Here is a 144,179-nt window from a genome sequence, read left to right as displayed (position 1 = left end):
CCTGACTAGGTCTCCACCACCCAAGAGAGAGCAACCCCCCTCTCTTCTTTTAAGCAATCACATAGGCAGACAAGAAGCCATGTCCTAAGACTTGTACCCCAAAGTTACTGGTGGAATGAATTCCCACAACACCTTCCCTTTTTGTCTAAATAAGAAGGTTCTAGGGGGCTGGAGAGATGGCTCAGAGGTTAAGAGCACTGACTGCTCTTCCAGAGGTCCTGAGTTCAATTCCCAGCAACCACATGGTGGCTCACAACCATCTGTAATGAGATCTGGTGCCCTCTTCTGTATACATAATAAATAAATCTTTAAAAAAAAAAAAGGAAGGTTCTAAACCTAATACAAAACTATATACAATAAGAACGATTATGAAGTGTTGCCCAGGAGAAAGAAAAGTGAATAATATAAACAGAAATGGAACTACAACCAACAAGAACATAAAGCAAGAAACGCATACTAAATGTCCAGACCATAAATAAATGGCAAATTACAATACTCGAATAGTTGTCCTATACTGAAGAATCTAAATCTAGTAACTAATGTGCTTTTAGCTAAGTCACAAGAGGATTGTAACTGTAACAATTTAGCCTTCAACCCCATCAAACACCTGAGAAGGAAAAGAATATTACCTGAGCGAGCAGGAAGTGCAAGCAAGCAACTTCTGAAATATGCAAGAAATGACAGAGACAGCCGGCTGCCTGGAGAGTCACCCAGGGGCATCCACTATTGGCTACAGACCTAGAATATCTGACAGACCTTTTTCAGAAGCAGGAAAATTTGAAAGACTGTCCTACCCTGTCTTGGCAAGATTCAGCAGTCACTTTCCTTGTGTCCTGCTTGTCCAGATTGGACAGTGTGATCACTGTCAGCAGTTGAGGCAAGGGCAGTTCTTTGCCCAGCAGGCCACTTTTGCCAAGAAGAAGACAAATTCCATCTGGAGTTTCTCCAAAATCCAACATCATCAGGAGTAGATTGGTGCTCCCAGGAGCAATTGTATCTCACATCAACAGTATTCTAAGTTATTAAAACATTTAAATGTCATATTCTCCAGGTCTATGAAATGTTTGAAGATTACCTATCCATCTCACATATATCTCTGTATATCTAGAAAACCTAACTAACATAACTATAAGTATGACAAGCATGGGTGATTATTAACTTGTAACTCTTAGCAACCTATATAACTTAAAGACTAAGACTTCACATTACAAAATTGAACAATCTGTAAACAGATGTACAGTATAGGGATAATGACCTCAAAGTTGTGACAATAAACAAAAGTATCTTAATCAGAGGTAGAAATGTATAGTGCAATATGACAATAATATCTTTAATTTGTATCAATATACAAAATATCCTAAACAAAAGTAGAACAAACATACAGCATGACAAATATAATTTTACATTTATATCAATATACAATTTTTTTTTCTTTTTGGTTTTTTCGAGATAGGGTTTCTCTGTGTAGTTTTGGTGCCTGTCCTGGATCTCACTCTATAGACCAGGCTGGCCTTGAACTCACAGAGATCCACCTGGTTCTGCCTCCTGAGTGCTGGGATTAAAGGTGTGCACCACAATCACCTGGCTACAAAAATATTTTAAACAGAAGTAGGAACACATGTACAATATGACAAGTATAGTTTTGAATTTGTATCAATATACAAATTATCTTAAACAGGAATAGAAAAATAATTTTACATTTGTATCAACATATGAGAATCCATACCATTGCAAATTATCTAAAGCTGATAGTTGCTAAATTAGTTTATAAGTAGAGACAATAATTTACCTAATTATCCTATCCTATATTATCTATTCCCTTTTTTCTTTTCCAAAGGAGATTTCCTGAGTCTAAACTTTATTGTTCCATTCCCAACCCTATTACAATATGTAACCAACCCCTAACAGATGACAATTGTCCATAACCCTGCAAAAACAGAAACCTGTTGAGAGAGGGAGTGTCATGTGCTTCCTGCTATCTAGGGGGTGACAGTATCTCTGTGGAATCCTGTTTTTTTTTTTTTATTAATTTATTTTGCAATACAATTCAGTTCTACATATCAGCCACAGATTCCCTTGTTCTCCCCCCTCCCGTCCCCCTCACCTTCCCCCCAACCCCCCCCCCCATTCCCATCTCCTCCAGGGCAAAGCCTTCCCCACAGACTGAGGTCAACCTGGTAGACTCAGTCCAGGTAGGTCTAGTCCCCTCCTCCCAGGCCGAGCCAAACAATCCTGCATAGGCCCCAGGTTTCAAACAGCCAACTCATGCAATGAGCACAAGATCTGGTCCCACTGCCTGGATACCTCCCAAACAGATCAAGCCAATCAACTGTCTCATCCATTCAGAGGGCCTGATCCAGTGGGGACCCCTCAGCCATTGGTTCATAGTTCATGTGTTTCCATTCATTTGGCTATTTGTCCCTGTGCTTTATCCAACCTTGGTCTCAACAATTCTCGCTCATATAAACCCTCCTCATTCTCGCTAATTGGACTCCCAGAGATCCACCCGGGGCCTAGTCATGGATCTCTGCATCCAGATCCCTCAGTAGTTGGATGAGGTTTCTAGCACAACAATTAGGGTGTTTGGCCATCCCATCACCAGAATAGGTCAGTTCGGGTTGTCTCTCGACCACTGCCAGCAGTCTGTTGTGTGGGTATCTTTGTGGATTTCTGTGGGCCTCTCTAGCACTTTGCTTCTTCCTATTCTCATGTGGTCTTTATTTACCATGGTCTCCTATTCCTTGTTCTCCCTCTCTGTTGTTGATCCAGCTGGGATCTCCTGCTCCCCCAAGCTCTCTTTCCCTCAACCCTCGCCTTTCATTACCCCCACTCATGTCCAGGCTGTTCATGTAGATCTCATTCCATTTCTCTGTCATGGGGTGATCCCTGTGTCTTTCTTGGGGTCCTGTTTTCCAGGTAGCCTCCCTGGTGATGTGAGTAGCAGACAAGTCATCCTTGTTTCATGTCTAGTATCCTGCTATGAGTGAGTACATACCATGTTTGTCTTTCTGAGTCTGGGTTACCTCACTCAGGATGATTTTTTCTAGATCCATCCATTTGTCTGCAAACCTCATGATGCCATTGTTTTTCTCTGCTGAGTAGTATTCCATTGTGTATATGTACCACATTTTGTTTATCCATTCTTCAGTTGAAGGGCATCTGGGTTGTTTCCATGTTCTGGCTATTACAAACAATGCTGATATGAACATAACTGAACAAGTGCTCTTATGGTGTGGTTGAGCATTTCTTGGGTATATGCCCAAGAGTGGTATAGCTGGATCTTGGGGGAGATTGATTCCCAATTTTCTAAGAAAGCGCCATATTGATTACCAAAGTGGTTGTACAAGCTTGCATTCCCACCAGCAGTGGAGGAGAGTTCCCCTAGCTCCACATCCTCTCCAGCATAAGGTGTCTTCAGTGTTTTTGATCTTAGCCATTCTGACAGGTGTAAGGTGGTATCTCAGAGTTGTTTTGATTTGCATTTCCCTGATGATTAGGGATGTTGAGCAGTTCCTTAAATGTCTTTCGGCCATTTGAGTTTCCTCTGTTGAGAATTCTCTGTTTAGTTCTATAGCCCATTTCTTAATTGGACTGTTGGGCATTTTGATGTCTAATTTCTTGAATTCCTTATATATTCTGGATATCAGTCCTCTGTCAGATGTGGGGTTGGTGAAGATCTTTTCCCATTCTGTAGGCTGTCGCTTTGCCTTGTTGACCGTATCCTTTGCTCTACAAAAGCTTCTCAGTTTCAAGAGGTCCCATTGATTGATTGTTTGTCTCAGAGTCTGTGCTACTGGTGTTCTATTTAGGAAGTAGTCTCCTATGCCAATGCGTTCAAGACTACTTCCTACTTTCTCTTCTAGCAGGTTCAGAGTAGCTGGATTTATGTTGAGGTCCTTGATCCACTTGGACTTAAGTTTTGTGCACGGTGATAGATATGGATCTATTTGCAGCCTTCTACATGTTGATATCCAGTTTTGCCAGCACCATTTGTTGAAGATGCTTTCTTTTTTCCATTGTACACTTTTGGCTTCTTTGTCAAAAATTATATGTTCATAGGTGTGCGGATTAATGTCAGGGTCTTCAATTCGATTCCATTGGTCCACATGTCGGTTTTTATGCCAGTACCAAGCTGTTTTTATTACTGTAGCTCTATAGTAGAGCTTGAAGTCAGGGATCGTGATGCCTCCAGAAGTTGTGTCCCTCAATATCAATGGAATCCTGTTTTTTTTTAAAAAAAAAAAAAACAATGGTTAAGTGTGGTGGTATTGTGTTCCCCCAATATATTGTGCACCCTAATAAACTTAGCTGGATTCAGAGAACAGAACAGCCATTAGATATAGAGGCCAGAAAATGGTGGCACACACACCTTTAATCCTAGCATTCAGGAGGCAGAGATCCGTCTGGATCTCTGTGAGTTCAAAGCCACACTGGAAACAGTTGGGCATGGTAACACACACCTTTAATCCCAAGAAGTGATGGCAAGAAGCAGAAAGGTATATAAGGTGTGAGGACCAGGAACTAGAGCCTGATTAAGCTTTTAGGCTTTTAGCAGCAGTTCAGCGGAGATTCATTTTTGGATGAAGACTCAGAGGCTTCCAGTTTAAGCAACAGGATCAGCTGAGAAGTTGTCGAGGTGAGGTTAGCTGTGGCCTGTTCTGTCTCTCTGATCTTTCAGTGTTCACCCCAATACCTGGCTCTGGGTTTGTTTTTATTAATAAGACCTTTTAAGATTCTTCTACAGTTAAGTTTCATTAGGACTAGCTGTAGCGTTTGTAGCCAGTCTCAGAGTAATGTGTAAAGCTTATATGAAGTTCTGGCTAGAGGTATAAAATGGTGGACCATCTTAGCTAGCCACCTTGGAACTGTCCTGAACAGTTTGTAGTCCAACACTGATCTTGGAGTGATGTTTATTAGTTCAATAGCATTACTATGAACCAGGTAGAATCGTGGTTGTGAGGCCTCATCTTCCTTCTGGAGACTTCAGAGATTGCTGTTAGGAAAATTTATTGTTCACTGCGGAAAACTTAAACATTATTAATATCAAAATGGAAAGTTTAAATTTTAGGATAACATTTTATCTAAAGAAAGATTCCAGCCGGACAGTGGTGGTGCACACCTTTAATCTCAGCACTCAGAAGGCAGAGCCAGGCAGATTTCTGTGAGTTCTAGGCCAGCCTGGTCTACAGAGCAAGTTCCAGGACAAGCACCAAAACTATACAGAGAAACTTTGTCTCGAAAAACCAAAAAAAAAAAAAAAATGTTCCAAAGAGTCAAGAATAAGTATGGGGAGAAACAGAATTCTGACAAAATAGTCCCTAGATTTTTGGTTTTCTTCTGTCCCATACCAGGTGACTTTTCTTTATGAGACAGAAACTCTTAATTTTTTCTTTTAGCAACATACTTGGATTTAGAGAAGACTCATGCTCCAACTCCAAAGCCAGCTTTAATTTATAATTCAGCTGGGACTACAACTTTGCTTAGAAGTAAAGATATATTAATGTTTAAGTAGTGGTATTTTACCCTGTAGAGAGTATAGGTACCATTAGGTCAGATTTTTCTTTGCTTGGTAATTTTTTCTGCAAGTTTTCCCTTCTTCTTCAGACATCTAGATGTCCAAGGTATTTGATTTCTTGAAGATGGGTATTTCTATTTTCCTGTAAAGACAAAAACAGAACCCTGCCCTGACCCTTATTTGGTGAGTTTTCCTTACAAATTTTAGAATTGTCACATTGGTGGATGAACTATCACTGCTCATTATTAAGAGGTTTCTCCTGTTTGAATCAAACCTTTACTAATTTTGATGTTATCCATAGCTTTTCTTCTTCTGTGGAAACAAAAGTGAAACCTCTTCCCCAATGTAACAAATATTCTGGTTTCCATTCTGAGGTCAACATGTCTTTAAAGTACATAGGCTGATTTAACTCAGTAGTTTTTTTCTACTGTCCAATGTCTCTCTACAGCTGTTGTTCCTTTATCATTAGCATTAAGAAAATTCAAGGTGGCAAGTGGATGGAACTAGAAAATATCATCCTGAGTGAGGTAACCTAGAGTCAGAAGGACAAACATGGTATGTACCCACTCTTAAGTGGATACTAGATCTAAAGCAAAGGATAACCAGACAACAACCCACAACTCCAGAGAAGCTAACTAACAAGGAAGATCCAAAGAGGGACACATGGATTGCCCTGGGAATGGGAAATAGATGAGATTCCCCATGAGTAAACTGGGCATGAGGGGTGGGCAATGGAGGGTAGGGGGACAGGGGATGAGAACACAAGGGAATGGGATGGTCAATCTATAACAGGAATGGAGTGGGAAAGTAATGAAAGAGATACCATCATAGAGGGAGATATCATGGGGATAGAGAGAAACCCAGTGCTAGGCAAGTTGCCAGGAATGACCCCAGCTTGGACTACTAGAAATAGTGGAGAGGGTACCTGAACTGAACTGGCTTACCCCAGTGATCAGATCAGTGAATAACCTAACTGTCATCACAGCTTTTCTCCAGTTACTGATGGAAGCAGATGCAGAGACTCATAGCCAAACACCTGGCAGAGCTTCAGGAGTCCAGTCAAAGAGAGAGAAAAGGGATTCTATGAGCAAGTGCATCAGGATCACGATGGGGAAACCTACAGAGACAACCAAACCAAACTAGTGGGAACTCATGAAAGCTGGATCAATGACTGTGGAGCCTGCATGAGACTGGACTAGACCCTCTGCATGGTAAGACAATTGTGTAGCTTGATCTGCTTGGGGGTCCCCCGGCGGTAGCATCAGAATCCATCCCTGGTGCATGAGTAGGCTTTTTGGAGCCCACTACCTATAATGGGACACCTCCTGCAGTCTTGAGGCAGGGGGAAGGGCTTGGAATTGCCTCTATTGGATGTGTCTCTATGGTGATATTTTATTTGTATTAAAATGTTATTTGTATATTAATAAATAAAGTTGCCCAGGGGTCAGAGCTATTAGCAAGCCATAGGAAAGCAGGGCAGTGGTGGTGTACACTTGTAATCCCAGCGCTTGGTAGGCAGAGCTAGGTAAGTCTCTGTGTGTTCAGGGATAAAGCCAGTATTGGATACACATGCCTTTAATCTCAATACCAATCATGGAAAACCTGGAGGTCTATACAGACAGGCCGTGACAAGGCAGTCATGTGGTTGGGTTTACAACCAATGAAAAGGCAGAACAGAAACTCTATATAAAGACTTTAACACAGGAAGTAGCTCTGGTTTGGAGAGGTAGGACCACCACAGGAGGAAGGGTAAGGTTTTAGCTCTTAGCTCTGACCTCTTGGCTTTATTCTTTGCATTGGTTCTGTGTTTCTTATTTAATAAGATGGTTGATTACAACTACATTTGGTGCCCAAAGTTACAAGAATCCATTAAAAACCACTTGGCTTGGCTTGGCAGCAGGTCCGGTTTCTGGCCTGGGCGGCCTGGCTCCCTAGCTCGGGCCCAGGTCTGACTGACCCGCAGCTGTTGCTACTTGCTTACAGCTGGTGCTATAAACAACTCAGACCTGCCCTGCCTAACAGGGCCCCTGCCTGTAAAGCCAAGGCTTGACTCGGCTCAAGCAGCTATACTTTCTTGCTCTCTCTCTCTCTCTCTCTCTCTCTCTCTCTCTCTCTCTCTCTCTTAATTAAGGGACTATTCTATTACTAATCTCAAATCTTTGATTCTATTCTGATTCTTTAAACTTTTCTTAAAGTATGAATTTTATATCAAAATTTACAATATTACTATATATATATATACATTTTAAAACTTTGTTAAGATATGAATGGTCATATAGAGTACTAACTAATTCTAAAAAGAAAAAAGGCTTCAATTAGCTGCATATGTATTTCTTTGTGTTCGAGTCTCTTACCAGTTTTCTGCAGGAATTCATGGCCAGGCTTAACATCAACTGAAGTCTCGAGGAAGAAGATGGGGCCCCACAACAACAACAATTCCACGTGGACAATAATAACATCACTAAGCTGACAAACATCATCTACAGATCAGCTTTGAACTACAAAGTGCTCAGAGCAATTTTGAGAGAGCTAGCTGAAATGATCCAGTCTCAAAGACTACTTGAATAAGGATTTGAGATAAACCCTGAACTTTGGCATTATACACAGACTGGATAACAAAGGATATAGTTACCTTTCCTAGAATTTGACAATTAACCTAAAATTTTTCTGTTCAGGATAAAGATACCTTCGCCCATACCCAGCAGGAAGCAATTTCAAGAATAAAACGCCCACATTCCCAAAGAGGTGGTGTGAGGCGGGTGGTTTTTTTTTTTTCTTGGTCTTTTAATGGGTTTTGGGTCTGGGATAATTTTCATTGATTAGGGGGGTTGGTTACAAGTTGTTGTCAAGGGTTAGGAAAAGGGCTAAGCAAAGGAGATTAAAGGTTCTTGTTTAAAAAAGAAAAGAAAAATGTAAATACTTGTCATTGGATTGGATTGTTGTATACAAATTATATATATTGAAATTGATATTGTTAGAAAATGCTATGTGTATATTTCTAATTGTACTTATACCATTTATTTAACAATGTAATGCAATTTTCTGATCCTTGAATGTTGTTATTACCAACTATTAGGATATAAAGAAATGAAAGTTAGTAGTTAGACATTATAATAAACTTGTAGTCATATTAGGTATGTTTTCAAGATTGAGTAGATATATTTTAGATAGACAGGTTATCTTCAAACCCTTCAGAGATATACAGAATATGGCATTTAAAATGTTTTAATAACTTAGAAAATTTTTCTTCATGAGACATGTCGGCTCCTGGCAGTACCAATCTACTTCAGAGAAAATATGGGCATTGAAAAAACTGCAATTGGAGTTAACTTTCATTGTGGCAAAAGTTAGCCACTGGACAACAAAGTATCCTCGAATCAACAGGACCAAATGGACAGACAGGACATGAAACAAAGGACTACTGATTCTTGCCAAAACAAGTGTGGTTATGGCTTTATCAAAAGGCATCTACTGAGGCCAGGACAATATGGCACCATCCCTGAAGTAACCTTCGCAATCCAGAAAAGGTACAGTGCCCTTTTCTTCTAAGGCAGCTGAACAGGCAGTGGGCCGATGGCTTCCGATGTGCAATGGAACAGCAGCTGAAACAGTTATTCTTGAAGAGTAATTAAGCTCACGCCTCTCAATAGTAGACTGGCATTTAATAGAGGGATGTGGAGAAGAACGGGATGCTGAGATGAAGCCACATACACACATAGCCTAGAAGAATGGACAGCTGAATTAAAAAACCATCAACAATTTCCAGAATTTAAAATCCTGAATCATGACATGACACTAGTGGAATTCAGGTGTTTCTGGTATATAGACTGCTCTCACCCAAGGTTGAACTGTTGACCTTGTGTACATCCTACTTCACAAATGAGTCTGTCAAATACGCTAAGCCTATAGGCTGAAGATGATGCCCCAACACTGTGGAGCAACCTCAAATGACTGTCCAAGCAGCTGGCTGTTTTTGTCAACCCACAATTTTTTGGAAGTTGCTTGCATGTACTTCCTGTTTTTATTTTTGTTAGCTAATATTATTTCCTTCTTGGGTCTCTGAGGGAGTTGAAGATTAGTTAGTTATAGTTGAAGATTAATTAGGATAGAAAGTGAATTGGATACAATAGAATAGATAATGGAATTATTTTCTCTGAATTTGTCAAATATAAATGAACCAGACATTGTTTAGGCATTTATTACTTGTATATATTTTATATAGTTATAGAACTTTTGTATATAGTTTTTCTTATGTTAGTTATAAGCTTTTTCCTTTTTTCTTTTTATTAAAATAGAAAAGGGAAAATATGGTGATATTTTATTTGTATTAAAATGTTATTTGTATGTTAATAAGTAAAGTTGCCTGGGGGTCAGAGCTATTAGCAAGCCATAGGAAAGCAGGGCAGTGGTGGTGTACACTTGTAATCCCAGCGCTTGGTAGGCAGAGCTAGGTAAGTCTCTGTGTGTTCAGGGATAAAGCCAGTATTGGATACACATGCCTTTAATCTCAATACCAATCATGGAAAACCTGGAGGTCTATACAGACAGCCCGTGACGAGGAGGTCATTGTGGTTGGGTTTACAACCAATGAAAAGGCAGAACAGAAACTCTATATAAAGACTTTAACACAGGAAGTAGCTCTGGTTTGGAGAGGTAGGACCACCACAGGAGGAAGGGTAAGGTTTTAGCTCTTAGCTCTGACCTCTTGGCTTTCTTCTTTTCATTGGTTCTGTGTTTCTTATTTAATAAGATGGTTGGTTACATCTACATGTCTCCCCATGGGAGACCTTGCCTTCTTATGGGGAGGAGTGGGAGATGGTTTGGAAGGGGGAAGCTGGTGAGACAGGAGGAGGAAAGAGGGGGATCTTTAATTGGTGTGTAAGATGAATGAGAAAATTTTCTCAATAAAAAAAAATTTAAAAATAAAAAGAAAATTCAAGGTAAATAAGGCATTTTGCAGTCTATCTCTGGGGGTTTCAGTTCCCCCTTTCTGTTTATTAAGCATTTCTTTTAAAGTGCAATTAGATCTTTCTACAACCACTTGTCCTGTAGGATTGTGTGGTAAACCTGTGTGGGGCATTTACCCACCAACCCAACAGCTCCCCAGAGTTTTCTTGAGTGTGAACAGCAGGAAATATTACATAGAAGGATTTGTTGCCGAGAATATTGTGGAGATAAACAGATAGAAAATAAAGGATAGCCTCAAGAGGGTCTGGAACCTTTTCCAAGGGGCCTCGACTGTCTCTGCCCCAGATTTATAGAGACACCAAGGGGTGGAGCAAAAGAACTCCTCTGCCAGCACAGCCAAGTGCAGATCATCTCAGACACCTGCACTCAGGCCCGTGGTCCAATCATTCTCTGTAGATGTAACCAACCATCTTATTAAATAAAAAACACAGAGCCAATACAAAGATGAAAGTCAAGAGGTCAGAGCAATAACTAAGAGCTAAAAACCTTACCCTTCACTGTCACTGTACCTCTCCGAAAAAGAGCTACTTCCTGTGTGTTTGTCTTTATAAAGACTTTCTGTTCTGCCTTCTCATTGGTTGTAAACCCAACCACATGACCACCTGTCATGTCTGTACAGACCTCCAGGTCTTCTATGGTTGGTATTGAGATTAAAGGCATGTGTCTCCATGCTGGCTGTATCCTTGAATACACAGAGATCTACTTAGCTCTGCCTACCAAGTGCTGGGATTAAAGGTGTGTGCCACCACCACTGCCCAGTTTCTGCGATGGCTTGCTATTAGCTCTGACCCCCAGGCAACTTTATTTGTTAACATACAAATAAAATCACATTTCAGTATGAAAGACCCCGCTTATAGCAGGCTTTTACTTAGCCTAAGAAACACCATTCTGCAAGGCAAGTACCAGAAAAACAGGAGTTCATAACTGTGGTCAGCCACCCGGCCTTGGGAAAGAGAACTGTGGTCGGCCACCCGGCCTTGGGAGAGAAACCGTTGAGTCAAAATAAGATATCTGTGGTTGGCCACCTGGCCTTGGGGAATAAACAGTTGGGCTGGGAAAACACCCACAAGGCCAAGTCAGCCACACACATCAAATTTCCGAGAATTAAAAATATGTCCCCAAGTTCACCCTGGCCTTATTTGAATCAACCAATGGGAACCCTGTAACTATGCTTCTCGCTTCTGTAACCACGCTTCTGCCCCTGGGATCCTATAAAAAGTCCCCCTTACCCTAGGAAGGCGCGCAAGTCCTCCGAGAGACTTTGTCGCCCCAGGTACCTGTGTATCTGAATAAACCCTCTTGCTGTTTGCTTCTGATCCGTGGTTTCGGCGTGTTCCTTGGGTTTGGGGTCTCTCCTGAGGGAAGATCTCCTCCGGGGGTCTTTCAAGTACAAACAAAATATCACCATAATCCTCTCTATGAGGACCAGCTGGGTAAAGCCACAAGGAACCTGAAAACGGGCTCCCACAAACCTGTAATGTGCTTTATATTATAATACAGAAAAAACTGTTTCATTTTACTGGAGACAGATGCTGGAGCATTGTCAGTCTTAATTTGTACAGGTATTCTGATGATGGTCATGACTTCTAATAGGTGTGTAATTACAGAATCAGTCTTTTTGGAACTCAAAGCAGTTGCCCATTGAAATCCTGAAAACATATCTATTGTATGGTGTACATAATTTAGTTTTCCAAATTATGCAAAATGAAACACATCCATTTGCCAAATTTCATTTCTTTGTATACCTTTAGGGTTACAGTGGAGTTTGGTTATAGAAGGAACAAGCAGGATTTTTTTTTGAATGATTTCCTTGGCTTGTTGCCAACTGATAGAAAAATCCTTTTTTAAGCCTTTGTTATTGACATGGTATTTTTTATGAAATTCTGAGGCCTCCAGCATATTTCCTATTAATAACCAATCAATTTCATCATTACCTTGTGCTAGAGGACCTGGCAGACCTGTATGGGATCTGATGTGTGTTATATATATGGGATGATTCCTATTTCCTGCAATTGTCTAAATAACAAAGTTAATTCTGTTTTGTCAGGAATAAATTCAGCAGTTTCAATATGTAAAACAACTCTTTCTGCATTATGAGAATCAGTAACTATATTGAGAGGTTTTCTGAAGTCCATTAGTACCATAAGAATGGCATACAATTCTGACTTTTGTACAGAATTGTAAGGGCTTTGAGCCACTTTACTTAAATTTCCTGATTTAAATCCTGCCTTTCCTGATTTATTTGCATCAGTATAGAATGTGGGGACTCCAGAGATTGGTGTTCTCTCTGTACAATGTGAGGAAAGACCCAACTAGGTCTTTTCATGAGTTTAATTCTCTCGATTTGGGGATAACTGTTGTTAATCTCTCCCCAAAAAAATTACTGCAGGCTCTTTGCCAGTATTCATTATCTTTCCATAAAGAGGAAATTTCCTCATTAGTTAAAGGTACTACAGTTTCTTTGGGGTCCATTTCTGATTATTGACACAGTCTTAATTTTCCTTTAAAGTCAAATCAGAAATCTTTTCCGCACATGTCTTGGATTTCTTACTCTGTTTATGTGGTAGAAATATCCATTCCAATATAATATCTTCCCTCTGCATCAAAATCCCTGTAGGGATTGCCTAGAGGGTAATATAACCAGAATGCAGTTAAGCTCTGAATTCATATGATCCACATGTGCATTCTGTAATTTCTTTTCTGTCAAAGCCAATTCTCTCTTAGCTTCAGCTGACAATTCTCTTGGACTATTTAAGTCCTTGTCCCCATTTAGGGTACTGAACAAATTACTCAGTTCATCAGGACTTATCCCAGTAGTGGGCCGTAAATTGGAAATGTCTCCTAGCAATCTTTGAAAGTCATTAAGAGTCTGCAATCAATCTCTCCTGATTTGAACCTTTGGGGGTATAATTTTTTGTAGGCCTATTTTATATCCTAAGTAATTAATGGAATCTCCTCTTTGTATTTTTTCAGGAGCAATTTGTAATCCCCAGCAAGGCAAAACTCTCTTTACTTCCTCAAATATTTTCTCTAAAGTATCTACCTTCAAATCAGCTAATAAGATATTGTCCATGTAATGGTAAACTGTAGATTATGGAAATGATATTAACTTGACTAACCTCATTTTGTTCACTGTAATTTGCAACTTGTTTTTGCCTCTGTAACTTTATGATTCACATGCCTTAAAAATTGTTTCCATTGTTCTGAACCATTCTCAGGAAACTGACTAACCACAACCCCACAAACCTGAACAGTTCCAAGGCTTGCTCAAAATAGCTAACTTCCATTTCTCCTTTTGTATTGTGCTTGCTTGCAAAAGGTCAAAATCTGACTATAAAAGGACTCCCTTGTTTCTGGTCCATATCTCCAGCTCCCATAAGATTGTAAGTCAGACTGGCCATAATAAACCAATTTGCATTGCAACTCCTTGGTGTGTTCTCATTTGGTTCTGACATCATAACAAAAAACTTCATTTCAAAGTGACTGAGATGAATGGACATTTGGAATACATAAGCCATGTTAACATCTATCCTTTTGAAGAGATTAGCAGTATTTTCCAGGCACAATGTGACTATTATTTTTGATTTATACTTCCTCTGGTTACTTTAGTTTTATGTTTTAGCTTGCACAAACATTAATTATTTTGGTAATACATCTGGACCATTAGTATCACAGACAGTCCTAAAAGCGTTGCCAAGGCTATTAGGAGGTGGAAGGCTGAGAAGTGTCAAGGCAGACACAAAGTTGAGTCAGGACAGGATGGCATTGCCTTAGTCGCTTCAGAGCTCTACACCCGGTCATTTGCTTCTCAGAAGACACAGACTGCTGCAGACCACACCTTGTTAGTTCCAGCTGATCTTTGAAGTCTTGTCCAGTCCACACCACCACTGCCACATTTGCACAGCCTAAACGCAACAGAACATTCTCAGGCAGAGTTTTGGGGAGAAGGTTTAGGTTGAGACCGTTTTCCATGATCTGCAGTGTTCTGAGCTCTAGGACTGTCTTTCTAGGAATGTTCACACAGGCAAGAAAACAGATAGGAACTTCCCAAGAGCAACTGCATTTGCATTTGTGGTGGTTTGAAAGAAAATGGCCCCCAAAGGGAGTAACACTATAAGGAGGTGTGACCTTGCTGGAGAAAGTGTGTCACTGTGGAAGCAGGTCTCTTGCTCAAGTTTCCCTCAGTGTGACAGTCAGTCAACTTCCCGTTGCCTGCAAGATGTAGCTTCTCAGCTCTAGCACCATGTCTGCAGACACACTGCTATGCTCCGCATTATGGTGATAAGGGACTGAACCTCTGAAAGTGTAAGTGAATCACCCCAATTAAATGTTTTATTTTTTTTTATAAGAGTTGCTGTGTTCATGGTGTCTCTTCACAGCAATAACAACCCTAACTATGACAGCATTCCTTGGTTAAAAAAAAATCAAACAACGACTTTGCTAGGAGTTGGTAGTGTAACCTTCAGAGGCTGATGCAAGAAGATTAAGCTGAAGGCCCATAGCTGGTCATGGTGACATACATTTGGAATCCCAACTCTTGTATAAATTTAGAGGGACCACCCTTAATATTATACATCCCAGGGGCTCAGGAGAGAGAACTACTAATGGCGAGGACTATTTCAGGGAAACAGAATCTCAGCACACCGAGCTCCATAGTCCACTAGCTTTAATTCCTCTGGCGTAACATCCTATTTACACAGCTTCAGTTCTGTTCTCGTGCCTAGCTCCTTTCTTGCCTGATTTCTCTATATATTTATCTATTGCTCCCTCTAAGTTCTATCTACATTCTGTCTCGTCTCGGTCCTTTTCATCTTGTTCTTACCCAGCTAGTACTTCCCCATCTGACTCTTCCTCATCTTCCATCTCGTCCACACATTCTCTCTGGTCAAAATCCTCCTTATTCCTCTCCGTTCTCCATTTCTAAGTTCTCCACATCCCTCCTAAGTCTCCCAGAAATCCAGTTATAAACCCAAGCAAGGTCACCAGGCTTGAATTCTACAGGGTCATAAAGGCAAGTAAGAATTTTCCTCAGGCAGTGACCACCAGTCTTCCAGGGTCAAACGGAGGGGTGATAAGAATCACATAGAGGGGCAGTAATTGTTAATTATCATTTGCAACCCAAAAGGAAAGTGACTAATGAATTAACTAAAGGCTAAATTCAGGTAATATCTAAGAAGAGGGATCTTATGTGCTCAACTATAATCTTAAACGTGATTGGTAGAAAATGTTAAGAATCTATAAGTTGCTAGGTCAATGGGAGAAAATAAAACTGCCTTCTTTTTTCCTGTGACTCCTATCTGTCCAAGCTATCTGCCATTTTTCTACAGAGTGGGGGGAAATATGTTCAGTCCCTAGGCAAACTGTGTACAGCTAGATGCCTCTGGTGATAGTTGAAGGGAAATCTGGAACTAGAGATAGGATTTGGGAAAGGAGGAAGTTAAGCTTAATTGACTCATCCGCCAGGACTTCTCAAACGGGTAGTCTGGACACTTAAGTCTGTTCTTATAGAGTACAGAGGTATCTCTGATAAGGTACTTTCCTTCTTTTGGGGATGGGCCTGGCCGGATGCTGCCAATGACGATAATTACAGGGAGGCTTAAACTGGGGTTCTGGCTGTGCACAGCTGTCAGCGCAGAGGTTATCTAAATATTCCTTTAGTAGAGGGGAAATGGTGCCCAATAAATGGTGGAAAAGCTACAATAGCACACAAGAAACTCATAGCAGGAAATGGCTGATAATCAAAAGCCAAATATCACCAAGGCTTCTTGAGCCTCAGCTTGACCTCTGGAAGGCCCTTGGCTTTGTCATAATCAGCTGAAATCCTACTTTGTATATTTTTGCATCTTGCAGCACCCAACAGTTGGGAGGCAGAAGCAGGATGATCAGTAGTTGAAAGCCAGCCTCAGCAGCACAGCCAGTTTAAGTTTGAGAACAGCCTGGTGACATTGTTGTACCCAGAGTCCCCCCAAAGACCACCAAGAAGTCAAGTCTGATGCAAAAGCAAGGAGTCTTTTTATTGTTGAGCATTGAGCTATCTGACACAGCAGCTCAGCAGAAGACACCCTGAGCAGCAATCAAGCAGGGTTTTTATAGTGGTTAGGTGTGGTGATATATTGTGTACCCCAATAAAGCTTTCCTGGGGATCAGAGAACAAAGCCAGTCACTATATTAAACATAGAGGTCAGACAGTGGTAGCACACGCCTTTAATGCTAGCATTCGGGAGGATCTCTGTGAGTTCAAGGCCACACTGGGAACAGAGCCAGGTGTAGTGGCACATGACTTTAATCCCAGCACTAGGAAGGAAGGAAGATGGCAGGGCACAGAAAGGTATATAAGGCGTGAGTAAACAAGAAGTCTCTCTCTTGAGGCTGAGGATTTCATAGAGGTAAGAACGTGGCTACCTTGTTCTGTTTCTCTGATCTTTCAGCTTTTACCCCAATATCTGGTTCTAGGTTTTCTATTAATAAGACTGTTCAGCAATTCATGTTACAGTTAAGGTAGGGGGTCTGGGGGAATTTCAACTCTAAATAGTTACAAGCTCAGGATTGATGCTTACTTCAAGTTAGAGATGCTTGGTTTGAACTAATTGGAGAGTTGCAGCTGCAAGGAAATAGCCATATCATCTAGCAACCTATGTCATCTAATCTATATCATCAGCAGACCCATTTTCTCTGACAGTAAGACATCCCATTTCTTATCTGCAGGAAACTCATTCCCTCTGACAGCTATGGTGTATAATCTATCATATCCTTTAGGTTATGGCAGGAAGTGTCTGGAACTCATTTTTTATGTGGCTCTTAGTTGTCTGGGTCTAGGGGCAGCAAATCCTCTGATGGGTTTCCCGGAGCTTAGGGCAGAGGGGCAGCACATCTCTGGTGGGTTTCCCAGGGCCTGAAGGCAGAGGGGCAGCACATCTCTGGTGGGTTTCCCAGGGCCTGCTTCCCCCAGTCTGACCCTTCTCTTGGATGGCTGCAACCCTGTCACCCTCTCAGCCTAAGATCCTGCCTCAGAAAAGTTTCCATAATAGGATAGGTAAAGCTGCCTAGGTTTTACTTTCAAGACTACTTTAAACCTCTTCTTCCCATCTTAAAATACAGTCTCCAGGAAACAACAGACTCCATCTTTCTTGGTGCCCATAAGCTCTCTACACATGTCCATGGGTGTTTTGTGTCAGATTTCAAATCTCCAGTAAATGATTCTGGGTTGGTAAACTCTCTTCATGATACCTTTTTCACTCTAATGTTCATAAGTAATTTAAATGTTGACATTGTTGTGAAGGATTGTATCTAGGATGTGGTGAAGGGGATGTCCTACAGATGGACACAAGGCTGTTTTCAGTGAGCTTAATGCATTAATAGCCGCAAACCTCAAGGTTCTTCTAGTTGAATCTGCTAAACTAAAACAAATATATAATGTTTGGATTTTAAAGGGTTATATTTAACCAGTGATCCAGGGAACAAAAGACGAATATTGCTGAGTGTGCACACACCTTTAATCTCAGCACTTGGGAGGCAGAGGCAGACAGATGGATCTCTATGACACCAAAATCAACCAGTTCTACATAGAGAATTCCAAGCCAGCCTGAGCAAAATAGTGAGACCATGTCTCAAAACAGATAGATTAGCCAGGTGGTGGTGGTGCACTCCTTTACTCCCAGCACTCTGGAGGCAGAGACAGGTAAATCTCTGAGAGTTCAAGACCAGCCTGGTCTACAGAGCAAGTTCCAGGACAGCTGAGGATACACAGAGAAACCCTGTCTCAAAAAACAAAACAAGCCGGGCGGTGGTGGCACACGCCTTTAACCCCAGCACTTGGGAGGCAGAGCCAGGTGAATCTCTGTGAGTTTGAGGCCAGCCTGGGCTACCAAGTGAGATCCAGGAAAGGCACAAAGCTACACAGAGAAACCCTGTCTCAAAAAAAAAAAAAGATAGATGTTAAACAAGAACCCAAACTAATTTTTAATATTTTATAATAAAATTCAGTATCTTAAAACATAGTTAAACATTGACTTTATTATACAGTGTTTTGTGTACTTTAAATGTTTTCCATAAAGCACTATGAAATCTTAAAAACACAGACATTTTTACTAACCTTTAAAAAGAGATAAAGGCCAGGCGGTGGTGACACACGCCTTTAATCCCAACACTCAGGAGGCAGAGCCAGGCAGATCTCTGTGAGTTCGAGGCCAGCCTGACCTATAGAGCAAGTTCCAGGACAGGCTCCAAAGCTACAGAGAGAAACTCTGTCTCCAAAAACAAAAACAAAAACTGCTGTGGGATGTTCTGTATGTTCTGAATGTGTTGCTCTGATTGGTTAACAAATAAAGTGCTGATTGGCCAGTAGCCAGGCAGGAAGAATAGGCAGGACAAAGAGAGAGGAGAAGGCTGGGAAGTGGAAGGCTGAATGAGGAGACACTGCCAGCCGCCACCATGAAAAGCGAGATGTAAGGTACCGGTAAGCCACAAGCCACATGGCAACTTATAGACTAATAGATATGGGTTAATTTGAGCTAATAGGAACTAGATAACAAGAAGCCTGCCACAGCCATACAGTTAGTAAGCAATATAAGTCTCTGTGTGTTTACTTGGTTGGGTCTGAGCGGCTATGGGACTGGCGGGTGAGAGAGATTTGTCCTGACCATGGGCCAGGCAGGACCAGGAAAACTATAGCTACAAAAAACAAAAGAAAATTGGAGAGGAAAGAGTTTATTTAACTTATGCTTCCTCATCACAGTTCATTATTAAAGGAAGTCAGGACAGGAATTCAAGCAGGGCAGGAATCTGAAGTCAGGAGCTGATGAAAAGCCCATGAAGGGGTGCTGCTTACTGGCTTGCTCCCCATGGTTTACTCAGCCTCCTTTCTTACAGAACCCATGACCACCAGGCCAAGGATGGCACCACTCACAATGAACTGGGTCCTCCCACATAAATCCCTAATTAAGAAAATGTTCTACAGGTTTGCCTGCAGCCCAATGTTATGGAGGCATTTTCTTAATTGAGGTTCCCTCCTCTCAAATGACTTTAGCTTGTGTTAAGTTGACATAAAACTACCCATCACAATGCATGTGTGTATGTGGGTAGTGCAAGCTCACATAAGCCTTGGTGCTATGTAGAGGTCAGAGGACAGCTTTCAGGAGTCCATTCTCTTCTTCCACTATGTGGGTTCCAAGAATCAAACACAGGCCTTTGCCATCTGAGCCATCCTCCCAGCCATAATTTTTCTTCCTTTGAGGCACAGTCTCAGTTTGTAATCCAGGCTGACCTGTCAGAACACAGTCAAAAGAATGACACATGGTGAACATGCCTTGGGGAACAGTGAGAAAGGCTCCAGCAAAAAACTGAAGAGGGCCTTTTACCTCAAGTGTATTTTGTTCCCTGGATTGTTCTTGGATATGATTTTGTCCTTCTTGTATTAAACATTTACATTCAATTTTTAAAACATGTTTATATTTGTTGGATGCCAGAACATAGCTGTAGAACCCAATCTCGCCAGTGGTACAGCCATATCTGATAGGAGCAGCAAAAGTCATAAGGCCAGTACAGCTGCTTGACAAAGATCCAGCAAAGCTGAGCCACATGATGGCTGCCATGCCACCTTTGGTTTTCATCTCCACCTGCTGCACATTTGGGGGACTTTTAATGTTTGCACAATTTGGGGATATTGGATTGATGGAAAATTTCTTATGAATCATTTATGCCTTCTCCCAGGAATGCTACTTCTAAGCTTCCCCAGGAAAGTTCTGAACATACTACCCCTCCTTTTTTTTGGGAGACATCCTTATCTACTTGAAGGTCTTCCTTATATCTTGGAGGTTGCGACACATAAAGAAGCCAGAGGTCTCTTTATGAGGCTATGAGACATTTTTGAAACATCTGTCCCTATACTTACTCAGGAACAAGATAATCAAAACAAAGTAAACTTTAAAAGGTCAACCTAAAAAGGTGGGCTACAGGAGTTGGTCACAGTTGAGATTGTAAGCCTCTTCCCACTATACACTCAGGCAATTACATGACATATACAGCAACAAAGTTAGATTAGCTGAAGTTACCTCTGCCCTACACAGAGACCTATATTGATGAGCAAAGAATGGAGTGGAAAGATGATGAAAGAATGAGATGTCAGGAAGTCACTGTGATGTCTTATAACCAATGCCAGGAGTAGACATATAGACAAATTCTATAAGGATATAAAATGTAAACTTTGTATTATGTTACAATTTTAATAATAACTGCAGCAGCTTTGGCCTGAGGATTTTTCTTGGGCACTTTGACCTTTAAGAGTTAAAAATACACTGCTTGGGACATGGCAAAATGCCAGGATGGCTTGAAGATTTTGTTTTGGTCTAGTATCCTTGAAGCAACCAAAGCAACCAGCCTGAGCACAGGCTGTCATATACCTGTAGATACTTAAAAATTGAGTTATAGGGTATAGCAGAAATCTTAGATGGTCTTATTAATAAGATCAAACCAGAGGCCAGTTATTGGGGTGAATGCTGGAAGACCAGAGAAGCAGAACAAGTCACAGCTACCTTACCTTGCCGGATCCTCAGCTGATCCTGTTTCCTCAGACTGGATGCCTCTGAGTCCTCATCCAGAATGAATCTCAGCTGAACTACTGCTTGAAAGCCTGAAAGCTTAACCAGCCAAATGCTTCTAGTTTCTGGTCTTCACGCCTTATATACCTTTCTGCTTTCAGCCATCACTCCCTGGGATTAAAGGCTCGCTTTCTGGGATTAAAGGTGTGAGTCACCATGCTTGGCTGTGACTTGACCTTGAAGACACAGAGATCCAGGTAGATCTCTGCCTCTGGAATGCTAGGATTAAAGGCGTATGCTACCACTGTCTATCCTAAGTATCTAGTGGCTTTTCTGTTCTCTGACCCCAGATAAGTTTATTAGGGTACACAATATTTTTGGGAACACAATACCACCACCATAGGGTTAATGAGTAAGAATAATAAGTCTGTTTATTAATGATGTCAAAACTTGAGGGAAAATGATTAGAAATGGTAACTCTGTCCTGTCATAGTTTATTAATGATGACTAAAAGATGAGCAAGAGGAAGTGAAACACGTGTCCAAAACCAAAAATGATATGATCTGTGTTTTGAAACATGAATCTATCCTTGCTTACTAAATTTTGTATAAATAAAGAAGCACTCTGGCTGCTAGTAAGTCAGGCTGCAAGATTCTCCCGACCATCATGCCTGGCTCATTCCTCCCCCACTGACTCCTTACATCCTCTGCCAGGACCTGTCGCTGCCAGGGATGACTCCTGGCAGGTCAGTGTATCCTGAATGTGGATATAGGTTTCTGCTCTGCTTCCATGCTTTCCCAGATATAGCCTATAGTATGTGCCAGGCAACTGTGTTTAAATTGGTCTGTTCTGAGAAAGTTCTGGGAAAGGGCTACGCTGTCAATATTTAGTATGTGCTGACATTTATTGACATGTTTTTCTGAATTCAAACAACTTTCCTTGGGTTATTGCTTTCCTTATTACACTTGTATATAAAAGTACACTGAAACTGGAGTAAAGTTGTCTACAGCATGTAGTCTACTCCATTCTTTCAGGTCCTTGGATCTCAGGACTTGCAGATACAGATCTGCTAGGTCAGTGAAAGTCCACACTGACCTAGAACTCATGGTGGTACTACTACCTCAGCCCTCCCTAACACTAAGATTATAAGTGTCAGCCACCATTCCCAGGGTCATTTTACATTTTACATATTAAAAAATATGCTATTGCTCTGTGGCTCAGGTTGGCCTTGAATTCACTATCGTAGTTCAAGCTATCTTCACTCGATATGTATCAATTTTATATCACCTCAACATCAGTAATTCACAATCAAGAATAGCTATTGGAGCTGGCAAGATAGCACCACTTGTGGGTAAAGACACTTGCCAAGCAAGCCTGGTGACTTGAGTTTGATCCTTGGAATAAATGTGAAAAAGTGAAATAAAGTCACCAAGTTGTCTTCTAATCTCTACATATGCATTGTGGCGTGAACAATTTCTCTCTCTCTCTCTCTCTCTCTCTCTCTCTCTCTCTCACACACACACACACACACACACACACACACACACACACACACACATGCATGCACACACATGCACATGCCTGCACACACATGCATGCATGCACGCACACATTTACACTAAAGAGAGAGTTCTCTCAGCCAGTAGATATATTTTATAGACACACTGTAGATAGATTTGTCTCTTAGGTAGAATGCTTTCATGTAAATGCTAACTAGAAATTTCTTGCTTTGTTCATTATTCATCCCTAGAAAAGCAGCTAAAGGAAATAATTATAAGAGATGTCATATTGAAATCCAGTATTGCCATTTTTTAAAATATAAGAAGTATGTAATGCTGTGGGATGATCTGTATGTTAAATTGCTCTGATTGGTCAATAAATAAAACACTGATTGGCCAGTGGCCAGGCAGGAAGTATAGGCGGGACTTACAGAGAGGAGAAGTGAGATAACAGGAAGGCGGAGGGAGACACTGCCAGCCACCACCATGACAAGCAGCATGTGAAGATGCCGGTAAGCCATGAGCCACATGGCAAGGTATAGATTTATAGAAATGGATTAGTTTAAGATATAAGAACAGTTAGCAAAAAGCCTGGCATGGCCATACAGTTTGTAAGCAATATAAGTCTCTGTGTTTACTTGGTTGGGTCTGAGTGGCTGTGGGACCGGCGGGTGACAGAGATTTGTCCTGACTGTGGGCCAGGTAGGAAAACTCTAGCTACAATGTAATCATGGGCTGGCAAGATGGTTCATGAAGTAAAGGTACCTGCCAATAATTCTGAAAACATGAATTTAATCTTCATGATGGAAAGAACTAACTCCCATTGTCCTCTGGCCTCTATGCTTGTGTTTTGTGCACACATACACACACACACACACACACACACACACACACACACACGCACACACACACACTCACACAAATACATAAATTCAATAAATTAAAAAATAAAAACAGCCAGGTGATGGTGCCGCATGCCTTTAATCCCAGAACTCAGGAGGCAAAGGCAGGTGGATCTCTGAATTTGAGGCCAGTCTGGTCTACAGAGAGAGTTCCAGGACAGCCAGGGCTATACAGAGAAATCCTGTCTCAAGAAATAAATAAATTTAATTAAAAAATAAAAAACAAAGCCGGGCGGTGGTGGCACACACCTTTAATCCCAGCACTTGGGAGGCAGAGGCAGGCAGATCTCTGTGAGTTCGAGGCCAGCCTGGGCTACCAAGTGAGTTCCAGGAAAGGCGCAAAGCTACACAGAGAAACCCTGTCTCAAAAAACCAAAAAAAATAAAATAAAATAAAAAATAAAAAAATAAAAAACAAATTAATAAAGAACAATCTGAATCTAATGATAAGGAAATATCAGACAAATCCTGCCCTAGCCAGCGGGGTATCAACAGGGGCGACCCACCTGCGGGAGAGAATGAAAGGGATGGGGAGACACAAAAGAAGACAGCAAGACAGTGTTCTGATCAAGCTTCAAATTTTATTCTCCTCAGCAACGCTTATATAGCACAGGAGGGGGAGGGGAGGAGGGAAGGGGTGCACGACGTGCCGTACGTGCAGGTGAAGTGGGGGGGCATGCAGGTGAAGGACTACGTGCAAGATGTGAGGCTAGGTGATAAGGTCGCTGGTCAGGGCCCATTGTTCTGTTGCTATGCTACCTGACCTACCTGACCTGTTCTTTATCTTTGGGGGCATCTGGTTTAGGGCCTGTGGCTTTTTCTCTGGCCTAGCTAGTACTTTTCCACGGTTCATGTTTGGTCTCTGACAAAATCCAACTTGAAAGATATGCTGCAATATAGTAATAATAATAATAGCTATAGTAATAATAATAATAACCAGAGCTCAATGTTGTGTAATAAAAGAAAAATAAAATCTAAAAAGTTTGGATCCTAACTCAGGGCAGCCTTTTTATAAATGATATTTCTAGGACAGGCAGTATATATGTGTTAGAATTAGGGAGGATTAAATAGGACTACCAATTATTTGTATATCCTCTTGAAATAGAATCTGTCCTCTTATATTTTTCCTATTTGGGGACGTGAGGGTGTTTTGAGACAAAGACTCACTCTGTGTGTCTGGGTGACCTGGACTTTACCATGCAGCCAAACTAGACTTAACTCTTTTTACTTAGTCCCCTGAGTCTTGGGAATATAGGTGTGAGCTATCCAGCAACCCATTTCTTGATCTGGGGCCAGTCTTGTGACTTTCTTTCACCAATAAACTACAGAAGTGATGATACATGACTACCCTATCCCACTGCCATGAGGACCAACCAGCCTCCAACAACTCCAGGCTTGATGGGGATCCACAAAGTCAGTGGCATACTAAGACTTTTTTAAATCTGAGGGAGTAAGGGGAAAGACACACACACACACACACTCTCTTGATGGTTTCCTTCTTTTTCTTTATTCTTCTTTTGTATTTTGCTCTTTATTTTTCCTCTATAGCTGATAAATGCAAACAAAATCGTTCAGGCAATATAAAAATTATAGTGTGGTTACATTCTATTTTTCAAGTTAATGATTATAATGAATACAGGTAAAAACATGTTTTTCATCTCCCTTACATGATTAAAACAAAGTAATTCCAAGAACCCACATACATTTACATCTAAGTAACTTGTTATAGATTAACAGAGGGTGAGCAAGCAAAGTATTTTTATCAGCCAGATCTTTTGCTGGCAGGCTGCATATTGCAGTTACAAAAAAAAGAATCAATCACTTTATTACTTCTCTTGAAAGGTAATCTTATAAGGAATCTTAAAAGAATCATAAACCTAAACTTCTATATATGAAAAACTATCAGCTCTGCTTTAAATCTTTAGGGTATATACCCTCTCATCAACAGTTTTTTATATCAGGACGTTGAGGGTAGAAATAGGTACAAAGAATTAATCATCATCTTTGATCACCAACCAATCCTAGCAAGGAAGGTATGTTAGCGAATGATAATTGGGCTGCTTTGTTTTTTTATCCCTAACCTTAATAAATTTATCACTCAGCTATGTGTCCTTGTGAACTTTAGATTGTCTTCTTGGGTTTTTCACCTCAAAGCTACTATCAAAACATTTTAATCTAACCTGAAGTCATTTTCAAAGCTTTGTTTCAGCTATGATGCACTCCAAAATGTGTGAACACATCTCCCACCATTAAGATGAAAAGAATTTAAATTAGCTGGGCTACTGAGACTCAATTGTTTTTCTTAATCATTAACCTAAGCCACAGTCTATATGGCTCCTCAATAGAAACTCATGTGTTGTAGCTGTATGACACTTCCTTTTATTTTTATCCTCTGAAGCCTCTGCTTTATCAGAGGCAGGAGCAACATTTTTTTTTTTTGAGACAGGGTTTCTCCGTGTAGCTTTGCGCCTTTCCTGGAACTCACTTGGTAGCCCAGGCTGGCCTCGAACTCACAGAGATCCGCCTGGCTCTGCCTCCCGAGTGCTGGGATTAAAGGCGTGCACCACCAACGCCCAGCAGGAGCAACATTTTATCCTACCTATACCTATGTTAATTTTTCCATTGAACTAACCTCTGTTGTAAGCCCTTCAAAATCCCATTTAGGCTAACACTATTATTGTGTCAAATCATTGCTTCAGTTAAATAGTACAGTTTATGAGGAAATCATCTTCATAATAATCCACAGGTTAAAATGCCCAGTAGAACTGATATTTCTAAGAGATGATCATACTGCATTAAGGGCAGTGGGGATCTCCCCACACCATTCACATCATGCCATACTAGAGAGAAATAGAAACAGCAAACATGCAAAGACACAGCAGTAGCAAGAAACATTCTGGGGCTGAGGCTCTTGGGGCCTTGCCTTGAAGTCAATTGCAGTCTGCTGTTCTTCAGACACGGCCACCAGCACGTGACCTCTATACCTCATCCCCCAAAGATCTTTTTATTTCTGCCCTCCTGTCAGAATGCCAGCCTTACCACATCAGGATGCTCAGTCAGTCACAAACAGAAAGTGTGACTATTGTAGAAAGAGACCAATAAGAAACCGGGCACCATTCAGAGAGATGGAGAATTCAGCCTTACTATTCCAGCAGACTCAACTTGAGCTAATGCTGTGAGGAGATAGGCTCTGACCCATAATCTTTTACAACATTATTAAGCTATGTAATGTCATTTCTGATATTTTCTGTTATTGATAAGCTGCACGTTCACCCTACATAACTGAGGGCCATGTTCAGAAGTTTCTCTGCAATGAGCATATTTACTGATGTAGAAACAATAAGGTTAGAATGGCTATATTTGGCTGATAGATATCTGTTTCCAAAGATATGGATGGGGGGGTTAGCTGATGCAGGCTAATGTCTGTTTTCTAGAGATAAGGGAGGAGCTTTAGCTGATACAGAAAGTAAGAAAGAAGCAGAAGATATCACACATTATTCTTAGCTATAAGTTTAGTAAAAAATTTAACTCATTCTGATCCTCTTCATCATTTCCCCCATTTGATTCTCATCCTCCCTCCCTCCCTCCCTCCCTCCCTCCCTCCCTCCCTCCCTCCCTCCCTCCCTCCCTCCCTCCCTCCCTCCCTCTCTCTCTCTCTCTCTCTCTCTCTCTCTCTCTCTCTCTCTCTCTCTCTGTAATCCTAGCTGTCCAGGAGCTTACTATGTAGGCCAGGCTGGCCTTGAACTCACAGAGATCCTCCTGCCTCTGCCTCCTGAGTGCTGAGATTAAAGGCGTGCACCACATCAGACCCCTGCAGTGTCAATTCCTGTGGGTTTTGTTGTTGTTGTTATTGCTGTTGTTTGTTTTTTGGGTTTTTGTTTTGTTTTGTTTTGATAAACTAACATTTGAAGTTTGATACTTCTGTGTGGGAAGAGGGAACCAGACAAGCAAATTAAGGATTCAGGGACCAAACAGGAATGTTATAAAAAGCTTGAGGAGAGGGCCAATTAACAGAAGTAGCCATGTTGCCTAATTCAAAATATTATTCCAATAACTCCAGGAATCAAATACATAGAGGCCATCAAACTTCAATGGAAGACCCAAGTTTATTTGAGCATTAGCTTAAGTTGGGTCCTCTGCTCAGAAAGACTGAGTTCTCCATTCTCCAACTAGTGCTTGGCTTCTCCTTGTTCAACTTATGCAATAAGGTGGATGAAAAGGAAGAGTTCAAAGTCACCATCAGCTATTAACAAGTTGAAGGCCAGACTGAGAGAGGGGGCTAGAGAGCTGGCTCAAGAGTTAAGAGCACTTTTTTTCCCCAGAGGACCTGGGTTTCTTTCCCAGCACCCACATGGTGGTTCATAACCACCCATAACTCCAGTTTCAGGGAATCTAACATCCACTTCTGACTGATAAGGGTACTAGGCTTGTGCATAGTACACATGGAAACATGCAGGCAAAACACTCATACACATAAGATAAAGTAAATAAATCTTTAAAAACATTATTTTTAAAAATTAAAAGGAGAAAGAGAGAGGGGCAAATAAAGAGAATAGACAGGAGGAGGGAGGATAGACAGAAGGGGGGGATAGAGAGAGTTAGGGAGGGAGGGAAGTAGAGAGGGAGGGATGAAGGAAGGGCAGAGATGATGACATAGGCCTTTCGTTCCAACATATGGGAGCCAGAGGCAGGTGAATCCCTGTAATTTCAAGGCTAGCTGGGTCTAAATAGCAAGTTCCAGGCCATCTAGAACTACACTGTAAGACCCTGGCCTCAAAACATTATTATTAATTATTATTATTATTAATTAAAAGAAAGGAAGGAAGGAAAGAAGGAAGGAGGGAAGGAAGGAAGGAGGGAGGGAGAGAAGGAGGGAGGAAGTAAGGAAATGAGCATCTGATGGGCCAACACTTACATGTTTTGAAATGATCACATGGTAACTCACAGCCATTTGTAACTCTAGTTTCAGGAGGTTCAGTTCTTTCTTTTGGCCTTCTTGGGTACCAGAAATACAGTAGTCTAAATTAGAATGTCTTTTATTTTCTTGTGGGAAGGCTTTAATGTATTTAGGGACATGATGCTGTAACATGGCCCAGACTTTAGTAGGTCCCCAGACCTTAGCACAACTGACTCCATGATGAAAGTGACATTCAGGCTGTAAAACTCAGCACATAGACAGCACCACCTGCCAAAAATGAAAACAAAGACCTAATACATCAAAGTCCATAGTTTTGGGAAACTCTCTAAATGTACTGACCTTGCTTTTTGACTTCTGTAGTTCTGCTTCTGACTAACTGTTCTTGATAACTGAAATATGTCAACCCAGATCATGGTTTTCGTGCTTAAAAGCTCATCTTGAGAAAGACTCAGTGCTACACTGGATCCTGAATACCCAGTGTAGTTGCTGGCCAGCTAATAAAGACTTTCGATTGGCTTAAACCTATGTCGCAGTAGTCTCTGGTGAATACCCCACAACACACATAACCTAGAAGATAGAAGAAAAAACAGTGTGGTAAAAGTGTTACTGACTAGCCGGGCGGTGGTGGCGCACGCCTTTAATCCCAGCACTCGGGAGGCAGAGCCAGGCGGATCTCTGTGAGTTCGAGGCCAGCCTGGGCTACCAAGTGAGTTCCAGGAAAGGTGCAAAGCTACACAGAGAAACCCTGTCTGGAAAAACCAAAAAAAAAAAAAAAAAAAAAAAAAAGTGTTACTGACTGTTGCTCATCTGGTGACGATACCAGAGTGTGTTGTACTTTTCTTGTAACTTTTCTCTAGTTTAACATTGTTTTTTTTTTGTTTTTTGTTTTTTCACACCAGGTGTAATGCTGTAAGAAATGTTGAATGATCAGTCTATCCTGTAAAACCCTTGTAGTGATATACTGTTTATCAAATAAAGCTTGCCTGAGGATCAGAGGACAAAGCCACCAAATTAAACATAGAGGCCAGGCAGTGGTGGCACACACGTTTAATCCCAGTATTTGGGAAGTACACACACCATTAATCCCAGCACTAGGAAGGAAGTGATGGCTGGGCAGAGAAAGGTATATAAGGCCTGAGGAGACAGGAGTAGAGGCTTTTCAGGCTGAGGAGTCCTAGAGGTAAGATGTGGCAGTGGCGTGTTCCTTTGTCTCTCTGATCTTTCAGCATTTACCCCAATATCTGGTTCTGTTTGTTTGTTTGTTTGTTTGCTTGTTTATAAGACCTTTAAAAAGTCAAGCAACAAACCCTGTTTTAAAAAAAATTGTGCTTACCCCTTCTCTCTTACTTACAGGTTCCCAGACGTGTTTACTTAATTCAATGACCTCTTCTAAAGAGATTTAATCTTTCCTATAAAACAATAGTATGACTAATTCCCTTTACTAAAAGAAGGAATGCTTGTTTTTAGCCAGATGTGACCGTCCTGAAATAATTAAACTGCTCTCTCTCTCCCTCTCCCTCTCCTTCTTTCAAGCCATTTTCCAAACTAGCTGATCAGGTGTAGATGGAGAAATTAAACCTTAGACAGTGAGGAACAACCAAGTTCCTCCTGCATTAAGAATGAAAGCAATGATGCCTTGACCACATGTGCTGCTGTTTCACTTCTCTGTCTTGCGTACCTTCTCATTAGGAGTACAGTTTGCCTTGCTGAGACGCCCTAATCAGGGTGATGGTCTTTTTCTCTGCAGAACAGAATATTTCTAGCAATGTACACCTGTAATCCCAGCTATAGGGAGGTAGAGGAAGGAGTATCAGGAGCTCAAGCCATCCTTGATCACTTGGCTACTTGGAGGCTAGCCTAGAATATAGGCCACTCTGTCAAAAACAAAACTAAAAGTGTGTGTGTGTGTGTGTGTGTGTGTGTGTGTGTGTGTGTGTGTAAACATATGAAGATGTGCACAGTTTATATCAAATACCACATAATTTTATGTAAGGGACATGATATCGTTGGGGTGTCACAGCAACAGGAAATACATTGTACTATTACTGATGGTATAATCTGTGAAGACTCCTCAGAGACTCGGAGGCCTCTACTTAGCTGCCTGCAGTGGAATTCTTGACATAATTTCACAGAAAAGACTCGCAGGACAAGTCAAAGTGAAGCCAAATCAGTGAATTTATTAAGGAAAAGAATGGATAGATGCACTTGGGAGTCAGGTGTGGGCTTTGGGAAAGGAACAAACCTTAGTGACTAAGTGGTTTGGGACTTTTGTAACAATACTGTTTAAAGGTTGACGGGAGCCATAAGCCTAAGCGACCCTTGACACACATGCTGCCATATTTGGGCTTCTGTCCTCTTTTCTTAGAACTAGGCCTTGCTTAAGTCTCCACAGTACCAGAACCTCTTCTCACAAATACCAGAACCTCTTCTCAGGTATCAGGTGAATGAGCTGCAGTCAGGCAATTAGGCAGTTAGACAAGAGTAGATAGATAACCCTCAGAGCAACATTCTCTGCTGGCCCAACAGCCCATAATTAAGTCCCTTCCTGCTTGCAACCCCCATTACTAAGTCCCTTCCTGCTTGCAACTCCCTTTGCATACCTATATATGCCTTAAGAGAAAAATAAAATTTTGGAGCTTGATCAGACATCCTGTCTTGCTCTCATTCTTTGTGTCTCTTGTCCCTCTCATTCGCCGGCCCTCCCTTTAGGTCCCCATTGAGGACCCCGCTGGCCAGGACACAGGGGTTGAAATTTGACCAACTCCTACCCTGAAAATCTTCACACTGAAAAACCTCCATCCCTAAGAAACCCTATGTAAGCCCTGTACCTATTCAGTTTGAAGCTGCCTTTCCGATCCTGGCAGAGGCAGCCACTATCCTGGATTTCTCCCTACCAACAAATCTTTTGAATGGGGTTTAGATAACAACTTTCTTTCACCAGAGAGGGGTGAGGCTCTTCAGCAGACTTGATTTTTCTGCATCCTTTGACTTCTCTATCTAAAGTATCTTTGACTTTTCTCCAATGTCTCTCTGCTCCTGGCTGATCTCTGGAACTCTTCAACCCTCCCTCTAGCTCTTGCAGGGTGTGCCTGGGATTCATAACACCAGAGTAGCCTGTTCATGTTAACAGCTTAATCCACTCTGCCTGTTATTAAAACCATAAGTAGACAATAAAATACTCAGATGAGGTTTGCTGGAGCCTAGGCTGTAATATGAAGCCAGCAGTATGTATGAGGAAGGGTTCCCAGACTGCTACTTGGAGACTGAGGTAGGTACTGCTTACACAGCCAATCACACACATGCACTAGCTGTTATGGGCCAGGAGTACAACTACCATGCCTGAAAGATTGTTATAAAAGAGTTCAGAATTGTCTGTAGGCAGGGTTATATAGCAGGGACATAGATGGGTCATCTTAAGTTGTCATGGGCAAAGTGAAGCCTCCTGAAGAAAAACCATGATAGGAGCAGCAGCCATGACAGTTGAGGTTTCACAGACTGGAGCAAACTCCCTGTGGAGCACCACAGTTGAAGTTCCCTCTGGGTCACTGTGACTGGCTCAGAGTCTCCCTGAGCTGTCACAGCAGTTTGAAAACAGGGGAGATTGTGCTAATGGACCCCTCTAGGAACTGGGTCTTCAACTTAAGTGATGGTTGTTGATGATTGTTGCTGTCTCCCAGAAGCTCCTTCAGGAACAGCGGCCATATTCTTAACAATCCCAAAAGTTAGAACGCATAAGACAGTAGGAGCAGTCTGATCCAGATTCCATTCCTGGTTAGTCAGAAGCAGTTGCCACAGCAGGGCCAAGGATGGGCCTGGCAGCTGTCATCAAGTGGCCAATTTATGTGACTTAAAAGAAAAAACCAGGGCTGGGGAGATGGCTCAGCGGTTAAGAGTGCTGGCTGTTCTTCCAGAGGTCCTGAGTTCAATTCCCAGCAACCACATGGTGGCTCACAACCATCTGTAATGAGATCTGGTGCCCTCTTCTGGCCATGCAGACAAAGCACTGTACACATAATAAATAAATAAATAAATAAATAAATAAATAAATAAATAAATAAATAAATCTTTTTAAAAAAGAAAGAAAAAACCATTAAAAATAATTTACAACAAAGTCTGTCATGAAATTAACATTCTTATCTTGTTTAACTTCCAACCAAACACCCTTAACAGATGTGTGGTTTCTTCCAGACTGTCTTATAACAGCTTAAAAAACAAAGCACTTCAAGCCTAGCCTGTGCTGGTCAGATTTAGTGGTTACCACAATGTTAGTCGATTTAACAAGCAGAGCTAGTCCTTGAACTTCATGCAAATATCTCCATTGTAATTTGTTTGTTCTTCTTAGACCCAAGCCCTGCAAGCCTGTGCCTAACCACCCATGAAAATATGCTGTGTTTGTGCTTCCTGTTATTGAAATCCTTGACAAAGTGGGTCAACTTCAAAACTCCCCTTGAAAATTTTAGTAAGCCCTTTCCTCTTTCCACAGTCACCTGTTCCCCCATCCCGCTTGGTTTTCATCTTTTGTTTTTCAAGACAGGGTTTCTCTGTGTAATTCTGGCTGTCCTGAAACTTGCTCTGTAGACCAGGCTGGCCTCAACTCAGAGATCCACCCTCCTCTGCTTCCTGAATGCCAGGATCAAAGGTATGCACCACCACCCCCAGCTGCTGTGTTTCCTCTCTTGTATATAAAATTTTGTTTATTATCTCTTCTCTGAGATGTGCATAGATACATGTTTCATACATATAAATGCATGTATGAATTTGTTAAGTCAGATTTAAAATTTTAACTGTCCTAATCATTGTTCTATTGCTATGAAGAGACACCATGACCAAGGCAACTCTTTTTTCTTTTCTTTTCTTTTTTTAAAAGATTTATTTATTATGTATACAATATGCCTGTATGCCAGAAGAGGGCACCAGATCTCATTATTGATGGTTGTGAGCCACCATGTGGTTGCTGGGAATTGAACTTAGGACCTCTAGAAGAACAGCCAGTGCTCTTAACCGCTGAGCCATCTCTCCAGCCTAGCAACTCCTTTTTTCGAGACAGGGTTTCTCTGTGTAGCCTGGCTGTCCTGGAACTCACTCTGTAGACCAGTCTGACCTCTAATTCACTGAGATCCACCTGCCTCTGCCTCCCTGAGTTCCGGGATTAAAGGTGTACGCCATCACCTGGCTCAAGGCAACTCTTATAAAAAAGAAAGCATTTAACTGGGGCCTATAGTTTTAGAGATTTAGTTCATCGTGGTCATGGTGGGGAGCTTGGTGGCACACGTGTCACTGGAGCAGTAGTTGAGAGCTACATCCTGATCCACAGGCTGAGAGAGACACTGGGTTTGGCGTGGGCTTTTGAAAAAGTCCACCCCCAATGACACACCTCCTCCAACAAGGCCACATTTCCTAATCCTTCTAAGTTGTGCCACTACCTGGTGACTAAGTATTCAAATATATGAGCCTATGGGGACCATTTTTATTCAAACCACCAGAGTCCAACAGTTAAATCACATCTGAGAAGCTGAGAAACCAGTACTTACTCAGTCCTTGAGGATGAATGCCTCAACAGTCCAAGTACTTTCACAATAGCTGTCTTTCACAGTCCGTAAGGCAGGGTACCTCTGTAGTTCCAATCTGGTGCCCAAAGCCCAGAGGGTTCCTGGAAAGCCTCTGGTCTCTAGTCTAGGGTATAAACTTGGAAACGCTGGTTCTGCTGTCAGCGAAGGAATCAGTAGCAGCAGCAACACGGCAAATCAATAGGGCAGCAATAGGGAAGACCAAGAGGAAACACAAGATGCTCTTCTGACACCCCCTTTTTATCCGGGGTGCTAACAGGAGGTGCCGCCTACAATCGGGGTGGGTCTTCCTCTATCAATCAATGTAGTAAGGACAGTTATTTGTGGTGGTATTGTGTTCCCCAAAATATTGTGCACCCTAATAAACTTATCTGGGGTCAGAGAACAGAACAGCCACTAGATACAGAAGCTAGAAAATGGTGGCACTCACACCTTTAATCCTAACCTTTTGGAGGCAGAAATCCCTCTGAATCTCTGTGAGTTCAAGGCTACACTGGAAATAGCCAGGCTTGGTGACTCACGCCTTTAATCCCAAGAAGTGAGCCTTTAATCCCAGGGAGTGATGGCAGAAAGCAAAAAGATATATAAGGCTTTGAAGACCAGAAACTAGAAGCTTTTAGGCTGGTTAAGCTTTCAGGCTTTCAAGCAGCAGTTCAGCTGAGATTCATTCTGGATGAGGACTCAGAGGCTTCCATTCTGAGGAAACAGGATTAGTTGAGGATCCGGCAAGGTGAGGTAGCTGTGGCTTGTTCTGCTTCTCTGATCTTCCAGCATTCACCCCAATACCTGGCTTCAGGTTTGATTTTATTAGTAAGACCTGTTAAGATTCCTGCTACAGTTATTCAGTGAGGCTCCCTACTCAGATGACTAATTTGTTGCAAGTTGACCTTAAAACCAACTACAATACCGGCTTAAGTTATCCTAAGTGTATCTATATTACAATAGTCTCCTTTTTAAAAGTTTGGCTTTATTAAGGCCTGACGTGATATTTTTGCTACAACATCAGAAAAGGTTGAAGGACACTAATTCCTAGAATTTCATTAATTTCTAGGTTATAAATTTAAGGGTAGTGACTCTTGCTTAACAGTACTTATGTTTTACCTATACTAAACTAAGTTTTTGGAATCTGGTGGTATGATCCCTAGCTAACCTTTTAAATCTAGTTGAATACATTTGCTGTTTTATGTCACATATTATAACAGTATTTTATTTTCTCTATGTAGTTTTGATGCCTGTCCTGGATCTCGCTCTGTAGACCAGGCTGGCCTAGAACTCACAGAGATCTGCCTGGCCCCACCTCCAGAGTGCTGGGATTAAAGACGTGTGCCACCACCACCCGGCTCTATTTTAAAAATATTTTTACATTTTTATTTTTAACAGAATTTTTAAGTTGAATTTATGTGTGTGTGCCTGCATGAGTTTATGTGCATCACAGGTAACAGGTTCCCTCAGAAGCCAGATGGAGATGGATCTCCTGGAACTGGAGTTATAGGCAGTTGTGTATTACCTGGTATAGGTTAGACAGGAACTGAACCTAGGTCTTCTGCAAGAACAGTAAATGTTCTCAACCACTGAGTGATCACTCTAGCCCTATTTTTAAATTTTCTAATTATGTGTGTGCATGTGTCTGTGTAGCTAGAGTGACCCTGGCCCAGGGTCAGGACAAATCTCTCTCTCCCACCAGTCCCACAGCTGCTTAGATCCAACCAAGTAAACACACAGAGACTTATATTCCTTACAAACTGTATGGCTGCAGCAGGCTTCTTGTTATCTAGTTTTTCATACCACAAACGTTGGGCACCAGATGTAGCAGGAATCTTAAAAGTTTTTATTAATAAAATCAAACCTGAAGCCAGGTATTGGGGTGAACTGGAAGATCAGAGAAGCAGAACAAGCCACAGCTACTTCACCTTGCCAATTCCTCAGCTGATCCTATTGAAAGACCCCGCTTATAGCAGGCTAAGAAACGCCATTCAGCAAGGCAAGTACCAGAAAAACAGGAGTTCATATCTGTGGTCAGCCACCCGGCCTTGGGAAAGAGAGCTGTGGTCAGCCACCCGGCCTTGGGAGAGAAACCGTTGAGTCAAAATAAGATATCTGTGGTTGGCCACTTGGCCTTGGGGAATAAACAGTTGGGCTGGGAAAAACGCCCACAAGGCCAAGTCAGCCACACACAGCAAATTTCCGAGAATTAAAAATATGTCCCCAAGTTCACCCTGGCCTTATTTGAATCAACCAATGGGAACCCTGTAACTATGCTTCTCGCTTCTGTAACCGTGCTTCTGCCCCTGGGATCCTATAAAAAGTCCCCCTTACCCTAGGAAGGCGTGCAAGTCCTCTGAGAGACTTTGTTGCCCCAGGTACCTGTGTATCTGAATAAACCCTCTTGCTGTTTGCATCTGATCCGTGGTTTCAGCGTGTTCCTTGGGCTTGGGGTCTCTCCTGAGGGAAGATCTCCTCCGGGGGTCTTTCACTATTTCCTCAAACTGGATGCCTCTGAGTCCTCTACTGAATGAATCTCAGCTGAACTGCTGCTTGAAAGCCTGAAAGCTTAACCAGCCAAATGCTTCTAGTTTCTGGTCCTCATGCCTTATATATATCTTTCTGTTTTCTGCCATCACTCCCTGGGATTAAAGGCTCACTTTCTGGGATTAAAGGCATGAGTCACCAGGCCTGGCTATTTCCAATGTGGCCTTGAACTCACAGAGATCCAGAGGGATTTCTACCTCTGGAATGCTAGGATTAAAGGCGTGTGCTACCACTGCCTATCCTCTATTTAATATTGTGGCTGTTCTCTTCTCTGACCCCAGATAAGTTTATTAGAGTGCACAATATTTTGGGGAACACAATACTACCGTGTGTGTGTGTGTGTGTGTGTGTGTGTGTGTGTGTGTGTGTGTGTGTGTTTCTGTGTGTAAGTAGTTTCAGAAGAGGGCAGCAAATTCCCTGGAGCTGGTGTTATAGGCAGTTGGTTGTGAAACACTTGATGGGGTGCTTGAAACCAAACTGGGGTTCTGTGCAAGAATATATGCTCTGTAGGACCAAGTCATCTCTCCATCTCCTTCTTCGTATCTTGATATGACCTTTATTGTTGTATGTTTACAATACATGATTGTCTTTAAAATAAGTGTTGAAGAGAATTTTAGAAAATTTCTTTCATTGTTCAGAAGTAATAAAAGTAAATTGAGCCAGGCGGTGGTGGCACACGCCTTTAATCTCAACACTTGGGAGGCAGAGGCAGGTGGAACTCTGTGAGTTCGAGGCCAGCCTGGGCTACAGAGTGAGTACCAGGAAAGGCGCAAAGCTACACAGAGAAACCTTGTCTCAAAAAAAACAAACAAACAAACCCCCCCCAAAAAAAACAAACAAAAAAAAGTAAATTGAAGTTGATGGTTCAAAGCTTGTGATCCCAGCATGTGGGAGGCTGAGGCAGGAGAATCGCCTACCTGTCTTTAAGATCAGCCTGGGATACTGAGACTCTTGTCTCAAAACATAAACTAAAAAGCTCCAGCAAACAAAATCATGCCTGCTTCTGTAGAAAGGCATGTTGGCACTCTCTTGTAATCCTTGCACTTGGGAGGCTGAGTCAGGAGGATCTCAAGTTCAAGGCTCTCCTGAGCTACACAGTAAAAATCTATGTTAAAAAGAACGTATGTGATTATGGTACATACAGTGGTAGCACTAATTGTAGGGTGAAAAGCGTCAAGGAGAAAACTCCCTGCCCCTGGCTTGATGACTGGTCCAGGGCTTGAAATCCCACCAATCCCTGAGCTTGCCCCAGAGTTAGGCTACAAAAATCCACCAATCCCAAGCCATCCTGGAAAGCTCTACCCTCCACCCCCACAAGAAAGCCTCTATAAGCTCTGTAACCTGTACAGTTTGCTGCTGCTTCTCACTCTGGTGGCAGCCACCCTTCTGGACTCTTCCTTCCAAATAAATCTCTTGAGTGAGGTTTGTTGTGCAGTGTGACATTTTCACTGGAGTGGGGGCAGAGCGGAGTGGAGCAGGACTGTGACACTTTCACTGGAGAAACTTTTCCTTAGTTGTGGGGGACCAGCCCCCACCTTTTTCAGGGTTCCTATGAGGAGAGAAGAATAAGGAGCTTATAGATAGAATGATAGGCCTAGCCTACAAGAGAAAAGACAGAAACACAGGACAGCTTCAGGAGGACCTCGGTCAATACCCAAAGGCCCAGAACTTTATTCAAAAGGGCTTTTTATAACAATGCCAAGGGGCAAGGCAAAAGGCCTCACCGTTGCCAGATACAGCCAAGTGTAGACCCTTCCAAACACCTGGTACCCAGACCGGTGGTCCAGTCATCCTCTTATGCAGTCCTGCTGGGTAAAGCAAGCTCAGGTTTCACTAGGAAACCTCTGTGAGCTCCCACACCTCGTAGAGCAGAGTCCTTACACTCCGGGGACCTGAGCAGAGCTTTAACACTTCTGAGTGGAGCAGAGCTATAACAACTTCTCTGGGGAACCGCTCCCCTGCCAGAGCAGAGTTGTTACACTAGCACTGGGGAAACCTTTCCCTGGAGCAGGGTGTAAGCTGCTAAACTTATAATGATTTTATAATGTGGTATTCCTTGGCTCCCGACTACCAGGAAAATTTTCCTACCAAAAACAATAAAAGGTCCAGCCTTTATTTTATCCCAGGGTCGGTGGAAGAGTCTAACAACCAGCTGAGGATTCTAATCTGGGAATCTAAGCACACTGAGTTCCTTAGTCCATTCACTTTATTCTTCTCAGTCAATTCTATCTATACAGCTTCTTTTCTGTTTTCATACTTAGCTCCTCTCAGTCCCTCCTGCTCTCAGTCCCTTCTGCTGTTCTCTCATCTCTATCTAGTTCTTTCTATCTTCCTCTCTTCTTGTTCCCCCAAGTATATATATATATATATTCATTAGCAACTTGTTAGTAAAACTACAAGGTAAACTCTCTCAGGGACAAGTAGTCTGATAAGAGTCACACTTGGCAAAGACTTGGTCAGCTTAATTGGTGATTGACAACAGCTGTAGGTTATAAAAAGTTCTAGCTATCTCTTAAAGGGTTAGCTGCAAGGGTTACAAGGAAAGAAATTAAACCAACTAGCAATTTAAGGAAAAGGCAAAGAATATGTGTTTTATTTTATGTGATTAATAATATCCAAATATGGTTAGTCAGTTAACAGCCTTTTTCTGTTAGTCACCTGAATCTCAGGACCTATACATAATTAGTCTACTGAGCCTAAAATCATTAAAAACTGGTGTAGAAATAAATATGTGGTGATATTTTATTTGTTCTTTAATAAATAAAGCTTGCCTGGAGATCAGAGGAAATAGCAAGCCATTTTAAGTAAACAAAGAAGTCGGGCAACAGTAGTACATGCCTTTAATCCTATCACTTGGCAGGCAGGATCTCTGTGTGTTCAAGGCCACACTGGAAACAGAGCCAGGTGTGGTGGTGCACACCTTAAATTCCAAAACTAGTTAACCATGGAGGTCTGGAGGTCTGTACAGACAGACAGGAAGTGACAGAGCTTGTGTAGGAAGAAGAAGTGATGTAGCTGAATAGAGAGAGCAAATCAGATGGCAGAACAGCAAGGCAATAAAGGAATTGGTAGACAGGAAATAACTCACATTTGGAAGCTGCTGAATTGGTGAGATAAGGTTAGCTATGGCTTTCCCTATTTCCCTGATCTCTCCCAGGCTTTCACCCCTATATCTGGCTCCGTGTTTTTTATTTAATAAGATCATTTAGAAATTCATCTACATAAATACAAAGTATTAATTGTTACTTGAATCAGAGTGAGGAAGTGCTGGTGGAGGAAGCTTAGAGCAACATAGGTACTATTGATCTCTAGATGGACTAAGACATACCAAGGCCAGACACCTGCACTATCACTTCTGGTTCACTATAATTCTTCTGAAGGGTTTTGATCTAACAAAGCCAGGCACCTGCAATTCTGCTCTGTGAAAGTTCTATGAGGACACTTTGGCCAGTATTTACCTTGTCAGTGGCTAAGGATGGAGAACAAGACCTCTAAGTGTCTACAGTCCACATGGAACAATAGATCTAGCATGAAGCATATTTTAGTATGTTTCTATTCATAAAAATTGTACAGTTAAATAAGAAACCATCTTCTAGACTATCCACAATTATGAGTGATCATAAGATTGAGATGCAGTCATGAGATTACATGTACACATAACATGAGAATGCATGGTAAATGGGGAGAATCATGGCTGTTATTGCACAAGAAGTTTACAACAAGAGATAGCCAGTTCATTCAAAAGGCAGTAATTCCATAATGCCTTGCATGATGGTTTCCTCTAACAGAACCCTTAGTTTGATAGGTTGACCTTCTGAACTCTAATTGTCACTGCTGTATACTCCCATGGACTTTTGCTACTAGCGGCTCTCAATACTTTCCATCCAAGCCTCAAGGCTTACACTAATAGTAACTGAAAACAACGTCAATTCCATAAATGATATAATAAATCATGAAAAATTCTGTACAGATATGTCGTATAACAAGACTTTTCTTGAATAAACTAAATACACACATCTACTAACCCCAATAGACCACAAAGTACATGGATACCAAAGTCCAACTTATTGAACCAATGAGTTTTATTGGGATTACTTGTAGGAATATGGGTGAGCATGCAGGAGCAGAAATGACTCACTGCTGCATCACAAAAGCCCACTCCAGCATGGGTGATAGCTCATGACAGCTGGGAACTCGGAGCATACCGCACAACCTGCAGGTAGCTCAACAGGTTGGAGAGTGACCTTTCTCTGTGGCCCAGATGGTCCTCTTGCTGGCAGCCGGTCTGGTCTGAGAGCTGGCTTTGCAGATTGGCTTGTCTGAATGAGACTCTCAGCAGTCTTTGTTGTTTACTCTTAGGAGGAAGGGACCTTGTGAATCTGGTCAGTTCAGGACTTCCTGAAGCTATTTTGAGTTTGCTTTCTGTCTTAAGAAAACTTCCCTGCAGAATGGAATATTCCAATCACCGAGGAAACAGCTACACAAAAAGATACAACTATCTGCATTAGTATAAATAAAACTGACAAAAAGAAACAAGTCACAAAATACACATGCTATGGGATTTTGTTTACTAACTAGGGGTTGGAGGGATGGCTCATCATTAGGAATACTGGTTGCTCTCCCATTTAAATAACTATAATTACATATACAAAGCAATTTTTCAAGTATATGTGTTATACTCAAAAAATGAGATTATTATAAGGAACGGACTAGGACTTAAAATTTGAATATGTTAGTGTGATGCCAGGAACAGTGATGGCCGACCTAAGGTAAAAGTGCTTACTAGACAGAATAGGTATAATAAGACTGAAAGAAAATATGCTGCAAAGAGGGATAGGGAGTCATCAGGCAAATTCTCAAAGATTCGTGCCTGAGAGGGAATAGTTTGTTTTTGTTTTTAAACAACAGTGGAAAGTTGCTTGTCCCTATTTCCTGTGACATTTGTGTGGGATCCTTATCTACATAGATTAGGGAGCATCGAAGTCTCTTGATGAGCAGTAAAACTGTATAGCACCACTTGTCTTTTTTTTTAATTGTTATGTTTTAATTTATTTTATGTGCATTGGTATTTTGCTATGGATATTCAGTCTCTAGGAACTAGAGTTAGAGTTGTGAGCTGCCTTGTGGGTGCTGAGAATTGAACCTGGATCCTCTGGAAGAACAGTCAGTGTTCTTAACCACTGAGCCATTTCTCCAGCTCCTAGTAGCAGTTGCCTTTAATACTGATCATTTGTGGCAGATCTCTGTGAGTTCAAGGCCAACCTGGTCCTCAGAACGAATTCCAGGACAGCCAGGGCTACACAGAAAAATTCTCAGGACAGCCAATGTAAGGCCCTCAAGGCACACAAGTGGCCAGGCCCCTCCCCTGCGGACCTCCAACTGCCAGGTTTTCACAACACAACACTCTAACTGCCCTAACCACTGGACCCAGCCCCCAACCCTACAGAGTAAAAAACCCAAGTTCTATGCTTGAAATCCCACCAGTCCCCACCCTAGAAAGCTCTGCCCCACCCCACCCCCCAAGAAAAGGTAGATAAACCCTGTCTTCTGCTCGGTTTTCTGCTGTTTCTCACCCAAGCAAAAGTAGTCACCCTCCTGGGTTTTTCCTTTCCAATAACTCTCTTGTGCGAGGTTTGTTGTGTGGTGTGACTTTGTCCCAACTGCCAGGATACCTTTCCATCTGATCTGTAACACAGCCAAGGCTACACAGAAAAACTCGAAAACCCCAAACCAAACCAAACAAACCAAAACAGAATTGGCCATTTGTAGGTTTAAGTAGGAGCAGCAAGAAACCACAGAACACAGCCAAACTCCATGGAGAAGAAATAGCAGCTTTAATTTAAAAAACAAAACAAAACAACAAAAAACCTGCCAAGCCTCCTCAGACAGTAAAGAACAACAGCCCCCCTGGGAAAGTATGTTGGGTTATATAGGGGGAAATAGAAGAGGGGCACACAGCTCAGATGCTGGAATAGCCAGGTGGTTACCTTGGTGACCTGAGATGCACCTGTTGTGGGTAGAGTGTTCCAGTGCCAACTGTTGGGGTCGGGAGCCATTACCATAAAATACTGCCATCAGCACCACTCTGTCATTTGGGGAACCCTGTCCTGGAGTCCTAACAACGGGAGGTTCCATGGGTCATTAGGAGTTAGCCTTTAGGAATGTCCAGTCTGTGGCATGCATCGCAGGGTAACTATTGAGGCTGATAATTATATTTGCAGTCATGTTGCAATCTCAAAAGGTCAGACACCAGCTGGTGGGATGGTTCAGTGGGCAAAGTGGTTTCCACCAAGTCTAACAGTATGAGTTTGATCCCCGAAACACATGGCAGAAGGAGAGACCTGAGTCTCACAAGTTGTCCTTTGACCTCCACAACACATGGTGTTACAAGAGTACACACACACACACACACACACACACACCGTAAATGTAAAAAAACAATTTAACAAATAAAGTCAGACATGCCTGCTAGATGTTTATATAAGACTTGTTTATCACAAGTCATGGAGTGGGTCAGAATCCAAGTAGTCAGTTTCTGTTTCGGGGAATTTCAGTGTTTTTTCTCTACAGATAAGTTAAAGTTGGTCTTTTTGTCTCTACAGGTAGTGTAAAGTTGGTGTTTTTCATTGTGGGAGGCAGAATTATCTAAAAATAACAAGTAAAATGAGGATGATTTTTTTCCCTATTTTGGATTAAATGTTTTTTCTAATTTTTTTTTTTTTTTTTTGCATATGGTGTTCTGCCTAAATGCAGTCTGTGCCTAGTGTCCAAGAAGGTCAGACAGAAGACGGTATCAGATCCCCTGGAAGGGCAGTCAATAACCACTAAGTCATCATTCCAGCCTCTTTTTCAGATTCTTGAGACAAGGTCTCTCACTAAAGCCCAAGATGTCCCAGAACTCACTCCGTAGCCTCAACTCATGGCAAGTCTCCTGACTCAGCCTGCGCCCTAAGATTATAGGCTAAGCCATCATACCTGGGGTGTTTTCCCTCTGCTTGTGTGAGTGCATACACATAAAATGGACATGATCATTCTGTACATTTACAATTATTATATATGTTACATGTCCATATATTTCATATGCATTACACTATGGAAAAACAGCATACTTTAGGAAAAATAATTTTGCTTACCTTATATAACTTACTAGAACAATAAAGTATAATAAAGTTCTTTCTTTTTTTTAAGAGTTCAAAGTTTTGCTGGGTATAGTGGTTTACATCTTAATCCTAACATTTGGGAGGCAAAGGCAGGCAGATCTCCGTGAGTTCAAGGTCAATCTGGTCTGGTCTACAAAGTGAGTTTACAGGCTACACAGTGAGACCCTGTTTAAAACCAGTCAAACAAACAAATCAATTAAACATTTTTATCAGCATAGATTAATTATATACAATATCAGGTTTCACTGATGTTTTCATACATGTATGTAATAAATTTTGATCATTTTCACAACCCTACCCCCCATTATCCTTTCTTGTCTCCTACTCCCACTGATTCCCTTTGTTAGATCATGTGACTTTAAGATCAGATCCACCACCCTGTTGGGGCTGTCTCTTAAAACAAGTAAATTAACTAGCCCCTTAATGCTCTGGTCCTTACCTCCTAGAAAATAACAGTAACTTGCTTGTAAACAAATATGCTTCCTTATCTCTGCCAAACTGGCTTTGAGATATGGCCAGGTTCCCCACCCTTTTGTTCCCCAGAAAAACCTTTCAATAGTAAGGGATTTCACTCTCCCTTGCTCTCTATTTTTCTGGTTGGTACACTCTTGCACCTCCTCCACCTTTTGTAGATACCCCACCATGCTGTCCTGATGGATACCTCTTTTACTTACATCCTCCTCACCTTTCTTTTTGTGACCAGTGAATTTAACTAAGGTTTCTTGCCAAGAGCATCTGTGAAAGGTTATTCACAGGAGCATGGGCAATTTACCAGTGAGTACACCACAAGAGAAAATTGTCTCTTCTTCCTCTAGCAACCAGTAATGGTCTACAGTATCTCAGGGAACTTTTTCTTAAGTATGGTTATATAGTTTAGGCATGATCTACCTCCACCCCAAAAACATACCTGTCTTCACACCTCCTGAATACTAAGATTAAAGGCATGTATCCCAAACAGCAATAAAGTTTTCTTCATATTGTACCAATTGTAGGAAATAGAGAAGGTTTAAAGGTAGAAAAAAACTATAGCAATATGGGTCAAGCAGAGAGAAAAAAGGAAAACTGACATCTGTATAAGGACTCTAATCCTGACAACAAGTCACTTAATATACTCAAGATTTTTAATAATCTTACATTCCAAGATAAACCATGAATAACATGGACTTCCTAAGGGTTTCCACTAACAGGAAATAATCTAGAGACAACCCACAATAAATAGGACATCCTGTTTTCTATGCCAAAAGACAGGCACATCTTGTTCTTATCCAATCTAAATTGTTAATTATCATCTAAACTATAAACAAGTCATTCAATTCTGAGCAATTTTCTGGAAGTGCTAGTAAAAATGTTTCCTTGAAGCCACGCAGTGGTGGTGCATGCCTTTAATCACAGGACTTGGCAGGCAGAGGCAGGAGGATCTCTGTGAGTTCAAGGATAGCCTGGTCTACAGAGCAAGTTCCAGGACAGCCAAGGCTACAGAGAAACCCTGTCTTGAAAAACAAAACAAACAAACAAGTGTTTCCTTGTGTTCACATTCATCTGTGAATTATATTTAGAAAAAGCTGAATCTTGAGCAGCTGGTATGGTTTTACCCTAGAAGTACCAAGCTGGTTTCACAGATGGGTGACGTGCAGTCTTATGGCTTTATTGTCCTTTGTTTTAATGTTCTGTCACCACTATGAAATGTAATACGTGGCTTGTTTGTTTGTTTTTGGGTTTTCTATGTCATTCTAGCTGTTCCAAAGCTTGCTGTATAGATCAGGCTGGCCTCAAACTCAGATCCACCTACCCCTGCCTTTTCTGAGTGATAGGATTAAAGGCATGTACCACCATGCCAGGCCTCAATATCTTTTAGAAGAGAGCTCCCCAAATTTTATTGCTAATCTTGCATATACCTTGACCTCTCTCATGTGTACCCAACAGAGTTGAAAGAGTATGGCCTGGAGATTCTGGCAGATCTTTCAATTTGGAAAATGTTCCATTATCATCTATAAAATAGCATGATACCCTAGACTCGTTTAAGGACTCATGAGATCATGTGAAGATTTACTATGTTTAGTACTTAGATGCTTCATAAATAATAGTTCTAAATGCTTGGAAATACAGCTATGTCCTTGAGCCACTGTTCTCTTCTCAGTGTGTGTCTGAATAGAAGAAGCACTTTCTCAAATAAAAAGACCTGCCTGTTGCTGTGGGATCGTCTGTATGTCGAATGTGTTGCTGATTGGTCAATAAATAAATCACTGATTGGCCAGTGGCCAGGCAGGAAGTATAGGCCGGACTAACAGAGAGGAGAATTGAGAGAACAAGAAGCTGGGTGAGGGAGACACTGCCAGCCGCCATGATGAGAAACAGCATGTGAAGATGCCAGTAAGCCATGAGCCATGTGGCAAGGTATAGATTAATAGAAATGGATTAATTTAAGCTATAAGAACAGTTAGCAAGAAGCCTGCCATGGCCATACAGTTTGTAACCAATATAAGTCTCTGTGTTTACTTGGTTGGGTCTGAGTGACTGTGGGCCAGGCAGGAAAACTCCATCTACAAATGGCGTCCAACGTGGTGGCAAGAGTTTCCACCTAAAAACTGAGAAAAAATATTCTAAAACGGAGCTAAAAACAGTTCCTAATTGTCTCTCTCAAATGAGCGGCAGCTGCGGGTTTGAGCTACTGGCGGGTTCCATTGTGTGTGCTCGACCTGCAGTATGGCAGGAATGAGTCCTCTGCAAGTGGCACATTAAGCTGTGTGGTGGATTTAGCCTTTGCTAGTACAAAAAAAAAAAAGAGGTTTCTGGGCTACACGCTGCTTGGATAAAAGCATACACCCACGATAGCTCCCAGAGCTGGCGGTGAACCACCACCATGTTGGGAAGCTGAGGTGGGCGGAACCAGCAGCCACAGCTGCTGCAGCTTAAAGCAATAGATTCACAATAAGACAGATTCAGATGTAATAGTTTAAAATGTGTGTAAAATATACGTAGGCTTGAAAGACACAAAAAAGGTGATATATACAGTTATATAAACAAATACATAGTTTAAAAAATTAAAGTCTTTAAAGAGACAGTAAAATTAATATAGAAAATAAGCCACGTAAAGATGAATATTACACAGAGAATCTGGATTGTGTTGTCTTTGGGATTCTTAACTGCAGAGAGATATTTGATTGTAAGGGAAGCTGAGTTAAACCAATATGTATACTTTAAAGATACCCTGACTTCAAAATTTGGATATAAGGATATGTTGCCTTGGAAAAGAGTCTCTTTTGTTCCCACAGAAAGCAAGAGGCTATGGATTTGTTCCAGATTAAAATACATCAGGTTTGACCAGCCAAGACAACCTGAAAGGTCTCCGATGACACCATGGCGCAGATGATCCAACATCCAGAACCTTTTCAAGGCAACTGGCTCAGATGATAAACCCTCATGGACTACTCCATAATCCTAAAATATTCTGTGTGTCCCCATAAGATACAGCGCCCCCCTCCAGCAGGAAGTAGTAAGAGAAGCTACGCCCAAATTCCCAAATATACCAAGCTGACTTTGGAGATGTGTAAAGGTTAAAACCTTCCTTTTTAAGAAAAGAAAAGGGGAAGTGCTGTGGGATGGTCTGTATGTCAAATGTGTAGCTGATTGGTCAATAAATAAATCACTGATTGGCCAGTGGCCAGGCAGGAAGTATAAGCGGGACTAACAGAGAGGAGAATTGAGAGAACAAGAAGCTGGGTGAGGGAGACACTGCCAGCTGCCATGATGACAAACAGCATGTGAAGATGCCGGTAAGCCACGAGCCATGTGGCAAAGTATAGATTAATAGAAATGGATTAATTTAAGCTATAGGAACAGTTAGCAAGAAGCCTGCCATGGCCATACAGTTTGTAACCAATATAAGTCTCTGTGTTTACTTGGTTGGGTCTGAGTGACTGTGGGCCAGGCAGGAAAACTCCATCTACAGCCTGTAGATGTAACCAACCTTCTTATTAAATAAGAAACACAGAACCAATGCAAAGAAGAAAACCAAGAGGTCAGAGCTAAGAGCTAAAACCTTACCCTTCCTCCTGCAGTGGTCCTACCTCTCCGAACCAGAGCTACCCCTGTGTTAAAGTCTTTATATAGAGTTCCTGTTCTGCCTTCTCATTGGTTGTAAACCCAACCACATAACCGCCTCGTCACGGCCTGTCTGTGTAGGCCTCCAGGTTTTCCATGATTGGTATTGAGATTAAAGGCATGTGTATCCAATAATGGCTGTATCCCTGAACACACAGAGACTTACCCAGCTCTGCCTACCAAGTACTGGGATTACAAGCTTAAGCCACCAGTGCCCTGCTTTCCTATGGCTTGCTAATAGCTCTGACCCCTGGGCAACTTTATTTATTAACATACAAATAACATTTTAATACAAATAAAATATCACCATATTTCCCCTTTTCTATTTTAATAAAAAGGAAAAAAAAAGCTTATAACTAACATAAGAAAAACTATATACAAAAGTACAATAACTATATACAATATATACAAGTAATAAATACCTAAACAATGTCTAGTTCATTTGTATTTGACAAATTCAGAGAAAATAATTCCATTATCTATTCTATTGTATCTAATTCACTTTCTATCCTAATTAATCTTCAACTATAACTAACTAATCTTCAACTCCCTCAGAGACCCAAGAAGGAAATACTATTAGCTAACAAAAAAATAAAAACAGGAAGTATATGTAAGCAACTTCCAAAAAATTGTGAGTTGACAGAAACAGCCAGCTGCCTGGACAATCATCTGAGGTTTCTCTGCAGTGTTGGGGCATCATCTTCAGCCTATAGGCTTAGCATATCTGACAGACTCATTTGTGAAGTAGGATGTACACAACGTCAACAGTTTGACCTCACATTGGGTGAGAGCAGTCTATATACCAGAAACACCTGAATTCCACTAGTGTCATGTTGCTAGAGTTTTCCTGCCTGGCATACAGTCAGGACAAATCTCTCTCACCTGCCAGTCCCACAGCCATCAGACCCGACCAAGTAAACACAGAGACTTATATTGGTTACAAACTGTATGGCCGTGGCAGGCTTCTTGCTAACTGTTCTTACAGCTTAAATTAATCCATTTCTATAAATCTATACCTTGCCACATGGCTCATGGCTTACCGGCATCTTCACATGCTGTTTGTCATGGTGGCGGCTGGCAGTGTCTCTCTGACTCAGCCTTCCACTTCCCAGCTTTATTCTCCTCCTTGTCCTGCCTACACTTCCTCCCTAGCCAATGGCCAATCAGGGTTTTATTTATTGACTAATTAGCAACACATTTGCCATACAGAAGATCCCACAGCACTGTCATGTCATAATTCAGGATTTTAAATTCTGGAAACTGTTGATGTTTTTTGAATTCAGCTGTCCATTCTTCTTGGCTATGTGTGTATGTGGCTTCATCTCAGCATCCCGTTCTTCTCCACATCCCTCTATTAAATGCCAGTCTACTATTGAGAGGCGTGAGCTTAATTACTCTTCAAGAATAACTGTTTCAACTACCTTCCCATTGCACATCAGAAGCCATCGGCCCACTGCCTGTTCAGCTGCCTTAGAAGAAAAGGGCACTGTACCTTTCCCAGATTGCGAAGGCCACTTCAGGGATGGTGCCATATTGTCCTGGCCTCAGAAGATGCCTTTTGATAAAGCCATAACCACACTTGTTTTGACAAGAATCAGTAGTCCTTTGTTTCATGTAATGTCTGTCCTGTTTGTCAGCAGTTGATTCGAGGATATTTTGTTGTCCAGTGGCTAACTTTTGTCACAATGAAAGTTAACTCCAATTGCAGTTTTTTCAATGCCCATATTTTCTCTGAAGTAGATTGGTACTGCTAGGAGCCGACATGTCTCATAGTCATAACAAAAAAGAAAAATTTTCTAAGTTATTAAAACATTTTAAATGCCATATTCTGTAGATCTCTGAAGGGTTTGAAGATAACCTGTCTATCGAAAATATATCTACTCAATCTTGAAAAACATACCTAATATAACTACAAGTTCTATTATAATGTCTAACTTACTAATTTTCATTTCTTTATATCCTAATAGTTGGTAATACCATTCAAGGATCAGAAAATTGCATTACATTGTTAGATGAACGGTACAATTAGAAATATACATATAGCATTTTTCTAACAATATCAATTTCAATATATATAATTTGTATACAATATAAAACGATCCAATCCAATGTAAAGTATTTACATTTTTCTTTTCTTTTCTTTCTTTCTTTTTTTTTTTAATAAGAACCCTTAAATCTAATCTCCTTTGCTTAGCCTTTTCCTATCCCTTGACAACAACTTGTAACCAAACCCCCTAATCAGTGAAAATTATTCCAGACCCAAAACCCATTAAAAGACAAAAAAAAAAAAAACCACCTGCCCCACACCACCTCTTTGGGAATGTGGGTGTCGTATTCTTGAAATTGCTTCCTGCTGGGTATGGGCGAAGGTATCTTTATCCTGAAAAGAAAAATTTTAGGTTAATTGTCAAATTCTAGGAAAGGTAACTATATCCTTTGTTATCCAGTCTGTGTATAATGCCAAAGTTCAGGGTTTATCTCAAATCCTTATTCAAGTAGTCTTTGAGACTGGATCATCTCAGCTAGCTCTCTCAAAATTGCTCTGAGCACTTTGTAGTTCAAAGCTGATCTGTAGATGATGTTTGTCAGCTTAGTGATGTTATTATTGTCCACGTGGAATTGTTGTTGTTGTGGGGCCCCATCTTCTTCCTGGAGACTTCAGTTGATGTTAGGCCTGACCGTGATTTCCTGCAAAAAACTGATAAGAGACTCGAACACAAAGACTATAAATGCGGCTTTTTTAGAATTAGTTAGTACTCTATATGACCATTCATATCTTAACAAAGTTTAAAATGTATATATATCTATATATATTGATCTTGTAAATTTTGATATAAAATTCATACTTTAAGAAAAGTTTAAAGAATCAGAATAGAATCAAAGAGTTGAGATTCATAATAGAATAGTCCCTTAATTAATTGGGCTTTTCTCCTGTCCCATAGTAGAAGATGGCTCTTTTCTTCTGGCATGATACAGGGAGTTTGCATTTTCCTTTTAACAACATGCTTTGGTTTAAAGAAGGAGAGAGCCATTCTCCAACTCTAAAGTCAGCTTTAAATTTTAATTGAACTGGGACTATTAGAAGATCAATAGTGTTAAATCTTTAAAGAAAAGCAGAAACAAACATTTAGGAAGACATAAAATTTTTTAGATAACATACCCATATGCCATTTCACTCTGTTTCTTAGGATAGACGTGTGGTGGTATTTTACTTGTATTGAAATGTGATTTTAATTGTATGTTAATAAATAAAGTTGCCTGGGGGTCAGAGCTATCAGAGCCATAGCAAGTGCGTGGTGGCGGTGGCGCATGCCTTTAAGGACCTGGAGGGCGGTACATTCAGGCAGTGACGAGGCAGTCACATGTTTGGGTTTACAACCAATGAGAAGGCAGAACAGGAAGACTTTAAAAAGACATTCACACAGGAAGTAGGCCCTTTTTCGGAGAGCTCTCTTGGCTGAAGAGGATCCCTGAATCAGGAAGGGTGAGGCTCTTAGCTCTGACCTCTTGGCTTTCTTCTCTGAATCGGCTCTGTGTTTCTTATTTAATAAGACCGTTGGTTACATCAACATTTGGCGCCCAACGTGACAAGAATCCATTAAAAACCGCTTAACTTGGCTTGGCGGCAGGTCCGGTTTCCTGCCAGGGCGGCCGACAGGTCCCGTTTCCCGCCAAGGCAGCCGGCTCCCTAGCCCGGGCCCAGGTCGGCTTGGCCTCAGGCCGGACTAACTTTGAGCTACTTGCTTAAAGCCGGTGCTACATACAATTCAGGCCTGCCCTGCCGAACAGGGCCCCTGCCTGTAAAGCCAACGCACGTGGTTGGAGCTTAAGGTACCCAGAGCCAAGGCTTGACTAGGCTCAAGCAGGAACACGTGGCTGGATTCAAGCTCTTAGGCAGAACTTGTGGCTACGGTTCTTGTGTGTTCTCTCTCTCTCTCTCTCTATCTCTCTCTCTCTCTCTCTCTCTGGATTCACACCTTGGACACTAGGTGGCTGTTTTGAAATTCCCTCGGATTGGTACTGTTCTACGAGGACTTGGTAAGTCACTTAACATATCGAATATTTTAAAGGAAACTATTTAAAAGAGAAATTTTTTTCCACATTTTAAAAAAAATGGGTTTTCTGTGTTCATTGGAAGAAAATTGGGCTTTGTTTGCAATTTTAGACAGTCTGACAATGGAACAGCTATATGAGAAGATTAATGTTGACCGAATTATGCATTTTATTACTATGCTTATTCTCATTTTACTATTTAAAAAGATAGTCAATTTAAGTGCCAGGATGACAGCTTTAGAAAAACTTGATAAACCTGTAAAAACTCAGACAGAAGAAACTAACAGTGAAGTTGCTTCAAGATTGGATCATAGGGTTACAGAAAGAAAGCCTGTTTTCACACAGTCACCCTTAGTTTGTCCAGTAACCGTACAGCAGTTGCCTGATCAAATGACTACACAAAATATTTGGGCTCCAATTGAAATGTTAGATATACGAAGGTTTAAGGAGGCAATAGTATCTTATGGCATGCATTCCCCATATGTAAAGCAAATGTTAAACTCTTGATCAACATATAATAGGATTGTACCACAGGATTGGCGGGAGCTGGCACAAGCTGTTCTTGAACCCAGTCAAAGGCTTCAGTGGCTAACTTGGTTCAAGGATGAAGCTAAAAACATAGAAAAACAGTGGAGGGATAAAGGAATACAAGTCTGCCAGGATCAGCTTATTGAAGAAGGTCAATATGCTTCAGCACAAGCACAATGTTTATATGATGTCCAAACCCTAATTTTATGTCGAACAGCAGCCTTGAATGCATGGGACAGAGTTGAAGAACCAGGAAAAAAAACTGAGTCATTTACAAAGGTTGTACAAGGCCCAAAAGAATCTTTCACAGATTTTTTACAAAGACTGGCTTCAGCAGTAAAGAGAATGGTCCCGGATTCAGAAGCTAGTAAGATAATAATTGAATCTTTGGCCTTTGAGAATGTGAATGCAGCATGCAAAACAATAATCAGGCCATTAAAGGCAAGATCTGCACCTTTGGAAGATTGGATTAGAGACACGGTTAATGTTGAAGCTCATGAGCATCATGATACGTGCGTGGGTAGGAGAAGCAATTTCAAAAGGTTTGAGGAATGTTAGATGTTTTGGATGTGGAAAGCAAGGACATTTGAAAAGGGACTGTAAACAGGTCATTCCTAGAAACAATGTTTCTTCAAGGACCAATGGCAACAGAATGCCCCTTCCTTCTGGAGTATGCAGAAGGTGTGGTAAGGGAAAACACTGGACCAACGAGTGTAGATCAACAAGGGACAGACAGGGTAATCCTTTGCCTCAGTCTTTGGGAAAGTCCCAGAGGGGCCTCATGCAGGCCCCAATAGCAAATCCAGTTCAAACCTTTCCTGCAGTCGTAGAGGAAACCCCAACTCAGAGCAATTAAATAACCAAATGCCTATTGGAATAAGTCATGCTGGTCAGGATGATGAAACAGAGAGAATAGAAAATTCAGGAGAAAACATAAAGAAAATTTTTTGGCAAACTTCTATTAATGAACAAAGGCCAAAATTATCGATAAAAATAAATGGTGTTTTGTTGTCTGGTCTGGTAGACACAGGTGCGGACGTTACCATAATTGCACCAGAATTTTGGCATCCAACTTGGCCTCTTCAGGAGGTAAACATTCAACTGTTAGGAATTGGGACATTATCTCAGGTGAAACAGAGTGCAAGATGGCTCGAATGCATAGGTCCAGAAGGACAGAGAGCAAAATTAAAACCATATGTGGCTAACATAGCTATGAACCTGTGGGGTCGAGACTTGTTACAACAATGGAATACTCAGATTAACATCCCTCCAATCTCAGAAACAAATCATAAACTAGCACATGTTTCTGAGAGAAATATTAGAAGGCAATATTCTGAATGGTCACCAGGCATCCATATTATACAAGAACAGGGCACAACAACTGATGATCTTCCAAAGACATCAACAGCTCTACCTTTAAAATGGTTAACAGACAAGCCTGTATGGGTCCAGCAATGGCCTTTAACAACTGAGAAACTCCAGGCTTTAGAAGAGCTGGTAGAAGAACAGTTAAATGCTCAGCATATTGAAGAATCAACCAGCCCTTGGAATTCTCCTGTATTTGTTATTAAGAAGAAATCTGGTAAATGGAGAATGGTAACAGACCTTAGAGCAATTAACAAAGTAATTCAGCCAATGGGCTCTCTACAATCTGGAATTCCTTTGCCTACTCTGTTACCAAAAGGATGGCCTCTCATAGTTATTGATTTAAAAGACTGTTTCTTTTCAATACCCTTACAAGAAAAAGACAGAGAAAGATTTGCTTTCACAGTGCCTACTTATAATAATTCTCAACCGGTTAAAAGATTTCAATGGAGGGTCCTCCCACAGGGAATGTTGAATAGCCCAACTCTGTGCCAATATTTTGTACAACAGTCATTGGAAGTGATACGTAAAAAATTTCCTAAATCTATAATTTATCATTATATCGATAATATTTTACTAGCTGACTCAAATGCAGATACTTTAGAAAGAATGTTTGAAGAAGTAAAGAAAATTTTGCCTTGCTGGGGATTACAAATTGCTCCTGAAAAGATACAAAGAGGAGATTCTATTAATTATTTAGGATATAAAATAGAGCTACAAAAAATTAGACCCCAAAAGGTGCAAATTAGGAGAGATCGACTACAGACTCTTAATGACTTTCAAAGATTATTTGGAGATATTTCTCATTTACGAACTATTGTTGGGGTAAAAAATGATGAACTGCATAATTTGTTCAAAACCTTAGAAGGTGACAAGGACTTAAATAGTCCAAGAGAATTATCACCTGAAGCTGAGAAAGAATTGGCCTTGGTAGAAAAGAAAGTACATGAAGGGCACGTAGATCGTATTGATCCAAAGCTGGATTGCATTTTGGTTATTTTACCTTCTAGGCATTCTCCAACAGGAATATTAATGCAGAGGGAAGATATTATATTAGAATGGATATTTTTACCAAATAAACCAAATAAAAAATTAAAAACTTATGTGGAAAAAATCTCTGACTTGATTCGGAAAGGTAAATTGAGACTTCGTCAATTAGCAGGAATAGACCCAGCAGAAATTGTCGTACCTTTAACTAAGGAGGATATTGAAAAATTATGGACAGAAAGTGAACCTTGGCAAAGAGCTTGCAGTAATTTTTTGGGAGAAATTAACAGCAAATATCCCAAAAGCGATAGAATTGATCTTATAAAGAGAGCTGATTGGATCTTGCCTCAAATTGTACGGGAAAAACCCATATCTGGAGTCACCTCTCTAGCTCATCTTTTAACTATCTGACAGAGAAATGGAACCTACCTCCTGCCAGTATCAATATTACATTATAATGCCACTTTATTCACTTGACCTAATGATGTATTGTCTCACCTCATTACAGAACAGATGAGTTCAATATAATATTTGAGAGAGACATTACATAACTTTTAAATTTCTTTTTACATGTGACACATTCCTTTTGTTGTTGTTATTAAATTCTGTGGTTAGTTACGGTTTGGAATCCTGCATACTCCCTTCTCTTTCACTTCAAAGAGAACCCTTTTGTATGTAGCCACACTTTCATCGCTACTGTCCAGAGCAGGCTGGATCTGCTTCCAGATCGTCTTAAGATGCAGAAATTTGTTAAGCACTTCGGGCAAAGCATGCTGAAGGACAGGGGTGCATCTTAGTCAGTAGACTGCTTTCTTAGCAGGTATAAGGCCCTCGGTTTGATCCCCAGGACAGCATAAACTAGACATGGTGGCAAAAGACTATCATCCCAGCACTCAGTAAATGGAAGATCAGAAAGTTTAGGATTATCCCTGCATAAAATAACAAGTCTAAGGACAGCCTAGGCTACATGAGACCCTGCCTTAAAAATAATAATTCTGCTTCCAGAAATCGCCCAAATTTCCACATTCTCTGGTAAAATAGCACAACTCACCATTGCTTGAAGCAGCACTTTCTTCACATCTGCAGGTTTCTGGTTACAAAGTAAAATCATCATCTGCTTTTGTATCTGTTCAAGAGGAACATGATTCACTGGAGTGTAGGGGCGCCAGAGGGTAAGGACGGCAGTGGCAGCCAGTGGTAAGAAGGTGGTTTTAGTCTTAGCTGCTGCTCTGACCTCTTGGGCTTTTAACTCTGCATTTGGATCTGTGTTTCTTATTTAATAAGACCGTTACATCTACACTGGAGTCTACTGACAACTGTCCTTAGTGCAATTTCTCAACATCTATTTCTACATACAAAGAATCATTAAGATGGTTTTTGGCAGTTACAATGTAATCAATTCAAAGAGCAGGGCAGGATACATCAACTGGCTTAGAGTCAGCACTTCTTGCTAAATGTTTTTTTTTCTTTCCCCCTCATTTCTTTTCAATTTTCTTTCACCTTTGTTTCTTTTTCTGTCTCCTTTTTTTTATAACAGTTTTTTTAATTTAATTTTTTTTTACAATTTATTTATTTATTACATATACAGTGTTCTGTCTGCATGTATGCCAGTATGCCAGAAGAGGGCGCCAGATCTCATTATAGATGGCTGTGAACCACCATGTGGTTGCTGGGAATTGAACTCAGGACCTCTGGTAGAACAACCAGTGCTCTTAACCTCTGAGCCATCTCTCCAGCCCCCTGTCTCCTTTTATACGCTCCTTTGTATTAGAACAGGTAGCTGTTATTGGTAGATTGCGTCACATTTCAGAATCTGTAGAATTAGCTTGCAGTAGAGTACCAGATGAGAATGTATTTGCTTCATTCTAATTTGGGTGTCTGCTTAAATTAGAGGAACTGGAGGGCGTTCTTCACTTCTTTCTTCAATGCAGTATTTTCTTTCCTTCTCTCACTCTCTTTTGGTTTTTCAAGACAGGGTTTCTCTGTGTAACCCTAGCTGTCCTGGAACTCACTCTGTAGACAAGGCTAGTAGTCTCCATCCACTTGCCTCTGCCTCCCAATAGTTGGGATTGAATCATGCACCACCCTGTCCGGCTCACAGTAGTATTTTCAACCCAACATCTCTTCTGCAAAACTGTTTTCTCCTTCAGAAGAGCAACCTGTAGCTTGAGACATTCAATGATTTTGTCTGCTCTTTACTCTTCTGCTCTTGAAACAGCAGAAAATAATGAAGCAACAGCTCCAGAGCCCTTTTTGTCTCTAAACTCTCTCTATACCTGTGTACACAGGATTGGTGCTCCCATTGAATTAGTTCCTCTTGGGAACTAATTCTAATCGTCCTTCTCCTTGTCAAAGGGAAGTGTGCACCATTGAACTCTCAGCACCCAACCCAATCCTGTGCCCTCATTTAGTATTTAATAAACATGTGTTGGTTAGCTGGGGTTATGCCCTGGATTCTCACCTCAATATCATGAATATACATATGTATATATATGTGTGTGTGTGTATGTGTGTATATATATGTTATGCCCAGATCTCAGGGACCCCCAAAAGACCATTACGGAGACCGAATCCCACATGTAAAAGCAAAGAGCTTTTATTTCAAGCTCCAGAGCTTGGTCCCTCTGTCTGTCCAACTCAGCGGTGACCAGAGAGCCCCAAGCTCAGGTGGGGTGGGGTTTTTATCACAGCAGGGGTTGGGGTGAGGGGATTTCCAGGGTTCAGGACCCTGATTGGCTGACAATTGTCTAGGGGTATCTTGGTAAGAAGGGGAAATAAGTGTGCACTAGGCTCAAGGACATCTGGCCACCTTATCTAATGGTTGGGATGTTTGGGATGGTAGGTATTTCCTCATCCCTGGGTGGATCCCTGGGTGGTGTCAATTTAAGGCTTTTCCTGGATCTGGGTGTTGCCTGCCAGTAAGCCTGTCACAGAAGCTGTGTCTGGACCCCTAATCCCGTTATGGTGGCTGTGTGGTCAAGCTGTTTTGGGGCTCCTCCACAATATATAGTGGGCTGAGCAGCATTCTGAAGAGATGGATGTAACACTCTCAACGTTTCAAGGTGTGTTACAAAGGAAGCTCTAACGTAGGACCAATAAATTACTCTGTAAGAAAGAATGTAAAATAGAATTTAAAAGCCTCGGAGACGCCGGGCGGTGGTGGCGCACGCCTTTAATCCCAGCACTCGGGAGGCAGAGCCAGGCGGATCTCTGTGAGTTCGAGGCCAGCCTGGGCTACCAAGTGAGTTCCAGGAAAGGCGCAAAGCTACACAGAGAAACCCTGTCTCGAAAAACCAAAAAAAAAAAAAAAAAAAGCCTCGGAGAGATGGTTCAGAGGTTAAGAGCAGTGACTGCTCTTCCAGAGGTCCTGAGTTCAATTCCCAGCAACCACATGGTGGCTCACAACCATCTGTAATGAGATCTGGTGTCCTCTTCTGGCCTGCAGACATACAGGCAGACAGAACACTGTATACATAATAAATAAATCTTAAAAAAAAAAAAGAATTTAAAAGCCTCACTTATTCTCTACATCAGAGCCATGAAGAGTATCCTACCTGGGGTAGCCAGAGCCCTTCAGGATACTTTTTGAAGAGCTGGGTCTCCTGCTGTTGTACCCGTGTTTCGATGCAAGCACACAAGGGTCTTTTTATTGTCAGGTTCAAACCTGGGCCGATGCCTGGCAGATAGATGGAAATGTGGCAGCAGCAGCTGGCCCAGTGGTAGAGAGTTTTTAAAGGGAAAACCCACAAGCCGGGAATTACATGCCTTGGCATCTTGGGATAGGGTAGAATGGATATGGGGCAAGGTGATTTTTTTGAAACTATTGGTCCAGACTTTCGGCATGAAACCACATTTGAAACTATTGGTTTAGACTTTTGGTGTGGAACCACAACCTGCTGGCAGTATTATCTAGATATTTGCAAGGGACATAAACCTCTGACTGGATGTCTGCAGAAGCATCTGGATTTTGTTAAACTTTACTGCCCTGTATCTGTTCAAGTTGTCATGGCACATTCCTGAGGTTCTTCTTGGAACTGAGTATAGCCCCCAGTCACCAGGTGGTCTAAGATGGTAGCCCTTCCCTAAGATGGAGTCTGTAAAGTCAAGTCTAGGCCTTCATATTGCCTTCACGCTGCACAATGACATTCTGAGTTTATGTGTTGGTAATGAGTGTCCTCATCTGAAAAATAGGCTAAACAATTTCGATTTAATGAGATTATAATGAATATGGCCCATTCCTAAAATGATGGAAGAGTGCATGGCTCAGCTTTTGCTTTAGGCGCTCTCAGTGGAGATGGTCACTGCCATCCTGTAAAACGTGCGTTGTAAGTCAGTGGCGTCCATATCTGAGCCCAGCCTCAATGTGTGTCATGGAGGCCCGCACTCCACTAGCAAAAGCAGTGACCTGCCAGCAGCCTTTGCTTGGACAGCGGCTTCAGCCAGCGGCTGGCAGGAATAACTACAAGTCCCATGACACTGCGTGGATCCCGCCTGCTAGCCCCGCCCCAGAGCGCCGGGCTTTCCTCCCCTGCTCCGAACGTGGCCAACCGCCAGGCCCGACCCGTGTGATGTCATTTGGGCTTCTGCGTCCTGGCGGCCGGAAGTTGGCTCTGGAGTCCCCGTGAGGTCCAGGCTTCAAAGAGCGGCCGCGATGCCTTCGTCGCGACTGGTCAGTCAACTCCTGGAACTGTGAGTCCGCCCCAGCCCGGCCCCCTTCGCGGCTCCCCGCACGTCCGTCCGTCCGCGCCCCCGCCCGGCCCCTTCCCTCGCCCACTTCCCATCCCGCCCGTTCCTAGTCCTGGCCGGGATGGGCGCCTGGTCGCTGAGGACCGCGGCGCACCGCGGAGCGGGCGGCTCCATCGGATGCCGGGGGCTCCGAGGAGCGCTGAGAACCCAGGCAGAACAAAAGAAAGCATGAGCCAGCCTGGAAAAACCTCAGGAAATGCGGGTGCGGGCGCGGTTCGCCATCTTTGGGACCAGGGACGGTAACATAACCTCTCCCAGGACAGGAGCGCTTCCTAAAATTCGGGCAACAGTAGGGCATGGCAGCTCATGCCTGCAGTCCCAGCCCTCTAGGAACTGAAACAGGAGGATTGCCACGAATTCGAGGCTAGCGGGATTGTGTTGTGAGATACAGTTCCCCCAAAGCAAATAAACAAAAATTTAAAATTTCGTGTAATAGTACCAATTGCACGAGGCTTTGTGAGAATCACCTTAGGAAGACACTGGGCATGGTGGCAAACACCACTTGAGAGATGAAGGAAGATCAAAAGATCAAGGCCCTCCTCAGTTATCCAGTGAGTTAGAAGCTGGATTCAGTGTTAGTTATTGTTCCTATTTAAAAAAAAAGAAAGAAAAGAGAAAAACTCTAAGAAAAAAGCAGTAATGGTTCAAGACTGGAAGCTACAAAGACAGACTACTTTAGTTCCATTGATGCATCTAACATTACATGAGCAAATGGTATTTCTTGCCTAGGTTCCAGTTGTTTTCTTCTGAATTTCTTGTTATTTTATCCCCCTTGAGACAGGATCTCATGTAGCCCAGGCTGGCCTCAGACTCACATATCAGGCTGACTTGGAGCTCTGGAGCCTACTGTCCCAGCCTCGAAAGTGCTGAGATTACAGGCTCCATTTATCACCACCAGCTTGTGTTTTTTGCTTTTGGCTTTTTGAGGACAGGGTCTCACGTAGCCCAGGCTGGCCACAGACTACAATGTGGCAGAGTATGACCCTGGACTTCAGATCCTTCCTGCCTGTTCCCGAAGAGTGTTGGGATTGCAAATATGCATTGCCACACTTGACTATGTGGAACAGAACTTAAAACACTAGTGGGAAGGAAATGAAGTAACCATCGAGAAAAATTATTGGAAACTTGGAAATAAGACAAAAGGAAGAACACATGATTTACATTGTCATAACTAGATATTGTTCCTTATGTAAAGGTCCATTTTGTCATTAGGTCTAGAGTTTGTAACCTTTGGGGAAGGAACTACAGCCTGAAACTAACAGTTGGTCAAGCATGTTGTTTCTGATTTGTAACAAAGTAAGGATCTTATGTCAGAGTAGCATTCCGCTATGCCGAAAAGCACAGAAGTCCAGCAGATGAGCCTGTCTGAAAGAGACAGGGTTTGGTTTACTCCCTGATTCTCCTTACCTCCTTCCTGACCAGCACCTTTAACTAGCGCTACCTTAGAGAACCCTTTAGATCGGTATCTGATGATGGTCTTTGAATAGAGGCTCCAAGGAAAGAGAAGAATCAGAAGTCACCTTAAATTTTTGAGCTTTGATCGTCTAGAAGGGCAGAGTGCTCATGAGACTTAGGAAAGAGGAAATACCTTAGTGGAAAATACATTACAGCAGCAGGGAGAGGTGTCAAGCAGACAGATGGACTGTAAGTGTGGATCTGAGAGACGGGGTTGAGACTAAGGCTGGGGATAAACGCAGTGCAGATGATAGGTCAAGGCATGATTAAGTTTGAGAGAGTAGGTATAACGGGAAGAAAAGAAGACTCAAGGATTGCTGGGTTTTTGCTTTGTGGCACTGAAGATCAAACCTGGAGCTTTCACTTGATAATGTCCTGCTGCTGAGCCACATCCCTACCCCACAGGGTAACTTTTAAGGCACAAGGCTGGCAAGCAATGGTAGCTTCAACATAAGATACCTTCAGCTTTTTGTTTGTGCCCAGGCCATATTGGTGGATGTGTTGCCCTTTTTGATGTGAAGATGAATCCTGGAAGAAATGGCAGCTATCTGGATGGTGCATATTGATTAGTAGTGAATTTCTAGTCTTTTCCATTAAAGCATGAGTTATTTATATGTGTATCTAATTGTTAGCTCCAAGTTTCCATAGTTCAGAGACCTAAAAAGGGGTGTCTAACTATTGACTGAGCCTTTGCTCCTGTTTTGACAGGTTGCAGTCTCCTGTTGGGTTTCAAGGCCTGAAAGGTGCTTCTAACATGGCATCAGCTATGCTAAGGCCTGGGGCCTACTAAGGTCTGGGAACCTGTTACACTTCCTCTTATATGTTTCTAACCGTATCCATTTTCAAACTGTCAAATCTGGGATTTAGCTTATGTTACATATAATAGGTTAGATTTTTACTTTCTTTCATAGTGGTTTCTTTCATAGAAGATATGATTCCTAGATTAAAGAAGAAAAAGTTTGTTCTTCATAGCGCTCCAGGCAGCATAAGTGTTAACTTGTTCCTAGAACTCATAGGATGACACAGAGCCCAGGTGGATACTTGTACATAGTGGGAGTTACCCTTAGAGAAATACACTAAAATATATATGTGTATGTGTATTGTGTGTATGTATGTATGTGGTTTCACTACACTGGGCAGCAAGGAACGTACTTTTTTACCAAGCTGTAAGTAGACTGGCCCTTTCTGTTAGTAGTGTAGGCAGATTTTTTCTGTCCCTCTTGCCAGCTCCAGATCACAACGCAGAGAGTTATAATTAATTATGAAAGCTCGGCTAGTAGCTTAGGCTTGTTTCTAACTAGCTCTTCTAACTTAAATTAACCCATATTTTTATTGCTCTACGTTCTACCATGTGGCTTTTACCTGTATCCCATTTTGTGTGTCCAACTTGTTCCACATCTGTCTGGCTTCTGCATCTCCTGGCAACTCTGCCCTTCTTCATCCCAGAGTTCTCTCCCTGTCTGCCTAGCTATTGGCCATTTATCTCTTTATTAAATCAACAAGAACAACACATCTTAACAGTGTACAAAAAGATTATTCCACAATAAAGTGACATTCAGAATTGCTTGGTGCTCCAAAGGATCTATGTCCAAAGAACTGAGACCCATGAATAAGGAAATAAAGCAGGAGGATAATCATGGAAGGTCATGCCTGTAACCACAGCTCTCTGGAGGCCAATGGGAAGACACTATGAGTTAGAGGCCAGCTAGGGCTACATATCAAGACCCTGTCTCAAAGACCAAATATATTTTTTAAATTAGGAAAAAGACAAAGGTGCCTATTATTATTTAGCATCTTGCTAGACTTCTTAGCCAAAGCTATATGACAAGGGAAGAAAATAAAAGGAATACAAATAGGAAAGGAAGAAGTCATTATCCTTACTGGCTGATGGTAAAAGTCCTTTACTTAAAAGACCTGAAGGACTCCACCAGAAAACCTTCAGACTTATAAACACTTTCAACTAAGTAGCAGAATCCAAAATCAATGTATAAAAGCCAATAGCTAGTTAGGCATGATGGCACACACCTTTAACTTCAGCACTCAGGAGGCAGAGGCAGGCAGATTTGTGCAGGTTTGAGGCTGCCCTGGCCTACACAATGAGGTCCAGGCGAGGCCTGACTATATAGTGAGACACTCGCTGTCTTAAAAATGTGTCATACAAAACTAACTTCCTATGTACCAGTAGCATGTGTGGTGAAAAAGACATTGGGAAACAGTCCCATTCACAATAGCTCAAAAACTTTAAAACACTTAAAGCTTTATTTTATCCATGGATTGGCAGAATTAATGTGAAAGGGGCTGTACTATAAAAACAAAAAGCAATTTACAAATTCAATGCAGTCTTCCTAAAAATTCCAATGACATTGTGGTGGTTTGAACGAAAATGGCCCCATTGGGAGTGACACTATCAGGAGGTGTGGCCTTGTTTGAGGAAGTGTGTCAGTGGGAGTGGGCTTTGGGGTTTCAAATGTTCAAGTCAGGCCCAGTGTCACCCTCTTTCTGCTGCTTGCATGTAGCCATGCTTCTTGCTGTGATAATGGACTAAACCTCTGAACCTGTAAGGCAGCCCCAATTAAATGTTTCCCTTTATAAGAGGTGCTGTGATCATGTGTCTCTTCACAGCAATAGAACCCTAAAACAGACATTCTTCCTAGAAAAAAAATCCTAAATTTCATACAGAAGCATAAAAAATCCCAATAGCCAAAGCAGTCTTGAAGAAAAAACAATGTTGAGGCCAAAGGAGAGTGCTCAGTGTTTGCCATGCAGACATGAGGACCTGTTCAATCCCCAGAGCCCACATTAAAAAAAAAAAAAGAAAAGCCAGGTTCAGTGTTGCGGGCTTCTAATCCCAGCTCTTTTGAAGGCTAAAACAGGACCTGGGGCTTGCTGGCCAGCCAGCCTAACTGCATTGGGAGACACCAACTGGAAACCCTACCTCACAAAACAAGGTAGATGGCTCCTGAGGAGGGACATCCAAGGTTGTCATCTGGCCTCCATACACAAACCCTTCATTTTTGACAAAGGTATCTGATGGCTATTCTTGGTTGTCAACTTGACTATATACGGAGTTAACTAAAACCCAAATGGCTGGGCACACCTGTGAGGGATTTTTTTTTCTTAATTAAATCATTTGAACTGGGAAGACCCACTTCTAATCTTTGAGGTGGGAAGATACACCTTTAATCTAGATCTTCAGAGGTAAGAGGATCCACCTTTAGTCTGGGCCATGCCTTCTGCTTATAGCCTATATAAAGGGTGTGGAAAAGGAAGCTGGGTCTCTCTTTGCCAGCTGCTTGCACTAGCAAGTCTATTCCAGCCTATCCTGAAGAACAGCTGAGACATCCAGCCTCAGACTGAACAACTACTGATTCTTGGATTCTGTTGATAGACAACCATTGTTGGTCTAGCTGAACCACACCCTGTAGCCATTCTAATAAATTCCATGTATATATATTCTGTAGGTTCTGTTCCTTTATAGAACCCTTACTGTACTGGGTAGGTTTTGTTTCTCAATTTGACACAAGCTAGAGTCATTAGAGAAAGGAGCCTCAGCTGAGGAAATGTCTCCTTGAGTTCCAGCTGTAAGACATTTTCTCATTTAGTGATCAATATGGGAGGGCCCAGCCCATGGTGGGTGGTGCCATCCCTGGGCTGCTGGTTCTGGGTTCTGTAAGAGGGTGGGCTGAGCAAGCTATGGAAAGCAAGCCAGTAAGCGGCACCCTCCATGGCCTCTGCATCAGCTCCTACCTCCAGGTTCCTGCCCTGTTTTGAGTTTGTGTCCTGACTTCCTTCAGTGATGAACGACAATGCCGAAGTATAAGCCAAATAAACCCTTTCTCCCCAGCTTGGTTTTTGGTCATGATGTTTTGTCACAGTAATAGTAACCCTAACTAAGACACTGACTAATACAGGTTTTGGTGCCAGGGAGTGGCATTACTGTGACAGGCTTGGCCATGCTCTTGTTGGAGAAATATAGACAGCAGCCTTTGAGCTACAAACATAGTTGAGCATATTAAGTGGGGCTTACTGGGCTTACTCTTTGTAGGAACATTGAAGACAGTGCTGCTGAGGCCAGTTTGAACTCGGGTGCCCAGCAACAAGTTTCAGAGGGGAGGGATATTAGTAAGTGGCTTAGAGACTATTCTTAGGATATTTTGACAAAGAATGTGGCTGCTTTCTGCCATTGTCAAAAAAAAAAAAAAATCTGCTGGAGGCTAATTGAAGAGTTTTGGCAGAAGAGATTTCAAGAAAGCCTAATAGCATTGACTATGTCATGTGGTTATTAGTAATCACCCATATGCACATCAATAATGAAAAAGGCGCAAGCTGGACAGAGAGAAATACAAGTACAGTTTGAAGAGAAAAGGAGCAACTGGGAGTGTAATAGAGCTAAGTCCAGTGCTCAGCGATAAAAAGTTTAAAGAAAAGCCTGGTGCTAAACAGAATAAAGACAGTGCTGACCTCAGGGCAAGACCCCCACCCAGGTAAGCTTCCAACTTAGAAAAGGAATAAAAGCTTAAAGCAGTGACGGAAACCATCCACAACAGAAAGCTGATGCAAATGTCACTGAAGCAGCCATGTTATAACCCCAGCAAGCAGCAGAACTTGGCAGCTTCAGCCACGTGCCTCCAGCTTTAGAGTCAAGAATACAAGAGAGGGGCTATGGAATCTCCTCTGTGGCTAAGGAGAGCTGCTGAGGCCAGGGTGTCCCTGCATGGAGGCCCAAAGAGGCCACTGCAAAGCTGAAGCCTGGATTGTCTTGGAGACCCCAAGACGTTATGGGACAAATGACAGATTTGTGGGACACCTGTCAAGGAGAACTGCATACCCGAGTGTGGAACCAGCCCAAGAAACAAAAGTATGTTACAGTCAATAAAGCTGAATTTGGAGTTTGCCCTGCTGGTTTTTGGTCTTGAGTTGGTCGAGTATTTCCTCACTATGCTCTTTCCTCCATTTTGGAATGGTAATGTATGTTCTGTGCCATTGTTGGAAGTTTGTGATCTGCCTTTTGATTTTGGTTTTACAGGGGGGTTACAGTTAAGAGATTGTCATAAGTCTCGGAAGAGACTTTGGACTTAGGACTGTTAAACATTGTTGAGACTGTGATAAACTATGGGGACTTGTGAAGTTGGACTGAATGCATTTTCACATCGTATGGCTACAAGCCTATGGGGGCCAGGGAGTAGAAGTGGTGTTTTGAATAAGAATGGCCCCTATAGGCTCATAAATTTAAGTATTTGGTCACAGGAGTGGAACTCTGATAGGATTAGAAGGATTAGGAGGTGTGGCTTTGTTGGAGGAATGTGTCACTGAGGGGTGGACTTTGAGGTTTCAAAAGCCCAAGCCAGGCCCAGTGACACTCTCCTCTCTGCCTATGGATCAGGATATAGCTCTCAACTACTGCTTCAGCAACTGCCTGCATGCCACCATGATAATGAATTAAGCCTCTGAAACTATAAGTTAAGCCCCTAATTAAATGCTTTCTTTACAACAGTGACTAAGACAGTGTCAAAAACATATATTTGAAAAAAGACAATCTTTTTGCAGCTGGTTCTAGGAAAGCATATAGAAGAATAAAACTATATCCCTATCTTCCCAAATAAAAATCAACTTAGAATGGATCACAGGCCTTAATGTAAGACCCCAAACTCTGAAACTGCTAGAGGAAAGCATAGGCATATGAATGGACTGTCCAAAAAACGATAACTCAGAGAAATAAATCCAGGAATTGGCAGGTAGGATTGCATGAAATTTAAAAAAAAAACAAACTTTTCAAAGTAAAGGAAGTGGGAAGAAGTAGTTCAGAGAATGGGGAGAGGTTCTTTGCTGTCTATACATCTAACATCTAGATTAATATCTAGAACTCAAAATAAAAATGTCAAGGGCTAAAGAGATAGCTCAGTGGATAAAGATGCATGTCTCCAAGCCAATTCAATTCCTGGGAGCTACACAGTGGAACAAGAGAAGTGACTGGTGGGTTATCCTCTGATTTCCCCCAGTGTCCCTGACAGGCCTGCTCACACACACATATTCACCCTGACACATACACATAGATAAATGCATGTTAAAAATTTTAAGGATAAATATTTTATATATTAGCCAGGTTAATTAATCCCAGCACTCGGGAGGCAGTGGCAGGCAGATCTCTGTGAGTTCGAGGCCAGCCTGGTCTACAGAGCGAGTTCCAGGACAGGCACAAAGCTACACAGAGAAGCCCTGTCTCAGAATATCTATATATTTACCACCCATAAATAACCCCATGAGTAAACGGGCTCTCAGCTGGGTTAACCTGGGCATGGTGACACATATCTAGTCCTTGGGAAGCTAAGCCAGGGAATTTGCAAATATGGTGCCAGACTGGACTTTTATGAAACAACAATAAAAAAGAAGTACAACCAAGTGTGGTAGTTCTTGCCTGTAATTCCAGCACTGGAAATACTGAAATAAGAAGATTGCCATGAGTCTAAAAGCCATAGTGAGACCCTGTCTCAAAAACCAAAAAGGAAAAAAAGTGGGGGCTGAGTGAAGACAATGCAAAGTAAAGAAAAGAGTATGCATTGATCTTCCAGTAGTGTTGGGGAGTAGGTGTTTTGTAGCAGTTTCTTTGAAAATGAAACATCCCATCTTCCAGGGAAGCTTAAAACAGAAGGTAAACAGGAAGTCCCTGAAATCGACCAGATTTACCCACCTCCTTCTGAGAGTAGGCAATAAAGATAGCTGAGTCACTCTCAGTCAAGCCAACTTGCACAGAATTTGAGACCAGACCAGCTGCCTGGAAGAGGGTTAGAGCAAATGTGTCACTTGAAAAGGACTCTGCAACTGGTTGAGCTGCTTGTAGACTCCGTCGTGTGCTTCAGGTTCTCAGCTTGGGGTGGGCTTTGGTGGTGCAGCTGTCTTGGAGTCATTTCAGCTTCTATAAGTAACTCCTCACCCATATCCCTGTGAATAACCCCAATAAAACTCATGGTTCATCAAGTTGGCCTTTGGTATCAACTGCACTATGGTCTGTCATGAGCTCCCTATCTGGAGTAAGTTATGTTGCATCTTTATATAGAGTTCCTGTCTTGCCTTCTCATTGGTTGTAAACCCAACCACATGACCGCCTCCTCACAGCCTGTCTGTATAGGCCTCCAGGTTTTCCATGATTGGTATTAAGATTAAAGGCATGTGTATCCAATAATGGCTGTATCCCTGAACACACAGAGACTTACCCAGCTCTGCCTACCAAGTGCTGGAATTACAAGCATACGCTACCACTGCCTTGCTTTCCTATGGCTTGCTAATAGCTCTGACCCCTGGGCAACTTTATTTATTAACATACAAATAACATTTTAATACAAATAAAATATCACAATATTTCCCCTTTTCTATTTTAATAAAAAGGAAAAAAAATAAAAAGCTTATAACTAATATAAGAAAAACTATATACAAAAGTACAATAACTATATACAATATATACAAGTAATAAATACCTAAACAATGTCTAGTCCATTTGTATTTGACAAATTCAGAGAAAATAATTTCATTATCTATCCTATTTTGGTAAGTCCAAAATGTATCCTAATTAATCTTCAACTATAACTAACTAACCTTCAACTATAACTAACTAATCTTCAACTATAACTAACTAATCTTCAACTCCCTCAGAGACCCAAGAAGGAAATAATATTAGCTAACAAAAATAAAAACAGGAAGTGCACATACGCAACTTCCAAAAAATTTGTGAGTTGACAGAAACAGACAGCTGTCTGGACAGTCACCTGAGGTTTCTCCGCAGTGCTGGGGCATCATCTTCAGCCTATAGGCTTAGCATATCTGACAGACTCATTTGTGAAGTAGGATGTACACAAGGTCAACAGTTCAACCTCACATTGAGTGAGAGTAGTCCATGTACCAGAAACACCTGAATTCCACTAGTGTCATGTCATGATTCAGGATTTTAAATTCTGGAAATTGTTGATGGTTTTTTAATTCAGCTGTCCATTCTTCTTGGCTGTGTATATATGGCTTCATCTCAGCATCCCATTCTTCTCCATATCCCTCCATCAAATGCCAGTCTACTATTGAGAGGCGTGAGCTTAGTTACTCTTCAAGAATAACTGTTTCAGCTGCTGTTCCATTGCACATCAGAGGCCATCGGCCCACTGCCTGTTCAGCTGCCTTCGAAGAAAAGGGCACTGTACCTTTTTCGAATTGCGAAGGCCACTTCAGGGATGGTGCCATATTGTCCTGGCCTCTGAAGATGCCTTTTGATAAAGCCATAACCACACTTGTTTTGGCAAGAATCAGTAATCCTTTGTTTTATGTCCTGTCTGTCCATTTTGTCCTGTTGATTCGAGGATACTTTGTTGTCCAGTGGCTAACTTTTGCCACAATGAAAGTTAACTCCATATGCAGTTTCTTCAATGCCCATATTTTCTCTGAAGTAGATTGGTACTGCCAGGAGCCGACATGTCTCATAGTCATAACAAAAAAGAAAAATTTTCTAAGTTATTAAAACATTTTAAATGCCATATTCTGTAGATCTCTGAAGGGTTTGAAGATAACCTGTCTATCTAAAATATATCTACTCAATCTTGAAAACATACCTAATATAACTACAAGTTCTATTATAATATCTAACTACTAACTTTCATTTCTTTATATCCTAATAGTTGGTAATAACATTCAAGGATCAGAAAATTGCATTACATTGTTAGATGAACGGTACAATTAGAAAAATATATATAACATTTTCTAACAATATCAATTTCAATATATATAATTTGTATACAATATAAAACAATCCAATCCAATGTAAAGTATTTACATTTTTCTTTTCTTTCTTTCTTTTTTTTTTTTTAAATAAGAACCTTAAATCTAATCTCCTTTGCTTAGCCTTTTTCCTAACCCTTGACAACAACTTGTAACCAACCCCCCTAATCAATGAAAATTATCCCAGACCCAAAACCCATTAAAAGACCAAAAAAAAAACGAACCGCCCCACACCACCTCTTTGGGAATGTGGGCGTCGTATTCTTGAAATTGCTTCCTGCTGGGTATGGGCGAAGGTATCTTTATCCTGAAAGAAAATTTTAGGTTAATTGTCAAATTCTAGGAAAGGTAAATATATCCTTCGTTATCCAGTCTGTGTATAATGCCAAAATTCAGGGTTTATCTCAAATCCTTATTCAAGTCTTTGAGACTGGATCATCTCAGCTAGCTCTCTCAAAATTGCTCTGAGCACTTTGTAGTTCAAAGCTGATCTGTAGATGATGTTTGTCAGCTTAGTGATGTTATTATTGTCCACGTGGAATTGTTGTTGTTGTGGGGCCCCATCTTCTTCCTGGAGACTTCAGTTGATGTTAGGCCTGACCGTGATTTCCTGCAAAAAACTGATAAGAGACTCGAACACAAAGACTATATATGCGACTTTTTAGAATTAGTTAGTACTCTATATGACCATTTATATCTTAACAAAGTTTAAAATGTATATATATCTATATATATTGATCTTGTAAATTTTGATATAAAATTCATACTTTAAGAAAAGTTTAAAGAATCAGAATAGAATCAAAGAGTTGAGATTCATAATAGAATAGTCCCTTAATTAATTGGGCTTTTCTTCTGTCCCACAGCAGAAGATGGCTCTTTTCTTCTGGCATGATACAGGGAGTTTGCATTTTCCTTTTAACAACATGCTTGAGTTTAAAGAAGGAGAGAGCCATTCTCCAACTCCAAAGTCAGCTTTAAATTTTAATTGAACTGGGACTATTAGAAGTTAAATAGTGTTAAATCTTTAAAGAAAAGCAGAAACAAACATTTAGGAAGACATAAAATTTTTTTAGATAACATACCCATACGCCATTTCACTCTGTTTCTTAGGATAGATGATTTGTTCCTTTTCTTCAGTTGTCTCATTTGTTCAGTGTTCTTCAAATTCCTTAACCTTCATTCTCCTAAAAGACAAAAACAAAAACCTTTCCCCAAGGTTTTTTGGGGATGTTCCTTTTTGACAAGTTATCTGATTAAATGAAAAGGCATGTGTTACTGGTGTAAGTTAGTTTGGATGTTTACGATAGTTGATGAACTATCACCTCCTCTAATTAAGAGGTCTCTCTTGTTCAAATCGAACCTTTATCAATTTTGATGGTACCCACGGCTTATCTTCTCCTGTAGAAATAAAAGCAAAAACTCGTCCCCAACGTAACACATACCCTGGTTTCCATTCTGAGGTCAGCACATCCTTAAAGTATATAGGTTGATTTAATTCTGTAGTTTTTTCTATTATCCAATGTCTCTCTGCAGCTGTTGTTCCTTTTTCATTGGCATTGAGAAAATTCAAAGTTAATAGAGCATTATGTAGTCTATTTCTGGGGGGTTTTGTTACTCCTTTTTGTTTATTTAGCATATCCTTTAGAGTTCTGTTTGATCTTTCTGTAACTGCTTGACCTGTGGTATACCTGTAACATGGTTTATATTATAATAAGCAAAAAACTGTTTCATTTTAACAGAGACATATGATGGAGCATTATCAGTTTTGATTTGTGCAGGTATACCCATAATGGCCATAACTTCTAGCAAATGAGTGATTACAGAATCAGCTTTTTCAGAACTCAAAGCAGTTGCCCATTGAAATCCTGAATAAGTATCGATAGTGTGGTGTACATATTTCAGTTTTCCAAATTCTGCAAAGTGAAACACGTCCATCTGCCAGATTTCATTCCTCTGAGTACCCTTTGGGTTACATCCTGCTGGTAATGGTGTTTGATTGTAGAAGGAACAAGTAGGACATTTCTTTACTATTTCTTTGGCTTGTTGCCAGGTTATGGAAAAATCCTTTTTTAAACCTTTACTATTTACATGATGTTTTTTATGAAATTCTGAGGCCTCCAGCACATTTCCTATCAATAATTTATCAATCTCATCATTGCCTTGTGCTAGAGGGCCTGGCAGACCAGTATGGGATCGGATGTGAGTTATATATAAAGGATGACTCCTTTTTCTGATTGTATCTTGTAATTGAATAAATAATGAAGTTAATTCTGAAGCATCGTGGATAAATTCTGCAGTCTCAATATGTAATACTACTCTTTCAGCATACTGAGAGTCAGTTACTATATTGAGAGGTTCTGAAAAATCCATTAATACCAACAGAATAGCATACAATTCTGATTTTTGAACTGAATTATAAGGACTTTGAACCACTTTACTTAAATTTTCTGATTTGTAACCTGCCTTTCCTTGTTTGTTGGCATCTGTATAAAATGTACGAACTCCAGATATGGGTTTTTTCCTCACAATTCGAGGCAAGATCCAATCAGCTCTCTTTATAAGATCAATTCTATTGCTTTTGGGATATTTGCTGTTAATTTCTCCCAAAAAATTACTACAAGCTTTTTGCCAAGCTTCATTTTCTATCCATAATTTTTCAATGTCCTCCTTAGTTAAAGGTACGACAATTTCTGCTGGGTCTATTCCTGCTAATTGACAAAGTCTCAATTTTCCTTTCCGAATCAAGTCAGAGATTTTTTCCACATAAGTTTTTAATTTTTTATTTGGTTTATTTGGTAAAAATATCCATTCCAATATAATATCTTCCCTTTGCATTAATATTCCTGTTGGGGAATGCCTAGAAGGTAAAATAACCAAAATGCAATCCAGCTTTGGATCAATACGATCTACGTGCCCTTCATGTACTTTCTTTTCTACCAAGGCCAATTCTTTCTCAGCTTCAGGTGATAATTCTCTTGGACTATTTAAGTCCTTATCACCTTCTAAGGTTTTAAACAAATTATTCAGTTCATCATTTTTTACCCCAACAATAGTTCTTAGATGAGAAATGTCTCCAAATAATCTTTGAAAGTCATTAAGAGTCTGTAGTCGATCTCTCCTAATTTGCACTTTTTGAGGTCTAATTTTTTGAAGTTCTATTTTATATCATAAATAATTAATAGAATCTCCTCTTTGTACCTTTTCTAAAGCAATTTGTAATCCCCAGCAAGGCAAAATTTTCTTTACTTTTTCAAACATTCTTTCTAAAGTATCTGCATCTGAATCAGCTAATAAAATGTCATCCATATAATGATAAATTATGGATTTAGGAAATTTTTTACGTACCACTTCTAATGGCTGTTTTACAAAATATTGGCACAAAGTTGGGCTATTCAACATTCCCTGTGGGAGAACCCTCCATTGAAATCTTTTAACCGGTTGAGAATTATTATAAGTAGGCACTGTGAAAGCAAATCTTTCTCTGTCTTTTTCTTGTAAGGGTATTGAAAAGAAACAGTCTTTTAAATCAATAACTATGAGAGGCCAGCCTTTTGGTAACAGAGTAGGTAAAGGAATTCCAGATTGTAAAGAGCCCATTGGCTGAATTACTTTGTTAATTGCTCTAAGGTCTGTTACCATTCTCCATTTACCAGATTTTTTTTTTATAACAAATACAGGAGAATACCAAGGGCTGGTTGATTCTTCAATATGATGAGCATTTAACTGTTCTTCCACCAGCTCTTGTAAAGCCTGGAGTTTCTCTGTTGTTAAAGGCCATTGCTGAACCCATACAGGCTTGTCTGTTGACCATTTTAAAGGTAGAGCTGTTAATGTTTTTGGAAGATTATCAGTTGTTGTGCCCTGTTCTTGTATGACATGGATGGCTGGTGAGCACTCATTAGAATAATATCTTTTAATATTTCTCTCAGAAACATGTACTAATTTATGATTTGTTTCTGAGATTGGAGGGATATTAATCTGAGTATTCCATTGTTGTAACAAGTCTCGACCCCACAGGTTCATAGCTATGTTAGCCATATATGGTTTTAATTTTCCTTTCTGTCCTTCTGGACCTATACATTCAAGCCAACTTACACTTTGTTTCACTCTAGATAATGTCCCAATTCCTAAGAGTTGAATGTTTACCTCCTGAAGAGGCCAAGTTGGATGCCAAAATTCTGGTGCAATTATGGTAATGTCAGCACCTGTGTCTACCAGACCAGACAACAAAACACCATTTATTTTTATTGTTAGTTTTGGTCTTTGTTCATTAATAGAAGTTTGCCAAAAAATTTTCTTTATGTTTTTTCCTGTATTTCCTATTTTCTCTGTTTCATCATCTCGACTAACATGATTTATTCCAATAGACATTTGGTTATTTAGTTGCTTTGAGTAGGGGTTTCCTCTACAACTGCAGGAAAGGTTTGAACTGGATTTACTGTGGGGGCCTGCCTGAGGCCCCTCTGGGAGTTTCCCGAAGCTCGAGGCAGAGGGTTACCCTGTCTGTCCCTTGTTGATCTACATTCGTTGGTCCAGTGTTTTCCCTTACCACACCTTCTGCATACTCCAGAAGGAAGGGGCATTCTGTTGCCAGTGTTCCTTGAAGAAACATTATTTCTAGGAATGACCTGTTTACAATCCCTTTTCAAATGTCCTTGCTTTCCACATCCAAAACATCTAACATTGCTCAAACCTTTTGAAATTGCTTTTCCTACCCACATATCATTATGGTCATAAGCCTCTACATTAACTGTATCTCTAATCCAATCTTCCAAAGGTGCAGATCTTGCCTTTAACGGCCTGATTATTCTTTTGCACGCTGCATTTGCATTCTCAAAGGCTAAAGATTCAATTATTATCTGACTAGCCTCTGAATTCGGGACCATTTTTTGTACTGCTGAAGTCAATCTTTGTAAGAAATCTGTGAAAGATTCTTTGGGGCCCTGTATAACCTTTGTAAATGACTCAGTTTTTTTTCCTGGTTCTTCAACTCTGTCCCATGCATTCAAAGCTGCCGTTTTACATAGAAGTAGGGTTTGGACATCATAGGAACATTGTGTTTGTACTGAAGCATATTGGCCTTCGCCAATAAGCTGATCCTGGCAGACTTGTATTCCGCTATCCCTCCATTGTCTTTCTATATTTTTAGCCTCATTACTGAACCACATTTTCCACTGGAGATTTTGTCCGGGTTCAAGAACAGCCTGTGCCAATTCCCGCCAGTCCTTTGGTAGAATCCTATTACAAGTTGACCAGGTGTTTAACATTTGCTTTACATATGGGGAGTGCATGCCATAAGATGCTATTGCCTCCTTAAATCTTCGTAAGTCTAACATTTCAACTGGAACCCAAGTATTTTGTTCATTCTCTTCATCTCTGCTGTACGGCTACTGGATAAATTAAGGGTGATTGTGTGAAAACTGGCTTTCTTTCTGTAACCTTATGATCCAATTTTGAAACAACTTCACTATTTATTTCTTCTGTCTGAATTTGAATTTCTCTATAATTCATTTTTACCGGTTTAACAAGTTTTTCTAAGACTGTTATCCTGGCACTTAAGTTGACGATCTTTTTAAATAGTAAAATGAGGATAAGAAAAGTAATAAACTGAATAATTCGATCAATATCAATCTTTTCATATAGTTGTTCCATTGTCAGAGTGCCTAAAATTTCAAACAAAGCCCAATTTTCTTCCAATGTACACATAAAGCCCATTTTTTTTTAATGTAGAAATAGATATGTTAATTGACTTACCAAGTCTGGGTAGAACAGTAGAATCCCAGGGAATTTCACAGCCACCTGGTGTTCGAGGTGTGAATCCAGCGAGAGAGAGAGAGAGAGAAAGAGAGAGAGAGAGAGAGAGAGAAGCCGCTTGAGCCGAGTCAAGCCTTGGCTTTACAGGCAGGGGCCCTGTTCAGCAGGGCAGGTTTGAGTTGTTTGTAGCAGTTGCAAGTAGCTCCAGCTGCGGGTCAGTCAGGCCCGGGCCCAAGCTAGGCAGCCGGGCCGCCCAGGCTGGAAACCAGACCTGCCGCCAAACCAAGCCAAGCGGTTTTTAATGAATTCTTGTCATGTTGGGCGCCAAATGTAGATGTATCCAACCTTCTTATTAAATAAACACAGAACCAATGCAAAGAAGAAAGCCAAGAGGTCAGAGCTAAGAGCTAAAACCTTACCCTTCCTCCTGCGGTGGTCCTACCTCTCCGAACCAGAGCTACCCCTGTGTTAAAGTCTTTATATAGAGTTCCTGTCTTGCCTTCTCATTGGTTGTAAACCCAACCACATGACCGCCTCCTCACAGCCTGTCTGTATAGGCCTCCAGGTTTTCCATGATTGGTATTAAGATTAAAGGCATGTGTATCCAATAATGGCTGTATCCCTGAACACACAGAGACTTACCCAGCTCTGCCTACCAAGTGCTGGAATTACAAGCATACGCTACCACTGCCTTGCTTTCCTATGGCTTGCTAATAGCTCTGACCCCTGGGCAACTTTATTTATTAACATACAAATAACATTTTAATACAAATAAAATATCACCATACCCCAGGAAGAGTTTTGATACACAACAGTAGGGAAAATGGTAATATGTGGGAAAATATTCATTGCTGGGGGGATATGGAGGAAAAGACCCCTCCAGTACTGCCAATAACAATATAGTTATAGATTTTTAAAAAAGAAATCTGATAATATTGTTACCATACCCCAGAATGGTATGGATGCTTTTCAAAAGGCAAGTAACTAAATAAGATATCCACTGTGGGGGCTGGAGAGATGGCTCAGCAGTTAAGAGCACTGGCTGTTCTTCCAGAGGTCCTAAGTTCAATTCCCAGCAACCACATGGTGGCTCACAACCATCTGTAATGAGATCTGGTGCCCTCTTCTGGCCTGCAAGCATGCAGCATGTAGGCAGAACACTATACATAATAAATAAATAAATCTTTAAAAAAAAAAAAAAGATAATATCCACTGTGACATTTAATCCATTACACATAATGAGAACAGTACTGAAATGCTCTGAAGGGTTTTCACAAGAGATTGTTGAATGAAGAAGATATTGAGAAGTGACTATACTGGAATGCTGTTCTAGGAAACTATTATACCTCCTTTCACAACACCCCTTTTGAATGTTTGTGTGGGGTTGTGTATCACAGAGGAAGAAAGACTATCTCCTAGATAACATAAGACACTAATGTAGGCTGGATAAGTGCAGAAAGGGGAAGAAGGAAATAACCAAAAGAGTAAAGAAAAAATGAAGATGGCACTAAAAAATGATAACAAGTATATGATCATAGTCATTCATGAATTGAAATTTTTATATAGTGGTATTTGTAGACAGAATTTGTGGTTACTTTACACAGGTATGAGTTTGTCAGATAGCTAGAATTTGAGGCTATAAGACATGTTGGTCACGTTGTTTTAAAAGAAGCTAAAGAAATTCTCTACCCATTCTTTACTCTTTCGTAGAAATAGCCAAAGTGGAAGGCTTTAGCACATTTCTGACAAAGCAATCACGTGTGAAGGAATAGCAGGACAATAAACTAGATAGACAGTAAACTGTAGAGCCAACAGTGGGAGCTATAAGAAGGGGTATGAAGTTTGTATGGCCTTTGGCAATTACACTGCCAAGGCTCTATGGTTAAGGTTATTTCTGGATATGGTTCAGGGAAGGCATCCTGCTCAAGGGATTTCTTTGGCTTGCTAGTGTAGGAAAGGCTAGGTTAGAGAGCCCTTTCTGCAAGCTGTATTTATCAAGTGCATTTATCCTGAAATAATCAATGTGCCAAAATGAAATCTTGATTAAGTTGTCCTAAACTGCTTCAGGATCTTAGTGGTTACCTCTTCTTATAACTGCATATGCAGGTAACTGATTTTTACTCTCCATAGAGTCTTTGTGGTTCTGGTTTTTTCTCTAGTCATTCATTGCCTGTATAAATTTTTTGAAAATTGTTTTATGTGTATGGGTAGGGTGCTCTGTATATATGTATGTCTGTGTACCACTTGCATAGCTGGTGTCTATGGTTGCCAGAAGAGGGCATAAGATCCCCCGAAACTAGAATTACAATTGGCTATAAGAATGCATGTTGGCCATATGCATTCTAGGAATCAAACCCAGGTCCTCTGGAAAAGCAGCCAGTGCTCTTAATGAATGAACTATCTTTCTAGTCCTGGTTTTGTTTTTTGGGTTTTTTTTGTTGTTGTTGTTTTGGGTTTTTTTTTTTTTTTTTTTTTGAGACAGGATCTGATATACCTCAGGTTAGTCTCCAGCTCACTGAGGATAGCTGTGAATTCTTGATCTCCTACCACTTCCCAGGTGCTAGTATTATAGGTACACACTACCATGCCCTCCTTAAAATGTATTTTAATAAAGTCAAGGATGGTGACAACATGTGTGTTATCCTAGAATTCTAGATGTAAGGCAGGAGGACTAGGAATTCCAGGTCATCCTGTGCTATAGAATAGTGAGTTGGAGGCAAGCCTAGGCTACATGAGACTCTGTTTCAAAGCAAAATTTTAAAATGCATATTGGTAACGGGTGTACAGAGGGAAAGTGGTAAAGGAAAATGTCATATGTTACTTTACATAAGTAGTGATTATGGATCTTGTCAAGCTAAATTTGTAAATGTTAATAAAAATACTGTTTTATGAAAGGACTAACTGCTGACAAGCAGTAGTGGTAAGTGTCAGCTGCCAGTGCAGATATAATGTAATTTATTATAGTGTGTGTGTGTGTGTGTGTGTGTGTGTGTGTGTGTGTGTGTGTTTCAGTATTGATAAGTGTCAGGGGCCAGTGCAGATACAGTGTAATTTATTATATTGTGTGTGTGTTTCAGATGTCTTCGGTGCCTAATGATCAATATTTCCAGATATATCTCAGATATTAAATATTTGCCTCCCAACATCAAAGATAGACTGATTAAAATAATGAGCACGCGGGGCCGGATAACAGATTCCAATATAAATGAGGTAAGAGTATATAGCTATAAAATTATACTTCATTGTTTAGATTTGAGTTGAGATTTTTTTAACTAAAAGGGGTATTTAGTAAGACTGTTAGTCATTTTAAAATAGGACTGTGACTTGAGAAGCCCGTACCCTCCCTTGGATGTGTACTGTCTTCAACTACTACCTTCCCCTTGCTTTTCTCCCCCACCCCCATCCCTGCCACCTCCCTACACTTAAGTATATATTAAAACCTTTTTATTGTTGTTACTGCTTTTGAGACAGGGTCTCACTGCCCTGGATGGCCTTGAACTTATAGAGGCCTGCCTGCTTAGAAATTGGGCCATTATTTATTGGCCTCAAGGAAACACTGAACTGTAGCTTCCCAAAACAATGGACGTGTACTAACTACTCCAAACAATGAAGGACAGTTGGACATGGTAGATTATGTGTGTAATTACAATACTCAGGAGTCAGAAGCAGGAGATTTGCTGTAAGTTTCCAATCAGCCTGGGCTACATAGTGAGTTCTGGGCCAGCATGTCTCCAAAAAAGAAGAAGAAAAAGAAGAAGAGGAAAAAGAAGGGAATTGAGAGATGGCTCAGTAGTTGAAAGTACTTGCCACTTTTCTAGAGGTCCAGAGTTAAATGCCCAACATCTACATCAGGAGCCTTACAACTGCTTGTAACTCTAGTTCCTAGGAATCCAATGACAAGCCTCCTTAGTCACCCACACATACAGTTAAAAAAAATAATCTTAAAAAGGTATTTTGAGCATGGTGAGGCCAGGCATGGTAGCTTGCACCTTTAATCCCAGCACACAGGAGGCAGAAGCAGGTAGATCTCTGCTGTGGGATATCTTTCAGTACACTGTGAAATGTTTTATTGATTAATAAAGAAGTTGCTTTGGCCTATAGCAAGGCAGCATATAGCCAGGTGGGAAATCTAAGCAGAGATACAGGGAGAAGAAGCCAGAGTCGGGGAGACACTAGCCAGCCTCCCAAGAAGCAAGATGTGAAACTACCAGTATTACTAAGCTAAATAGTGTGTAATTAATATTAAGCCTCTGAGTGATTGTTTTATAAGCCACTGCAGGACAGAGAAAAGATTCTGGCTACAGATCTCTGAGTATGAGGCCTGCCTGGTCTAGATAATGAATTCCAGGATAGCCAGGGCTATATAGAGACCCTGTTTCAAAGCAACAATAGAAAGGCAAGGTGGTGTTTACCTGTAATCCCAGCATTTGGGAGGCTAAGGCAAGAGGATCAGGAGTTCAAGGCTGGTCTTGTCTAAATAGTGACTTTGAGGGTAGCCTGATTTACTGAGAGTGTTTCAGGGGAAAAAAAATGCTGCGGTTCAGTAGGGAAAACACTTGTCAGGGAGGCCCAATGACCTGAACTCAGTCCCCAAAACCCACAGTGAAAGGAGAGATTTGAGTCTCCAGAGTTGTCCTTTGATCTCTACACATGTACTATGATGCGCACACACACACACACACACACACACACACACACACACACACACACACAGGCGCACACTAATAATAGTAATAGTAATAAGTTATTTTTAAACAAACGACTAAAAAACATGTTAAAAGAAGTATACGAGGCCCAGGCATGGTGGTACATGCCTTTAATCCCAGCATTAAGAAGGCAGAGGCAGAAGAAGAGGAGGAGGAGGAGGGGGAGGAGGAGGAGGCAGAAGCAGGTGGATCGATATAAGCTCAAGACCAGCCTGGTCTACATAGAGAGCCAGGCCAGCCAGGGCTAGTACCCTATAACTAAATACCTTGCCTGTAATATCTAGTATCTAAGAGACAAATGTTGGGACACAAGAATTTATTCAGTGACTAAAGAATAAAGAAGTGGAAGATTTGTTCACAAATCGACTTCTCACCTGCAAGGGATAATGAGAGAGTTCTGGGAATAGGCAAAGATCTCCAAGAACTCAGGTACCACTCTTTCTATTCTTTTTACGGTCTGGGATTTCTGGTCATGGTGGCTGGTAGGCATCTTTAGCCCTAAGTGGGTCTGAGAAAAGACTAGACAACTCTAAGTCAAGTTAACCCTGCATTTCTAAGATGTTCAGCATGTCTACATATAGAACTGTATAAGATTTAACCCCAAGATGAAGGCAAAAAGGAGGCAGATAATCTGGAGACAGATGTCAAGTGTGGCTTTCTATTCCACTCACCCATCAGACATTTGTAAGCTAGCAAAACTGGTCAAGTCCCTGCACTGTAATCTTGGTGACTGTTGATACAATCCACAGGGCAGAGGTGTTGTCTTCCTTACAGCTAGTGGTGGTCTCGGCTGTGTGACCTCCAAAATGGGTGATTTTTCACTCTACTAAGAGCTGGCAGTGCTAAAGGATTTGTTTAGGTTTTTCAATAACAGTAAAGGAGAGATATGTATCCTACAGGGATTGGTTATTCCTGTACAGACTGCCTAACTTCAGATCATTTGACAGAGAATGTTTCAGAGGATCAGGTTTTTTCCCTTGGAAACCATACCTGCTGCACATAGGTCCAGTTGAGTGAGTCAGAGATGCCAGTAGACGATAACCAGCACTGTGGCTCTCCAGGGTCCTTTCTCTGCACCAGCTACTGCAGCCCGAAGACTAAGCACTAGTGTTGCAGTTCCAGCTACAAGCTAACTTGTTGTTGTTGCTGTCGTTGTTGTTGTTTGTTTACTTGTTTTTCCTGCCTTAGGTTCTCCATACAGATTAAACCCTACATTCTTGGCATATTTTACATCAACCACTTACCTGTTTGATTACCAGATCATTAACTGTGGAATACATGTTTACAGAAAATTTAACTTGGGGGCTAGAGAGAGAACTTAAGAGTTGCAAAAGTCTTTTTTTAAAAATTGATTTTTTCAGCAGGGCGGTGGTGGCAAGCACCTTTAATCCTCCTAGCACTCATCCTAATCTGATGATTGTTTCTGTTATAATACTGCATCAAAAAAGTGGTGATGCATGCCTTTCTTTATTCCCAGCACCCAGGAGGCAGAGGCAGGCAGATCTCAATGAGTTCAAGGCCAGGTTGGTCTACAGAGTGAGTTCCAGGACAGCCAGGGCTGTTACACAGAGAAACCCTGACTCAAAAAAAAAAAAAAAAAAAAAGAAAGAAAATTGATTTTTTTTTCAAAATCATGTATTTGCTACAGGTGCTACATCCTGAAGTCCAAAGACTAGATCTGAGGAGCTGTGATATCTCAGACTTGGCTCTCCAGCACCTGTGTAAATGCAGAAAACTGAAGGCACTAAATCTAAAGTCCTCCAGGGAACATAGAAATAGCATAACTTCAGAAGGTATGTATTTGGTCACTGAGTACATGGGCACCTGATATAATTTTGGAGCAAAGAAAAAAATATCTTAGAGGAGAATATAAGAACACGAGCAAGTATTTTCTATCAGAATTTAAAACCAATGTCATATCTTTATAATGTATGGTCAGAATTGCAGGCTATTTTGTACTGGTTTCTATGCTTTATTTGTATTATTAATTTGCTTGCTCAGATATAAAAATTTTAAAACTAAAAAAAAAAAAAAAAAAACACCAGTAAGGTGGGGAGAGGAGAGAGGTTAGAGGAGAATATGAGCAAGGTTCAGTGGTATATATGTATAAAAATGTTAGAATGAAACATTATTTTGTATGTTAATTAAATTTTTTAAAAAGAGAGATAGAGAATATGAGCCAGGCATGTAGCTGTAATTCCAGCACTCAGGGAGGCAGGGACAAGAAGATCATTGCAAATTTAAGGCTAGCCTGGTTTACATAGTGAGTTTCAGGATAGCCTAAGCCTACATAGCAAGAGAATATGAAGAGTTAAAAAAAATAGGAATTAAGTTATCAGTAAAACTGTCCAGACTAGGGGTTGGGGATTTAGCTCAGTGGTAGAGGCCCTGGGTTCGGGTCCTCAGCTCTGAAGAAAAAAAGAAAAAGAAAAAGAAAAAGAAAAAGAAAAAACTGTCCAGACTAAAAAAAATCAGAGTAAGAAGAACAACAATAATTCAGATTAGAATTCTTGTTGATAACCATTTTAAAAACATGCTAAGTTCCTGCCTTATATTTTAAACATATTTAAAATAATACTTCGGTATTTTAAACATTTTGCCTGTTATAGTGTAAGATATGGGCAGTTGATGATATTTGGTTAAGACTGAGGTTTTTGTTGTTAGCCTGTTGTAATAACTGTAATGCCCACGTGTGAGCCCCCCAACAAGACCACCAAGGACCCAACTTCTGATGCAAAAACAATAGGTTTTGTTTATTCTAGCCTAGGCAGGGACCTCCCCAATACCATGTTACAGCGGGTGAAAGAGGGAAGGTCCTGAGCACTCACATCAAGGGGTTTATATAGGAAAGGTTTACATGCAGAGGGTTACATATCTCGGAATTGTAACCCTCTTGGGGGCTAGGGGTGAGGTAGTTCTTTGAAGTTACTGTGAACTATAAGCATGAGGTTACTGATGGCTAACAGGATGCAGGGTATCTACAGAAACATAAGTTTTTTACTCCCTATGTCCTGTTTTTGCTGAACCCAGGATATATACATTCAGATTTATTGTTCCAGCCCTATTCTCCCATGAGTTCAACTTCTGGTCAGTTGAGTCTATTACTCCCCATATCTTGTTTTGCCAAGTTCAGGATATATAGATTTATTGTTCTAGCCTTATCTTCGCATGAGTTCAACTTCTGGTCAGTTCTAAAACTGCTGGTCAGCAAATACTTTCAGAGGGGAGGGGGGCGTCTCTCAAAATGGCTACTGATTTTTTCCATTTCAAAGCCTGTGATCTCTGTATTTAGGAGGTAGGAGCAGGAGGATTAAGAGTGTAAGACCATCTTGAGCTACATAGCCAATTTGAGGTCAGCCTGGAATACAAGGGAAACTGTCACAAAAACTGTTGTTTTGGTTTTTAGGATTGGGTCTTAGTATGTTGCTGTTGGCTGGCCTGGTATTTACTTTGTAAACCAGTTTATCCTAGAACTCCTAGTAATCCTCTTGCCTCAACCTCCAGTGTGGTTAAGGCACTTTGCTTATTATTTATTTGTTTATTGTTTGTTTGCTGAGATAGGATCTCACTAGGTAACCCTGACTAGCCTCAAACTCACAGAGATCCTTTTGCCGTCTGCCTCCTGGGTGCTGGAATAAAAGCTTTTACCACCACTTTTTTGATGCAGTATTTATTATAACAGAAACAATCATCAGATTAAGATGGGTGGGGTGGTTCATATTTGTAAACCCAAAACTTGAGAGGTGAAGGAGATAGATTAAGAGTGTAGCTAGAGTTTTCCTGCCTGGCCCACAGTCAGGACAAATCTCTCTCACCTGCCAGTCCCACAGCCATCAGACCCAACCAAGTAAACACAGAGACTTACATTGCTTACAAACTGTATGGCCGTGGCAGGCTTCTTGCTAACTGTTCTTACAGCTTAAATTAATCCATTTTTATAAATCTATACCTTGCCACATGGCTCATGGCTTACTGGCATCTTCACATGCTGTTTGTCATGGCAGCAGCTGGCAGTGTCTCTGACTCAGCCTTCCACTTCCCAGCTTTATTCTCCTCCTTGTCCCACCCACACTTCCTCCTGCCTGACTACTGGCCAATCAGTGTTTTATTTACCAACCAATCAGAGCAACACATTTGCCACACAGAACATCCCGCAGCATAAGAGGTCAAGGGCATTCTCAGCTACATAGTGAATTTTAGGCCAGGTGAACTACTTGATACTCTATTTCAAAAAACCAAGACAACTCAGATAAACTAGGCAATCTCTATAACAATGTCCAATACCAAAACCAAAAAATTTAAGGAGGGTGTGGCTAGAGAGAGGACTCAGCAGTTAAGAACACTTGTTGCTCTTGTAGAGGAACCAAGCTTAGTTTGGGTACCCACATGACTGTTTACAGTATGTAGCTCCAGTTCCATAGGATCCAATACTTCCTTCTGGCTTCTTTGGGCACCACATACACATGCTGTACAGACATACATGCAGGAAAAACATCTTTACACAAAAAAATAAAAATTAAAAAATGACTATATAGTACATGTTTTATATCCAAACTGTTTTCTCAGAGTAGTTACATGAAATAGTGGATTTTTAAGGGTTTTGGTTTTTTATTTTTATTTTTCTAATATAGATCATTTTTCAGTTTAGGATTTGAACTTTTTTCTTTTTCCGTATAATAAAGAAGGACTTAGCTGGATATGGTAGCACATACCTGTAATACCAACACTCAGAAGTCTGAGGCAGGAGGACCTGAAGTTCTAGGCTGGCTTGGGCTGTGTCATGAGACTCTCAAAGAAAAGGAAGGTAGGCAGGCAGGAAGGAAGGACTTATTTGCATAAGTTGGTTTCTGGATAATTGTTTGGCTGGTTGACTGTATTTCCCAATCATTTTAGTTATCCACTTGGTATATTCATAATACTGTAAACAAACATAAGTTTTGAAATGTTTACATGAAAAATAACTCATTAAAAAAGAGCTCTGACACAGCTTTAATCCTAGCACTTGGGAGGCAGAAGCAGGTGGATCTCTGTGAGTTCAAGGCCAGCCTGGTCTACAAAGTGAGATCCAGGATAGCCAGAGCTGTTACACAGAGAAACCCTGTCTCAAAAAATAAAAAATAAAAAAAATAAAACTGTTTGCCAGGCAGTGGTGGTGCATGCCTTTAATCCCAGCACTCAGGAGGCAGAACCAGGCAGATCTCTGTGAGTTTGAGGACAGCCTAGTGTATAAAATGAGTTCCAGGACAGGCTCCAAACCTACACAGAGAAACCCTGTCTCAAAAAACAAAACAACAACAACAAAAAAGAGCTCTGAAAAAAAGCATAGCTATTCTGATAGTAAATGATAGTAATTGCTTCTCTATAAGAAGAATTATCTTACTCTCCATATACCAGCTGGATTGTTTTTTCATTTTAATTTATTTCCTGGCTGTGTATTTCCCTGTGGAGGTCAGAGACAGCTTGGGGGAGTTGGTTCTTTGTTCCCACCATGTGGGTCCCAGGGATTTGGCAGCAAGAACTTTTGCTTACTGAGCCATCTTGCCACCCCCAGTTATATTTCTTATCATTTAATTCAGTTCTGCCATTATCTACTTGGAGTTAGTATCACATCAACAGCTAAGTCTGCCTTGCAAGACTGTCTCCAGTTCATATGCCAGTCCCAAATCCTGGCCTCCAGCAAGTACTTCTGACTAAGGAGCTATACAAAATTTCTGCAAATTATTCCTTGTGATAAGGCAAAGTTTCCTCCATGTTGTCTCTGCTAGAGCCATCTTTGATTTAACTGACCCCACCCCACTTCCCTACCCCTGCAGTGAAAAGTCCCATGGGAAAGTAACCAACCCTGTTCTAGAAACTCAGAATCAAAATGCCCCAGCTAACTGCATGTTTTTAGCTTCTGTTAAACGCTTGCTTGCTTTAATTCCCCCTGCAGCTTCCAACCAGAGTGTAGGTTTTCTGTGTTTTGGGTTGTTTTTTTGTTTTGTTTTGGTTTGGTTTTTTGCCTTTAAAAGTTCCCTGTAAAATGCATTCAGGGCTGCTCTGTGAGGACTGTTTCTCTCCAGCTAAATAAAGACTCTCAAATTCAGACTTTGGTGGTGCTGAGTGGTCTCTGGGTCTCAACCCCGCAACATTCCTCAGGATTCAATAATTTGTCACCATGGTTCACAAAACTCAGGAATGCACTTTGCTTTGTTACAATCCATGTGAGAAAGTTACAGAGCATCACTAATATAAGACCAAATAAGAGTACTTTATTTAAGCCAGAGCAGGCTCTTGTCACAAAAAATTCTCAGCCAGAAGTTCAGGGATGCAGCATTTATAAAGCTGAAAACCACAATAGCATCATTGTTCGGTGTAGGACAATGTAAGGAACCTTGTGACACTTGTTTTGATGGAACACAGTGGTTGTTTTGGTTATCATTCAGCAGTTATTTTGGTTATACGTCTGGGCTATGGTCAGGGACATGGAAATGTGCTGCCAAGATAGATATAGTTACTCAAGGAGTGGGTTTTCAGTGGAAACAATATCTCAACTGACAAAAATGGAGTCAAGGTAAGATCAGGACAAGATGGTGTCACCTCGGCCACTTGAGTGTTTGTTTACTAGTTGATTGCAATGCCATTTATAAAAGACAGAGATGATCATGAAGAGAACATAGGGGAAGGTCTAGAAGGGTCCCCAGGACAGGAGCTTTTGCCCAATAGATTTGGAGTTTTAGGTCAATAGCCCAGCTCTGGTAGCCCCAGAAATCTAGACTCTGCCACCCATACCAAATTACCAATTAAGGAAATTAATAATGATGAAAACCAGAGAAAAGATATTTAATCAGTATACATTGGAAAGAGGAGCAGATAAAGATCCCAAGTTCGCCGGGCGGTGGTGGCGCACGCCTTTAATCCCAGCACTCGGGAGGCAGAGCCAGGCGGATCTCTGTGAGTTCGAGGCCAGCCTGGGCTACCAAGTGAGTCCCAGGAAAGGCGCAAAGCTACACAGAGAAACCCTGTCTCGAAAAACCAAAAAAAAAAAAAGATCCCAAGTTCATCTCTGGGGGTACTGACACAAGCTTTAGGCTTTAGTAGAGAAAGAATTAGGGCAGGATAGCAAGACTTATGCCTAATTAAGTAGTCCTGGTCAAGATAAGGTTCCACCTGTCACTGACCAATTATGCTCTGATACCTCAAGGTAGTTGAATAGTTAACTCTGCTATAACCTAAGGGAACCAGTTTCCTACAACATGGTTACTTCCACTACAAGGTGAAACCTCACCTTCATGAGTAATTCTCCTGTTCTCAAATAGTTTGCCCTCTGAGGTTTGACTCTCCTTTAAATCAAAGATGCCTGCAGGGTTAGGACAATTACTTATCACTACTTCAGTCAGTGTTTCAGGTAGGTCAGAGCCGAGTGTTTCCAGATTCTTGGCCTCTTATTCGAAGAACTGAAAAAAATGGGGTGAGGGGGTACCCACACAGATTTGCCAAAGAAGTATGATAATTTATTCAGAATGAAGTCGAAGTGCAGATCCTAGAGGGATCTACTATCAAGATTGAGTATGGACCATTCAAGAATCTTTAAGGGACCCAAGCTACAGCCTGGGGTTTCTTTTTATAGAGTTGTGAAAGAAAGTTCCTCGAAAGAGCCACACCTTATAGTGAACCTTCTGAAACACTTATTAACTGATTAGAATTTCATTGACTGTGCAAAAGGTGGAATGTTGTATGTCCAGAGTCAAATTATAATTACTTTTAGCTCTCTTAATAGACATGTATTATCTTCCTCTGTGTGTGATCTAAAGGTAAATCCTTTGCAATGTAAAAACAAACTCCTTGTTTCCACCAATCAAAAAACTGAGAATGCCAACAGATAGCATTTGAGGCCTATAGGTATGATTTCCCTCCTTTTCCCCCCTACATAACATGTCTATCAATGTATTTGAAAAGTGTCCTAACTCTGGATTTTCTTAGTTCTAGGACTATAAAAAAATACCATGAAACTGTTAACTTGGAATGTGGAATTGGGAATAACTTGAACCTGTGTTCCAGGCCTATGGTCTAGAATCAGGCTCTAGAATAAACTATCTCTTACCCCTTTGAGGTAAGAAGAGTGTTTTTGCATCAACTGAGTCTAAAGAAGGGCTGATTACTAAAGGGCACAGTTTAGGTGGTTTTCTATTTTGATTGCTAGATTAAGTCACATATTGATTTTTCCAATTGTGCATGTCCCTTTCCACAATGTCCTTTCTGTGCCCAATAATGCATAGGCACAAAATGGTAAATAGGGGATTTTCCCTGAAAGTTTCCTAAAGGACACAATTTTGCCTTATGTTTATGTACCCCAAACGAGTTCCTCCTGAATTAATCCTTGTATTCTTTGTATCTGGATACATTGGAAATATACTTTTTACTGGGGTCTTGGAGAGGGTCTGTACTGTTTTTCAGAGGTGAGCGTACAAGTAGCCTGATGGAGGTGGGAGGCTCAAAGAGTTCTGAGGTTGCTAGATGTGTGTGTGCACAGTATGAGCAGATGAAGGTGCTAGGCAGCCAAGTGCACTATTACAAGAGGAGGATGTGTGTGTAATCAAAACCAACTAGAGTCCTGGGATAAACTGTATTCCCTGTGTTGCCTGCCTCAAAAGTAAAAGTTATAGACATAAAACAAGGGCAGAAATGTCAGGCCTACATCCTGCTTTTAACTGCCTAGTCCGACTAGACAATCCTTCTTAACAAAAGCAGTGTATCTTCATAGGTATCTATCAGGGCTGTCCCTTTGGACTTGTCCTGTTCCTTTTCCCTTTGCCTGTCCGTTCCTCATATCCTTTTGCCAAAAAGATGTTAATTGCCAAATCTTTCCTTAGCGCCATAGCACCCAGAATATCTAGCCTTTATAATGCCCTTCCTTAGTTTTCAGTTAATAGCTATGAAACTTAACATGCAGAATGTGTCTGTTTTAAGACAGGAAGCCAGTCATGGTGACTCAAATGTGTAATTCCAGCACTCTAGAAGCTGAGACAGGGTGAATGTTGTGAGTTCAAGGACAGCCTGGACTACACAGTGAGTGTCTAAAAATAAAGAGGAAGCAGGGAGGGGATGAATGAATGTATAAATAAAAGAAATAGCTACAGAAGATCTATGTCCATTGTAATGTTCTGGCCAGAGAAAAAGACAGGAAACATGGAATGATACATGATGATAAACACTCCTGTCCCTCCCCATAGCACATGGCCTACCAAGAAAAGCCTGTAAGTCATGAAGCTCTCTTGAGAATCCTACACTCCCTGTGTAGTAAAACTTCCTCCTGATTTCTTACTTGGACTTTGAATTCTTTGCCAGTGACAAGAACTTGGAAATACCTCGTAGAAGACTTCATCTGGGCTTTTTACCTTTAAGAATCCCCCCATTAGCCCTCCCCACTAACAAAACTGCTACCTCTATAAATCTATTTTCCTTGCCTCTGCATCTTGTCCTGGATATACTTGGCTTGTTGTGGGATGAACTACTTTGAAAATTACTAACATACAATTGGTGATTGTTAAAATGAAAATCTGTCTTAGTCACATTTCTTACACACACACACTACAACTCAGTGGTAGAGCATCTATCTGCCTCTTTTATATGATGCAAGATAATGACCTCACTTGAAGGAGATAATAGTTCATTCTGAACCAAATATGGCTAACCTATGATACTGATTCTAATTTCCAAGAAAAAAGGTATTCCAAAGTAAAAGGAATTGTAATGACTTTTTAAAATACAAAAGTACTGTAAAGCACTGCATCCAGTGACTACATTTGGTGGGTGTAAATCATACCGCTAGTTTAAGGTAAAGCAAGAAAAGTGACCATTGGACTTAGATAGCATCTTGCTGTATTCGTAGTGTGGTAATTAGTACAGTCAAGTCTGGAGTCTATTCTTTGTCAAGGTAGGTATGTCTAACATGCATCCACAGAGGTTACCTAACAGAATATTAGATCAAGAACAGAAGGGCTTTAGAACTGAAGCAGCCTTTATAAAGGCAACCTCTGGTGTCTATTCTTACAAGCTTCCAGGAGGCTTGTCTGTGTTTATATCTCAGAGAGGAAATCCTTGTCCATCTGATGCTTGAAGAAATTCTATTCTGATAATTTGGGGACGTTTTAAATTTTGTAATATCCATTTATAACCATATAGTTCACTGTTTTCCCCTAGGAATAAAAGCTGTAGCTTCATCCTGTTCCGACCTTCATGAAATTTCTCTGAAAGGATGTTGCAATATCACTGATGAAGGAGTCCTTGCTCTTGCACTCAATTGCCAGCTGCTAAAGATCATTGACTTGGGTGGCTGCTTAAGTATTACTGATATGTCCTTACATGCATTAGGAAAAAACTGCCAATTTTTGCAATGTGTTGACTTTTCAACTACTCAGGTAAATGAGATATAAACTTGACACAAATTGTGTGCTGTATCAATTATTATCCATGATTAATCAGAATATCATAATTAGTTCTTTTTTCTTAATTAGTTCTTTTTTTATTGTTGAAACTGTTGGCCATCTCTTGATATAGGTGGTATGAGAATGTTTTTTGGAATGCTTCTTATAGCTTGCCTTCAGAAGTAGAACATTTGTCCAACCTTGTAACCAACTTAATCATATGCTTTGAGATCATTTAAAGCTATATACTGTGTAGTTAGCTTGTTTAAATATAACTTACTTTAAGAAAAACAACATAATCTTATTGTACTTTGTACTTTCCATGTAAATCATCTTTAAAAGCTAAGATGAACACAAAACTTTGATCTCAAACTATATTCCTTATTTCTAACTCATAACCACTCCGTGCCATGACTCAGAATAATGTATGTCTCCCTTGTAATTCTTCCATGTCCCTAACTCAGAACTGTACGTGTGTGTGTGTGTGTGTGTGTGTGTGTGTGTGTGTGTGTGTGTGTGTGTGTGTGTGTGTAAAGTATGATAACATGTTTTGTGGTTTTGCTTGCTCTTCTGTGTCTATGGGGTCAGAGAAATTAGTTCTTCCCATGTAAAACTCATTCCTTTCCTATACCATGTTTAATGTGCTTTTCAATAAACAGAAAATGTGGTCCTTTGTTAGAAGGCATCAAACTCACCCTTGGTTAGACAACTCCAGGAGTCAATTTCTTTCATGTTGCACTGCCAGCGGGTGTTTAATAATTGTACTAGAATTTACATATTTCCATAAACTATTAAGTAACAGAGATGGGAAGAATATATGACTAAAATGCATGTTTGCTGAATGGGAGGCAATTATTCTTCTTGATTAATGCACTGTAGAGAATTCTCTTGACTCCATCACAGAATATATGATGAAAATTCTTTTCCCTTTTGCTCAGGTGTCTGACAGTGGTGTGGTTGCGCTTGTTAGTGGACCATGTGCCAAACAATTAGAGGTAATTTTTAAATGGCTATGAAAATACTAAACTTTATTTTATTCTCAAGAAAAAAATTATTGGCAGGCAGGCTGCCAGAGAACAACTTTGTACATTTGGTTCTCTCCTTCCACCTTTACATAGGTCCTGAAGAACTCAGGTCTTCAGGTTTACATGACAGGCCTCTATCTGCTGAGACATCTTTTCCCTCTGGCCCATTTATCTTTTGGAGCTTTTTGTTTACTTGTTTGAATTTTTGGTTTTGCTTTATATTTTGAGCCCACACTGGCCTTGAACTTGCAGCAGTCTTCATGCCTCAGTCTCCCCATAGTTAGAATTACAGTGAGTGTAATTCCATACCCAGCTTTTCGTCCTATTTTCCTTTTTTCCTTTTTAAAAAAGTATTTTGTGTTCCAGGGCTGGAGAGATGGCTCAGTGGTTAAGAGTATTGGCTGTTTTTCCAGAGGACCTGGTTCAATACCCAGTATCCACATAGCAGCTCACAATTGTCTGTAATTCAAGTTCCAGTGGATCCAATTTCACACAAATATATATGCAGGCCAAACACCAAATGTACATTTAAAAAAAAAGTGTTTATGGTGGCTCATGTGCTTTAATCCCATCACTCGGGAGGCAGAGTCAGGCAGATCTCTGTGAGTTCAGGGCCAGCCTGGTTTATACAGTAAGTCCCAGGCCAGCCAGAGTTACATGGTGAGATCTTGTCTAGAAACAAACAAACTTATTTTTATTTCATGCGAATGGGTGTTTTGCCTGTATAAATATCTGTGCACCACAGGCATGACTGATGCTTGAGGAAGTCAGAGGAGGATGCCAGATCTCCAAGAACTGGAGTTAAATTCAATTGTGAGCCACTATGTGGATGCTGTGGATCAAATCCAGGTCCCGTGGAAGAGCAGTTATTTTAGTTTATATTTAGTTTACATAAACATTAGTTATTTTGGTTAGTACATTTGGATCATGGTTAGAGTCATGGAAAATCCCAAATGTGTTGCCAAGGCGGACATGGCTGTTGGGGGGGCAGGAGACTGAGAAGTGTCTACACAGACAAAGTGGAGTCAGTACAAGATGGAGTTATCTTAGTCACTTTAGTTCTTTTTTATGTAAAATTATTTTCCAAAAGTTTTGTGCTGTTATTATACATCTAGTTTAAAATTTTTTTCTTTCATTTTGTTTTCTACATAGGAGATTAACATGGGATACTGTATAAATCTAACTGATAAAGCTGTAGAAGCTGTCCTGACTGCCTGTCCTCAGATATGTATACTTCTTTTCCACGGCTGCCCCCTAATAACAGGTCAGTCTCACAGGTTACTTGTATTCAGATCTTGACTTCGTCTTTTACCAACTGTAGAACTTTGAGAAAATTCCTTAGTCCTTTAATTCCATTACTCATTATACTTATCAGTAAAATGATGCAGTATACTCCTTCACAGGCTTATCCTGGTGATTATCTGATCTATCAGGATCTCAAAGCAGGTACTAGTCATGGTAATGTCGGTGGTGAGGCTCAGTGTTACCTACATAAGGATGATGATGCCAGCAGTGGTCATGATCATAGTGTTAAGATGATATTTATGCAGACAATAAAAAATGTCAAATTTATTACATCTATTAAATATGCTAAGTGACCAGCTGACTATTGTTTACTCAAGATGTAGAGAGTGAGATTAAGAACAGTTTAACAGTCAGGTGTTGTTTTATCATCAGCACAGCAGCCGCACTGAATCTACTGCTGTTGTAGCTACTGACTGTGACTTCACAGTCACTGACTGCCCTGCTGCACAGACAGAGGCTTGGCGGGACTTCTGTGTCCCCCAAAACTGCCTCTGCAGCCAAATGTAATTTTTAACTAAGTCTCTATCATTCTATTTTACCAGTAAAGACTTGGGAGTCAGATACTGGGGTGAAAACCTGCTAGCTCAAACCAGTTGACCTTCCTCCTTAGCCATCTACCCAGCAAGAGAGTGTCTCTTCCTCAATCCCAAACCAAAAAGGATAGCCACATTCAAAGTCCCTCCCTAATACTTCCTATGCGTTTATCTATTTTCCACACTCCCTCTAACTCTCTATGACTACTTCCTGTCAACTAGTTGCTGGCTCCACCTCTTGACCCAAGACTTTATTTAATAATTAAAGAAAACTTGAGTTTCACAGTGTGATCAAATATGGGGGTGGGGGTTGCAGAGCACGCCTTTAATCCTAGTACTTGGGAGGCAGAGGCAGCTGGATCTCTCTGAGTTCCAGGCCAGCCTGGTCTACAAGCAAGGGCTACACAGAGAAACCCTGTCTTGGGGAGTAGGGAGTAGGGGTGTAGGGTAAGAACAATTTAACCCAAGCATCATGACCAATCCCTGTATTGCCAGCACTCATAAGGCTGGGGTAGGGTGGATGGTTTGTTGTTCAAGGTTAGCCTGAGCTACATAGTAAATTCTAGGCTGGCCTAGGCTACAAAAATCCTGTCTCAAATACCACCATAACAAAAATTTTATCCATTGAAAGCTGAGGAGATGACTCAGCAGGTTAAGTGTTATACAAGAATGAGGTCCAGAGTTTGGATCCCCAGATTCCACCTATAATCCTAGCTTATGCCCACACAGGAGGTAGAGACAGGGAATCCCTGGAACAAACCGGCTAGCCAACGTAGCCAAAATGGTGAGCTCCAGTATCAGATACATAAGGTGGAGAGCAATTAGGAAGACACCCAATGTCAACCTTAGGCTTCCACACACATGTCCACTTACACACACACACACACACACACACACACACACACACACACACACACACACACACACCCCACAAATACAACAACAGCAACCAAAAAAAAATCAGTCTAGCCATTGAGTTATGTATGCACTTAACCTATATAATGAATAAGCAGAGGTACTTATAAAGTAACTCTTACTTCTCCTGTACATTATTATCATTATTATGATTATCATTGAGCCTAGGCTAGTCCAGAACTCTAGGCCTAGGGGCAAAGGAGTACAAAGCATTCTTGTAATCCTCTCAGTTTAAGGATTTGCTACCTAGGCTTTCTATGTTTTATGACAGCTCCACATTAGTTCCCTTGTATCTAAGGGAAATCTATGCTTAGATAGTAAGAATATAGGTATTTCTCAACCTTGGTCCTCACTTCAGCTTCCTGGATAGCATACTGTCAGTGCCCTCAGAACCAGGAGAGGGCACTGGATCCCCTGGAACTAGAGTTGCAGGGAGTTGTAAACTCAAGTTCTCTGAAAGAGCAGCAAGTATTCTTAACCACTGAGTTCTCTCTCTAGCTCCCTGTTTTAATACTTCCTTATTTTAAAATCAGTGAGGTCCTATGGATTCCAAAATCTGAAAGTCATGAACAAGTAGGCTGGCATCAAATTTTGAAATGAAACAGTCTGTGAACCAAAGGATTCTGGTCCTGTAACTTTAGCTGAAATAGCTCTGTCTTAATAGGCTTTTCTGTTTGTCTAGAGATAGCTTCCATATACAACATGTTATAAAATTTATCTCTGCTAATTTTACCTTAAATATTGTTCTAGTTAACATCTGGAAATAATCAAACTGGTATTTACCCTTCTATTTTTAATAGAAACCAAGTCAGGGGAAAAAAATGTATATAGTCAATGATGAAAATGATTCTTAGGCAAAAGCTTAGTATTTATTTGTGTATGTGTTCACATGCCATGGTAGACATGTAAGGTCAGAAGGTAACTTGCTGGAGTCAGTTTTCTCCTTCCACCATATGAGTTTTGGGGATTGGTAGCATGTAGATTTACTCACTGAGCTATATCATTGGCCCCAAACAGCTTAAAATAAATACCATACCAAGTAGAAAGTATCCAGTTATGTGACAGCCTTTGTATAATAAAATTTTGTTGAAAGTTTAAAAAATGAAATAAATACCATAACACTTAAGGATAATGAAGATTTTAAAAGTACTACCCAAGGGGTGTGGGGGTGGTATGCATGTGGAGGGAAAAAAAAAGTACTACACCCCATTTTGTGAAGCTGTGGAAGTGAAGTCTGGATTACATTGGAGAACCCAAGATGTTAAAGGTAGACCCAAGACATCTGCAAAGGAGAGCTGCAGAGAGGGAGTGGAACAAGCCCTAGAGACAGAAATGCTGTAGGCAGCAATGCCGGAGAGATGAGCCATCTAAGCACTGGCATCTGACATGGGCTACAGGATTTGGAGTTTGTTCCTCTTGGGTCTAGTAGTTCTCCCTTTTAGAATGGTAATTACATCCCTGCCATTGTAAGTTGTTTGTATATAATTTGCTTTTTTATTTTACAAGGTTTACAATTAAGAGAGTGCACTGGGTGCACACACCTTTAATTCTGGAACTTCGGAGGCAGAAGCAGGCAGTTTGAGTTTGAGGCCAACCATGGTCTATATAGCAAGTTCCAGGACTGCCAGGGCTATGTAGAGAGGCCCTGAAGGGGGTAGAGTTGGGGGGTTGCTTTGAATCTTAGAATTGACTCTGAACTTTGAACTTTTAAAAAGTGTTGAGACTGTGATAGACTATGGGGACTTCTGAAGTTGGAGTAAATGCATTTTGCATTATGATATGGCCACAAGCCTATGGGGCCAGGGAGTGGAGTATGGTAGTTTGAATGAGACTGACACTCATGTTCATATGTTTGAATATGCGGGCCCCAGTTGGTGGAACTATTTGGGAAGGACTAGGAGGTATTGCCTTCTTGGAGGAGGTGTGTCACTGAGGGTAGGCTTTGAGGGTTTTGTTTTTGGTTTTGGTTTTTCAAGACAGGGTTTCTTTGTGTAACAGCCCTGGCTGTCCTGGAACTCGCTTTGTAGACCAGGCTGGCCTCGAACTTGGATCCACCTACCCCTGCCTCCCAAGTGCTGAGATTAAAAGTGTGTACCACCACAGCCCGGCTAGGCTTTGAGGTTTAAAAGATACCATTCCCAGGTTTCTCTCTGTCTCCTACTTGTAGGTCAAGATGTGAGCTCTCATCTGTTCTTGTTCCCATGCTTTTGCTCTGCCATCATAGACTCTAACACTCTGAACATAAGCCCGATTAAATACTTTCTTTTTTTTTTTTTAAGATTTATTTATTATGTATACAGTGTTCTGCCTACATGCATGCTTGCAGGCCAAAAGAGGGCACCAAATCTCATTTCAGATGGTTGTGAACCACCATGTGGTTGCTGGGAATTGAACTCAGGACCTCTGGAAGAACAGCCAGTGCTCTTAATCTCTGAGCCATCTATCCAGCCCCTAAATACTTTCTAAGTTGCCTTGGTCATGGTGTTTTGTCACACCAATAGAAATGTAACTAATACACATCTTATCAATAAGGGACAAGATCATCTCAACAGAAACAGAAAAACTACCTGAGAAAAATTCAACACATACCAACACTCCATATCCTGTTAAGAGGCATCAGTTAACAGCCTGGTCTATAGAGCTAGTTCCAGGATAGCCAGGCCTCTTACACAGAGAAACCCTGTCTCAGAAGAGAGAGAGAGACAGAGACAGAGAGAGAGAGAGAACTGTTATTGCTGAAAAGTACTGACTCCTCCCGTGGACCCATATTTACCAAAAGCAGAATGAACCTTGGATCTCAGCCTTCATTTTACATTTGTACATTTTACATTCCTTTACTCTGGGTTAGTCACCTGTTTAATGCTGCAGAGTTAAGTATTTGAATGCCTATCTGAGATCTGATGACCTCTGTGGTAGTTTGAAAGAAAGTGGCACTATTAGGAGGTGTGGTCTTGTTGGATGAAGTGTATCACTGTGGAGGCGGGCTTTGAGGTCTCATATATGCTCAAGATACTGACCAGTGTCTCAGACCACTTCCTGTTGCCTGTGAGTCAAGATATAAGACCTCTCTAGCACCATGTCTGCCTGCACGCTGCCTTGCTTCCTGTCATGATGATAATGGACTAAACCTCTGAAACTGAAAGCGAGCCACCACAATTAAATGTTCTCCTTTATAAGAGTTGCGTGGTCATGCTGTTGCTTCACAGCAATAGAAACCCTAACTAAGACAACCCCTAACAGGCGAGAGTAACATCATCTGTCAACTTTTATCATGTTCTATTCTGTACTTCCAAAGGACACCTGAAAGTTGCTGGTTACTGTCCCAAACCTCCAGTCATCTTGGATTCCAGAAAAAACAGATCTCTAAAGTTGAAAATGTTATTAGTGAATTCTCCTTTGAGCCTCTAAAAGGAAGTACAGATAGGCCAAACCCTAATTTTAGTTCAGTCATATCCATTTTAGAATTCTGTCCTTTAAAACTGTACAATAATAAATTGATACTGTTTTAAACCACTGAATTAGGTGCTTGTTAGAGCAGCAATAGGAAACTAATACAAGGTAAATATATTAATTGAGTTTCAGATGTTAAAATCCAGGCAATCATGGTATATGATCTTTTTGCAGTTGCTAGATTTGGGTATTGCAGGTTTTGTTGAGGATTTTTGAGTCTACATTCATAAGAGATCTTGATTTTTCTTTCTCCTTTCTTTCTTCCTAACTTTCTTTCTTCCTTTCTTTTGTGATATCTTTGATTATATTTGCTGTCAAGACAGTAGTAGCCTTCCACAGAATGAGCTGAGAAGTGTTTCCCTTCCTTCTACAAAGTCTCTCCAGCTTTGTACAGTAGCTCTTTGCATCCTGTATCTTTGTCCAGTTCCTTACTTTTAACATGTGATTTTGTTTGTTTGTTAGGGTGCTGGAGTTATACCCAGGACCTTGCAGATGCTAAACAAGCGCTGTACCATTGACTTACACCGCTAACCTGAAATCTGTATTTTTTTTCTTTTTAATTTACGTTTTTTAAAATGTCGTATGTTCCTATGTGTGAGGTGCACATGTTGGGGGAGGGGATACATGTACCTGTTTGTGTGCCTATGAAAGCCAGAGATAACCTTAGTTGTCCTTCTTCAGGAGTCAGCCACTGAGCCCCAGGGATGTTCCTGTCTCCACCACCACTGGAATTAGAAGTGTGCGATATCTTACCTTTCTTTTTTTGGTGGTGGTGGTGGTGGGCATGTCAGGGTCTCTCACTATGTAGCTTTGGCTGGCCTGAAATTCACTTATGTAGACCAGTCTGAGCTACATAGAAAGAGCCTTTCTCAAAAGAAAAAAATAATTACATTGTTCGGAGTGCAAAATCTAATGATAATGAAGAGTACCATTAACTAATTATTAATGAGTTATTCATTTGTATACTATGCTTTGAATTTTAAAAGTACATTTATTTACCAGGGCTGGCAATCTAGCTCAGGGGTTAAGAGCACTGGCTGCTCTTCCAGAGGACCCAGGTTCAATTACCAACACCTGCCTGATGTCTGTAACTCCAGTTCAGGGAATCTGATGCTCTCTTCTGGCTTCTGTGGGCACCAGGCAGACAAGTGGTACACCAACACACATTACATACATTCAGGCTAAGCACATAAAATTTAAAGTAAACAATTTTTTGTTGTTTGTCAGGACAGTGTTTTTCTGTGTAGCCCTAGCTTTCCTGGATCTCACTTTGTAGACCAGGCTGGCCTCAAACTCACAGAGATCCGCCTGCCTCTGCCTCCCGAGTGCTGGGATTAAAGGTGCATGCCACCATGTCCAGCAAAATAAATATATTTTTTAAATATGCTTTGTAACTTACATTACTTATTTGTGTGTAGAGAGGTGCATATGTGCTATCTAGTGTGCATGTCGAGGAGGTCACACTATTCATTCCACCCTGTGGCTCCCCGTGATGGAGCTTGGGTTGTCAGGCTTGGCAAGAAGTGCACTACCTCTTGAGCCATCCCACCAGCTCCACTGTGCTTTCTATTTCATGTTGTTTTTAACCCTTCCAATAACCCTGTAATAGCTATCATCACACCTAGCTTTTGTTTGTTTTTTCTTTATGTCAAGACAGGATCTTATATAGCCCAGGCTAGCCTCCAACTTGCTATGAGCTGGGTCTGCCTTAAATTCCTGAGTCTCCTACCGAAACCTCCCAAGTACCAGTAGTAAAGGCATGCATTACCACACCCAGCTTATATCCAGTTTACATATGAAAAAACATTAAATATCTTTAATTGTTATAAATTAATATATTGTCATTGTTCTCTTTTATAGATCATTCACGAGAAGTCTTGGAGCAATTAGTAGGATCGAGAAAACTAAAGCAAGTGACTTGGTCTGTTTATTGATCTTCACAGAGGCTGATCTGAGGAACTTTTCCAGGATATGCTCTATAAATATTTGTTTTTCACTTAATTTAACACTAATTTATTATTTTATTGTCTTAGTTAAGCTGTAACTCCCAGAGAACCAATTCAATCTTAATGTAAATGTTTGTGCTTTTAAGTTAACCAGACTCAGCATTTTAACACTTCTATTATCTCATATTTGTTTGATGAGCCATCTTTTTATCACTTGATGGGAAGGAGGCTGGGTTTGTTTCTTTAATAACAAAAGTTTCAAATGATTTATTTTCCCTTTATAGTCCATTCTCTGGTGTAGGTATTTGAGCTGTTGTAAGAGACATTATGGGTAGAATTCTAAATAAAGATGCTTTAAAAAGCGTAATTACCTTCTGAGTCGATTTCTGGTTTTTACCTTCATGAAATATTCAGCCAAAAGCAAAGTAGAACATGAGGCCTGTTACCTCTTCACAGAAATGGATATACTTGTTTCACTGGAATCAATGGTAATAATTCACCAGTTATGAGACACTCAACTGGAAAAGTGGCTCAGTGGTAGAACACTTGCCTAGTTTGCATGATGCTAGGGTTGGATTCTCAGCACCAAAAAGATTAATATTCAAAGGGGGGGGCTGCCATTCAACATATTCACATTACTGAGGCTTTTGCTCAGACACTCATTTCATTGATTCTTATCCCACTCAATTCTAGGGCTTGAACTCAGGGCCTCATATACTAGGCAGACAGGCTACCACTGAGCTGTATCCCAAGGCAATTTCATTGGGTTTTATGGCTGCTCTTTCCAAGTACATTTTGTTCATCTATGAGCTTCTTCCTGTGCAAAATCAGATTCATAAACGTGTATGTGTGTGTGTGTGGTTTTACTGGGTATTGAATCTAGGGTTCCATGCATGCTTGGTAAGTGCTGTACCATTAGATTATATCTCCAGTCCCAGAAATGTGTACAAATTAAGTATGAAATGCCATTATAGGGCTGGGGTGGTACATGTAATCTCATGATTGCATCTTAATCTTAATAGGCACTCATAATTGTGGTAGTCTAAAAGATGGTTTCTTATTTAACTGTACAATTTTTATGAATAGAAACATACTAAAATATGGTTCATGCTAGATCTGTTGTTCCATGTGGACTGTAGACACTTAGAGGTCTTACTCTCCATCCTTAGCCACTGACAAGGTAAATATTGGCCAAAGTGTCCTCATAGAACTTTCACAGAGCAGAACTGCAGGTGTCTGGCCTTGGTATATCTTAGTCCTTCAAGAGAACAATAGCACCTATGTTACCCTAAGCTTCCTCCACTAGCACCTCCCCACTCTGATTTAAATAACAAAACTTTGTATTTATTTCTATACCAGTTTTTAATGCAAGATTTTAGACTCAGTAGACTAATTATATATAGGTCCTGAGATTCAGGTAACTAACAGAAAAAGGTTGTTAACTGACTAACCATGTCTGGATATTATTAATCACATAAAATAGTACACATATTCTTTGCCTTTTCCTTAAATCTCTCATTGGTTTAATTTCTTTCCTTGTAATCTTTGTAGCTATCCCTTTAAGAGATAGCCAGAACTTTTTACAACCCACAGCTGTTGTCAATCACCAATTAAGCTGACCAAGTCTTTGCCAAGTGTGACTCTTATCAGACTACTTGTCCCTGAGAGTTAACTTTGTAGTTTTTACTAACAAGTTGTTAATGAATGAATATACATACATACATATATACATACATACATACATACATACATACATACATACGTGCATACTTGGGGGAAAAAAGGAGGAAAGAAGATGGAAAAGACCTAGATAGATATCATAGAACAGCAATAGGAGAATTGATTGATAAGAACAAAGATGAGGACAAGATGGAAAGAACTAGATAAAGATGAGAGAACAGCAGAAGGGACTGAGAGCAAGAGGGACTGAGAGGAGCTAAGTATGAGAACAGAAAAGAAGCTGTGTAGATAGAATTGACTTAGAAGAATAAAGTGAATGGACTAAGGAACTCAGTGTGCTTAGATTCATTTGATATCCCTCAGAGTAGTATCCTTAGCCAATTGTAGCATCTGTTCTCAACCCTGACAGAAATCCCCTCCAGGCAGGAACTTGGGGGGAATGATAGATTATGAGGTCTCTGACCTCACCAATGGATTAGTTCATTAATGGATTCATAACTGAATGGACTATTGGGAAGACAGGGTTCAAGAGAACAGCCCTGAGCCAATTTTTCATACCTCTTTTATAGGGCAAAACTGCAGGGTGGGAGATTTTGCAAGCAAGCGTGGTTACAGAAGCAAGACTAGGCAGTTAAGGAAATCTTCCTGGAACATCTGTTACCGAACAGTCTATGGTTATGATGGTGGGGCACAGCCCAGTTCTGATAAACAGAAACTTAAGTTTTACAGTAAATGGAAATTAACTGGAGTTGGTTTCCTGATTACAAAATTGAGTTGGGCTGATTCCTCATGGATGGGAACTCTAGGAGGTGCGGCTCTGTTGGAAGAAGTCCGTGCAGTTGTGTCCTTAGAGGGTCTATCTTATTCCTGGTTTCTGGCTCTCTGCTTCCTGGCCACTTCTACTGCACACTGTTGTTGCTGTAACATCCTACCTTGCCGCCGCTGCACAACAGTGGAGCCAAAGACCAAGGATTGGAGCCTCTGGGAAACTGAGTCAAAATAAACCTCTCCTTTTTAAGTTGATTTTTATCAGTTATTTTGTTACAGTAACAGAAAGATAACACTCTAGTTCCTTATCTTCCAGAGATATTAATACTGCAGCAAATTGTGTATATTATATATAAATACATATAGAGATATACTTTCTACATAATCAGTTGTATATGATATGTATTATTCACATTATTTTTGCTTAGAGTTCAGTGTTTTGCTGTTATAAAATCCTGACAACCTGGTATATGAAGTGGGAACATAACCATTACTAACTTTAGTAAACCAAAGTTTTAGATAACCAGAGTTATCCAAGGTATTAGAGCAAAGGAAGAAAGAAATTTATTTTTTCCTTTTCTTTTTTTTTTTGAGACAGGGTCTCACCATGTAACTCTGGCTGCCCTGGAACTCACTGTAGACCAAGCTGGCCTCAAACTCACAGAGATCCACCTGCCTCTGCCTCTCAAGTGCTGGGATTAAACAAGTGCATGACTATGCAGGGCCGGACAGAGGAAATTTCAAATAACTTTCTCCATTACATAGGGTTTCATTATGTAGCTCTGGCTGTCCTGGAACTAACTCACTATGCAGACCAGTCTGGCTTCAAACTCACAGAGATCAGCCTACCTCAGCCTCCCAAGTGGTGGTATTCAAGCCTCAAGCCACCACACCCCACTGAATTGCATTCTTTAAACTGAACCTCCTACAGAGGAAAGTTTTAGAGTTTAATACAAACAGAACTATACCCATAATAAAAGCACCCTGACAAATCAGGGATGAAATTCCCACACTGCACTTGTGGTCAGTCCATTGTTATCCCGCTGAGTTGGCTCTGGAAGTATGTATTCTTCCAGCTGATGCAGCCGATGCCGAATGCTATGTCCACTGAACTGGGGCCTCCCAGGGTCACCAATCAATACTCGGGTTCTGTGGGTCCAAAAGTAGTTCTCCAGCCACAGATGAAGACTGTTTGCAAGGTCTTCGTCATAAAACATATCTCCAAGAACAATGACATCAAACTTACCTTGCTGAGTATTCAGAATGTTTTCAGTTAAAATGGGAAAAGGATTCAGTCCATTTAATTTGCAATTTAGTGTAATCGCCATTCCTGCAACTTTACAAAACATGATAAATTGGTCTATAAGCATTTATGAGTAAGCTATTGTACTTTCTTGTTAAGGTGTTTAAAAACACCTTTTTTTGAGCCAGGCAGTGGTGGCACACACCTTTAATCCTAGCACTTGGGAGGCAGAGGCAGGTGAATCTCTGAGTTTGAGGCCAGGCTGGTTTACAAAGCGAGTTCCATGTCAGCCAGGACTGTTACACAAAGGAACTCTATCTCAAAAAATAAAAATAAATAAATAAATAAAAATAAAAAAACAAAAAAACACCTTTTTTTCCTTCACATGAGCTCTATATTTCATTTTCTATTTTAGCCCAAGCTTTTCTCAAAACATAAGTATTTATCAGTAATGATTAATATGAATTCTGCATAAAGAGTTCTTTAACATAGCTTATAAACAATTTCATTCTCTTTGAGATAAAAACTTTAACAGACAATATGCCTCTTTACTCTTCAGGAAATAGTATTTAGAAATTTTGCCAATTTTGTAATTATTAATTTATTAATTATTAAAAATTCACAACATCCTGTAACTCCACAACATGTAAGCCTTGTGTATATAGTCTGTATCATTTGTTATTTAGATCTCTTAACCAAGATCTTAGTACTGACGAGGGAAGTAATTTGTTGCAGTAAAAGTCACCTTTTTGACAAGGAGAATGTCATCATGCCTCCAAACCTTGCATAAATATTTGTCTGCCATTTTTACGAACTGTAAAAGTCCATGGGGGATAGTCTGAGTTTCTGTGGTTGAACACCTTTTTTAATCTAACAACAGGGGCCAGGGAGATGGCTTTGCAGGTTAAGATGCTTGCCACTAAATCTAAGAGTTCAATGCCTGAAGGCCAGGCATGGTTGCGCACTTTAAACCCAGCACTTAGCAGGCAGAGACAGGCAGATCTCTGTGAATTTGAGGCCAGCCTGGTCTATACAAGGAGTTCCAGGACAGCCAGGACTACACAGAAAGAACCTGTCTCAACAAACCAGAGTTCAATGCCTAAAACACATGATGGAAAGGGGGAACCAAATCCCACAAGCTATCCCCATCTCCCCATGTGATGTGCACTGCGGCACATACACAGATAAATAAATAATTGTAAAAATAATCTAATATCTCCTTTGTTAAAAGGGATTTTGTTGTTGAATTTAACTTTTTGTGCTTTGGTGTTTTGTCTGCATTAATGTCTGTGTGAGGGTGTCGGATCCCCTGGAACTGTAGTTACAGACAGTTGTGAACTGCTATATGGGTGCTGGGATTGAACCTGAATCCTCTAGAAGAGCAGCCAGTGCTCTTAACCTCTGAGCCATCTCTCCACACACCCCCACCCCATCCCCACCCCCACTGTTATTTTTTTAGGGAAAGAAGTTTAAAGTTTATATCAGTATAAACTATATACTGGCTGGGCATGATGATGCATACCTGTCACTCCAAGACATGGTAGTATGCAGCAGGAAGATCCTTGCAAGTATTAGCCAACCTGGGCTACAAAGGGAGGTACCAGGCCAGTTGGGTCTACAGCCTAAAACCCTGTCTAAACCAACAAAAAACAAAACAAAGAGGCTGGGCATGGCGGTGCATGCTGATAATCCCAGCACTTGAGAGATGGAAATAGGAAGATCAGAAATCCAAGATTACCCTTAGCTACATAGCTAGTTGAGGCCATCTGGGCTACATGAGACTCTGTCTCAAAAAAAAGAGGAGGGAATTGGTCTAGGAGAGATCAGTTATCCTGACTCCATACCCACCTCCCAGAACTACATCCGGCTTGACAGAAGTTTCTCCCTTCTGAGAAATGATGCTTGTAAAATGTTCCTCCTTCCTTTTTGGGAAATAATCCCTTGTTTAAAGTAAAAACTCCCCTACCCTGCACCTCATGTGATTTAATTGTCTTTTATCTTTATAAATTCTGTAGTGTTTAACCTAGGGGAAGAGTTCACTGTGACAAAAGCCTGCTCTCAGTCTCTTCAACAAAGGACTATTATTTGGCCTTATATTCAAGGTGGTCTATAACTTTCTCATGTGGACTATAACCAAGAAAGAAAAATTTTAAAAAGCTATATACTGAATATAGAACAGCAATGGTGGGATTTTTATGAACATTTTCTGCTTATTTTTGGTATGTTTATTTACTGTAGACAGAAAAACAAATGTTAGATTTGATTAAATTATAACTGAAACCTCTTAATAAAATAAGACCCCTGGAGGGCTCTGCCCTAAATGAAGGTAGGATCAGAAAAAATCAGATTAAATAAAAGCTTACCTGTCACCACCTGGGCCTCTTTTGTGTTTTGTTTTGTTTTGTTTGAGACAGGGTCTCATTTTGTAGCCCTAACTGCCCTGGAACTCTGAAGTCTACCTGCCTCTGCCTCCTGAGTGCTGGACTTAAAAGTGTGGGCTGCCATACCTAACACAACTTAGGTCTTAATGCAGTAAAAATATCCACTAAAGACACAAACTTATCTTTACTTGAATTTGTGTCAAATAAACATTACTTATACATTTCAGGGAATTCTCAACCCAGAAGCTAACATACATGCCCCAGCTTTATATCCCTCTGGAATATATAGCAGCAAATCAAATCCTCTTGGGGAAATGCACTGTCAGTCCAGGCCCCAGATGACGTCCCACTGAACATACCTCACAGTATCAGATTACAAAAACAAGGCAGTAAGCGATCATGATGTATCCTGAGAGGGGGGTGTGAGCTTTAAACATTTTAAAATATGCAGTCCTTACTGGGGTCTATGTCATTGGCCAAGATCTTTGATGCTCCACTCATCTTAGCAGCAATTGCTGTAGCCCCACATCCACTCCCAAGATCTAAGACAGACTTTCCTCTAACAACATCCGGGTTATCCAAAAGATACCTGAAGTAGAAAGAAAAGAGAAAATACCTGAGGTATGGAAAAGGACAGTGAGAAGTATAAAAAATAAACAAACCAAAACAGGAAAGATGGTTCAGCAGATAAAGGTGCTTGCTGCCAAATCTGATGACCTGAGTTCAACATGGAAGGAGAGAACCAATTCATGAAAGTTGTCCTCTGACCTCCACATGCACACCATGCATACCTGTGCTACCACACACAAACACACGAAGCAATGAATTAAATGTAATTTTTCCCATGGTATAGAACCCACCTGACCTAAACCAGTGGTAACAAAACTATTCCTGGGAAACAGGACACCTTTTTTTGATAGCTATACACCCTAAAGACACAACCAGATGAAATCAGGACCAATGCTAAAGCAGAGAAGATGGTCATGCTAAAAGTACTCGCCTTTGTTTCAGTTACTATTTCTTAACAAAAAGTATCATTGCAGCTATACAAAAAAACAGGACAGAGAAGGGGGAGCTTAAAAATGCAAAATCCAAACAAATGCAGGGTCCACCTAAGATGTCCTTGAGCTGCCAAAGAAGAGAACATCCCAAATGATCACTCATACTGTCGTGTGCAGAAGAGGAAGTTCTAGGGGAGGCTGGAATTTACAATATTAAAGCAGGATCTTTGAAGGGCTGAGTCTTTAGGATCCACCTCAGAACTCTGTGCTTACTGTTGATATCCACATGAACCTGAGCTCAAATTAAGACATACGGATCTTTTATGGCCATGTAGGTTCTTTAACAGATGACATTAGTTTCTTGTGGGGTAGAAGCTTTATTTATGGAAATACCTTAAGAAATCTTGTGTAAGGGGGTGAAACTATGCACCGAAGCACCAAAGGTATGACCAAACTGCTATCAAAACAAGACTTTGAGGGTAAGGAGTGTGTTACAAAAATTAGTATGAGGGCTGGAGAGTTGGCTCAGCAGTTAAGAGCACTTGTTGCTCTTGCAGAAGATCCAGGTTAAAGTCCCAGAACCCACATGATAGTTCACAGCTGTCTGTTACTCCAGTTCCAGAGGATCTGATGCCTTCTTCTGATCCTCATGGGCACCAGGCACACATGGGGTACACAGACATACATTCAGGCAAAACACTCACACACAAAATAGATAAATTTTTTTAAAAAAAATTTTAAGAAAAAGTTGCTCAGTGGCACATGCCTTTAATGCCAGCACTAGGAGGCAGAGGCAGGTGGGATCTCTGTGACACCCACGCCAGCCTGGTCTACATAGCTCCAGGACAGCCAGACTACACGAGTGACACCCTGCCTCAAAAAAAAAAAAAAAAAAAAAAAAAAAAAGTTAATATGACTCATTGCTGTAACCAAACACCTGACAAGAAACTCTTAAGGGAGGAAGAGTTTATTTTGAAGGAACACAGTTTGGAGATATAATCTATCATGGGGAAGGCAGGCCTGGCAGTAGGGGGCTGTGGCAGCAGAAGTATGAGAGTGCTTGCTCACATCAGTATAAATTATGAAGAAAAGGATTCCAGGACTCAGCTTTCTTCCTTTTTCTCTGTGTTCATATTCCTACCGGAGCAGTGCCACTCACACTTACAGTGGGCCCTCAGTTAAGCTTCACTGGAAACATCCTTCGTTTTTGTCAACTTGACACTAGCTAGAGGCAAGTGGGAAAGGGGACTTTCAACAGAAAACGCCTCCACCAGCTTGGCCTGTGGGACATTTTGTTCTTTAATAATGACTTGCCTGAGTCCAACTCCAGTGGGGTTCAGGTCCCAAAGATGAGGTGTGGAGTTGGGCAGGTAAAGGAGAAGACTGACAGGATCTGAGGGTGAATCTGAACGGCTACTTTATTGGGGCGGAGACACTACAACTTTTATAATCTATAATTGCACAGAGGATTAAATGAGAGGGGGCGTGTGAGCTGGGGTGTGGCTTGTGATCAGGGATTGAGGAAATTAGCACAGACCTTGACAAGTTAATAGTCACCACAGTCATATGTTAATGGAAGGGCCACAGGTTCCTCTTCCCAGAGATAAAAATGATTCCCTTTTAGCAAGTGGCTGGATCCACTCCCTATTAGCAGCTCTCCTCAGCAGGTACCCCACAACTCTGGCATCTCCAACATGTTGGGGTCTCCAAGGCAATCCAGACTTCACCTTCACAGCTTCACACAATGGCCTCTCTAGGCCTCCATTCAGGGACACCCCGACACACGCCTGGACTCAGCAGCTTTCCTTAGTCTCAGGGGCAAATTCCACAGCCCCTTTCTTCTATCCTTAACTCCAGAAGCTGCCAAGTTCTTCTGCTTACTGGGGCTGGAACATGGCCCCCTTGTTCAATTACATCTTCACCAACTTTCTGTCCTTCATTCTCTAAGCTTGGCTATCCTAAAACTGGATCTCTAGACCAGGGTTGCCTTGAACTCAAGAAATCTGTATACCTCTGCCTCCTGAGTACTGGGATTAAAGGTATGCATCACCACACCTGGCTCTAAGCTTCTCTTTGATTCTTTTTCTCACATTGGAAGATTAGCTGGGTGGGGTCTTGCCCTGAGGTCACCACTCCCTGTACAGCATTTATATCCTGCTCTTCTTTAATCTGTTGGTCTCCTTGAACATAGGACTTAGCTCCATTCCACTCCCTGGTGCCCTTTTTCTCCTTGAACTGTACATTTTGTATTTTTCCTTGCTCAGCTTGCTTCTTTTCATTATAAATCTTCATCAGAGTTAACAGTAATAACCACACAACAGTCTATACTAGACTGTTTTGAGATTTCCTCTGCCAGTGTAATTAATCAAAATCTCTTCACTTTAGCCTCAGGTAGACTCTTCAGACAAGGACAAAAAGCAGCCACATTCGTCATCAAAATCTCATAAGAACAATTTCTAGACAACATACTAAAATTCTTCTCCTCTGAAATCTCCTGATCCAGCCCCAGACAGTTCAAATCATATCCAGCACCACTGTCTTCCATGCTCCTACTAGTGTGACCCATTCAGCAGTGCTTAAAGCATTCCACTGCTTTCCTAACCCAAAGTACCAAAGTCCAGATTCCTCCAAACAAAACAGGGTAGAGTACAACAATATCTCAGTCTCTGGTACCAACTTCTGTCTTAGTTAGGGTTTCTATTGCTGTGAAGAGACTCCAACGCCATGGCAACTCTTATAAAGGAGACATTTAATTGAGGTACCAGCTTACAGTTCAGGGTTCAGTCCATTATCATCATGGCAGGGAACATGGTGGTGTGCAGGCAGACATGGTGCTGGCTACATCTTGACCAGAAGGCAACAGGAAATAGACTTTGACATTGAGCGAAGCTTAAGCAAAAGAGAACTCAAAGCCTGCCCCCACAGTGACGTATTTCTCTAACAAGGCCTTATCCCCTCCAACAAAGCCACACCTTCTAATAGTGCCACTCCCTATGAGATTATGGGGGCCACTTACATTCAAACTACCACAGGGGCTTTTGTCTAAATGTCTGAACTTGGGAAAAGGATTTTCTTGGGGGACCAGACACTCCAATATAGAATATTGCAGTTTTTTTATATATATATAGCTTAATTTATCCAAATAGCTAAAGCTTAAAGTGAGTAAAGATGAAGTTAGACAAATGTTACTGTGAACCTGAATAGACCTTAGGAATTTACCAATCTTGATTATCAAATATACCTTATTAATCAAGCATATGTTATTTACCCAAATTTTCTAGGAGCTTGGTGTTAACTTGTGCAGGAGTAGGCAGAGTCATCACACTATATTGGTTCCATGGTGGCAGAGTTTTTTTCCAAAGAATTATTTTGTTTAAAGGGGTTGCCATTTTATATATTTTCATCCTTCAAAGCCTGCACAAAATTTCTCAAAAGAAAATGCACAAGGGAACTCCCAAAACACATGGGAGAATCATTAAAAATGGAAGTAAAGGTGCTGGGGAATTGTGATCCACAAAGTCGAAATGCTGGAACTAGTCAAGCAGCAATGGTCACCATGTGATCCACACCAATGATTGATGTGGGAGGGCCCAGCCCTCTGGGAGCAATGCACTGGCAGGTAATGCTGTCTGGTATTAGAAAGCAAGCTGAGCAAGCCATGAAGAGCAAGCTAGGAAGCAGGGCTCCTCCATGGTCTCAAAGTTCCTGACTTGAGTTCATGCCCTGACTTTCTGGATGATAGACCGTGATCAAAAAGCTGCTTTTGGTTGTGGTTTTTTATTACAGCAATGAAAACTCTAACAAAAGCACACCCTCCTGGACATGCCCACAGCTGTGTCTTGATGGTAATTTCAAATTCAACTGAGTTGACAACAAAGATTACCCATGACAGGTGTGAAGAGAACTACTTTGTCATTACAGTATCAACAACTATGACAGTTGTGAAGCCAAGCTAATTTAACAGTGGCCAGTTCTGGATGTAGCTACAGCCCTCTCTGAATTTTTTAGTTGACAATCCTTGTCTTCTCTCTCGGTCTCAGTTGAAATCCCAGACTCGAGAGGCCTCAATCCCCCACTCTCCTCTCTGTGGCAAGTGCCAAAGTCAAGTATGTGAGTATATAGATACTATTTAAAAATTTTTAAGAAAGCATTGCTATATATCACAGGATAGCTTCAAACGCTCCTGGCTCAGCTTCCAAGTGCTAGGATTACAAAGGGACACACACACCATCATGGATAACTATAGGAGGCCTTTTTGGAGATGACTTTGTCTTCCCATAGGACAAATCCTCTTCTATTTTATGAGAAGGATAGCAATCCAAGCCACACATAAGTTGGGACCTGCATGAGCCCCAGTGACTTTCTGGTTTTGCTGTTATGTTATAGGGCCAGAAAAAAATAGCACGGAGTTGGGGGTGGGTGCTGAAGGGAAAAGGATCTTCAACAGCCTTAAAGATGCACATTTCACCGAGACATACCTAGACAGGGCCTGGCCTCCTGGCCAGTAGATTGCCCAGTAGGGATCACTGTAGGGCCACAGGTCAGCCCTTTCCCACCAGAACTTGCACCTGGGGGTCAAAAGCCGTAGCTGGATTTCAGGGGTAAGGCTGCCACTGCTGGTGACTTCAGTGTTCTCCTCCAGGTAGGCTTTCATCTCAGGGTCCAAACAGCTCCCTGCTGTCCTCCAGGGAAACAGGGGCAACCCACTGCTCATAGCCTGCAGGAAACGCCACTGGCTCCTGGAAGTTTTCCAACCCAGGCTGAAAGCCATTAGTACTTCTCCAAACCTCAGGTTCTGGCAGTGTTGCTATTAAAAAGGACTGCTCCCCAAGCAGACAGGATGAGGGTCTGCCTCTCCACTTAGTGGACACTGCAAGTTTGGATCTGTACATCAAACAAACAAACAAGCAATACTGAAAATTCTTAGTCCATATCTTTCAACATAACAAGAAAATAAGCGAGTGTAAGCTCTAACAACTCACAAGCACAAGTTCATTTCAGAGGACAGCTTTGGCTTATCAATTTGGGTAAAGAAATCCAGTTACTTTTTTTTTTTTTTTACTGTGAAATCCTTTTAGTAATTCATAATGACAAAAATACACAGGCATTTGATTTTACAGCAATCTTTAAGAAAATGAAATAAGGTATACCTTTTTGTTGTTTTGTTTTTAGGATACACTTGCTCTAGGGCTAAAGAGATGGCTCAGTAGTTAAGAGCACCTGATGCTCTTGCAGGGGAACCAGGTTCAGTTCTTAGCACCCACATGATACCTCACAATCATAACTCCAGCTCCAGGGGATCTGGTGCCTTCTCTGGCTTTGTCAGGCATCAGACACAGACAGACAGACAGACACACACACACACACACACACACACAAGCACACAGTGCATTTATACACACGCAGGCAAAACAGCCGTACCCATCAAATATAGACATACTGTAGCCTAAGCTGCACTGGAATTCACTACGTAGACCAAACTGACATCAAGCTTGCAGTTAGGCTCCTGCTTCTGTATCCTGAGTGCTGAATTACAGCTCTATGCCATTCTATCCAGCCTGGACTTCATTGTAATAGGACACCAACTTCTAAATTCCTGTCAATATTGACTCGACTTTACCAAACCTAAACTTAAAGTATCTATAACCCAAAGTATACACTGGTAAGGAGAAACGAGGAATGCCATCTTTTGTTTGTTTTCTGGGTCTCTCTATTATGTAGCTCTGGCTGTCCTGGAACTCATGCCTTGAACTCACAGATATCCACCTGCATCTGCCTCCAGAGTGCTGGACAGATGGCTTGTGTTGCTATGCCTGACCTTCTGTTGTTGTAAAGATTTCTTTTTATTTGTGTGTCTGAGTGTATGTGACTGTCTGCAGAGGCCAGAGGCACCAGCTCCTCTTACAGGCAGTCGTGAGCTGCTGACATGGGTACTGAGAGCTGACCTTGGTCCTCTGCAAGAGCAGCAAGTGCTTTTAACCTCTGAGCCACCTCTCCAGCTCCTTTGTTGTCGTTATTATTGTTGTTTTCAGACAGTCTCACGGCTCAGATTGGCCTCCAACTAAATAGAAAAGGATAATGATGAATTTCTGACTCTCCTACATCACAAGTGCTGTGCAGCCACTACTCCAGGTTTATTTTTGCTTGGGGTCAAACCCAAGGCTTCATGCATGCTAAGCAAGCACTCTACCAATGGTGCTTTAAGGTTCACAGCAGAGCAATAAGAAATTACTTTGAATTTGAACACCAAGTCTTCCCAGCACTGACAGTTTGGTTATGAAGAAGTTACAAAGACAATCTAAGTAGGTACTCAAATTATGCTATAAGAAAGATAGCAGGCTGGGTATGGTAGTGCACAGCTTGCCTTTAATCCCAGAACTTGGGAGGTAGAGGCAGGCAGATCACCGTGGAAGAAAGAAGCAGTGACAAAAAAGAGCTGAACTCAAGCCAGACTGTCAGTACACCCTGCCATACCTGACTGGGGCAGTGTTACTGTCTAGCGGTCTTGACTGGGTTCAGCTTTCTCTGCCAGTTACACAGTTAAAAAGCAGGAAAACTTTCAAGCTCAACAGGTAGCAGTGGAGAAATCTCAGACACTGAAAACAGGAGCAGACAGGATCAATAGTTTAGGAAGGGCTTTTATTGAGGGGTGAAGAAACACACACATGCAGCAAACACACAGAGAAAAAGACTCCTCAAAGTAGAAGGGGCACTTGGGGAGCTGGAAATCCAGTCTCCTCTTGAAGGTTAGGGTTTTTTAAGTCTCTGAAGGGTCTTGCTCCCCTAATTTGGTGTTGATCACTTTGAAGAAAGACGGGATGGCTGGCTGGACAACTATTGTGAAAACATGTCCTGTTGGGGCCTTCAGCTTGTGGAGCCAGTTCCTCAGTAGGGGCCTGCAGGAAGGAGAAAAAGCTCACAGGGCCTTTGTTTTAAGATGCTAGGCTTTTGTCTCAGGTCAGGAGGGTGAGGAAAAACCATCCATCTCGGAAGTTTTCCACTTTATTATCCAGTCATGGCCCCTCTTCCTATCTGTCTGACTCCAATCCCTCAGTAGGTGGACTGCCTCCCTGGACTACTATCTTACAAAAAGACAGACAGACAGAATGAGCAAACCACCTGGAGGGAAGGTGCAGGCATTGAGAGTTTGCTTCTCTTCCGCAGGACCAGGGTTTGGTTCCCAGTGTCAATGTCCCAGAGTGTGTACCTGTAACTTTAGCTTCTGGTGACACATTCTGGTCTACACACACACACACACACACACACACACACACACACACACACACACACACACACACACACACACACACACATACACCACGCACAAGGTTAACAATGCAGGGCACAGTAGCACATGTCTGTAATCTCATCGCTTGGGAGGCTAGGGCAGAACTGCCTCTAATTTGAGCAAGTCTGGGCTGCACTGCAGGCCAGGGCTACAAAGTGAGAGCTTGTCTCAAGCAAAGAAACAAAAAGGTTAAATTACAAACAATGCTTGTGACCACGTTACTTTCCTAAGGAAAAAAGGACAGGACTCTGCTTTTAAAAGGGTACTGCGGTCCTTACCTGACTTTGCTGGAGCTTCACGCGCAGGAAGAAAAAAAAAAAAAATGTACACCGAATCTCCTTTCTGGGGAGAGGAAGTCTGAGCCGGCAGCTGGAAAAACACTGGGCAGCCAGAACGAGGAGGCGGAGAAACGTGCACTGCGCAGCCGCCAGAACACACCAGCTCCGCCCTTCTTCCTAGCTGTGTTTTGTTCTGGACCTCTGGGTTCTCAAGGCAGTTGGGAACCATAAAGCCCTTCTCTAACCTTGAGACTAGGGGCCGTGCCCTCTGGTCAGTCCCTATAGACCTGGAGCGCAATTGCACAGCTTTGTGGGCCATGTCTGGGGAATTCTGATTTATAAAACCTCCTGCAGAGCTGTATGCAGCCAGCACTGTCCTGAGAGGATGAATCTGGAGAGGTGAGTAAACTTTCAATGCACATTCAGTTGCGATAAATCATAATATATGGCTCCCCTATTGTAAAGTCACAGCCCACGGCGATTTTCAACCTGTAGGGCTCAGGTTCTGAATCTCTTAGATTCCCCACAGGCCCCTCAACTCACGACTCCAAAATTAAGCCATCTCACTTTCATCAATGAAAATCTATGATGTACAAGGAAAAAAATATCCCAAACTAAGAAAACGACAAGCTCTGTTTCTGTATCTAAATTTACCGTTTGAGGAATGCTCCTCAGATGCCTGGTCAAAATCTGAATGGGGGCCTGGCTCAGTTGTTAGGAGTTTTTACGTAGCCTGAGACCCTGGGAGCCATCCCTAATCCTAGCTAACACTCAGGAGTGGATGGAGAGGTTCAAGGTCATACTCAGCAAGTTAGAAGTCAGCCTTGGCTCCATGACACCCAGTCTCAGAAAAAAACAAGAAAAGAAAAGCTGGACCCATCTAGGTGACTCAGTGTGCCAGGGCCACTGCCAAGCCTGACAACCTGAGTTCCGCAGAGCCCACAAGTGTCCTCCTACTGTCACACCCCAGCACACACACACCACAATAAATAAATGCAATAAAAACTGTAGAGACCTGTGTTTAGGGGCTAGAGAAATGGCTCGGTGTAGTGTAGTGCTTGCAGAGGATCTCAGTTTGCCTCTCAGACCCACACAGGGTGTGCCTGTATTCCAGCTCGAGGGGATCCAATGTCTCTGGCCCCCTTGGGCATCTGCACGCATGTACACAGACACATACAGATGCATATAAGTAAAACAGAAACGGATTTTTTTTAAGCACCAAGTGTAGTGACTCATGCCTCTAATCACAGCACTTAGCCAGTAGAGGCAGGTGGATCTCTGTGAGTTCCTGGCCAGCCTGGGCTACAGAGTGAGTTCCATGCCTGGTAAGATCCTGTCCCTCCCCGCCCCCAAAAAAGAAGAGGATTTAAAAAAAAACAATCTCAGTGGTGGTGATACATGCCTTTAATCCCAGCACTCAGAAAGCAGAGGCAAAGGCAGGTGGATCTCTGTGAATTCAAGGCCAGCCTGGTCTACAGAGTGAGTTCCAAGACAGTCAAGGCCTCACAGAGAAACCCTGTCTTGAAAAAATTAAAAATAAAACAAACATTTTAAAAATCTGTATTTATGGTTTGCCCTGTTGTCTTTCTATGCTAAGCAAATTCTGCTGTTATGGGGTCTGCTTGCATCCAACACAGCCTAAACTCCAAGTCAATGCAAAAAAGTTTATTGTAATCAGGCCACTATTGATCGATCAGGGACACAGAACAGACTTGGGAGCTGAACTGTGACCCCGGAGCCAGAATGCTCCAGAGCTTTAAGCACAAAAGCCACAAATATCTCTGCCAAGTTACAGTTACATTTTTCACGAATCAGGACTCAAGGATGGGGACTTTCCTAGGGACATTTCTTTGTGGTATGCTTATCCTATTCTCATTGGTTGGTTTATTCACCTGTGGCTGTGTGGCTTGCCCTACATTCATGTCTCAACGTGCCAAACAGGATGTCAGTTACCCAGGAAGGTCTTGGGAACTTAAACATTTTTGATCCCTATTCAAAATGGAAGTTTTACTCAAAATGGCTTACATTACCCCCTTGTCTTTGTACATTATTCAAATCCTTGATTATCTGTTTCAGAGTATAGGGATGGTATTGGGTCCTTAGGACCATGAGCTTAACTGAGTAAACTCTAGACTGAACAAATTTAACTAAAACATTCAGGATGCAAGGTCCTCTGAGAAGCAGAAGGTGAAGGCGGGCCAGTGAGCACAGTGGTTAGCCCAGGGGACCAATTAAAGAGACTCTGGAACCAGTTACCAGCCTGTCTCCTTTGTTCCTCCCTATCCATCAGTTTTTGTTTTACCTTTGATAAGGTGTCTTGGACTATCCCAGAATGATTGGCATTAAAAACAAGTTCCCCACAATGTCATACAGAGACCTCCCTCCTTAAGAAACAGTAGATCCAATCCTCTTCTGTTTTGGAGGGCTACTTCTACCACAGAGTCTATTTGTTTTTCTAATTGATGGAGAAGGAGCTGAGAGTTATACATCTTGATCTGCACGCAGCAGAAGCAACAGTGTGCTACTCTGGGCATAGCTTAAGCATAGGAGACCTCAAAGCCTGCCTCCACAGTGACACACTTCCTCCAACAAGGCCACACCTCCTAATAGTGCCACTCCCTATGGGCCAAGCACTCAAGCATATAAGTATAAGGGGTGTAGCACAAATCTTAAAAGGTCTTATGAATAAAAACAAATCTGAGCCAGGTATTGGGGTGAATACTGGAAGATCAGAGAGACAGAACAAGCCACAGCCACCTCACCTTGCCAATTCCTCAGCTGATCCTGTTTCCTCAGACTGGAAGCCTCTGTGTCCTCATCCGAATGGGTCTCAGCTGACTGCTGCTAAAAGCCTAAAAGCTTAACCTGCCTATTTCCTGGTCCTCACTCCTTATATACCTTTCTGCTTTCTGTCGTCACTTCCTGGGGTTAAAGGCTCACTTCCTGGGATTAAAGGCATGAGTCAACATGCCTGGCTATTTACTCACGGAGATCCAGATGGATCTCTGACTCTGGATGTGAATGCCACCATTTTCTGGTCTCTATGTCTGTCTAGTGGCTGTTCTGTTCTCTGACCCTAGGCAAGTTTATTAGGGTGCACGATATATTGGGGAACACATTATCACCACAAAGGGACCATGCCTAGTCAAACCATCACATTTCACTCCCTGGCCTCCATAGGCTTGTAGGCATAATATAATGAAAAATGCATTTAGACCAACTTCAAAAGTCCCCATGGTCTATCACAGTCTCAACAATACTTAAAAGTCCAAAATTCAAAGTCTCCTGAGATTCATGCAATCTCTTAACTGTAACCCCCCTATAAAATCAAAATCAAAAGAACAGATCACATACTTCCAACATATAATGGCACAGAATATGTGTAGTGGGTAGCTTTCCAGCTTTGATCTGGAAGGACTTCGGTAACTGTCACGCCTACAAGGCTGAGCCGAAAGAGGACCCTTGAAGACGCAGGATCCGGATGGGCTGGCTCTCTTGGTTCCTGGACCCTGGAGGTAGACTGAGCAGTGTTCTCCAGAGAACACCGCCGGACTAAGCTACACCTTTCCCAGACCCTGTAACCTATCCCTTCACTTGTAAGTAACCCCACAAAATAAACCTCTTTTAACTACGTGGAGTAAACTTAATAATTTCACCAATAGATATGTATTACCATTCCAAAATGGAGGAAAGGGAACACAGTGAGGAAATACTGGACCAACTTGACTGAAAACCAGCTGGGCAAACTCCAAACTCTGCATCTCCATGGCTGATATCAAAATGCTCTTCAGATCTCCAGCTCCTTTCATCTTGACTACAACACACTTCTTTCTCTTGGGCTGGTTCTACTCCTTTTTAGCAGCTCTCCTCAGCAGGTACCCCACAACTCTGGCATCTCCAACATCTTGGATTCTACAAGGCAATCCAGACTTCACCTTCACAGCTTCACACAATGGCCTCTCTAGGCCTCCATGCAGGGACACCCTGACACATGCCTGGCCTCAGCAGCTTTCCTTAATGAAGGAGGAAGATTCCATAACCCCTTTCTTCTATCCTTGACTATAAAGCCAGAACCATATGGCCGAAGCTGCCAAGTTCTGCTGCTTGCTGGGATTGGAACATGCCCCTCTTGTTCAATTACATCTTTACCAACTTTCTGTTTTTGGTGGTTTCCTTTACTGTCTACCTGTGGGGCGTTTACCCAACCACCCCCACAGTTCCCCAGAGTTTTCTTGAGTGCGAACAGCAGGAAATATTAGATAGAAGGATTTATTGCGGAGAATATCACGGAGATAAACAGATAGAAAATAAAGGATAGCCTCAAGAGGGCCTGGAACCTATTCCAACGGGCCCCGACTGTGTCTGCCCCAGGGTTTTTATAGAGACGCCAAGGGGTGGAGCAAAAGACCTCCTCCCCCAGCACAGCCAAGTGCAGACCATCCCAGACACCTGCACTCAGGCCCGTGGTCCTAATCATCCTCTATGCGGACATGCTGGGTAAAGCCACGAGGAACCCGAGAATGGGCTCCCACAGGTCCCCCTTTCTTAATATATAAAAAAATAACTATTAATGGCTTACAGCAATCTCCATAGTTGTTACACCTCCCAATATGGGAGTAGAGGATGATAAAGATGGCATTTCTCTTTTGAATTAGGTCCAAGGTGACTACAGCAGTCTTAGCTGCCTCAAGCCCTTTCTAAACCAAAAATTCTTAAGGCGACTGCAAACTTAAAGAATCCCTTAGCTTCATCATTACCATTAACAGATTAACATAAATATTGCTATAGTCACAATTCTCTCAATCTTATAACTCAAAGCAAACTCTTAACAGAACCATTTGAATTAGCATATATGGTGCTATATATAGTTAACAATTTTCTCCGTCTTACAACTTTAACTCAGTCATTTGAATTTTCTTGCTAACAGAACATAGGAAAAACTTCAATGTATTCACATCAAACTTAAATATTTCCTTAACTCCACAAAACCAGGGTACATTAATATCAATAGGTTTCTGCAAACATAATTCAATCTCATAACTCCTCCTTTTCTTTATAATTTTTTAAACAAAATCTCAAACCTAGTTAGAGGAACCCAAACTTATACAATTCCTACAAAGCCATATTGAAAAGCAATATTTTCAATCTAACCATGAACACTTTGAAAACTTTTAGCAAAACATCCAAAAGCAGTTTCTTAATAAAACTCTTTACACTTTAAAAGTAGTCTCTTAGTATACCCCATTTGCATTTCTTACTAACAAAAACATGACATTAATCCACTCAAACAACCTTTGAAATTAGACTAAGGAATATTAACTCTCCCCCTTTTCTTTATAATTTAAGCAAAATCTCAAGCCTAGTTAGAAAACCCAAACTTTTCCGTTTAAACAGTTCCATTTGTAACACAAAACCAGTTCTGTATGTAATTCCATTTTTACATAAACAGTTCCACAAAACAATTCATGAATCACCAATTAATAAAACATATATGCATACACAAAACTGCATCTTGATTCTAGGTAGAAACAATACATTTCTTCATTTAAACAGTTCCATTTTTAACCCAATTCCAGAAAACAGTTCCTAGGTCATTACTATAAGTAAACTCAAAATTGTCCCATATCAATGAAATCTATTGTTCAGTTCATTAAGTCCTAGAATTCAAATGATAAATTCTGGTACTAGCCTTCCAAATATGAAGAAATCCATAACCAAAATCTTTTTGTAGTTTGTTTTTTGTTTTTTTTTTTTTTTTTTTTTTTTTTGGTTTTTCGAGACAGGGTTTCTCTGTGTAGCTTTGTGCCTTTCCTGGTACTCGCTTTGGAGACCAGGCTGGCCTCGAACTCACAGAGATCCGCCTGCCTCTGCCTCCTGAATGCTGGGATTAAAGGCGTGCGCCACCACCGCCCGGCCTTTTTGTAGTTTTATCTCATTTTAAGTTCAAAAAGTTCAAACAAGAAATAAATTCTGGTATCAGGCTTTCACTTCCAAATATGAAGAGACGTTTTTCAACCAAAACTTTTTGCAGTTAACAATTTTTGTTCAAACAAGCGTCTCTGAACTTATTCTCAAGCCAGAGACCTTTTTAGGTACAGTAGTAAACCGCACCCTTTTTGATGTGAGCTCAGGTTTTTCTGTGTTGCGTTGATTTTCCACGGATCTCAGCTGCGGATGCCTTGTTCTGGTTCTGGCGTCCGCCATTCTTAGCTTCTTAGCTGCTTCTGGAACTTTTGAAAACCGCTCAGACTGCCTGCTTTGCAGTCTGCTGGGACACTAACCTTCTGTGTCTCAGGTTCTTTCACCATATACATTAGGAATAGATTCATATTTAACATTTACACTTTTTTACAAATTCACATATAACATTAACATCTACTTATTTATACTCTTTAAGGGAACTATAGAACTACTTTAGCAAATATATTTTTTATTACTTCTTATATACTTCTTATCTATTTCTTATTTAAACTTACATTTACAACTAGTATCTTCACTTCTTACAAGCTTATTACTACATGTCTTAAGACTACCTTAGATATTTCTTGCAAGCTTATATTCTTAAAGGAACTCTATAGATCTATTTTACAAACTTATATAGGGCTACCATTAGCATATATCTAATTTAGCAAACACCTAGAGATTTCTTAACACAGATCTAACAAGACAGAATTTTTACAAACTCACATATCTTATTTTCATCTTTTTCTATTTCTTATTCTTAATTATTATTACTATCTCTATTAGAAAGATTTTCTTAACTAGACAGGAAGTACGTACATCATTGCTAAAGTTTAGAGTTTATAGTCAGCTTTGTTATAAAGCACTGGGATTTAGTGAGTGGTGTTGTTATAGAATTGTGATAGTTGTTGCTAGGGGACTGTAACATCTTCGGGACGAAGCCACACTCCAAAGTTGCCAGTTCTCTCAGCCGTTCCGGACCGGCAGAGATGCACTGTCAACGGTAAGACGGTTTTTAACTAGAGGCTGTCCCTTCACCCAAATTCATAGTAGTTTCCCTAAGTGCTTCAATTCAGACAAACGTTTCTATTACAGCAGTGCTTTTGGTTTGTTCTACCGAAAAACTTCACTTCACACTGAGGGTGAAATTATCGTATTTAGCTGCTGTAAAGCTCTTCGCCAAATACTGCACACCTATTAGGTGATATAAAGTATTTTTCTAAAGGAGCTAGTAAAGCCAAAAGCAGCACAGCTCCGAACTGTATTTAGTATTTTCACTTCATTAGCTTTAACTCCTGATGTTATTAGCAGCTGTGATATTTAGTATTGATTTCTTATAAGGAACTTTCAGGTGAAGCAACTCTTTTGTAAGACAGCTAGATTTTCTGAAGTTTGTTTCCCATTTATAAAGCAGTCATTTCTTTTTTGAATGCCTGTTTCTTATCCCCTTAATTAGATTTGCAAAGGAATTACTCATTGCAGGCAGTTTGTTCAAAAGGCAAAGAATTTTAAATTTCAACATAAGTTTCTTCATATCTAAGACAACGTTCAGTGTATAAACTGCTTTCCCTTGCTTTCTTAAGGATTTTAAAGTGGCTTGTTTGCTCTTAAAGGTAGCTTTTTGTCATCCAACTACCGTAAAAACTTTGCACAGCTATTAGGGTAAATAAGGCATTTTACCAAGGAGCCCCAAACCTCGAAGCACCTAGTTCCATATCCTTTCAATTTTTCCAATGGAACTGACACTTAAACTCTTAGATGATTTTCCTCCTTATTCTTTTAAAAGCTGTGTTTTAAATTTACCATGAACGTATTTTCGAGCTGACAAAAGTTTCAGGGCAATGTCACCATCTTTAGCGGAAAAACTACCTTTCCCAGAATGCATTTCCCTTATATCAGTCCATAATAATATCAGTCTTTTATATCAGTCCCTTATATCATTTCTCATATCAGTCATTTCCCATAGTTCTTTTTGGGTCTGAAAGTCAACTGGTTCTCTTTTACCAGACTTGCTTACAAATTCTTGCCTGGGAGGTTTGAACAAAGTTTTTTGCTTTTGCAACGGGAGGTTTGAACAAGCATTTTACATTTTCAGCTTTGGGACATTGGGAGGTTTCTGGTCTCTCAGCTGGCTTCAACAGGTGTCTCTCCTTCATTTGACACTGGCCCCAAATCAGAACCACACCTGCCTCGTTAGCGCGCATTGAGACTGGCATTTCTGATAGCAACTTTCCTCGGGGCTTGTGCTTGCCTTAGCCAGTCAGTGAAAAACATTTACAACAGTTTTTCCATAGCTCCTTCAGAGAGATTTTCTCCCACTGATCTCATTTTGCTTGTTCCTTCCTTCCCCAGATGCAGAGCTTCAGGTATCTGTCTGCGGCTCTGTTCCTCTGCTAGCTGCTTTTGGAGGTAGGGGCTTTTTTTCTCCCTCCAAATCCACCTCAAATTCTAGCAGCTTTTCACAGGCCATGTATTTTCTGGGGAGGAATATGTCCCTTCTCTTTCTTCAGAGCCTTTCTCCCTGACAGTTCCCAGTTTGGTCTCAATTTATCCTGCTACCCCAGAAACAGTTTTCTATACTACAGTGGCGGCTTTCCCTGCTACTGAAGGTAGGGGCTTTTTGTCTGTTTCTGTTTTCGGGGTCTGTGTGGTTTGCGTACAGACTGAAAATCTAACAAGGGAGGTTTTTGCCATTTCTAAACTCCCATTAGGACAGGTGCTTTGCTTCATCAGGCCTTCACCTGACCCAGTCCCCCAGTGGGTTGCATTTGCTTGTCTGGGTGCTCAAGAACAGAGCTTATGCCAGAGGCAATCACCCCTTAGGGCCACACTCCCTCATCTCAGGGAGGCAGTTGAAACAAAGCTTTTCTCAAAGAGGTGCTTTCTCTGACAGAAAAGAAAGCTTTACTCCTGGATAGTTCTGTTCTGCCCTGGCTGGGCTCTTTCCCCAGACAGCGTTCTGACTCAGCAGCACGACTGCTTTAGACACAGTTCAGCTTTTACTGTTTTCCCAGAAAGGCCCTTACTCTGATAGGAAAGCTTTTTTTCTCAGATTTCTTTTTGCAGCTCTGCACCTATCAAGCCGGGACTTGTAGGAAAAAGGACAACTGTGCCGTTCCCATCGGCTTTAGCTTTGTTTGTTCATTAGCAATCTTCCCCTGGGTCCTGCGCCTTCCTGCCTCAGCTCTGTGCTCCAGGAAGTTTACCGCTGCAGGAACCCTAGTATCCCCGAAATGCACCCCAACTCAGAGATGCTGGCCAGTCGCCTCTGGGTTTTTGGTCAGAAGCAAGGATACAATGCTAACAGTTTGCATGCTTCAGGGGATCTTTGCATTAGGACAATTAGGAGCACCTTTTCATTCTGAAAAGCTCACTCAAACAAAACCCTTGATGCCTCAGCTCTGCTGTAACTGAAAAGCTTGGCTTTTTTGCTTTTCTCAGGTAGTTTCCTGCCTTTTTGGGCTCTCTGTAGCTCTTTACCCACACTCTCCCAAGTGTTTCCCTCAGGGTACTCTGACCCACTGTCTTTTACTAGCTTGAAGAGACAGCTTAGAAGAGAGGTTTTTAGAAACTTGTCCCTGCCTCCTGCATTGCAGGGAGGATTTTTAAAGCTTGAAAGAACTTAGGTTTTGCTGTCTTAAGAGGTTTGTTGTTTTCCCTTAGAGCTAATCACTGGTGGCCCCCATACTAATATCTTCAGGTGATTCTAATTTTTGTCCTTCTGAGAGAGAAAGTTAAAGGCTTTTTAGAGAAATTTTTCCCCCAAATTTTCCAAGAAAAGCTTTTAGTTTAAGAGAAAGTTTTTTTTTCCCCAAGAGAGAAAGACCAACTTTTCCCAAAACTTCCCAACTTTAAACTTTTTGGCTTTTTACACCCCCATTTTTGCCTCAGGGAGAAATCACTTTCTCCTGCCACTTGGACTTAGCATTTCAGCTGTCCCCAGGTCAAAAACTTCCATAGGAAACTTTTTCTTCCCCATAAGCTCACAGAAGAGCTTTTTTACTACCCATAAAGCCCAAAGAAAGTTTTTTCCCCCAGTTTGCATTCATAGCCCCCAAAGTTAGAAAATTGAGTTTTTCTGTCTAGTTGACTTACTTTTTCCTACACATTCTTACACTTCTAAGTTTTTCCTACACTATATTACTACCCTATGCCTTATACTTATTTTTTCACAGATAGAAATTGAGAAAGCGCCGGGCGGTGGTGGCGCACGCCTTTAATCCCAGCACTCGGGAGGCAGAGCCAGGTGGATCTCTGTGAGTTCGAGGCCAGCCTGGGCTACCAAGTGAGTTTCAGGAAAGGCGCAAAGCTACACAGAGAAACCCTGTCTCGAAAAACGGAAAAAAAAAAAAAAGAAAAAAAAAAAAAAAAGAAATTGAGAAAGCGATACAAGATAGAAAATTTTGACAGAAGAGAATTTCGCTGCAGCATCGGACATCCTTCCAGTCTGCTTTCCTTTTCTCTCGAGGATAAAACCCCTGCCTCTCAATATATATAAAAAATATATAAGCCGGGCGGTGGTGGCGCACGCCTTTAATCCCAGCACTCGGGAGGCAGAGCCAGGTGGATCTCTGTGAGTTCGAGGCCAGCCTGGTCTCCAAAGCGAGTTCCAGGAAAGGCGCAAATCTACACAGAGAAACCCTGTCTCGAAAAACCAAAAAAAAAAAAAAATATATATTTTCCATAACACCGGCATGCCTTATCCACTGTCTGGGCTGAACTCAGCACTTTTGCCAAAAACTCTGTAATAAAACTATTATTTTCCTTTATCTTTAGTCCCTATTACTTTGTCTTTAGTCCCTGTTCATTTGTCTTTAGTCCCCCCTTTTTTCAGTCCTCCTTTTTTCTTTTTTCTTTAGTCCCTGTTCAGGCGCCATTCTGTGGGGCGTTTACCCAACCACCCCCACAGTTCCCCAGAGTTTTCTTGAGTGCAAGCAGCAGGAAATATTAGATAGAAGGATTTATTGCGGAGAATATCACGGAGATAAACAGATAGAAAATAAAGGATAGCCTCAAGAGGGCCTGGAACCTATTCCAACTGGCCCCGACTGTCTCTGCCCCAGAGTTTTTATAGAGATGCCAAGGGGTGGAGCAAAAGACCTCCTCCCCCAGCACAGCCAAGTGCAGACCATCCCAGACACCTGCACTCAGGCCCGTGGTCCTAATCATCCTCTATGCGGACATGCTGGGTAAAGCCACGAGGAACCCGAGAACGGGCTCCCACATCTACCTAAGCTTGACTGTCCTGAAACTGGATCTCTAGACCAGAGTTGCCTTGAACTCAAGAAATCTGTATACCTCTGCCTCCTGAGTACTGGGATTAAAGGTGTGCCTCACCACACCTGGCTCTAAGCTTTTCTTTGATTCTTTTTCTCACCTTGGAAGATTAGCTGGGTGGGGTCTTGCCCTGAGGTCACCACTCCCTGTACAGCATTTATATCCTGCTCTTCTTTAATCTGTTGGTCTCCTGGAACATAGGACTTAGCTCCATTCCACTTCCTGGTGCCCCTTTTCTCAATCTGTACATTTTGTATTTTTCCTTGCTCAGCTTGCTTCTTTTAATTATGCATCTTCATTAAAGTTAACAGTAATAACCATATGACAGAGTCTATACTACACTGTTTTGAGATTTCCTCTGCCAGTGTAATTAATCAAAATCTCTTCACTTTAGCCTCAGGTAGACTCTTTAGACAAGGGCAAAATGCAGCCACATTCTTCATCAAAATATCATAAGAACAATGTCTAGACAACATACTAAAAGTTTTCTCCTCTGAAACCTCTTGAGCCAGGCCCCCTCAGCACCACTGTCTTCCATGTTCCTACAAGTAAGGCCCATTAAGCCTCACTAAGCATTCAACTGCTTTTCTAATCCAAACTCCCAAAGTCCACATTCCTCCAAACAAAAGCATGGTCAAGCCTATCACAACAATACCCCAGTCCCTGGTACCAACTTCTGTCTTAGTTAGGGTTTCTATAGCTGTGAAGAGACCTCATTAACACAAGAAATCCACGGAGTCTATTTAATGAGCAAGGGAATTTATTAGGGCATAACTCACTACAGCATGGGTATTTATTGTAGGGTCCGGGAAAGCCAAGCTATGTCCCATGATGATCTTCTAAGATCTTCCTGGTGAGTCCCAGCATCCAGAACCATAAGGAGCAAAGAGAACCATGTAGTGCATCCTAGGTCTTTGTACTTTGTACATCCCAGGGGCATGTACTTCAAGGTCATAGCTAGAACAGCTACCTACTACATCCCAACTCTTATAAAGGAAAACATTTAATTGGGCTTGGTTTACAGTTTCAGAGGTTTAGTCCATTATCTTCATGGCAGTGTGCAGGCAGACATGGTACTAGAGAAGGAGCTCAGAGTTCTGCATCTTGATCCACAGGCAGCAGAAGTAACTTCATTACACTGGGCATAGTGTGAGCATAGGAGATCTTAAAGCCTGCCTACACTTCCTCCAACAAGGCCACACCTACTCCTCCAAGGCCATGCCCCCTAATAATGGTATGGGGTCATTCCCTATGGGCTAAGCACTCAAACACATGAGTCTATAGAGGCCACACCTAGTCAAACGACCACAGATATAAACTTCCAAAGCGAGTGCTATTGTTTCATTTTAAAAAAAAAAACAAACATTTTTAAAAGATGGTTTCATGTAGCCTAAGCTGGCCCAGAACTTGCTGTGTAGCCAAGGATAATCTTGTGCTTCTGATATTCCTGCCTCTACTCCCTGCATGCTAGGATCACAGGTGTCAGCACACCCCATTTTTTAGAGTGCTGGGGATTGAGCTTCTGTGCATGTTAGGCAAGCATTCTACTGGCTGGGCTAGTCCTAGTGTAGCTAGAGTTTCCCTGCCTGGCCCACAGTCGGGACAAATCTCTCTCACCTGCCAGTCCCACAGCCACTCAGACCCAACCAAGCAAACACAGAGACTTATATTGGTTACAAACTGTATGGCCATGGCAGGCTTCTTGCTAACTGTTCTTACAGCTTAAATTAATCCATTTCCATTAATCTATACCTTGCCACATGGCTCATGGCTTACCGGCATCTTCACATGCTGTTTGTCATCATGGCGGCTGGCAGTGTCTCTCTGACTCAGCCTTCCACTTCCCAGCTTTATTCTCCTCCCTGTCCCACCTACACTTCCTGCCTATCCAATGGCCAATCAGTGTTTTATTTATTGACCAATCAGCAACACATTTGACATACAGACCATCCCACAGCACTTCCCCCCTTTGTTTTTCAAAAAGGAAGGTTTTAACCTTAAAGTAAAATTACATACAATTTGGGAATTTGGGCGTAGCTTCTCTTACTACTTCCTGCTGGAGGGGGGCGCTGTATCTTATGGGGACACAAAGAATATTTTAGGATTATGGAATAGTCCATGAGGCTGTATCATCTGAGCCAGTTGCCTTCAAACCATTCTGGATGTTGGATCATCTGGGCCTTGGTGTCATCAGAGACCTTTCAGGGGGTCTTGGCTGGTCAAACCTGATGTATCTTAATCTGGAACAAATCCATAGCCTCTGACTTTCTGTGGGAACAAAAGCAGAGACTCTTTTCCAAAGCAACATATCCTTATATCTAAATTTTGAAGTCAAGGTACCTTTAAAATATACATTTTGGCATAATTCAACAGTTTTTACAATCACATGTTTTTCTGCAGTTAAAAATCCCAAAGACAACACAATCCAGATTCTCCGTGTAATATTCATCTTCATGTGGCTTATTTTTTATATTAATTTTACTGTCTCTTTAAAGACTTTATTTTTTAAAACTATGTATTTGTTTATATAACTGTATATATCACCTTTTTTTGTCTCTTTCAAGCCGACATATATTTTACACACATTTTAAACTATTACATCTGAATCTGTCTTATTGTGAATCTATTGCTTTAAACTGCAGCAGCGGTGGCTGCTGGCTCCGCCACTTCAGCTTCCCAACATGGCGGTGGTGGGTGTTTACCGCCAGCTCTGGGAGCTATCGTGGGTCACTGCTTTTATCCAAGTAGCATGTAGCCCAGAAACCTCTGTTTTTGTTTTGTACTAGCAAAGGCTAAATCCACCATGCAGCTTAATGTGCCACTTGCAGAGGCCTCATTCCCGCCATACTGCAGGTCGAGAGCACATGCACGCTAGAACTCACCAGTAGCTCAAACCGGCAGCTGCCGCTCATTTGAGAGAGACAATTAGGAACTGTTTTTAGCTCCGTTTTAGAATCTTTTTTCTCAGTTTTTAGGTGGAAACTCTTGCCACCATGTTGGATGCCATTTGTAGCTTGAGTTTTCCTGCCTGGCCCACAGTCAGGACAAATCTCTCTCACCTGCCAGTCCCACAGCCACTCAGATCCAACCAAGTAAACACAGAGACTTATATTGGTTACAAACTGTATGGCCGTGGCAGGCTTCTTGCTAACTGTTCTTACAGCTTAAATTAATCCATTTCCATTAATCTATACCTTGCCACATGGCTCGTGGCTTACCGGCATCTTCACATGCTGTTTGTCATCGTGGCGGCTGGCAGTGTCTCTCTGACTCAGCCTTCCACTTCCCAGCTTTATTCTCCTCCTTGTCCCGCCTATACTTCCTGCCTATCCAATGGCCAATCAGTGTTTTATTTATTGACCAATCAGCAACACATTTGCCATACAGAACATCCCACAGCATCCTAGTTTTTAGGTATTTTTTAATACAAATACAATTATCCATTATAAACTTCTTTTTTAAATATTTGTGTGTGTGTGTGTGTGTGTGTGTGTGTGTGTGTGTGTGTGTGTGTGTTGCCTGTACTTCTGTGCACCACATGCATGTGTATTCTAAGAGTCCAAAAGAGCATGTTGGATCCTTTGGAACTGGAGTTACAGATAGTTGTAAAAAGCTATGTGGGTTCTGGGAATTGAACCCATGTCCTCTAAAATAACAGGTAATGATCTTAACCAAACTCTGAGCCATCTCTCCAGCCCTGAACTATGTATTTAGTCTTGTTTCTTTCACTCAGCATGATTATCACATATCTATAATAGTTAGTGGAATAAAAGTCTGCTATTTATTGATAACTAGTATATCTTTTTGTGTATTTGTTTTGTTTTCATTTTCTGTAGTTCTGGAGATATAGCTCAGTGCTTTGTGCATGCTTAGCTTGTGTTCTGGTGAGCTGCAGCTTCAGCTATCACTGTTTTTATAATTAGTATTTCCTGGGACTGGTGAAATGGCTCAGCAGGTAATGGTGCCTGCTGCCAAGCCTAAGGACGTGGCCTGAGTTCAGTTCCCAGAACTTACATGATAGAAGCAAAAAGCTTACTCCTTCAAATTGTCTTTTGACCTTTACATGTATGCTGGTGGCAGGAGCCATGAGACTTCTTTGGGGAACAAGGCCTTAGAGTAGCATGAATGGCTCTCCTTGTAGCAAGGCCCTGGAGACTCTCACCCACTTGGCAAAGCCTGTGGACGGTTTGCTGCATGATCCTGAGCGTGACCCCAGGAGCATCTGTGCTCCCTGTTCCTCCTTTCATCATGCTGCTGGCCTGAAAGAGTCCCAGCAGGTCATGAAGTTTAATATTACTATTTGCATAACTGTTCTGAAAGGAATTATTTTAACCACTAGAGTCTTTGAGAGATGTTATTAAATAGATGGTATCAGGAGTTAATGGAAACAGTCTAGGAACAGGGAATGAAGTAGAATCATAGAAACCCATAGTTCCCTCATTTCTATTAACTGTGCCAATTCCCCCAAGAAGTTAAGGGAGACAGACATAAGGACAAGGATAAACAGTGCCAACTATTAAGAGTAAGTTTCCAGGCCGGGCGGTGGTGGCGCACGCCTTTAATCCCAGCACTCGGGAAGCAGAGCCAGGCAGATCTCTGTGAGTTCGAGGCCAGCCTGGGCTACCAAGTGAGTTCCAGGAGAGGCGCAAAGCTACACAGAGAAACCCTGTCTCGAAAAACCAAAAAAAAAAAAAAAAAAAAAAAAAAAGAGTAAGTTTCCAAGTTATGTTGCGCATCCCCAGAGGAGATAGAATAGTATAGAATGTAGAATGGATTGATGCAGCTTTGACTTGTGAGTTGATCATGAGAACCCAGACCCTACTAGATATAAATATTAACTGTGGTGATATATTGTGTGCCCCAGTAAAGCTTACCTGGGGATCAGAAGACAAAGTCAGCCACTAAATTAGACACAGAGATCAGGCAGTAGTGGCACACACCTTTAATCCCAGCACTTGAGATCTCATGCCTTTGCTACCAAGTTCTTGGGAAGCACACACACGTTTAATCCCAGCACTAGGAAGGAAGGAAGATGGCAGGGCACAAGTTCATTCACATTCATTCTGAAATAATAAGTAGACCACACTGGCATATCTGAAGTGGATTGTCCTTATCTCCTTCAACCAGCAATGTTTGATTATGTTTCCCTGCACTTACTAGATGTCTTAGTTAGGGCTTCTGTTGCTGCAATGAAACACCAAGACCAAAAAGCAAGGAATGGGTTTATTTAGCTTACACTTCCATATTATAGTCTATCATTGAAGGAAATCAGGACAGGAACTCAAACAGGGCTGAAACCTGGAGGCAAGGAGTTGATACAGAGGCCATAGAAGGGTGCTGCTTACTGAATTGCTCATCATGACTTCCTCAGCCTGCTTTCTTATAGAACCCAAGACCTCCAGTCCAGAAATGGCACCACCCATAGTGAGCCGGCCTCTTTCCCATCAATCACTAATTAAAATGCCCTACCCAGAATTTATGGAGGCATTTTTCTCAATTGAGGTTTCCTCCTTTCCAATAACTCTAGCTTATGTCAATTTAAAATAAAACTATTCTTGCTGTGGGATATCTTTCTGTATTCTGTGAATATATGTTGATCTGATTGGTTGATAAATAAAGCTGCATTGACCTATGGCAAGGCAGGTGGGAAATCTAAGCAGATATATGGAGAGAAGAAAGGAGAAGAGAGAGAGAGAGACGCCAGCCACCGCCAAAGGAGCAGCAAGATGCCAGCAGACCGGTAATGCCATGGCCAGTTGGCAACTTATAGATTAATAGAAATGGGTTACATTATAAGAGCTAGCTAGCAAGAAGCCTGCCTTAGGCCATACAATTGATAATTAAATTAAGCCTCTGAATCATTTTTTATAAATGGCTGAGCGATGGTGGGGCCAGGTGGGACTGGAGGAGCATGGGAATTTGGGGCTAGGCAGCACCTGAGAAAACTTAGGGCTACATATTCTGTCTCATTTTAAATCCAAACTATTGCCTTATTTTTCAAATCCTACATAATTGAGAGTGGCCCTTTTTATGCCCACTCTGAAAAGTCATGGGTGATTTTTTTCATAGGACAGAAGCTAACAAGAGAAAAGTATGTCTGAGGCAGGATAAAAAGATAGAAAAGGGTTGGAGATTTAGCTCAGTGGTAGAGCCCTTGCCTAGCAAGTGCAAGGTCCTGGGTTTGGTCCTCAGCTCTGAAAAACAAAAAACTGTTAAGCTTTAGCCGGGCGGTGGTGGCGCAAGCCTTTAATCCCAGCACTCGGGAGGCAGAGCCAGGCGGATCTCTGTGAGTTCGAGGCCAGCCTGGGCTACCAAGTGAGTTCCAGGAAAGGTGCAAAGCTACACAGAGAAACCCTGTCTCGGAAAAAAAAAAAAAAGAAAGAAAAGAAAAAGAAAAGGGATCAAGGAGAGGAAAGGAACCCCACGCCCTAACCTACTTAGACCTGAAAGGAGACCTTGCCTCCTACCCCAGTCTTTCTTTGAGACAGCGTCTTACTGTGTAACTTGGCTGGCTGGAACTCAGAGAGGCACACCTGTCTCTGCCTTCCAAGTGCTGGGATTAAAGGTGTGCCACCATGCCTATGTCAACGTCTTTATGCGACTTCTACTTCACAAACTTACTTTGATTTCTAATTTTGTTCCATGTTTTTGTCTTAACCACATTTCTTCTTCAGATGTCCACCTGCCCAGGACCCTTATAAGTCACTGGTCAGGTTGGGAACACTGAGCTAAAGGCATGAAGGCAAAATACTTTCCAGACCACAATTGATTTAAAAGGATTTAACATAGATGGGCTGGGCAGGCCAGTGAGATGGCTCTGCTGCCAAGGTTGATGATCTGAATTTGATCCCTCCACACGTACTCTGCTGCATCTACACCTTCTCCCAAAATAAATTAAATACAATAAAACATTTTTTTTTAGTCAGGCATTGGTGGAGCATGCCTTTAATCCCAGCACATCGGAGGCAGAGGCAGGCAGATCTCTGTGAGTTCGAGGCCAGCTTGGTCTATAGATCCAGGAAAGGTGCCAAAGTTACACAGAGAAACCCTGTCTCAAAAAACCAAAAAAAAAAAAAAAAAAAATTTAAAGTGGTGCTGGAAAGATGGCTCTGTAGTTAATTCTTTTATTGTATTTTATTTCTTGGTTTTTCCAGACAAGGTTTCTCTGTATAGTCCTGGCTATCCCAGAACTCCATCTGTAGACCAGGCTAGCCTCAAACGCACAGAAATCTGCCTGCCTCTGTCTCCCAAGTGCTGGGATTAAAGGTGAGCACCGCCCCACCCCCCAGCATGTACAGTATTCTTACAGAGACCCTGAGTTTGGTTCCTAGCACCCAAGTTGGATGGCTCACTACTGCCTATAACTCTAGCCCCAGGGAATCTAACACCTCTGTGCTGTGGATGATTGATTGATAAAGTGCTGATTGGCCAGTAGCCAGGCAGGAAGTATAGGTGGGACAAGGTGAGAGGAGAATTCTGGGAAGTAGGAGGTTGAGGCAGAGAGACGCTGTCAACTGCCACAATGAGAAGCAAATGTTAAGATACCGGTAAGCCATGAGCCACGTGGCAACTTATAGATTAACAGAAATGGGTTAATTTAAGATATAAGAACAGTTAGCAAGAAACCTGCCACGGCCATACAGTTTATAATATAAGTCTCTGCATATTTACTTGGTTGAGTCTGAGCAGCTGTGGGACTTGGGGGTGAGAGAGATTTGTCCTGACCATGGGCCGTGCAGGACCAGGAAAACTCTAGCAACACCTCTGAGAGCCCAGGCACACACATACACATATAATTTAAAATAAAAGAAAAATCTTAAAAACAAAATTTTAAGATTTAATTAAAAAAATACACTGCAGGAAAGACAGGAAGGCGTTGACTGAATTTCCTGGGGGGAGGGCTGAGAAGAAATGGGAGTTCTTTTATTCAGAAAAGGGAATCCATTTGGTTTTATCTTGTGTGCCATGAGCCAGCAGGAAGATGTGTGCAATGGAATATCCCAGGGAATGAAGAGAAGGCATTTTATAACATATTCTAGGGTGGAGGGGCTTGCTAATATATAAAATGTGGTCTAGAATATGCCTTGAGGGATTGTATGAGCCAGGGGGGTCGTGACGGGGGGGAACCCACCAGAGACAGCTGACATGAGCTCATGGGAGCTCATGGACTCTGGACCAACAGTTAGGGAGTCTCTGTGGGACCGACCTAGGCCCTCTGCATGTGTGTGACAGTGGTATAGCTTGGTCTCTGTGTAAGGCTCCTAGCAGTGAGATCAGGGCCTGTCCCTGGAGCTTAGCTGGTTTGGGGGAACCTTTTCCCCATGCCGGATTACCTTGCCCAGCCTTGACAAAAGGGGGAGGAGCTTGGTCCTGCCTCAGCTTGATGTGCCATGCTTTGCTCAAGACCATGGGAGGCCTGCCCCTTTCTGCATGGAGGTGGGGGAGGAGTGAAAGGGGAGGGAGGGAGATGGGAAGTGGGGTGGGGGGACTGGGGGTTAGGGGGTACTGGTAGGTATAGCATGAATTGTTAGAAGGTCTTATTAATAAAAACAAACTTGGAGCCAGGCATTGGGGTTAATGCTGGAAGATCAGAGAAGCAGAACAAGCCACAGCCACCTCACCTCACCAGTTCCTCAGCTGATCCTGTTTCCTCAGACTGGAAGCCTCTGAGTCCTCATCCAGAATGAATCTCAGCTGAACTGTTGCTCAAAAGCCTAAAGGCCTAACCAGCTCTAGTTCCTGGTTTTCACACCTTATAAACCTTTCTGCTTTCTACCATCACTTCCTGGGATTAAAGGCGTGTGTCACTATGCCTGGCTGTTTTCATTGTGGCTTTGAACTCACAGAGATCCAGATGGATCTCTGCCTCCAGAAGGCTAGGATTAAAGGTGTGTGTGCCACCATTTTCTGGCCTCTATGTCTCTCTAGTGGCTGTTCTGTTCTCTGACCCCAGATAAATTTATTAGGGTGCACGATATATTGGGGAACACAATATCACCACAGGTAGGAGAGGACAGAGGGGAAACTGTGGTCAGTATGTAAAATAAATGAAAAAAAGTTATTTAAAAAAAAAGAATATACCTTGAGGTAAGAATATTGGAGGATTGACTATAACACAGTCAAGGACTTCAGGAATAAGGAGAAAGTTTATCTTCATCTGTTATTCTTGCTGTCTGTCAATCTAGGCTTCAGGGCAGGTATAGCTGTGTCTCTTTTGTCTGTGCTTTTCCCACCTGAGACCTCTGCTCTAGGAGAAAGCATGGCTTGATTCCTCAGACTGTGAATTCTAGTCTTAAAAGGACAGACTCGTGACCTAACAGTAGAAGTCACTGCACATTTCTGCCTGTTACACCAGCAAGTTACACTAAAAATAGGAACTTGTCTCTGTTTTATTCAGTTTGATTCAGATGAATAGTTCAGTAAACTGGTTATGAAGATTACTGGCCTGAGTAACTCCCTCTTGTCCTTCTGGTTCTATGTCCCTTCCTTTCCTCTTCAGTCACCTAGATTCCATGACTGATAAACATCTCTATAAACTGGGACTACCCCCAAGTAACTACCCCCAAGTAACATGAGCCTGTAGTCCCTGCTGCATGCAGATGGGGACAATTATCCATGATTGTGAGGCCTTGTGCTAGGGCAGAAGTAACCATCTCAGGAGAACCAGACTGTTCCCTCATGAGATGACAGAGATAACTTCCTCAGGCCAAACCTGAGACAATGATTGACCAGAACACACCATCACTGGTGATACCAAGCATCTTGAAGGCACTGTTTGACAAAGTTCCAGTGCTTGGATGACCTCAACTGACCCTTCACTGCCTGTTGGTGAAATTTGCCACACAATTTTTGCTTGTTCTGCCTCAGAAATATGGAACTAGCATGAACAAGGAAAAGATTTTGATTATAAAAGTAATGACAGCCTTGTACCCTCCTGAAGGTAAAGTAAGCAATTTTAGGAATCTTGATGTTCTTCAACCCTTCTCAGGATTTTAATAAAGATAGGGATCACATTGAAACAAGGGTTTATGACAGAGACACAAAAAGAAACATTCTGGCTCCGTGAACTGCCTGGTTTCCTGAGCAGACCTGTCAGATCAGGACTTTTCTGATACTGTAGAAATAATAAAGAACAGAGCACAGCACTTCAAAAGTCAGAGGAGAAGGTGGTGGTCTCATGTCAGATACAAAAGAAAAATAGAAAAAAGAAAGGAAAAGAACAAGGGACTGAGTAATTAGGCTTCTGTAGAAAGATCAGATATTCATTATAGTAGATAAATAAAATAATACAGGAGAAGATTGATATAACAGGTGTTAGGTAATGAATTCTGATCTATTAACTTAGTCAAACTTTAAATAGAGACATTCTGTCTTGTATTTCTGTAACTGCAAGGGTTTATGGCACCAATTTTAAGGAAAAAGACATTGAGTTAAAAGAATTGATTTTATTATAATGTCAGATTTTAGTTCTCATGAAATTTGCTGTTTGCTCATTTTGCTTCTTTTACTTTGATATGTTTATCTAACCAAGGAAGACTTTAGAAAAAGTATGTACCATGAAAAGGCTTTGTAACAATGACTAAAAATCTGTGAGGAAATGATTTTGTATATAAGTAAAGCCTGTGAGAGATGCAGGTTGTCAGAGTAGGTCAGGCCATTCGAAGATGCGCTTCCTTTCTGTCCATCTCTCATAAAACGAAACTAAAAAGGGTCCTGTGTTGATTTCACCCCTCTTGCATCCATCCACACACTTTGGCCCTGCCCTCTCCTGGAGTTGGACTCTGGCACTTCATCATGAATGCTTAATTGTGCATGCCTCTTATTCCCTGCCTCAGTTCTTTCTCTACCAAACCTATGTCTCCATTGGTATCTGACTTGGGAGGGGTCACAACTTGTTCCCCCAGTCAGGTCCACATTCCCATCCTCAATAAGTCAATGAAAAGAGCCACTTTAAAATAGAAAGCAGATACAAAGCAAAGAACAATCAGACTGCAACCCACAGAACTGGGGAGGCTGTATAGCATGGGGGACCCTAGGATGACTGTGGCTTATAATAAGTTTTGGTTTTACTCAATTACTGGGCAAGCCTCAATGAAACTATTAGGATAAGAATTTATACTGTATCAAGCTGATAATAGAAAAATAAATTTAAGCCAGGCGGTTGTGGCACACACCTTTAATTCCAGCACTTGGGAGGCAGAGGCAGGCAGATCTCTGTGAGTTCGGGGCCAGCCTGGGCTACCAAGTGAGTTCCAGGAAAAGGCGCAAAGCTACACAGAGAAATCCTGTCTCAAAAAACCAAAAAAGAAAAAAAGAAATTTAAAAAAAATAGAAAGCAGGGAAAGGAGATTTATTCAATGTGGCTACATTAGGAAGAAGGACAAAGAGATCTAGTGAACTCCCCAAAGAGTCCTTCTTCAGGGTCCTGAAGTGAGATCAGAGTTTAGAGGGCCAGCAATATGCACAACTCAACACCTCTGGGTTTTTGTCTTATCCTGTAAAGTGGTCTGGCAAGTAATTAGAACTCTGTGAACTCTCTTTCCGGGAGAAAAATTCCCTCTCTAGCTGGGAACTTTTCCTTCTCCCAGCACGACATTCCCAGGGACATTCCCATGTCTTTTGTGTCTATTGTTTATTAGTCTGATAGACTGAGAGACACAGTGTCTCTTTAGAATATCTTCTTTCAGGCAATCCAGTAGCTACTAAATGAAAAATAAATAAATAAAAAGGAAGGACATGACTGCTCCTGGTATGGTGGATGAGAAAGTTTATTGTAGATAAAAAGGGAGAGAGCATTCCAATGAACTCCAAGAGGCAGCTAATAGAGAACAGTGTAGCCATTAGAGACAAGGAGGAACAAGCAGGAACTCCCCCTGAGAGAGGGATCCAATATCATAGAAGCCACAAGGGCATAGAGAAGGTACAGGACTTCCAGGAGGGAGCTGAGAGACAGGACGGACAAGGTTGCAGGGGCCCAGAAGGACTTAAGGAAGCTTCAGGACTCAGCGGGCAGCTCCTAGGGGGAGGCAAGGAAACTCCCAAAGTACAGGCCCAGAGGGCACAAGGAGAGATTGAGCAGGGGTGGGGCAAGGAAAGGGTTGCAGACCCGGGAGCTTGTGGAGGTGCTATGGAACTTAGTAGGCAGCTCCTAGGGGAAGCAAGGAAGTTTTAGGAAGGAGCTAAGAGGGGCCATGAGGGAGCAGAAGAAGTAAGTGTTGTGGTAACAAGAATTTCCAGGGTGTCCCCAGGCCGACTGAGAGGCTTGTCAGAGAGAAATGTCCCAAATCACAGAGGAGGGGCACCTCGTTCCATGTGATAGGGGCGCAGGAGGGCAAGAGAAGCTTCCTGGCACACTGGTGTGGATTTCATAGTAAAAGCAGACAAAGCAGGGGGCCCCACAGTGACACTTACCCAGTAGAAGGGGAGAGACGAGTGGTTAGAGCAGGTAGCGGGTGTAAGGATTATGTCCTTAATTATGTCACCAGCCTGCAATGGCATCCCAGCCTAAAAAGTGAGCGTGCCCTCTGTGCCCTCTCTTTCCAAACTCTCTCCTTTTGTATTCTTTCCCCTCTGCACGGTCGCTCTCTCTCTCTCTCTCTCTCTCTCTCTCTCTCTCTCTCTCTCTCTCTCTCTTTCTCCCTCCCTCCCTTCCCCTCTCTCCCAATAAAGCTCTAGAAAGGTAACCATGACTCTTCATTCTTCCACCACCGCAACATCCATCGGCATGGCCACCACGACCAGCAGCCAGCCACGAGTGCTGCCGCTTAACCAACATCTGGTGTCGTGACTCGGATAGATCAACAAGGACCTGCTGCTGCTTGCCGCCTCCTCCCCCATTCAGCAAGACCTCAAGACTGTGAGCGTGCATGCATGCGAGCATCCCTCGCCTCCTCTGGACCCCCACACAGTTACCACTACTGCTACCGCCATGATTCTTCACCACAGTGAGTGAGTCCGCCATTCTCGCGGCTGTAGTCTGAGCTATATTCTTTGTGACGGACACTCCAGGGGTTGTCCTCGGGCTGTGCTGGCAATGGCAGGCACATTTTTGCTCCTGACGAGGGGGGTCAATGCTGTCTCGGGTCCAACAGTGTACCAACTGCAGCACAGCCACAGCCTTCATGATCCCTTGATGAAGAAGATGGCTAACTTGAGCTGATTCATATATCTCTCCATTCCTGGGGACGACTGAGATTGGAGTCTGATCCCGGTTTGTTATTTTAATTTTTTTTTATTTTTCTCTTGGCTACAGCCATGGGACAAAGGGATGGATACCAATAAATCTGGCTACATAACAGCTTTATGGGAACTTCTGCCAGCAAATGGACAAAAGCCATGGGACAAACGGGCGGGTACCGGTAAATCTGGCCACATAACAGTGTCTCAGGAACTTCTGCAAGCGAACAGGCGTATAAAAGAGTTACTTTATCCTCAAGCTTTCTGCTAAAGCTCTGAACCCTTCTCCCTCCCCATTTCTGCCTCTGCCACATGCAACCTTTTCTGTCTGACTTCCGCCGGCAGTGGGCAGGCTCAAATGGGTGGGCTTGGGCGGTTTTTACAACTCCCCCTAACTCACCTTAACTCCACCCACTCATTCTCAAACACCTTGAGAAGCAGAGACGGGTCTGGTAGCAGCTAAGATCCATGCAAATAAGTGTACAATAGTTAGGATGGCTCTTAAGCCAAAAATCAGCTTATAGCCTCAGACAAGTCTGACAAAAGGGTCGGTTTATAGTCTGCCTCCTGGCAGATCTTCCAAACGCTGTCCTTAAGCCAACAATCATCAGAAAAAAAAGAAAATTTCAGGACACGGAGTAAAATCCATCTCTTGTTCCACAGACCTCCGTGACTAAAACTTAAGCATCTGGAGAGCAAGGCTCCTGACCCCACAGGCAAAAGAGTCATCTGTGGCATTTAAGGTGTACCAGGGAAGAGATAAAACCCCAAAAACAAAATTGCCAAGTGCTGGCACTCGCTGACTTCCGAAAGCTGTTGGGTCCCTGTTTTAAATGAGGAAAAGGCCACGGGCTAGAGAATGCCCTGCCAGGCCATCAACAGCCTTGTTAAAAGTGCTGCCTAGAAAGACAACCAGTCAGCTGACTGCCCCCAGGTGCCAAGACGCATGGGTACATCAAGCTAAGACCTCCAGCAGACCTAGGCTTGGCTACAGACATGACAGGGAACCCAGAACGCAGCAGGGAAGCAATCTGCTTCTTTCCTTCTGGACACCAAAACCACTAATTCGGTCCTGGAAGTTTTGGGATGTCACCTCTCCTTTCTCTATCGTCGGGTACAGAGGACAGCCTTACCTACCTCACCAGATTTAATTGTACTTTCAGAGTTACTTAATGGAAAAAGATTTCCAGCTAAGATAAGAGCTCATTGTCTTACTCCAGATCTACTGCCTGTGTTTCTCACAGGCACACAGACAGGGCCCTAATCTTTGCCTTGTCCCTAATTCAAAAAAGTAAATTCTCATGCACCACAAGCTTTTCTCTTCCCAGTTCCCTGTTCTAACTCACTGTTCAGCTAATGGTACAGGACCACCACAGAACTGGAGTCCAGAGATCATCAAATAAGAAACTGTAACAGCTAAAACGTGTTTACACCCCCAGACCCAAAAGCGTCTGGGCACTACAAAAAAGACTTTAATGTAAACATCTATTACTATAAAATGCTTTTAACAATTGATCACCTGTCTCCTGGATACCAAACTAGTAAAGGAAATAGATGCTTTAAAATAATCTGTCTCTGATAAAGCTTAACATGTTTCAAAATTCTTCCCAAGCTCCAGAAACAGGCTTAAATCCATCTCGACAGGCCAGATCTACTTCAGATAAGTGCCAACATAAAATAATGATGATTCTTTTCTCTCTAAGCTTTTCTTCTGTGTCACCAGCATCTTGTCAGACAGAAGGTTCCCAGCCACAGTCAAGAGGGATACATGTCTCCAGAACAATGGATGGCAGACAGTATTCCACAACGCCTATCTACCTTGGAGGATTCCCCTTCTCCATTCCCCCAAGAGCCAACTGATGTCTAATAGTCAGCTGGAAGCAGCTTTTGAGAGGAATAACGCCCCTATTCCCATCTACCTGCTTTTTTTGTAATAAGCAAAAGTCTGGGATGTAAGGATTATGTCCTTAATTATGTCATCAGCCTACAATGGCATCCCAGCCTAAAAAGCGGGCGTGCCCTCTCTGTGCCCTCTCTTTCCGTATTCTTTCTCCTCTGTGTGCGCTCTCTCTCTCTCTCTCTCTCTCTCTCTCTCTCTCTCTCTCTCTCTCTCCTCCCCCCCCCCCCATAAAGCTCTAGAAAGGTAACCATGGCTCGTGATTCTTCTGCCACCACAACATCTGTCGGCATGGCCGCCACAGGCATCGGCCAGCCACGAGTGCCACTGCTTAACCAACAGAGGAGGAAACAGCTGGAGAGGTGCACTGGGAGAGGCTTTTGGAAAAGGGAGGGTTCCGATAGAGGGAGAGGAGCAAGTGTCTTAGTAAATAGAATTACCCACATGGTGGGAACCCAAAGCGGGTAGCAGGGAGGTGCCCACATGGTGAGCACCCCAAAGTGGGTAGCAGGCTCCAGAAGCCAGAGAGAGAATACTTACTGAATAGCAGGGAGAGATGGATGGTTAGTTAAGGTGGGGGAAAGGAGCAATTCTCGAATCAAATTTGGTGGGTGACAAAAGCCAGCAGACACAAATGATCCATACATACCTTAGGAGAATTGGATCTGCAGCTTGGTTCAGAGAGGCGAGTTCCCCAGAGGAAGCTCAATTATGCCCCTCCTGGCTTTTGACAACAGATGAATGAAAAAAATAAAAAGGAAGGGCACTGACTGCTCCTAGGTATGAAAGACCCTAACCCTTCAGGCTTACACCCCCAAGCCCCAGGAATTAAGGAACTAAAAAGAAAACTAGTTCCAAGGGCAGCCTGACTCAGCCATTACTCAATCACCCCTGTAACAATGTAACAATGTAAAAAGATTTCTGTTAAGAGATGTGCTCAACTGTGTCTGGGATAGTTGCAGGTGTTCCAGGAAGGACCACTGTGACCTTTGTGTAAACTCCACTCCCGCCCTGATACCCCCCTTGAGGTTTCAGGAAGAATGTACATGCGGACGTGACTGTACCCACTCTGTGATCAGACCATGATCTTGTGAAACGAAATTGTATGGGAATTGTAATCTTGTGGGTTTTGTGGGTTTTTCCTTTAAAAACCCCCATATGGCTGCAGTAAGATGCGACTCTTGCTCTTAGGAGCAGAGTTTGCCCATCTGTACAGTCACTTCAATAAAAACCTCGTGCTGTTGCATCAACTGGACTGGAGTCTGAGTTCTTGGGGCGCCCCCTCCAGAAGGTAGTACCCTGGGTCTGGGGTCTATCAGGTATAGTAGAGGAGAAAGTTTATTGTTGATAAAAGACAGAGCATCGCCAGAGGCAGAGAGATTTGAGAGAGTCCAGAGTGAACAGGATCCTGAGCCATGTTGGGGGCAAGGGAGGGACACGGACCAAGTGCAGTAGCCAAGAAGACAAAAGGTAAAAAGGAGGCAGTAACCAAAATGTCTGGATTTTTAGGGAAGGACAGCCCACACTCTCCACACTCTGGGCTGGAGAGGGTGAAGGTGCCCCAAAACAGCTTGACCACACAGCTGCCATAACAGGATTAGGGGCCCAGACACAGCTTCTGTGACAGGCTTACTGGCAGGCAACACCCAGATCCAGGAAAAGCCTTAAGCTGGCACCACCCAGGGATCCACCCAGGGATGAGGAAATACCTACCATCCCAAACATCCCAACCATTAGATAAGGTGGCCAGATGTCCTTGAGCCTAGTGCACACTTATTTCCCATTCTTACCAAGATACCCCTAGACAATTGTCAGCCAATCAGGGTCCTGAACCCTGGAAATCCCCTCACCCCAACCTCTGCTATGATTAAAAACCCCACCCGACCTGAGCTGGGGCTCTCTGCTCTCACCGCTGTGTCAGACAGAGGGACCAAGCTCTGGAGCTTGAAGTAAAGGCTCTTTGCTTTTACATGTGGAATTCGGTCTCCGTGGTGGTCTTTTGGGGGCCCCCAAGATCTGGGCATAACAGAGAGTTCAGGGTAGAGGGCAGGGTATGCCAGCCATACCCAATGTTCTGGTGGAAGGTCCAGAATATACCCAGAGTCTGGGATGATTAAATGGAAGCCCCACCTCTCCTTCTCCCTAGACCCTGCCCCCTCAGAAAACCCAACAAACAGTGGCCCCCTCCCCTCAGAAAGCCCGACAAGAGTTAGCCCCTCCCCAGGACTGCTCAAGACCACACCTGTAGGCTACTTAAGACCTGGCCACCATATTTGCCATGTGATTCCTCTCCTGCCCTACTGAGTGTCACCCAGGATGCTTTGCTCAGTTCCCTAAACCTGGATTTATTAATTCAGTTTCATTGGCTTATTACATCAGTGAAAGACCCCAGCCCTTCAGGCTTACACCCCCAAGCCTCAGAAAAAGAGAAACTTCAAGCACCAGGAAATGAGAAACTAATAATCTAGTTCCAAGGGCCACCTGACTCAGCCACTACTCAATCACCCCTGTAACAATATAACAATGTAAAAAGATTTCTGTTAAGAGATGTGCTCAACTGTGACTGGGATAGTTGCAGGTGTTCCAGGAAGGACCACTGTGACCTTTGTGTAAATTCCACTCCTGCCCTGATACCCCCCTTGAGGTTTCAAGAAGAATGTGCCTGCAGACGTGACTGTACCCACTCTGTGATCACCCTGTGATCAGGCCATGAAATTGTATGGGAATTGTAATCTTGTGGGTTTTGTGGGTTTTTCCTTTAAAAGACCTTATGGGGCTGCAGTAAGATGTGACTCTTGCTCTTGGGAGCAGAGGAGCCCTTCTATATAGAAGCTTAATAAATCCTCGTGCTGTTGCATCAACTGGACTGGAGTCTGGGTTCTTGGGGCGCCCACTTGAGACCCTAAACTTTGGAGTCCAACAATCAGCAGTGGTGGATATCCAATAACTGGGGGTTCAAAACTTATCACTCTGTAGCAGCTAGGGGCTGAGGGATGCTGGGAGTGCCTGGCAACCAGGTCCACTTTGATATGTTAAATAGAAACCAGGGTTTGAGACTTAACATCTACACTATCTGTACTATTGTTTGATACCCAAAGAGAGGCCTGAATAAGTCAAATTCTATGAATTATATATATTCTCATCCTGCTGTCCCATACAGAGTAGCAGGAAGCAACCCTGCTTGCATTTGGATAAGGCAGCAAAAAAGGGTACCATGCAGCAGATCTAATGCAAGAAGTGTATTGGGGGAGGGGAGAGTGAAAGGCCAGCTTGGAGCTGGGAGATCAGACAGACAGAGAGACTGGGTGACAGAATAAACAAGACAGAATGATCTGGGGTGGCTAGGACCTTTAAAGTGGGCACATGTTGCTATGCAACTCATATTGCAAGTAGACAGTGGAAATGCGCTGTACCTGGCAGTGGCGGTGATGGCATAACTTGGCTTCCTCTGCTGCCCCTGCTGCTGCTCCTGGTGACACTGCAGATTGGCCAAACCACAACTGTGTGACATACACAGAAAGGCAGCTGTGGCCATCTGAAGAAGCAAGCAAGTGTTGTTTACAGAAGCAGAAAGATAGCAGTTAATTGATCAGGCTGTTCTCATAACC

At 41.7% G+C, this 144,179-nt stretch overlaps 2 protein-coding genes and 1 long non-coding RNA gene across 9 annotated transcripts; 2 read left to right on the top strand and 1 right to left on the bottom strand.

Annotated features, from left to right (window-relative positions):
• Positions 1 to 59,180: 59,180 nt before the first annotated feature.
• Amn1 (antagonist of mitotic exit network 1 homolog) lies at positions 59,181 to 99,988 on the top strand. 3 transcript variants are annotated; one of them, XM_052721951.1, is made up of 8 exons: positions 59,208 to 59,315; positions 61,536 to 61,618; positions 78,413 to 78,545; positions 81,690 to 81,834; positions 90,224 to 90,441; positions 91,386 to 91,442; positions 92,625 to 92,736; positions 99,536 to 99,988. In XM_052721951.1, exons 3-8 carry the CDS (start codon positions 78,429 to 78,431, stop codon positions 99,607 to 99,609), a joined length of 723 nt encoding a protein of 240 aa, XP_052577911.1. In that variant the 5' UTR covers positions 59,208 to 59,315; positions 61,536 to 61,618; positions 78,413 to 78,428; the 3' UTR covers positions 99,610 to 99,988. The 3 variants fall into 3 exon arrangements, with proteins under 3 accessions (XP_052577912.1, XP_052577910.1, XP_052577911.1); XM_052721952.1 differs by lacking the exon at positions 61,536 to 61,618 and having other exon boundaries at positions 59,181 to 59,295; XM_052721950.1 differs by lacking the exon at positions 61,536 to 61,618 and having other exon boundaries at positions 59,181 to 59,315.
• Positions 73,946 to 114,381, bottom strand: Etfbkmt (electron transfer flavoprotein subunit beta lysine methyltransferase). 3 transcript variants are annotated; one of them, XM_052721949.1, is made up of 4 exons: positions 114,261 to 114,381; positions 111,173 to 111,578; positions 106,152 to 106,282; positions 101,847 to 103,405 (listed from the first exon to the last, which is right to left on the bottom strand). In XM_052721949.1, exons 2-4 carry the CDS (start codon positions 111,463 to 111,465, stop codon positions 103,062 to 103,064), a joined length of 768 nt encoding a protein of 255 aa, XP_052577909.1. In that variant the 5' UTR covers positions 111,466 to 111,578; positions 114,261 to 114,381; the 3' UTR covers positions 101,847 to 103,061. The 3 variants fall into 3 exon arrangements, with proteins under 3 accessions (XP_052577907.1, XP_052577908.1, XP_052577909.1); XM_052721947.1 differs by lacking the exons at positions 101,847 to 103,405; positions 106,152 to 106,282; positions 114,261 to 114,381 and adding an exon at positions 73,946 to 75,380 and having other exon boundaries at positions 111,173 to 111,285; XM_052721948.1 differs by lacking the exons at positions 101,847 to 103,405; positions 111,173 to 111,578; positions 114,261 to 114,381 and adding an exon at positions 73,946 to 75,380 and having other exon boundaries at positions 106,152 to 106,264.
• A 50-nt stretch (positions 114,382 to 114,431) lies between these two features.
• LOC128099987 (uncharacterized) lies at positions 114,432 to 141,821 on the top strand. Of its 3 annotated transcripts, none has more exons than XR_008214630.1 (2): positions 114,432 to 114,659; positions 138,243 to 141,821. It is a non-coding gene; the product is annotated as an uncharacterized LOC128099987 (long non-coding RNA). The 3 variants fall into 3 exon arrangements; XR_008214632.1 differs by having other exon boundaries at positions 138,240 to 141,821; XR_008214631.1 differs by having other exon boundaries at positions 138,168 to 141,821.
• The last annotated feature ends 2,358 nt before the right edge of the window (positions 141,822 to 144,179 follow it).

The sequence above is a fragment of the Peromyscus californicus genome, unplaced genomic scaffold, assembly GCF_007827085.1.
Source record: "Peromyscus californicus insignis strain IS unplaced genomic scaffold, ASM782708v3 Scaffold_6__1_contigs__length_162567912, whole genome shotgun sequence".
NCBI classification, from domain to species: domain Eukaryota; kingdom Metazoa; phylum Chordata; class Mammalia; order Rodentia; family Cricetidae; genus Peromyscus; species Peromyscus californicus.
The sequence above is the reverse complement of the archived record's forward strand: the minus strand, read 5'-3'. Positions and strand labels throughout refer to the sequence as shown.

Bases quoted from the DNA above. Each gene is read 5' to 3' on its own strand.
- Etfbkmt (XM_052721947.1), bottom strand. From the start codon at position 74,917: ATGTTAGACTTACGAAGATTTAAGGAGGCAATAGCATCTTATGGCATG.
- Amn1 (XM_052721950.1), top strand. From the start codon at position 59,278: ATGCCTTCGTCGCGACTGGTCAGTCAACTCCTGGAACT. The intron at 81,835-90,223 runs GTATGTATTTGG...GTTTTCCCCTAG, and splicing joins AAATAGCATAACTTCAGAAG to GAATAAAAGCTGTAGCTTCA. The intron at 91,443-92,624 runs GTAATTTTTAAA...TTTTCTACATAG, and splicing joins CATGTGCCAAACAATTAGAG to GAGATTAACATGGGATACTG.